This window comes from Theobroma cacao, chromosome 4, assembly GCF_000208745.1.
Source record: "Theobroma cacao cultivar B97-61/B2 chromosome 4, Criollo_cocoa_genome_V2, whole genome shotgun sequence".
Classification (NCBI taxonomy): domain Eukaryota; kingdom Viridiplantae; phylum Streptophyta; class Magnoliopsida; order Malvales; family Malvaceae; genus Theobroma; species Theobroma cacao.
The window spans coordinates 28,289,936-28,429,206 of record NC_030853.1 but is presented as its reverse complement, the minus strand read 5'-3'; the positions used below and the strand labels follow the sequence as shown (position 1 = coordinate 28,429,206).

Here is a 139,271-nt window from a genome sequence, read left to right as displayed (position 1 = left end):
ATACTCCAACTTGTTGAGCTTGGTTACCATTACTTAGTTTCCAATGTTTTGCACCTCTCGTTCATGGCCCTCTTTGGCGTCATCTTTGCTCGTTTCCCAACGTTTTCTATTGAAGATTTCATGCAGCATAGTGAAAATGAGAGATTCAATCACGTAACAGTAATTCTAATATCGGCTTCTCTTGTTTTCTTAGCTACCCTTTACTTCAAAACTCGGCCAAGTAAAGTTTTCCTAGTGAACTTTGCATGTTACAAGCCTGACCCAACTCAAATTTGTAGTAAAGAACATGCTATGCAGATATCCGCATGGAGTGGGAGATTCACTGAAGAAAGTATGGCCTTCGGAAAGAAAATTCTTGAAAGGTCCGGGATGGGTCAGAAAACATATTTCCCAAAATCTTTAATGAAGGTTCCACTTACAAAGCCTATGACGGACGCGAGTAATGAAGCAGAGGCAGCTGTGTTTGGAGCAATCGATGAGCTGTTGGGAAAGACGAGGATTAAGCCTAGAGATATTAGAATTCTTGTGGTGAATTGTTCTTTGTTCAATCCAATTCCATCTCTCTCGGCCATGGTTGTGAATCGATACAAGCTTAGAGAAAACACTTTAAGCTATAATCTCGGTGGAATGGGTTGTAGTGCTGGACTCATCTCTATAGACCTTGCCGAAGAACTCCTAAAGGTTTGCCAGTATAATTACTATTATTATGTACAAATATAATTATATTTATCCTCTCCAAAAAGAACTGATCATTTAAATTTAAGCAAATTTAAACATGTTAAAATACATGCATGGTATATCTAAACGTGAACGTGATTGATATAGGAATAAAGATGAAATCGCTTAGACTTTGTTTTCACATTTCATTTAACAGGTCCACCCCAACTCTTACGCCTTGGTTGTCAGTACCCAAAACATCACTCATGGCTCGTATTTTGGCAACAATCGATCAATGCTCCTCTCGAATTGCCTGTTCAGGGTGGGTGGAGCTGCAATCCTTCTATCAAACCTATCATCTGACCGCCATCGCTCAAAATATGAACTCGTTCACACCCTTCGCACCCATGAAGTGGCTAAAGACACAAGTTACAAATGTGTATTCCAACAAGACGATGAAGAGGGAATCATCGGCGTCACGCTCTCAAAAGATCTCGTGATGGCTGCAGGGGAAGCCCTGAAAAGGAATATGACTACGCTAGGGCCATTGGTTCTTCCCGTGTCAGAGCAGCACCGTTTTCTTGCGACTTTGCTAGCGAGGAAAGTCTTCAACAACAAGGTAAAACAATACATTCCTGATTTCAAGTTGGCCTTCGAGCACTTCTGCATCCACCCTGGAGGGAGAGCAGCGTTAGATGAGTTGCAAAAAAGCCTTGGCCTTACTGAATGGCACATGGAGCCTTCCAAGATGACTCTTTACAGTTTTGGCAACACGTCAAGCACTTCTTTGTGGTATGAACTGGCTTATTTAGAAGCTAAAGGAAGGGTCAAAAAGGGAGACAGGATATGCCAGATTGGGCTCGGATCATGATTCAAGTGTAACAGCGCTGTTTGGAGAGCGGTAAGAAAGATCAATCCAGCAATGGAGAAGAATCCCTGGATGGATGAAATTGACGTTTTCCCTGTCCATGTGCCGAAGGTTGAACCCGTTCTATTTTAGAACTTTCTGCCATGCATGGTTTAGTATCCTAGGATCTTAATTAGTTCCGTACGTGGAGACAACGAAGAACAAAGATCATTAATTACTTTAATTACCAACCCCCAATTTGTTTCGTTTGAATAACGTTGTCTAATGCAATTTAAAAATAAAGAAATGTACCACCCTATGGACAAAAGCAGTGATATTTGAAGGTAAGTCGTTGTGTGTGGAGATGCGTGACAAATTTGCTGCCCCTAACCAATACCATGTGTGCCAGGAGGCCATAGAAATATTGCCCTCTGTTTCATATGCACGGGGAGACAATTGACCTCTTATTATCGATTCTCCTTTTGCTTGATTTGATTTCTGTGAAAGATTGGTTGATGTTTAAATTTAGATAGGGATGCTAACAAAGCGATTAAGCATGATAAAATATTTTTAAGAAAGTATTACCCCGTAGGCTATTCGGATTGACCATAGTTCTTGAAAATAAAAATACGCTGGATATGAGGTGAACTCATCTCGTAATACAGGAGCTGGAGCAGATACAAAAATGGGGGAGGTCTTTGCTCATTTAAAAGGCAGAAAAAACAGTCACTAGATTGGCGCTAACAAATACAGGATCAATACAAAATTACAGGACAGACATAATGGGTAGTTAAAATCTAGACTCCGCCAGTATGTACAAGTGTGCTTAGGGGCCATGTCCCAATATAACAGTGACTTAAATTAGAGTCAAACCACCAAAAGAGCAGGGTGTCAATTACATGCCCCAAATTCCCCGAGCTGCTGCCATTTTGTTGTTTGGTTTAGAAGTTAGTTCGAACAAAATCCTTGCAAAGGTATCAGAATGTCTACCATCCGAAAAGAGTATCTCCGCAAATGCATTTTCATAAGCTAGCAGCGATTGCCTGTTCTGAGGATCAGATGCAAGGTGCTCCATTATCATCGCAGCTTTCCGGCAGACTTCTGGCACTGGATGTGGTGTCTTGATCACTTTCAGTATACGATCAATAGCCCTAAATTTAGTGAAATGTACACAAAAAGTAGTCACTTCGGCTGCAAAGTTTAATAATAACATGACTATGAATTATCATGACTGGCATCATCGTTATCCCATCATCCACATTCAGAAAAACACAAAAATTACCATCTCTCACTAGCAAGCTTCAATCTGCAGTCCATATTGACATCCACAAGGTTATAGAGTGCACCAATGGCAGCAGCTTGTGCATCAAATGCCTGCAAGCTCAAAAGATCGACTAAACGCTTGTACATCTGCAATTCACCATCAAGTTCTTATTAGAATTTATAACATGAAAGACATTTTCTTACGTAAGAAAATATTGTCAGCGGAATGTTATTAACCTGTGGAACAAAGGGAAGGAGGAGTGGTTCATTATCAGGATTTATAATCATGCGCCCAAGAAATTCAGCAGCTGCACAGTGCCAGGCTTTGACCGGAGATCCAAGCATCCCCATGATAGCTTGAACTGCACGTTTTTCGCTGTTTGGTAAAATGGTGGATTCAATCATCAACCAGAAGTTGGAAACTAGAAAAACATGCACTGAAGCAAGAAGTAGATCAGGGTTCTCACGTTATTTTAATGTAAGATGGCTTTGGTGAGCTAAAGATTCGAAGATCAAGCAAGGGAGCCAAATTTACAATTGTCTCAATGGCATTTGTGACAAGTTCCTCATCCTCTGTCAAGAAAACAAAATTAAAAAGAAAGCATAGATTGAAAGTTTGAAAGAAAAAAAAGAGAGAGACTATATTTTATAGGTGGAAAAGGGTAATAAGAAGAAGAAAAATGCAAATATTTTCTATAGCAGGAAATATAGCCCACAAAGTTCCCATTCCACTGCTCCTGATTATTCACTTTTGGTCTACACATGACAAAGTCAACATTAAAAATTTCAAGACCATTCAAGAAATGCAATAATTTTCCTTTGCTTAACTGCAGCATCTGATGATACCTTTGACACATGATTCCTGATTATTCCCAGTCAGAGCAATGAGCTAACCATGATCTAAGTCTACAATTCTTCAACATCATCCCAGAACCAAAAAAAAGTACATATTTTGAAGGATACAGACATACAGACACACTAAAATGTACATGATGAGAGAGAAAAAGAGAAGGATTGTCTCACCTACGATATGATCTTCTATGCACTGAAACACAGTTTCCAAGCAATGACGATGTTGAGCCATAACAATTTCATTCTCCGGCATGAAAGAGAAGTTGCGAATAATATTAGAAGCAGCAACAGCACACTGCTGTTTTTCTGCTCGCCCCTCATCATCTAGATTAAAGAGACCATCTTCATCAAACCACCACTCTGAAGGACGCAGTTTACTCGTATTCTTCTGTGATGATATTTCTACAGCAGAGGATCCAGACCCCAACCTGCCATACCCGAAAAACAATTCAAATTCATTTTCCACTCCCTCAAACAAACAAGATGACCCTAAAAAAGTGATTTTCAAGCCTACCCTGACTGTGGCAGCAAGGAATTTGATCCCAAAGCCTCATATTCATTGCCAAATCCTGTTACACCAGAATTCGCACCCAACGTTCTAGCCCTAGTTCCCTTTCTAAGCTCTTTAGGCAGAGATATATCACGCCAATCATCTATCTGCTCCACATCACAACCACCAAATCAATGACAATTTAATAAATTTCAATGCTACCGAGAATTCAAAAAAGAAAAGTCACACCAATTTACATTTATAACATGAAATAGACGTTTACAAAGACATAGAGAACACATACAATTTGGAGAAGCGCATCAAGCAAGCCTGGTATTTTCGCTAAGCAGGCGTCTTTACGCATATCATCTTTCTCTTTGAAAGAGAGCAACGTAAGAGTGTTCAAAGCCCAAGTCAACTCACTCTTTAACCCACTTTGAAGTGCTAGAACTATCCTTTTATTGTTTTGGTCTAGTTACAAAAGCAATGACAAGCTTAAAAGTTAATTAAAATTAAATAAATACATATATTAAGCAAATCACTGCAAATTAGCAAAACTGATAAATGAATTAGTAAATGGGCTGCTTTTGTTTTTTAACAAATTCTACCATTTATGTTATAATGTTGAGTTTAGGGTTTATCACCTGCGAAGGAGCTGTGGATTTGGAGGGAAGGACCGAGGAGAGTTGACGGAGCCACTGAATCAATTGTGGAGGCGGAGGCTGCACTTCCAGTGGTGCTTCCGAATGGCCTGCCTCTCTTGGCCTGTGGCGCGGTGGTGCCACCAGCTGCGCCACCTGATTTGCCCTGCTCTCTCTTCTGCATTTGTTTTCCTCTCCTATTTTCGACTCAGACGATTCGCTATAGGGTTTGTGTAATTTACCCGAATCCGCTAGCCCAACATATAATCAATACTTGTAATGGACTTATCATTAGTTTGGGCCGATAAAAATGACGTGAGAGCTCTGAGTTTGGACTAAGCTGTAATATGGGTGAAAAGAAGGCCCAAATTGATTTGGGCTTAAATAAGCATTATTTATTACTTTTTTTTTTAATTGTCAAATTATACAATTAGTTCATGTATTCCATCAGATAATGGATTTAGTTCTTGTATAATAACTTGTAAAAATTGAATCCTTACACTTTTTTAAATTAACAATGTTAATCTAATATGTTAAAAATTTTCTATTATCTATGTTGATATAGCATTTGGTTGCTTTATAATTTAAAGTAGTGAAAAATGTATTGTGAAATAGATAAAAAGTCAATACCACATCAGTAAAAAAATATCATGTTAACATAAATAACAGAGAAAATTTTAATACTATTAATGATTGGAATGACATTGTCAATTCTAAAAAGTATTAGGACTTAATTTTTGCAAATTATTGCACAAGAATTAAATCTATCACTTTGTTAGAATATAGGAACTAATTGCATAATTTAACATTTTTTATCAACTTTAAGGGTTAAATAGTCATTTTGGATCTAACATTTGTCAAATTCACATTACAGATTTCACCTATTATTTCATTCAAATTAAAATACAATTTTTTCAATTTTACCCATTTAAGAAAGATTCATCATAAAAATTAATAAATATATATATATATATTTATTAAGAATTACCTTCACTTAACAATCATTAATTTTATTAATTATATTTTTCAATTTTGTTCTTTCTTTTCCTTAACTTAAATTGATAAAATTCAAAAAATAAAATCTTACTTTGAACAAAATAATAAATTAAGTTTCAAAATGAAAATTTTGACAAACATTAAAACTCAACCTTAGACTCTATTGCCGGTACAAATTGGTATCTAGTATTTACCCAAAAAAATAAAAAATAAAATAAAATTACCAAAATATGATAAAAATTTGGTAATGGTCAAATTAACTAAAACATGAGGACTTATTCATAGCAGACCCAATCCACATGAGGTATATCATAGTCTATAGCATATTGACCACAAGTTTGTGTTCAACATTTTATAGTTTTGTTGCAGAAGGTAAACACATGCTGCTTGTGATCTCATGATATCATCAAAGTTAGTTTTTATTAACAAGTTTTACTTGTTGATAACAATATAGCCATCAATTTATCATGGATTTTTTGCTTTCTAAAAAGATCAAACCATGTAACGAGCAACGTGTCAAAGATAATGGTGAAAATTAAAAGCTCGCTTTGCAAATTGCAACTATGTAGGTAATAGAATTTGATTTCTTGTTTATTTGTTTAGCTGTTCTGACTTCCATTTGCCATAGTAAGTATAGAATTTTGAGGATCACGACGTTAGAAAATCACACACATGCTTCTGATAAAACCATGTTCGATCGAAAAAAATAAAAAAGTTCGGTGAACAACACCATGCATCTACTATTTAATTAGACAATGTCATTTAAGATTTTCGAACATAACAAGATTTATTATTTATAGTTTGATTGTTATGTTAAATGTTTCAAAAAAAAGTAAATAAAATATTTCAATCTCGTATCGAATAGATAAAAAAAATTTTAAAAAATTGATCCATATGTGCGTTATACATTTATTATGTTAATAGTTTGAAAAAAAGAAAATAATGATTTCCTGAATGCTCCACGTGTCAGGATGTCTAATTTTCTTTTCATTTTCTACTCCTAAGCCTGTGCCACTCAACTCAAACCAGGGTTGCTAGCCCATCGGCCCATTGGTTTAATGGCCTCGCTCTTTAAAGAAATCCGAACCCACATCAGATTGGATGGTGGGATACTGTAAAATAGCCCTCTGGGTTTCAACACAGTAGTTCTGTTCTTCACTTTCTATTGCTTATTGGAATGCTTGGTCCTAAAAGAAAAGAGAACGAAACACAAAATTTCGCAGCATATGAAAATGGTAAATGCACATGCAGTAATGCTGCAATGAAAACGTTAGATTTGAAACAGTAAGCAACGAAGGATCTCCACCCAAACGTGAGAAAATCTTCAGTGTTAATCCAAGCCAAACCAACATTATCATGAAAAAAGAAGAATAGTTTGATATCCCACCTGCATCAGCCGGCAGATTTGGCATTAAATTAAATATGTGTTGACACAATCTGGCTTCAGATTACAGTCATTCAAAAGAAAGATAAACCAGGGGCTTGCTTGATTTGCAAAACTCTGTTATATTACACCTTCCTCAATTCAATTATATTTTATTGCTTTGAAAATCAATATCATTAGCTAATCATTGACTTCAATATTGCGAAGGAACCTTCCCTCTTTGTCATGCTCTTATAATCACTTCTCTATAACTACATAATTTAAAATATATATATATATATATATAGTTTTAATAGTTGAGAAGTCAATGGAACTAAAACCTCTAAGAAAATAAATAAATAAATAAGAGCAGTTGGATTCTTGTTTTCTTGGTGGGTACAGGTGGCTTGATCCAACCAACTAACCAGACACTGCATTTAAGTGATTTTGGAATCAAAACAAGGATATCCTTTTCTGATGCCATCACTTGACAGCTCAGTCCTAGATCAATCATGGGTATTCATTTTTTTTTTTTTCTGGTCAAGCTTTCTTGAAACCTCAATTCTCAAATCCATGATTTTTACCAAGTTATGGGAAACTTGTGGCTAACTTGATATCAGCATCAACAACACCATTTCTGTTCACAAACTTCCAACTTGGGTTTCACCTGAAAGGTATATGGATGTGTATGCTTTCTTTTTTTCCAATTCAAAAAAATGAATTTAATTCACTCATATTGAAGTAACCTACCATTTGCAATTGACTAGTGGAGAAATTCTTCATACCTGCTTCCTGATCATATTTGATATAGAAAAATTGCACGTTGTAGATTGAAAGAGAGAGCCCAATCTGATATCAACATCCATTCCCATCTTTAGGCACTTCAAACTACAACAAGCGGGGACTTCTTCAAAATGGCAGCCAAGGTGGAAATCTAGCTTCCATTGAATCGAAAGTGAACATAAATTCTGCCTTAAGCATATTCTGCCATGGCTGCTACATATTCCTCATCAAATCGTGTCAAATGGAAACTAATTTTTTATTTTTTTGCCAAAGTAGAATGAACTATGAATCAGATAATATGCCAAATTCACAAAATCTGCATCCCCACCATTTATCAAATCATAATTTTGTGTTCCTCCTTTTGAAACATGGCCTATAGTGGATCATTTCTAGTGTGAGAGTTGATTTTTAACTGGAATTCTGTAAATTTCATTTATGGTGACAGCAGCATCCATCACCCCTTCTAGGGTTCTTCAGCTACAAATGAATAGCTGAATATCAGAAATCAGAACAGTAACTGCAGCATTTTTACATTTCATATATCAGTCTCGAGTCAGTCGATAGATGGCATCAATTTTTTTTTTTTCTCTTACTACTGTCTTTAGCTTTCTGATATTGTTCCGGAAAATATCTTTAAAACCCTTCTTCATATGGAGCATTAATTATGGTTTTATCACTTTTTTCTTTGTCATAGTTGCATTAAGTTTAACTCAGTGACTTAAATTGATGATCAAATTGGCAGAAGTTTACATCATCTAAAACAGGAAATTTGAAACTTTGAAGTACCTTCCTATTTTTTTTTCCTTGTTCAAGGGATCAAAAATTAAAATATCATATGACTAATCAATTCCTTTCTGACACCAAAAAATCAAATATAATTATCACCACATTCACAATGCTGTTTTGGCCAAATTAATTGCTCTTTTATCCTCGAAAATACCTATCCAAACCGGCTTGGTAGGTCATTCAATGGTTGCAGGTTGGCCAAAATAAGAAAGAAAAACCTACTTTTTGGACCACATTCCTTTTTTTTTTTCTTCTTCTATTAGTGGAGAGGTCTAGGAGAGGATTACAACTTTGGGTTTTAATTTTTCAGAAAAAAAAAATCATTAAGAATTTTATATATGTCATTAATCGTGTTATATAACCTCTCGTAACATGATATCGTTTATCAAAATATAAAAGAATAAATATATCATGAACACCGTGTTAGCTAATTTTTATAAAATCATGATTTTCACACATATTTGTCACATAATAATCAAATTGGAACCAGTTGTAGGTAGACAAAACGTGTAAAATATATGTATACGATTCTCCATTTCCATGACCATGGGAATATGAATTGGTTCCAGTTCTCCATCACCACTAGCATTGATGCCAAAGAAGCCCATCAAGTTTTCAATTCAATCTCAAGCAGAATTACCGATATGATCTTGAGCTAATTGTAAGCCCATTTTTGACCCATCAAAGATCATAACGTTACAAAAGGGAAAAGGGGAAATTAAAAGAGAGGAGGAAGAGCAAAAGAATAAAAAAGTGCAAAAGAGGGAAGGGGTCCAAAGCAGGACCACATGTCACCTAATATTTAAGAGACCATAGTGACAGTGGATAAAAAATGCTTGAATAAAGGAAGAAATGTAAAGGGGGGGACACGTTGAACCATACGATTGGGATAATGGGGCAAAGATGACTAGACCTTTCCTCAACTCTCACACACACTTAAACCACTGTTTTGGATTGGGATGATGATGGTTACATTCCTCAACGTCTGTGTTTCAGGTAACAGCACAAAATCAAAGGAATGTATTTTCTTAGTCGTGTTAGTCCAGTCCATTCTTCTTAAGCTTAGCCTCACTGACTTTGAAAACTTCTCCAAACAAATCAGAAAACAACATGTTAATCAATTTATTATGAATTTACATATAATTTTGACTGAAGGATTATGTTGGAATCTGAAATTGTTGAATTTTGCAGCGAAATGTGGGAAAGACAAAATTGATGAAATTATTAATGGGATAGCTAGTTCCGATTTCGTGTGATACGGGCAAACTCAGTAAAATCAAAATTTACACTCGAGAAGCAATCTTTTTTCCTTGAGACCATCCTTCTGGGAAGAGAAAGAGAGTAGAAGTGGGTGGAGGGTTGCTTTCATGAAGACATTATTAGTATTGTCAAACTTGGGGCAATTTGCTTTTATTGTTTTTGCTTTGAGAGAGAGAGAGAGGGGGAAAGGCAAAGGAAGACCCCACCCTGAGTCTTATCAAACTCGAAAATAAGAAAAGGAACAGAGACCCCACAACTCCTCATTAGTTCTGAGAGCTAGACAACCGACCCTACCCACTTCATAAGAAAATAAAATAATAATTCAGATATAGAATAAAGTAATACAGTAGAAAAATAATAATTCGATAATAATATTATATTTATGAAATAATTTTAAGAATATATATATATATATATATATAGACAGACGGATTACAAATGGCCCACCACAATGATTGTGAGATATATTTTTGTTAGAAGTAAATGTAAAAAGCAATAAAAAGATTCTTCTTTTCTTAATTTTTGGTAAAAGGAATATGGAAAAGAGCCTTGTTGCTGAATAATGTCAGCTGTCTTGGCCCAAAATTAAGGTCAAGGTATTGCCTCAATAAGGGATGCAGCTTTATTTCTCTTATTCAAAGAAAATACTTACGTTAGTAATTTTTTATTCCCAATTGTGTTGTAAAAAAATATCTCCATAATTACTTAAATGGAAATTCTTATCCGAGTTCCCCGACTTCGTAAGGCAAGCGAGGAATACAAAATGTAACAGATAGATATTCTTCTTCATTGACCAGAGTTAGATTTCATCGGTAGTTTGATGAACCGCAATTCGGCTTGTCTGATTTGATCAAATTGGGTTTGAGCCGTCAGATGTTTGAAAGTCATGGAGAGGGTCAAAATTGTCTTCTTTCTCTCTGTTTTTAAGGAGTGCCATGCTACCATTCAACGTTCAATGGAAACTTCACACGTGCTAATACTCGTTTTCACACCAACTCAAAAGAAGGCCCCGTACGCCGCGAAATCCATGAATACTTTCACGAGCCCCCTTGATATCTCAAAAATAATATATATATATATATATATATATATATATATATATCTCATAGAAATTAGAAAAGAGAATATCACGCAAATCTAATGAAGCTTTTTTTTTTAAATTTTCTTTTATGCACGAAGACTGAGACGCCACGAGGCTTCTCTCTCTGCCGTCATAAACAAGCGCCTCGTCGAGCCTTAAAAAAAATTCAATAAAATTGAAATTCTCAAACAAATAAATAAAGAAAAAGGTAAGTACCCTAAAAAGATGAGAAAAAAAATTAAAGAAAGGAAAGTTTCATACCCCTTTGTTCCCCTCTCAAGAAACAACACCAACCAAATTTGCATATAATTAAAACAAGAACTGCACTGTTTCTCAGGTGTTTTTAATCTTTACTACTACTTTTTTTTATATAACTATTTAACTATTTTTATTACAACGGTAATACATTTCCTGCCTCTTACAAAGAAAGAAAATAACCCTTGCTAACAAAAAACGAAGGGAAAGTAAACAGAAAAAGGATTATACGATTTTTTATATCATCCATATTTTTTATATCCGGTGAAAATTGTAAAAACAAAAAACAAATAAAAAAATTGCAAAACTTTTTATGGTTTCTCTTTGAGCAGAGAAGCCAATCCCGTGACGATTTTCGTTCCTCTTTCTACACTCTTCGGTTTGACCGCCGGCGGTTGCCACGTGGTCAACGGAGTCACCGGCAAGTCTTTCACGCCGGAATTTTCCTCCGGCGAGGCCTCTTTTTCCTCGCCGAAAATTAAATCCAGCTCTCCGCAACCACTGCAATCGTTTGTTTCCTTGCAATCAGTTTTATCCGAAACATCTTCGGATGCCGAAGAGGGTCTGGTGAATTGAGAGAGCCATTTGGCTCGCATGTACTCAGCTTTTCTCCAAGGAGGGAGGTGCATTCCTTTCCTTTTCAAGCTCTGCTTAGCCGCTTCCGATACGATAGAAACAATACGATCGAGACGGTCCGGTTTACCGACGAAGATATACGGCAGCAATTGGACGATCGCTTTGTAGGCTCCAGTCGATCGCGCCATCTCAAACTCCGATCTAAAATCAACGTCGATCAACATTCTCTCCCCTTCCACAACCACATCTATATACTCATAATCACCTAAAATTTAAGAAAAAAATCAATTTGCAATTTTGTGGAAAAAAAATTATCAATTTTGGAAGAATCTAGAAAAAGGAGGTTACCAGCGGGGAAAGATGGAGACTTGTCCCATTTTGATTTGCAAATTGAAGAGTTATAATCGAGAGAAACTAAACCGTCGGTTACGATCTTCCTCAAATCGTCTTTTCGTTTACAATTTTTGTTCTTTTCAACGATCATCGCCGTATCAGCTAAGAGGTTTCTCTCCACGACGCTGGCACATGGTACCAGACTCTGTTTTTTTTTTTTCAAAATTTTCAACAAAATTATGTTAAGATCTGTGGAAAAAGCAGAAAAGAGAACTTACATTTCTTATTTTTTTTTATTAATTTTTTGTACCTTGAGTGTATCGCAAGCATCGGCAAGCAATGATCCACCGTTGATCGATTCACCGAACACATCAACCTCATCATCGGAGCTATCGTTGCTGTTTCCATTAAAGCAATTACAGCGGTTACGCCCGCATTTAGCTGGAGGCGGCTGCGGTGGCGGTTGCTTGTCGTTGTGGCTATCTTCGATGAAATTCTGAACCAATTTAGCCAAACAAACCGTACTCGGTTCAAACTCAATCCCTCCATCTTTGCTAGTATTAAACTGAGTTTCACCAATACTCGGCTTCTCCGCTGTTGATATTCTCAGAACACTTGGAAACTGCCGGTCGAAGAGTCTCTTTAGACGCGATTTAAGAACCGGCTTGACCGGTTCGACTCGTACCGGAACAGTTTCATTTTGTGCTTGTGAATCGATGTCGATCGGCTGAACCTTCATCAGAAAAAAGGTTAGAGCTTCCCTTTTCTTTTCTTTTTTTCCCCTAAAACCCTGCTGCTCTATGTTCAGTTACGATCAAAATCTTTAGAGCCTAAAATGAGCTGAAAGAGTCTAATCAATTAATGACTCTGATTTCTTCTGCATGTACATCCAAAAATCCCTTACTCCAAGGAAAAGAATTTACACAAATACACAAACCTCCCCAAAACAAAAAAATTGATTGGAAAATTTAACAAAATTAATGCACATTAGCCAAAACTTAAGAAGCTACTTTAGCCCAAAAAAGGTTAGGTGTTTTCGTGGAAGACGTGGCGACGGTAATCGGAGATACGAACATTGCGTATAGACAGAAAATAACTGTTCGCCGGAATATACATTTCTCCGGCGACGGTGATTAGGGAGCTGGAGGATTACAGGAGGAGATTTTCTTTTTTTTCTTCTTTTGTTGTTTTCTGGATGAAGATAAGGAGAATGAAGGCGAAGGGTAATTTCGCCGAGGCCTTTTATAGGAAAAGTCGAAGAGTTTTTTTTTTTATTTCTTTTTTTTGGCTTGAAAGCTGACTTGGACTTGGTACTCCACCTGGAATCATACCTGTCATCATTTATCCTTATTGACGTGGCAATTCTGTGTTTTGACATGGAAGAGTAAACTTTGAAGTTACCTTATTATCCTTTCACTATTGTCTCCGGTTTCGGAGATATTTAGAGCTGTTGCCGTTACTCGATGAAATAGAGGATGGTAAATTTGAAATCGTGAAGGGTGAGAAATTAAGGGATGCGGTTCAAAGTGTGAGTGTGGTACAACCTCTTGATAACTGCGCGCCTAACATTTTGTGACACGTATTCTACTGTAAGAGGATCCAATTTACCGAAATCAATTTTTTTATGTTGAGTTAGTTTTTTCTTTTTGTTAGTTATAAAATATTGAATCCTTGATTGGTTTGGACCGTTTGATCATGACATGTTGTTTTTATTATTAATGATCAGTTTAGAGGGAACCCACATCCATCGAACGAAAGTCCTGAGCTACAACGTTCTTGTTCAAGTTACGAGTGAGTATTTTTCAACTATTTAAACTTTAAAGTTTAAAGAAATAATATATATATATAAATGAACTTTCATCCCATTCACCTCACTTCTAGTGATTTAATTTAACAATCTCAAATTCTTAATACTTAATATTCTACTTAATGCAACATTTAAATATTCCTGGTGATGGAGACTGAAATGTTTAATAATATCCTTTAATTTTTTCTTGGCTACAGAAGTAAATAAAACTGCATAATATTATAAAAAATACATTAAGTAAAGTACATATGTCGGTAATCATGTATTATTGAAAACAACAAATTTTGTATATGTCAGGTCTAATAATTTTTTTTTAAAATAATCAACTAATCAAGGTATTGAATTTGCATCAAGACACCGACTTTTAATTTTGATTAGTGAAATGTTACTTCACTTGGTATAGCAATTAACGTGCTTAACAAGGTAATTGGTGTAAATTTTCTATAATAATACATATTTCTAGATTTATACCTTTCTCCATCCTAGTGTTTAGCTTCTGTGGACTGGCATGCTTTAATCATGGTCAAGGAATAAATATAAGATAATTAAAAATGGATTATTATCTTATTAAATTTCTACCGAATAAAACAAGTGGTCCAAAGTACAAAAAAAGTCTTAGCGTTGGTCACGCGGAAACCGGAGTAGGAAAGTACAATTTGCTGCTATATAGGTGACTCAAATCTGCAACTAATTTAGTTGAATTCATGTTCAAAAATAAATTTAAATGTAATAAATGCAATGACTATTTTGTTGTGAACAAATAGTTAGAAAGTATGAGTATATGACTTGTAAATTGGTAGAATAATTATATGATAAGAATAAGATTTTATTTTATTAATTTAATGATTTGATTTTAAAATTTTTAAAATGATTTCTCGTGTTTAATCGGTTCTGTATTTAAATTTCGAGATCTTACTCGATTTTAGTCAATAATTTTATTCAATTTTAAAATAAATTTGGACGCAAAAAAAATATGTGGTCCTAGTTCATAGTTTGGAAGAAATATCAGAGTAGAAAGATCTGATCGGGACCATAATTATCTGAAAGCAGAGAGCAGTGAATAGTTTGAAAGCACTTGGAGCGTTAGGAGCGGGGAGTTAAAAAAAACTTGAAGAAAAGAGTTGAATCAAGATTCTTACAAACGGAAGCTGAGTCTTGATGTGTACGCATGTCTAGTCATTATCCTCAATGTTGTGTGTATAAAAGACATGACATAATTAGGTGTACAAAATTTTCCTGTTTTGTTGTCTTTTAAATTCCTAAGAGAGGAGGGCTGTTCCATTTGTGGGTGAGGGTGACTGAGAATTAGAGGCGACAACAGATAATAAAATTAGCATGGGCTTTGCCCACTTGATCAGTTCAAAGGCAAAATGAGTGGAGGATTGGATTTTGCCTTGTCAATTCAACACATGGGTATTTTTTTTATTTAGTTTAATCATTTTGGCAGACCTATTCCTTATTACCATCAGACCAGTTAAGAACAAATTTTCAGACTAAATAGACTCATTCACCCATAATTTTCCTAAATCTCACTTGCTTAACAGAATGTACAAGCTCCAAATCACCTTATCTTATTGTGGTAGCCAAAGCCAACCTCTGAATGATTTGAATTGGGTTAAATGTTGATTAAAAAGACAAAGGGTTCAAAAATCTATAATGGGTTCAAAGCAAATTATGACACAGAAAAATACAAATTGCACAGCAGGGAATGAATGATCATCTTTGCATTTGTATAAAGGAAAGGGCATCTTGTTAATTAATGTGAAGCCTTTTGTTTCTTTCCTTCACTTTTGAAAGCTGTAGGGCTCTTGCCAACACAATCCCTATATTCAAGTGCAAGCAACCCATAATCAAAAAGTTTTATTTAAAAAAAAAAAACAACCAGCCCCTGGTTTCCACTTTCCTCATGCAAAGACAAATGGGGCCAAAACCTACCATACTTATCTTTTGAATCTTTTTTCTTTCCTTTATGCTTTGAAAAAAAAAATGATGAGAAAGCCAAAACCCAAACCCAAGAATTAATTAAAAACAAAAAAAATTCATGTTTCATAGATTAGAAATTTGTCACAAATCCATTAGATTTGTGTTTCTTTTTTAGTATAATATTGGAACTTTAATGTGGCAAAGACAATTGATTTCACCTTTAGTGAACTTCTTTTCATGATGTCTATTGAAATTATTGTATCTCTTTTCTTTTGGGGGGTTGGAACATGGGCTACTAATTTTAGCTTTTGGGAAACTCAAATGCCTTTTAATTTACCAAATAGTAGTAGAGAATAAGGATTACTTTTTTGTGACTTGAGGGAAAAGTTGCAGACTTGAAGAATATTTTGGCTTGGTGATCACATATTTTTGAAAATTGCTACTAAGGAAATGAGGAGGTCCTACCTTCATAATTGAATGTTTCTGTTCGCTTGGAAAAATCCTTATCTCAAATCTTTATTAATGTACTTTGGATCTTGTTTTCCCCATAAACTTATCTCTTAAAAGTCCCATAACTTGCTTTATCTTCACTAGTCTATATATTTAAATCATCTTATTGCTTCCTACTGTCAAGTTTGTTGACCTTTCTTACTCTCTGCTTAATAGGTGGGTGGGTGGGTGCTTCACTGCTTCCTTTCACCCCTATATTTCAGTTGTAATAAGAAAAGGATGTTAGGTTCAAAACAATTCTCTTTTAAATTTGTTTGGGGAAGAAAAATTGAACTCCATTTTTGTTTCTTAGAGTTTAAGGTTTAATCTTAGACAAACTAAGATTAAATCAGGTAAATCAATGAGGGGAGTAAACCCAAACTCAATCCTATTATTGTTTTCTAGGAATCCAAACCATGTAACGTCTGGAAAAGGCTATTGTGATTTGACAGTGGGCCAAAAAGTATGAGTCATTTTGCATCAATTCATTACAGATGAAGGAGGCTTATGAATGGGTTTCAATTAAAACTAGGTCTCTCTCTTTCCCTTCTACATGTGTTTCTCTTAGAAGATGTGAGGACTCTAATCTCTTGCTAGACCCCTAAACAATGGCATTACTGAGTCTTTCTGAGTCTTGGGGTCTTGGACAAGCTAGTATTTCAGTCATCAGTCGTTGCATTGGCCATGACTATAGGTATTTCTTGCTTTGAATTTCGGTGATAATAACAAAATCTCATGACCACATTCTAAGTCTATTATTTAGCTTAGTTTTTCTTATTTATTTAATATCAAATTTACCATACAATGGAAGTTAGATATATTGGAAATGGATTTGTTGGGTGGGAAAAGTAATATTTATGTTCTTTTTTGGGTAATGAAAAAGATTGTGATCAACATGCGAATGTAAGCTTGTCAATTTTTAGTAAGCTGGCAGAAGTATAACAGATAATAGAATTATCCATTCATAGTTACAAGAAAAGCTAAGGGAAGTGTTAAATATATAACCCGATTTAATTAGAAAGACTTGCTCGGAAGATATGATTTGTTATAACGTAATTATACATCCTTCCTATTCAAAGAACAAAGAGTTTTAGCTTTGTCATGTAATTATATTTGGCACGATTTAATTTAAAATTAAAAACAACAATCAAATGCAATTTTATTTAATTACGTTAATGAATTTGATAAATCAATCGAGATAATTTATGCATGATTAACCTTACTCTTGACATAAAAAAAAAAAAATGAAGCTTCATAAAACTCTACATTCAACAATTTGCAATGTTGGATTAAACTGTGCTCCACCCTCAACAAATAACTAGTAGAGCTGTCATTATTATAGGATAAAGATAGGCATTATAAAGAAATGGAACCTGGTTTAATATGTAGCATTGCATTTGGAGCAAATTTAGTGTATCCTTTGTAAGCAAACTACCCTAAACCAAACCAATACATTTCCAACCCACCTCTTTAATTTAATCAACCAATCAATTTATAAACAAAAAAATTACAAAAACAAGTCTATTTTATACTTTTTCTTATGAAGAGTAATGGGTGTAGGCTATGTTGATGTCATCATGTCACAAAACCAAACTTTGGTCACCACCCCAAGGAAGCTTTCCCTATGGCCTATATTTAAGAAAGGGTCATCCTCTGTACAACCAATTAAACCAAATAGGGGGCAAACGTCACAAAGTAGTCCTACCATTTTCCCCCCCTTATCTTCTCCTCCATAAGCCCTCATTTTGTTGGCCTAACATACCATTAAATTCTTCGATAACCTAGTCAAATCTATCTCCATCTTATCTTAAGAAATCCATACAATAATATAATCTTGCAAATCAAGACCCCATATTATCGTGGATGATGAAGTCTTTGAAATTTTTAAATCTTAAATTCGAGTCTCATAATGTACGAGTTTGATCTGATTTTACATACAAATTAAAGCAATCCAAATCAACTCCCATGTTAATTACTCTTTTCTCTTTAACTATTTATTGAAAAGTTGAAGCTAGTGATAAACAGCCGGTAATATAAAATTAATGTGGAGGAGAAAGAAAGAGATATTATTTTGTCAATGTATGTATCACTATCATATCATTAATGTAATGTTTTTGCCTTTAAAAAATCTACATATGTTAGAGATTAAGATTCCGTAAGCAAAGGACCCACAAATTTATATATATATATATATATATATATATATTNCACAATTATATATATATATATATATATATATATATTTATACTTGCCTTGTTATTGCCTATGTTGTTTAGGCACATCCATAGGAGATTAAAGATAATCTTTTCTTAATCCCCTCATAATCATATTAAAATTCGAGTTGGTGGATCAAAAGATTAAAAATTAATGGTGATTGCATGTTGGCAAGCAAATTTAACAATGCATCATCTGATTTCGTGATTGTTGATGGTTCCTCATGAAATTAATTAAAATCTCCCCTTCATTATGGAACAAACCCACCAATATTTGGCAAAGAGATTAGCTAAATTATTTTCTAATATAGTTGACTTGAAGATAATAATAAAAAATCCATGGCAATGTAGGAATATCATGGCTGGAAAATGCTTAATTGTATCATTATTCTTTTCTCTTCTCTTCTTCACACAAGAAAACATAATATCATAACACTACCCTGTTTGTTTGTATCAATTACAACAAAGTTGGTGTCTAAAACTATGAAATTTTTTTTTTCCCATTTTAATTAATAATGGAGATGATGACTGATGAGGACATAAAGGTGTTAGATAAGGGAAGCTACATGTGAAATGATGGCTATGTCTTTGTCCTCCCAACACCAAAACCCACCCTCTTTTTAGGACTGTTGTGCTTGGATTCTTCTTTTGGGTATTTCCCCCCCTTTTTTTTCTTTTAATCGGGCAAGGCCAAACAGAACTTTGTACTAACATTGTTTTCTTATCACACTGTAACAAAAATAATTGCATAATTTAACTGTTTCACGGTTCTGTTCTTATAGTATTCAAGGTTGGAGGACTCCATTATACATGTTTTGGCCCACTTGTGGGGTAGGTTGAGTGACACATCTATTCCATTATGCTTAAGACATCATCAATCCTTTCACAAATCAATTGTATACTTCTATGTTATAGAAACAATTTTATTTTGTTTTATACGTACATACACCCTCTCATTTTAGTCTCCTTTTTTTTATTTTTTTTATTTCTAATTTTACAAATTTAAAGTACAATGATTTTAATTAGACCTTCAGAATGTAACACTGACATTGTAAATTAGTCGCTGAATGGAGGACAATTCGGGATTTTACGAAGAGGTTAGTCAGCTTTGGTAATTTGGGTAAAACCTATGAACGTTTTGGATTTTCTAAATAATATTAGGAGGTGTTTCGGGATTTTTCTTTTTTTTTTTTTTCAAGATGAAGACAAGACACAAATAAGAAAAGTAAATTAGAGGCCAAATAATTAAGCATAAACCTCACACGTGTCGTCGATTTAATAGTGGCTTAGTGAATCAAATATTATCTTTCAAAAATTTACGTTTGCATTACTTATGATATGACACTTTGTAATTAAATAATAATACATGAGAATGCATGGATAGAAACTTTATGAGGAATTATTTATGTTTTTTTTTTTAAATGAAACTTGTTAACAAAATCAGTTGCAGCAGTTCAGCAGGTGTTGCATAGGCTTTCAAGTAAACCTGCAGAAACCCTTTTTGTAGGTGTATTGGCAAATCTGAGCATCAAAACAAAAGAAAAAGGTGGGTCCATTTAATCATTCAATTGAAGTTTGATGGCTCTTTGAGCCCACCTACATGTAAGTTGCGCTATGGACATAACTAATTTGAGCAGACAAGTCATTACCCAATACCCATCTCAGTTTCCTTTTAGAATAGAGACAATTCATAATTTTTTTTTCTTCTTTTTTACAAAATTTTTAATATTTTTTGTAGTTTTTAAATTGAAAATTTGGAAGTAAAATGAAATGGGGTATAAAAGTAGAAACATGAGAAATTACTATAGTCAGTCTCTGGTGTGCCAATTAATTGAGTATCTTGGTTTTTAGCAATGATTAGATGGTGGCGAGGAAAAGAGACAAGGAAGAGAGAACAAATGTTGAGGTTTAAAAGCGGTGTCCTCAAATTAAAAAGGCTGGAAAAATACCCAAAATGCAGAGATGCAGGCAGTGTCCCTGCATGCATGCATGCCTGCAGGGAAGGAGAGCATCTAAGCCATCTCTGCATATATTGCCAAAGCACTCATGCTCTCTATCTAAAACTGCACTGCAACAAAAGTGTCATTCTTTAGTTTGTACCTTACCACTTTCTTTTTCTTTTTCTTCCTTTTCACTCTTCCAACTTTTTACTTTCTTGTGATGTTTTCGAGTGAAAAATGAGTTTCTAGTTTCTCCCATACAACAAACTAGTGAGCTTGGTGTTAGCGATATAAGTGTGGACTAAAATTCAACTTTCTAGTTTCACCTCTATTTCTTCTTCCTTCTTTCTTTTTTTTTTTTTGAAGAAAATGAATATCGAGAAAATAAAAAATTATATGATTATACCGAGAACCAGCTTGTTGTAATTATGATTTAATAATAGAGTTGTAATTTTTTTAAAAATTTACTTATACTAACATAGCAGTTTATGTTGTTAACCGAATCTAATGAAGGCGAATTCAAGTGGCAAACTTAAAAGCCTAAGGCCAATCATACAGGCCTTAACACTTGTCATGGTTGCCCATTTGTCGGCCCAGTTTTGCCCCTTTACCCAGAAATCCTTCCTTTCTCTTGTTTCCAAAATGTAACTGGGTACTTGCCATTAATTCAGAACTTTGAAATAGTCGAGCTCTGATCAATGTCAATGGCTTCAATGCTTCAAATATTTAACAAATACCAACTCTTAACGTTACTTGATATTCAACTTTGGAGCATTGTGTGGATGGGTGAAGTCATTCAAATCAACTAGGAAAGGATGAATGAGTGGATAAAATGTAGGAATTTTACAAAAAGCCTGCCTGCAACTGCAAGTGTTGATTAGGCATACATAGATTGAAAACAAACAGTTTTATTAAACATAAATTCTAGGTGAATAACAAAAATACTAACATACATGAGCTCCGTTTGCCTTTGAAATCCCAAGACAATCATCAAACAGACTGAAGAAAATTACAGCTCTGCCTTTCAGGTTCAGGACTACATTTTATAACACTATCAAAGTGAAATAAATGCATTATAAATTGTGCTGGCATGCCCCAACCACAACACCATGAAACATCTAAAGTAGAAAACTGTGAGATGTACCTTATAATGTAGATTTCGCTGCTGTCCTTGCTGCTAAGAGGCATGGGCGGTAGTTGAACTGATTGTGATTGCTCTTCATTTTCCTCTGGCAATAAATTTCTTTCTAACAGTAATCAAGTTGAACTGATAGTGAAGGGTGCAGGAAGTTTAATAGATAAAAACAGTCTAGAGGCAGGGTTGAAAAATGACCAGAATCTGAATCATACTGAGTTTTCAAGGAACATTCATGACTTGGATGGACTGCAACATGTCTGAGACAGCAATTACAAGGTCACCTGATTTGATCATTCCCCTAGCCTTGAGTAAGGAGAAAGTCTTGTTAAGGTTGCTTTCCATATCATCCGAGAAGCTCAGACGGAAGGGTATCAGACCCCACTGTAGGTTCAAACGCCTGCGGACAGAAGTTGTGGTTGTAAAAGCAAAGATCGGGCAATCTGGTCGACAACGTGATAGAAGAGATGCCATGTGGCCTGTCTTCGTGTAAACAAAAAGGGCATCCACCTCTAAATTGTTAGCTGCAGATCACAACCAAACTCACATCAAGACCATAATTAAAGAAAACTCATGATGAAATATTAGCTCCTGTTTCTTGAGTTTCATAGGCAAAGCTGAAAAAGGATAACCAATCAGTTCGTTGGTGGTTGACATTGTGTCATCTACTTATCTAAACCATAGATTATTATCACATCTTTTGGGAAAAAAAAATGAAGAAACAGAGGATAACAAGACAGAATGAACACCAGGACCATCAGGGGAAAAGTGGGGAGGTGGAGGAAGAGAAGATCACCAATAATAATCCCAGGACAAAAGTTGTTTGCAATTAAACATTTATAAAAGCTTATTCAATTCACCAGATTTTAGGAGACAATGAGCAAACTATACAGGCTATCACAAATTCACCAAGATACTTTCAAAAATGAAGCTATCTAGTATCTACCAATAATTGACGTTGATTGCCTTCTAAATTTGTTATCTGAAGAAGAATTATTAACATTTTAAATAAGCTCAATAAAAGCAATACTCTCATATTGAAACAATGAACTTATGAAAGTTGCCCAAATCATCCAAATGCCCCAACCAAAACATAATCACGTGAGGAAAAAAAAAAAAAAGAAGGAATAGACGACAGAGATCTACAAAGATCCTTTACATGACTTACACCCACCTTACCAGGGAGTAGAAATTTTTGCCTCAAATACTCAAAGAGTAATTCCATGTATATCGAACATGCAACCGAGTTTTAAAAGTCTCAAGATGCACAAAATTCTTTCCACGTTTGGCAAAAGCCATTCAATGAAGAGAGAAGCCACATAAACAACAGATATAAATTTAAACATGAATGCTTGTGCCAACACATAGGTGTGTGTGTGTGTATCAGAACCAAAGATTCTTACCCATTTTGGCTGCAGAATTACAAATCTCTTCTGAGATACTATCTGCAAATGAAGTTCCTACATCTGGCAGTTCCATAGCCTCATGGCGTTTTTCCTCCCTCCACCACTTCTCTATTCTCACACTAACACTTCTCAGAACAGCCAATGCCTTTTCGGGGAATTGCCCCATAGCTGACTCACCAGAGAGCATTAAAGCATCAGCTCGCTGCCTCACCGCTTCAGAAACATCAGCAACTTCAGCTCGAGTGGGTGTAGGGTATTCAATCATTGATTCAAGTAGCTGGGAGGCAACGATCACTGGCTTATTTAGCTGCCTGCATAGCTGGACGATCCTTTGCTGGGCTGATGGAACCTGTTCCAAAGGTATCTGAGCACCCAAGTCTCCTCTTGCAACCATAGCTCCATCTGATGCTTGGATAATGTCTTCCAAGTTCTTTAATGAGTCAATACTCTCTATCTTTGCAATGACAGCTATGTCACTGCATCATAATATTGAGATGCCATTTTCAGCAGACATGTTATTTGGAACACTAGCATATATGTTAGTAAAAGAGTATTAAGTTTCAGTCTCAGTCTCAGTTTCTAATTTGCAACTGTTGAAAGTGCACATGCATGTATGTCAAAAGTAGAAGCTGAGAAACCTTTCAAAAATATCAGAATTGATCCAAACTTCTGAGCGTACAAGGCAATGTATGACACTTACCTACCACGTGACCTTGCAGCAATGTAGCTTTTAAGATGATTAATCACTTCTGCAGATTTGACAAAGGATATTGCAATAAAATCAACACCTTCTGCTATCCCAAAATCAATGTCCAACCAATCCTGAAGTGAAAACAAAGCTTGATCACGCAACCAGCCATTACGTTTTTTTTCTAGATAAGTGCTTCACCAGAAACAGATATACCACCATGCAGGTGACCAACATTGCTACAGAACAAGAAGGTAATTACATGAATGTTACACATGCATCAAGACATAGGATAAAGACACGTGCTTAAATACCTGAACATCACATTTTCGAACTCATGAGAACGTACAGAATAAATAGTGAAAGCAGACCCCAAAAAACACTAATGCTGGGGTTCAAAGAGTTGGATTAGCTACCCTATCACATTTGAAACAAATTCGTGATTAATTACGAACTTTTTTTTATTAACTTTAAATATCCTTGGACGTCTTTTTGCAACATCACGTAAGCCAATTCCTTATAATTCTTTATGGAAAAAGAAAGTGCCATATACGTTGTTCTTGCATTTAAAGAAGTGCAAGACAATATTCAACAAGTTAAAACATTTAATATCAGCAAGTAGAATATACTGTACTTCAGACAAATGCATGTATGATTCAAAGAGATGCCAAATCCTATAATATCAGTAGTTCTTAATGTATGATTCCATTGTTACCGTATGTGACCAAAGACAAATTATAAATATCTTTGGATCAAACTAACTTTAACATTAGCTAAATCATTCAATACCACGTAATTAAATTCAAAAAACCAAAAAGAGAAACAAGTAACAACCTTGGAAGAAATGGTAGGAAGCATAGCATTACGCTCGCGAACAAGACTCCCATCCCTCCAGAAAGTCAAGTTAGCTCGCGGAAGCAACAAGCCGGGATCAGTACACCTACACTTAACATCAGGACCAATCTTCTCAATCACCTCAAACCTCACCATCCCACCATCAACCAAAAGTTCATCCCCGACTTTGACATCTATATACCAACACCAAAAAATCTTTATTTAAATCACCAATAAATCAATTTGCTTATAATTACTTATTTTTTGACTAAAAATTAAGATTACGAACCTTCAGCAAAACCGTCATAATTTACATTAATTGTACGCTCTGGCCGGGGTGATCCGAAAGCTCTAACACTAAATGTCCAGATTTCACCATCCTACATTCGCGGATAAATATTACACAATTAATGAAATAAAAAAAGTTTCGATTTTTATAAAGATTCTCTCCTTTTAATTCGTTTTTTACCTCAGCTTTGGCGGAGGCAGCGCCACCAAGATCACCCATGTGAATCTCGCTACCTTCAGTATCCATCATAATAGCGACGGCGAAGCCTTTCTCTTCGTTGAGTCTTCTCACGCGTTCGATCACTCTTTGATGCCACTCACGAGTGCCGTGGCACATGTTGATTCGAGCTACGTTCATTCCTCCCACAGCCAACGCTTCCAGCTGCTCGAACCCGCACGTGGCTGGACCAATTGTGCAGACAAGCTTCGTCCGCCTCGTGCTCCGGAATCCATTCTCCTTCAGCTCCGCCTCCGTCACGGCGTCCACTTCGATCGCCGCCGCTCCCGAATCCGACGGCGCATGAGAAAGAACCGACCCCACGTTGTCCGCCGATAAAACCCCCGAAACTCCGCTCTGGCCGTTTCCAGAAGCCAGGACTTGCGATGACGTGGCATCGAGATCCGAAGATAAAGATTTCGTGATCGTGATGGAGTGCTTTTTGCTCGGGAGGTTAATTACCGGGAACCGGGTATAGGACGTTGCCGGAAGTTTCGAGATTGTGAGATAAGGAGAACGGGAGGGAGTGAAGAATTTGAGGGACTGCGACATTGTTACCGGGAAAGAAGACGGTTGCCGGAGGCGGGAAATGTACGGAGCAAGTGAATGGGAGTTTCCCTTTATTCTATCGAGTTTTAAGGCGAATTCGAGAGGGAGAGAGGCGGATAAACCGAAGAGAAGAACCCGGTTTGGAGCTTGGGAAATGTCGCCAAGTGAGCAGGCAACTGACAAAACCAAACGTTGTTTTCTGCTGTTTGCCAAACAGAGCTTCCACGATTTTTCAAGCTTAAAAATCTACTAGCACTGTGTTACTCGCGGTAGTAGGTAGTGGGGTTTGCGAATTGGGAGTGATAAGAAGAGGTCGGGTGCAATCTTTTCCATTACGTGGCTAATTGTAATTGGTTGAATTAAGGGATGTAAGAGATGAGCTGGGCTGTTTAAAGGTTTACAATTAGATTAAATCACTGGAGTGAACCTGTAAATGAGCTGGACAGCTGGGCTTAAAAAAGTGCCCAATGCCCAAATGGAGATAATTTGGGCCTTGGTGACGTGGATGGATCAGATCGTTAGAACATAGTCGGTTCTCTGGCCCACTGAAAAACCCGAATCCAAAAAATAATTGGCGAAGTGGCCACGTAATCAGCACTAGGCATACACGTCACCAGCGACCGTGTCAAGGACAGCAAATGCCCCTCCCTTTCTTTCTCCTTTCTTCCCCGCAAACAAAATTCCTCCTTTCTTCGATCATTCCCCAAAAAAGAACAGAGACAAAAAAAAACCAGATCGGAATTTCTCTCTATTCCCCCGAAGAATCCAGTTCTCCTCCTTCACGATCCACTCTAGCCCCTCCATCACCACCGTCGTTCTTATCATAATCACAACCGAATCTCCCAATCGAGGTAAAAAGAAAAAATGAAAAATTTTCTTCTTAGATCCGTTTATTTGATCGATTTATATCAAATTTAAGATATAAAGAAATATGTTTTTTTTGTTTTTCTGAAGGTAGTCGATAAAGATGGGAGCTTTCGTATCGAAGTTTTGGTTCATGCTATTTCCCGCTAAGGAATATAAGATTGTGGTGGTGGGGTTGGATAATGCAGGCAAAACGACGACGCTTTACAAGCTTCACCTTGGAGATGTTGTTACTACTCATCCTACTGTTGGTAGCAACGTTGAAGAGCTTGTTTATAAAAACATCCGCTTCGAGGTAATCTTCTTCTTCCTTTTTTCTTGAGATTTTATTTCCAATTTCAAGATGATTTAATTTCTGGGTTTTCATTTTTTAATTTTTTTTTATTTAATTTTGTGGAAATAGTTTCTTTTTCTTTTCTTTTCTTTTTTTTGAAGAATTTGATGGGTTATAGTTTCAACAAGTTCCCCTTAACGGGCCTATTAGTTTCTATCGCGGGCTTGTCTATTGGCGCATTGGTTCAATGGTTTGAATCTTTTTTATAGCTTTTTGGTATTGAAGGAAAAGTTGTAAGGGTTAAGTTAAATAGGTTGAAGCTTGGAAATTCTTTGTTTAGTTTCCATGTCGAAATTATATAGCCACCAAAATTGGAGTTTTTGCTTACTGTGAACCATGGTGAATATCTTGTTGAATGTGATTTTTTATGAGCATTATAAAACGAACCCTCATATCTGATTTTGAAGGGAAGTTAGTTAGTACATAGCTTTTGGAACTTGTTCGATGCACAATCTTAGGCCAAGGGTAGCTCTGATCTTTGGTCGGGATGCCTTTGTTTGGAATTATCTTCGTAATGGTTTAGGGAACTTGGAAAGCAGATTATTGTCGTTTTCTATTGGAGGAGGTATTTTTGTGTTTATATTTGGCAATGGAGGTGTGGATTATTGTAGGAAGCTGATACAGTATTTAGTCATGCAATATGGCTATGGCTGGATGACTGTGATGTGTCACTTATCTGTTTTACCCATTTTTGTTCATCCATGTGTGCGTGTTTATCTATAAATGAATGATGCACCAAGAGGCTTGGTACCATCTGCTTTCAAACCTATACGCTTCTTTTACTGTTTCCAAAAAGATGCTACATAGTTTTCTGAATGAAAGCCGCGTTACGTGGTTTCATTAGAATCTATGTGTACCCTATACGAAGTAAACATTAATCCCTTTTCCATCATAGGTCCTTTTAAAAGAATGTTTTGGCTGTAAGCAGATTGTATTGAAAGGGCACATGAATGTTTCTTCATGTATAAAATGTGTCTTGAAAGTATAGAGATCTGAGAGGAGTTACATAACATCAATTAGGCATATACTGCCTTTGTTCATTATGTTGGTTGGGAGGATTTGATCTTTCTCCACACTTGGTTTTCTTCTTCATTTAATTTAGGTTAATTTGTTTTAATGCTTTTCTTATTTGCTATATGCTCATTTTGCAAAAAAATAAATAGAAAGCAAAAGGCAAGACATAAAACAATAAAAGGAAAACAAAAGACAATAGCAAAAAAGTAGTAAAAGCATCAACCAAATGCAGCCTTAATTGTCCAAGTTGAATTGCTCTCTCTCTCTCTCTCTCTCATCTAGTTTTCAAATTACTATAATATGAAATCACTTAATGTCAGAATGCTGTTTAGCTAGTGAGCTTTGACTTTGACTAATTTAATCTGGTCACTTAGATCTTGTTCTTGCTTTGGTTTTCAACTTGTCCTTCATGGAGATCCAATTTTCAAGCAATCCATTGATAGTAAGATTTATCTTAAGTTTTTTTGTTTTCTAAAAAAGAATTTGAGATCACAACCTCGATATAATGTAGCTATAATTTTGTTTCATTGAATTAAGTGCTAAGCAAAAGTGAAGGAGAGTAGAGAAAGTGGTGAGAAGGGTGCATGTGATGGTTTCATTTAGATTTTACAAATCTGCTGGGCGCCTAAATATTTCTATTTGCTTCAGGTCTGGGATCTTGGTGGGCAAGAAAGACTAAGAACATCGTGGGCAACATACTATCGCGGAACTCATGCAGTTATTGTGGTGATAGACAGCACAGATAGGGCCAGGATCACCATTATGAAGGATGAGCTCTTCCGGTTGCTTGGACATGAGGATCTGCAGCATTCAGTTATCCTTGTGTTTGCAAATAAACAAGACCTCAAAGATGCAATGACGCCTGCTGAGATCACTGATGCCCTTTCACTTCACAGCATAAAAAATCATGATTGGCACATCCAATCCTGCTGTGCACTTACTGGAGACGGGTTGTATGATGGTTTAGGGTGGATCGCCCAGCATGTTACTGGGAAAGCACCAAGTTGAGAAGGGGATTATCAATCAAAGAGAGCTCATTCTTCATATATTATGGATTTGGATGACTGAAACAGAGTCACCTCTTGTGTACCATCTCCTGTATGAGCTATTTCTATTAAAATTTGTAGATTGTACACATTTCAATTTGCCTGAAAAAAAAACTGACATTTTCTGCACAATCAAGCTTTTCATCTAACAATTGTCAATGAAGAAAATGTTGCTATAAATTGGATTCAAAAAAATTGCTGTAAAAATTGTCATTTTCTGCACAATGAAATATCTCACAAACATCTGAGATGGCACTATTGCTCTCACATTTGTAACAACTCTGTAAGTCGAAGCCTCTGGAAATTAAAGATAATAACAGTCAACTCTTCAAATCAGCAATACTATCACAGTATCCAACATTTGCAACCTTGGGCGTCCTGGGGGCCTTCAAACCATCGATCCCACAAGGGATTTAGAGGGCCATTTGTTCTGCCAACCAATGATGAAGACAATTTTCAGGTATTGTAAGAAACATTTTAGGAAGAATTACCACAAAAGTGAAAATGGAAAATAGGGATGTTAAATAGATGCATTACACTGGGAGCAGTGGATCAGGTCTACTTTCTACATTACTCAGCATCCTGTCATGCACAATAAAATAAATTAAAATCAGCTTTGCCCTAAATTTTTCTGCTAAGAGTGGAAATAAATACCAAGTACTCTTCATACTCACTCCTTGCATGCAGCTGATGCCTTCTCCATCCTTTCTATCTGCTCCAGCTCCTCCTGTGTACACAGAGCATTATGGAAGGTCAATAATAATAGCAAGTATTCTAATATTGATAGTAGGATTAAATCAAATCATCAGATACCCATAGACCAAAATAGCATTTTATGTTCTAATCTTAAGCATAGATGGCTCCGTGAACATTTTCCACCTGTCAATATACAAGACTGCATACAGTTGCAGATATTGGAACTGATTCTCAGCATAAAACAAAAAAAAAATAAGTATGCGAAAGCAACTCTAATTTGATTAACAAATTAAGTTGCCTTCCAATTTGTAAAAGAAAGAAAAACATAAAGTAATAAATCTCTAATTGACCCAGAGAAAGTTCAGAAAAATGTCATAACAGTAGAGGCACATTGACTGCAGCAGGAAAGGCAAAGATGTGAAGTCACAAGCAGGGAAACATAAGTCATACAAAGAAGTGGGAGTGATTGTAGTATGAGGGAATTTGGAAAGGAAACCTACAACAATTAAAGTGCCTTAATAACATGAAAAAACAATACGTACAATTGAATTTTTTTCCCATCATGCTTGGGGTATGCAAACAAAGAACCTGCATGCTGTGGATATAAAAGAGGGCAATGGCAAAGCAATAACATCCATATTACAAGTTAGCATAGATAATAGTGAAGCTTCTCTTTGCTGAAGGCATATTTTATTCCAATAGATTATAAGTGCAGAATACCATTTTTTGTTCCCAAAAAGTAAAAAAAAAACACGGAAATGGAAATACAAACAAATCAGATATAACTAACTACGGCAACCATGTATCTTATTGGTTACAACCGACAAACCAAAATGAAAGTGTGATGACTTGTAAATAACCCCTCGAAAGTGAGCATAAATTAACCAACTTAATTAGCCAGAAAGGGCTCAAAAATAAAATTTCAGAATATGGAGACCTACCTAGCTGCCTAACAGGAACTACAAGTTCTTAAAGTCCTTCTATCTCAGAAAGAATCTACAGTTAGATGCCTTAAAATATTAGGGCTTCTACATGGGTTAGTGACAATTACAACTACAGAGCTGAGAACAGTAACAAGAGCGGTTCCAGTAAACAAAGAAGCAATTGAATGGTCAATTTGAAACAAGTCTACCAAGGTCCTGCTGAAATAAACCAGAGAAAGCTCACTTGATGGAAGAGAAGAAAAGGGCTACTGCAATTAAGAGAAATTCTTTTGATAGCAGAAGGCTTAACGTTATCGTCAAACCAAGAAGCCACTGTTGCACTGAAGGTGATTTAAAGCAATACTATGCACTTCCCATTTTCCGGATTTAATACCCCTGACCAATCAAAAATAAATGAATCCAGGGTATCCCTGCCTGTCTAGCAAAAATAAAGTGAAAATAATTTCTTTAGATAGCAAAAGCGAACAGGATTTAATTCAAGGTCTGGCGTTTGCTCCATATCGAACTTGAAAATTCCAAAACAAGAGAAAAAACTCAGGTGACTTGAACAGAGAAAACAAACAAGCAATTGATGCAGTATGTCTACAATAAATAACATACTGGCAGTACCCACAACCTAACTTCAAGATTTATCAGTTCAAATTCACAAAGACAATCAGATTATCAATCCAATCCAAAGCAATTACAAATCAAACACCCCAAACAAGAAAACCAACATTGCAGTAGCTAAAAGAAAAACCCAAAAGTAACAATAATAATAAAAGAGAGATGATCTTCTTACTAACCTCTAAGAACCTAGCTTCTTGCTCTAGCCTTTTGAGTTCAGCTTGTATCCTATGCTTCCCTCTAGTATCAGCTGCTTGAAAAGATTGAACCCGTTGGGGAATCGGAGTCACCACGGATTGTGACCGACCCGATTGCATCTCCTTTATAACACAATTCAATACAATCCAAAAGCAAAAACCCCAAAACGCCAAAGCTTTAGTTTTGGACAAAGAACAACCTTTGAAGAAACAAAAAAGAAGTGCCAAAAGTTATAGCTCTTTAGCTTGTTGTATCAGAAAAAACATGAGAGCAGAGAGGCAAATAAGGATGCCCCAGAAATCTTCACGGACCCCATAAAGCTTAAACTTAGTCAACCAAGTACTTCTCTCTTTGAAAACAAAAACACAAAACAAAACAAAAAACAGAGTACCCTCTTCTTTTTTTTTTTTTGTCTTACAAATGGATCTGTGGGGATTGGCTGAGAGTATTGAAACAGAGTTTTTTTTTTTTTTTTTTCTTTCTTTCTTTCTCTTCTGTTTCTGGGCCTTAGAGAGGAAAAAAGAGATGAAAAAGAAGGAAACCAAAAAAGAAGAGAGGGCTTTTAAAATTTTAAAATTTATTTTTCCTCTCTCATTTTCTGTGTCTTTATTTATTTATTTATTTTTGTCTCTTTCTGTTTTTTCTTTATCCCCTGTTTTTTCCCACGCCATGTTTCCTACTTTCACTTTTCGAGTGTGAGTTGTAGGCTCTTGTTGTCTTCTCGGATTTGGTCCCTTCATTATTCCTTCTAATTTTGGGATTTTGGGATTATTTTGGAATTATGAACTCCAAATCTTAAGTTACTTTTTTAAGGATATTAGGTGAAAAGTTTTCACCTAATCAATTGGATTTCATTCCTTTTGCTTTTTGAACAAATCAATTTAATTTGGAATTGATTTTACATTTAAATCTATTAATTTCTACACTATACTATATCAATCTTTTTTTTATCTATTACATATGTATTTGTTTATAATATAAATCAATAACATAGGTAACATTTGTTCATAAGAAAATACATAATAAATTTTTTTAACTAGATAAAAAGTTTAATTAAAATCAAATTGAAATTAATATTTTTTTTAATTTGGAGAACGAAGATTTAAATTTTGTTTTTTAAATAAAAGATCATATACAAACCAATAAATTAATATTTTTATTTTATTTTTATTAATTATTTGAAAAAAAAAGAAAAACATTAACGTGACTTTAGACCATAGTCATGAATAATTGATGTTGCAAAAAGGAACATTGATTAGATTATTTCTTTGAAGTTGTCAAATTAGCAATGATAAATTGAGTTATCAGTCAAAGATGACTTTGTAAATGACTCTTCCATCCTTAAGTTGTTGATGAGGAAGAGAAAGGTTTAAGTGCTTAAAAAAAATCTCTAATCTATTTTATTTCATTTAAAATTTTACTTTTAAAATTTATTTTATTATTTTATTATATTTAAATCTTATCTTTTGATTTATAATTACAAAATTTTTATATTAACGAAAAATTAATAACGATAAACCTTCTTATTAATTGGTATTTTTTATCAATATAGCACGTAACACAATTTAATGACATTATCACATTACAATTAATGCATAATGAGTGAAATATTTTTTCATTTCACATCAATTTTTACAGAGTTTATTAAATCACCTCATATGTCATATAAACAAAAAATATTAGTTGATGTTGAGTTTAACAATTATTACTTTTCTATTGAAGATCAGCTGGTATTACGGCTTTGTGAGTACAAATAAAAAAACAAAGATTTTTTTAATATAATAAAAAAGCATTATTTTCATATAAAGTGAAATAAGAAAAAGACGAAGAAGGAAAGAAAAGAAGAATATACTATTATGGTATTAAAATATCTTAGGATTTTAAGAGAATTGTAACTTAAGGAAAGATGTATATCGTTTAATTATTTTTTAGACTCTATCAATAAGTTGTAAGATGTTAATATTATGCAATAATAATAACATTAATTATGCCATTCAAATTAAAAATAGTTCAAAGTGTTTATCGTTATTGATTTTGAATTATCTTAAAATGTTACTATATAAATTTAATATAAAAAAGTTAATTTTTAAATTAATGATTGATGCATGCTTCTCTTTATTTAAAAAAATTGAATTTGAGTTTTTCTTTTTTAATACAAAAAAATTATAATTCTCATGTTAGTAAAATTTGTCAAAAAGAACCCCATGAAAAGATTAAAAAGGAAACTTTAATCGGAAGATCTTTTTTTAAAAAATACTGTACTTAGAAAAAGGAAAAAGAATATTGTGTTATGTGGACCCCCCGGTCTTTTGGAGCGTATTTAAACACATGATAACATGGCGCGTGACAGAGGTGGCGGTAGGGCCACGGTGCTGGACACATGGAAGTTAATGGAACGGTTAACATGTCGCCGTCCTCGTACGTCGTGTAGCACACGCGGTTCCGTTTTAAATTTAGAAGCGCGTGCTTTTTTAAACTGTTTCAAGGCTGTCATCTGTCTACAACCTTAACTTTTGCCAACTTGGCTTCTTCGTCTGTCTCCGTTGGCCACGTGGGCGCCTTGATATATCCTGTGTCGTCCACCGTGGCTATGACAAAAAGTTCCGGTGTGGCAGCCTATCATTTTCCTACCCCCATTCAACTCCCATAAAAAAAAAACTTCCATTTCGGGTGGTCGCTATTTAATATTTGGTAGAATTTAATCTAATTCAATGGTAGGAAGTTTGAACAATTCTAAAATCGATATTCTAATTTCAATTGTTTTGGTAAGTGTCATCATGACTTGAAGCTAAGTAACTAATCCTAAAGTATTTATATACTATTTTTTGGGGAAAGAATAAACTTTTATACTTTGACAAAGGCAAAGTCATTTTGGCAAAATTAAACGATGTTTGAATCAAGTTTTAAATAGTCTACTTAAAATTATAAAGTTATTGTTTATTTTTACTTACAAACCCATATATTATATTATACTATATTATATGTGAAACCTTTATCTTTCTCACTCAAATTGTATTTTATAAAATCTTGTTAATTTCTTGTCCAAAGAAACTTATGGAAAGGGGTTGTGCCAATGAGTATAATTGATAAAATTGAAACGATACATAAAAAAATTGTATGATTTATGCCTAAGGATGGCATACACAAATTGAGAAATGATCTAAATTTTTTATTTATAAAAAAATAAAGAGGGAAGGGACCATAATTATTGCTATAAGGCAAATTTAAATATTATTTAATTACTTTTTAATGATTTATTTATTTAAATAATTACCTAATTCATGAGGGATAGAAAAATACCATGTCCAATAGTGTTCAAGCGCTTAAAGAAATTTAATAGGCTAGTGGCCCTAAACCCTGTCAACCATCAAGTCTGTAATCACTGTATAAACTAAGAAAAGAAATTGATGAACAAAGTTTAAATAGCCATTCATTGCAATAATTTATATATGTGTCGTTTGAATTTTTTGATAACATTAATGAAGTAATTTGATAGTACAAATTAATAAGTTCAATTTAGGGTAAAATACCTTATTTTTTAAGTTTTAATCGAAATTTCAAGTTAATTTATTAGTTTTCGAAACGGACACTTTATTTTAAAAAAATATATTACGTTGGATACATAAGTTCAATCGTTAGTTAATCGTTAATGTTTTTATTAATTTAATAACGTGATAATTTTAAAATGATAATTTTATTTTTTATTATTTTTAAAACTATTAATATATACTTTTTATTAATTAAAAAAAATAAAAAGCACCAATCGACTCTACTAAGATATGATAATAATTTTTAAATTAATAAAAGAAGTATTTTAATTATTTTATAATTTTTATTAATGGTGTTTACACTTTTGAACATAATATCTATTTTAAAAATTAATAAATTCGTTTAAAATTTTGATAAAAACTTAAAAAATTAGAGTATTTTATCCCTTAATTTACTTATTATTGCAATGATTTCATTGCAATAAATATAAAGCCTAATTCACTAGATTTTTTTTGCTTTTGGTATACTTTGATTAACAAACCTTAGTTAACTCTAGCCCTTCTTTCGGGAATAAGCTCACAATTAGCTAAGGTTGCTTTTTGTAAAAGTGTGAAATAGTCATGTCATGCAACGCGCATCACGTACAAGAATTCGATTCCATTCCTTTAGGAGGTGTACTAGGCTTGGAACTTGGATGCTTGGTCCTCCTCCACGTACTCCACGGACCACGTCCCCAAGCTTGCATGAGATGCACGTATCAAGGCACTGCCACGTTCTTACACATGTCAATTTCCTTTAGATTTTCTGTTCCTTTAAACTAGAAAGGTTTCTTTAGAGTATCTGTTCTTTCGAGCACAACATGTCCATGGCGGTCAGCCTCATCAAACTGTCCCTTCCATTTTGTTCATTCAAATCAAGCACAGCTAAATTTCCCATCTCGCGAAGAACCACGAATTCCAACAATGCGGCTGCTATCCTGATCATTGAACTATCACCATGGCGGCGGCTACTAGCTAGAAGTAAAATCCAGGGTTAAGTGACACTATGCCTATTCCCAGTTTCAAATCTCTGTGACAACTTTTCAAGGTATTTAAAAATGAAATGTTGATGGTCGAACCAATCATATTCAAATCTCTTTTTCAAATAAAAATAAATAAATGTTCATGCGACAACACATGCAAGCAAGGTCAATGAAGTGATACACAATTCCTAAAGCAAAATGAGAAAAACTGGATGAAGTATATTACTGTATAGTAATTAATGTTCGCACCCGAGATATTATCAGATGCTTCTTTGTGTATCATCCTATTCCGAAGCTAATTGACAGATCTGAGCCTCAAAAATAAAGCCCAGTTTCCGACATATGGGCTTGGGTATGTGATCGTGGATTCAGAATTGGAATAGCTCTGTTTGAACGAAAGTGTAGTTCTGGCCCAAAAAAAGTAGCCCGACCAAAAAACATTTGTATCAGCTAAAAGCAATTAATTACTATATCATCAAAATTAAAAAAAAATTAAGTGCAATTAATTTTTTCTGATAAAAGGCTAAAAGCAGTTAATAATTCTCATATAATCCATGATTATTTTTCAAATAATATAAACGCGATTTTCATATAAAATAAAATACTACTATAGGTTATATTATGTAGTTAGTAATTTCTTTCCCAAATAAAAGAAATTGTAATCTGTCGTTAATAAAAGTGCAATCCCAACCGCTGCCACGTGTCGAAAATATGTGTCTAATTTCATTTTCACAGTTTTAAAAAACAGGTAAATCCGTTGCGTGCGAACCGACCACGGGGAAAACCGCATCCGAACTTTCCTTCAATGCCACGAAATTAATAAAGAAAAAAAGCCGGAAAGGAAAAAGGAAGAGGAGGAGAGTAAATCTCACTGAATCACGCGCTAACTTCAAAAAAGTGTCAGAAGAGAGTCCCAACGTCTGTATCTTCGGTCTCAGTCTCACATTTCATTTCCACTCCACTTCACTCTCCATAACTCCCAGAAAAATGGCTTCCCTCTCACGAGCCACTCCACGCGCCTCCCCTCCCCTCCCTTCCCACAACCGTAAGCATGCGCTCATTTCCGCCCCAAAAACTGTTAATCAAGGAAGAACAAGAAGCAGGACAAACCTGACGGTTGTTAGAGTCGTCGATGGCGGTGATTCGTACCTCGATATGTGGAGGAAAGCGGTGGACAGGGAAAGGAAAGAAACCGAGTTTCAAAAACTCGCAAATAATCTGGCTAAGATTGACGATGATAGCGTTGGCGGTAATGATGAGAGTAAAGAGATTATCGAGAAGAAGAGCGAGGAGTTCCAGAAGATTCTGGAAGTTTCGAAGGAGGAAAGGGATCGGATTCAGAGAATGCAAGTAATCGATCGTGCTGCGGCGGCAATTGCGGCGGCTCGCTCGATTCTCAAGGAGAACGGTTCTTCTTCGGAAAAGGAGGATTCCAAGAACGAAAATGACAGAACAATCACAGTTCAAGAAGAGGGTGAGAACTAAAATTTTTAAATTTGAAATTTAAAATGTTATTTATTCTGTCGATTTTGCTTTCTTTTTTCTTTATAAATGATTTAAGTTTAAAGTTATTTTATTACTTTTATTTTATTTGGCGATGTAATTCTTTGAAAGGGAGTGACATTTCTTGGAAGCAAATAAAAGAATCTGAGAAGCTTTTATCTTTTTTGAGCGGTAAATGAAAGCATTAACTATGTTTAACTAGGAAAAGAAAATAGATGCAAAGCTTACTCATCAAGGATGTGGCTAAATATACTTTTCCATGTGAAGCAACACGTACACATTTTATAGTCAGAAGTCAACATATTTTCAATCTTTAGAAGTAGAAGTAAGTTTTTACCCACTTTTATAATTGCTAGTATTCGAAATAAGATATTAACATGTCTGTTATTTTTATTTTAGCAGTTGTCTGTTGATGGTTTTACCAGAACCAAAAGGAGGAATGATCATCAGAGTTCAGTCTGTAGTTAAATTATTATTGTTTTACTCTTTTTGTGTTCAGTTTTATGAGGCAATGTTATAGGAAATTGAATGTTAATTTTAACAGGAAATCAGAGTGGGAGCATTTTTGTTACTAGGTCGGGAAATTCTGGGAATGGGACACCTGGTCCAGATTTTTGGTCCTGGACACCTCCTCAAAGTACTGATGAGATTTCAGATGATATGGATGGCTTGCAGACTGCTAAACAAACTTTGGAGTATCCAATATCGAGCAATCCGGTTTTGGAGAAAGATCAGTCTGTTGGTTTTCTCTCAATTCCTTTTGAGAGTAAGGCTTACGAGACCACCCGCAATCTTCCTCCTTTTCAATCACTGATAGAGGTTGATAAAACAAAAGCATCTGAGATTGCTGTAGAGAAGACTTCTGTAAACGATGAACATGACCTTGAAGTTGAATTTTCAGCACATGCTGCAGAAGCAGCTGACGCCCTTCATAAGGCCAAAGAATTATCAACCCAAGGAGTCCATCCAGATGGAACGAGATGGTGGAGAGAAACAGGAATTGAGCAAAGACCTGATGGTGTGATTTGCCGGTGGACAATGATCAGGGGTGTTAGTTCTGACCAAGCTGTTGAGTGGCAAGAGAAGTTCTGGGAGGCTTCTGATGAGTTTGATTACAAGGAACTTGGTTCTGAGAAATCAGGACGTGATGCATTGGGGAATATTTGGAGCGAATACTGGAGAGAATCAATGTTGCAGGTTAGTAAAACATGCATATATGAAGCACACTAATACATTTCTCATCACTTTCATCTTTTCTCAGTTTACCTTCTAGGGGTTGATAACCTATAATTAATTGTGATACAACTATGAAATCTCAGCTATTCATAATCATGAGTGTAAATTCCATCTGGGCTCCATGTAAGTATATGTGGAACCCCATACAATGACTGATTGGGATTGGATATTGTAGATTTGTAGTAAGATAACTGAATGTGAGACAAATCCCTTATAGGGTTAGCTCATATGTCCATTCACAACTGGATAACTAAAATTTGGATTTCATAGTTTAGCATGGGTTGGTTTTAGTGAATGATTCAAATGTGGATTTAGATACAACATCAAGTATAACTTAAGCAAAACCTGAAAAAGGAGCGTTTATTATAAGGTTAAGAGGTAGTATTAGATTTTTTGTAAGCTAGTTATTTTCTTACTGATCTATTTTTAGTTCATTTACAAACACCTCTTTTTTTGAGAATCTCATATCTAGTTCACAGGCTATTGATGACAGGTTTTTTGTGCCCTCGGTTGTTTTCTCTGAATTATCGCGCCATTAATAAGTTTTAGGTTCTTTTTATAAAGCAGTTCTAAAAAATGAAGTATGTAAAAATATTTTTGTTCTGAATCTTGTTTGAAGCAAACTTGTTAGTAGGAAAAAAATCTAAAAGTGTTCATCGGTGCAGGATGGTGGGCTTGTGCATCTTGAAAAAACTGCTGATAAGTGGGGAAAGAATGCAAAAGGTGAGGAGTGGCAAGAAAAATGGTGGGAACATTATGATGCATCTGGAAAATCTGAGAAATGGGCTCATAAGTGGTGCAGCATTGACCCAAACACACCCCTTGAGGCTGGTCATGCCCATGTTTGGCATGAAAGGTACTAAACTTCATATCTAGTTTAGATATAATCTTGCACTGTTTTTACAGTCTGGAATTTGATTACGGTGGCAATCTTGAACTGGTCATAATTTTCTTACTAGAGCATTTTCTTAGTTGTTGATCCGTGTAGATATTGTTACCTGTTAAGTCCTCTATAAATTCTTCAAATGCTTAAATCCTTGTCCCTGTAAAGAGTTGGCAAGAGGAATTGATTTTTGGGGTTACTTTTGGATCCTCTTTGTGAGGCTACTGAGCTCAGTTCTATAGCAATGTTTTTGATCTAATCATTCTTTACTCAGCTTAACTGGACGCTTGAAGACATCGCCATATTTAAAGATCAATCTATGGAGATGTTATTTTCTTCCAGTTTGATTTTCCATGTTTGATCACATCTTTTAATTTGCACCTTTGGCAGGTGGGGTGAAAAATATGATGGGTATGGTGGCAGCGTGAAATACACAGACAAATGGGCAGAGCGCTGTGAAGGCGGTGGGTGGGCAAAATGGGGTGACAAATGGGATGAACATTTTGACCTCAATGGCCATGGTGTAAAGCAGGGGGAAACATGGTGGCAAGGGCAACATGGTGATCGCTGGAATCGCACATGGGGTGAGCACCACAATGGCTCTGGATGGGTTCACAAATATGGCAAGAGTAGTAGTGGGGAGCACTGGGACACCCATGTGGAGCAGGAGACTTGGTATGAGAGATTCCCACACTTTGGTTTCTATCACTGCTTTGACAACTCCGTGCAGCTTCGGGAGGTTAAGAAGCCATCTGAGATGTCTGAACCATAGATCTTTTATTTGTTTGTTCATTTAAATATATTGCATGTACATCTTTCATACCAACCTAAAATGTAATAAGTAGTAATTGTTCCTCGCGCAGAATCTCGTGTTTACAAGAAAAAATAATAGCATCCCTTATCACACATATATTGCTGAAGTTCGTATATTTCTCATAGCGGCTTCCGTCCTGAACTTAGCACAAGGATTCCTTAAATTCATGATGTAGCTGAACTTAAGAGAAGTTGAATGTTTGATGCCAGAGTCGTGATAGAGATTTGGGGCAGTGGGACAGAAAGTTTTGACTTGTAGAGAGGCTTCTTAAGTTGCAAATGCTTCTTTCTGCTACTTGGATTCAGCTTAGAGGCTAAGAGGGATAACAATTAAGAACAATTAAAAAAGAGATAATTGAAATTCATGACTGATGGTGAAGAAAATGGCCAATTAGTTGAGAATAATGAAACGGACAACGACAAAGATATTGACCCTTGATACGGTTCGTTTTGATTCAAGGGGTCTGTGGGAGGACGACGACAAAGAAAGGGCCAAGCACGCTGTCGTTTCATGTGAGGCCCCCATTGCCTGTATTCTTTGAGTAGTCAGCAATCACTGTATCACAACCACCATACCGTGTGGTTCCAGTTTAATACAGAAATGGGTAGCTCTTAATCCTTCCTTTTCTGTACCCTTTCGTTTCTCACAAGCCTTTCTCACTTACATTTGTAGGCAGTTTTATTTCCTTTCTTTCTTACTTTCCAACGTTTGTATTTTGATAAAATTGGGTTAGGGTTTCCTTCTGTGGAATTATTAATATCACATGCTCTGAGAGATAGCACAGTATTTGGGCTTTGGTGTATCGGGGTTTTCACAATTGTATCATTTCATGGCCTCTTCAATGCTTACAGGAGCTGAAAATCTGAAGCTCATTAGTGGAGCAGCCCCAACAGGGTTAGGCTTCGTGGGGTCAAATTTTCATTTTAGGTGCTTGCCCCAGAAGGGTTTACTATCTTATAGCAAGAATCAAACGAGTAGAATCTTAGCACCCAGATGCAGTGTATCATCCTCGAGGCCTGCTTCTCAGCCTAGGTTCATACAACACAAGAAAGAAGCGTTTTGGTTTTATAGGTTTTTATCAATAGTGTATGATCATGTCATAAACCCTGGTCACTGGACAGAGGATATGCGAGATGAGGCGCTTGAGCCTGCTGATCTTTATGCTAGGAATTTGACAGTGGTAGATGTTGGGGGCGGAACTGGGTTTACTACTCTTGGCATAGTGAAGCATGTGGATGCCAAGAATGTCACAATTCTTGATCAATCACCTCACCAGCTTGCCAAGGCCAAGCAGAAGGAACCTTTGAAGGAATGCAAGATAATTGAAGGTGATGCGGAGGATCTCCCATTTCCTACTGATTATGCTGATCGATATGTGTCTGCAGGGAGGTAATATCTCCCTTTACCGTTCTTATATTAAAAATTTCCCATAATTTTTTCAGTTATGCAAAATAATCTTTATGTCTATAAGCAGTTTTTGGAGAATTGTAAAATTGGGTTCCTTTTAGAGCACTTTTGGTAGTGATAGTCATTTGTACGCTTTGAATGGGAAATTGAGGAATATAGCTTTAGAGATTTGTTACATTAAACAATGGCATTCTTTTCATATTTTTAGTTTTTTAGATGTTCAATTATATATTGGTGCATGTTCAATCTAGGTTCTTTGTAAGGTTTGTCTCTGATATTATATGTGGCTTTCTTTTTGCGTTCCTCAGTATTGAGTACTGGCCGGACCCACAGCGTGGGATCAAGGAAGCTTACAGGGTATTGAAAATAGGAGGGAAAGCCTGTATTATAGGTCCTGTGTATCCAACATTCTGGTTGTCTCGCTTTTTTGCGGATATGTGGATGCTCTTTCCGAAAGAGGAAGAGTATATAGAGTGGTTTAAAAAGGCTGGTTTTAAAGATGTGAAACTAAAAAGGATTGGTCCGAAATGGTATCGTGGTGTCCGGAGACATGGCTTGATCATGGGTTGCTCTGTGACTGGAGTGAAGCCATTGTCAGGAGACTCTCCACTTAAGGTAGTATACTTTTCATTTTTTGTGTATCTGGAAATGAATTTCTTGTGGCTAGTATATGTGGTTTCCTCAAGTTTACATTATATAGTTAAATAAAAAAGTTGAAAGTCCAATATTCAACTCCTTGTGCTTGCTTACTATTTCTTCAAAGTAATCATACTGCATAATCTATTTAGTACTGTTGTTATTTACCTGGAAAATTTTTTCTTAGGATGGGTGATTAACTGATAAATGATTAGAATACCTTTCATATGGTTGTTGAAGAATTGGTTTCAATTAGTAGTAAAAGTTCATCCCCATTTTGAATTAAGATCCTGCATCATTCAAACTATTTTTTTGGAAAGTTTTTGGCTATGAGGTTCATAAGCCCATCCTGAGATCTTATAATTTGTCTCTGAGGATATCTGAATATAGACTTGGGGTTACTAGTTTTTGCTTTGAGCTTATTTAAACCATCTTAGCCATTTATAACAGCGTGCGATGGCCCGTTTTTCACCTTTTATTTCAAATTGGTGCCAAAGGATTTGTTAAGATTTATGCATGGAAGGTTTTGGAGAGAAAAAGCAAGCTAAAAGAAGCTACTATTGTTCTTCTACTTCTGTACTTCCTTCACATTTTGGTTTTTTGTACTCATTAGCTCATTTTGATATTCAAATTTAAGATCTCTGCTCTACCTTTTACCATATGTCTGCACTTTTCCATCTTCCTGCTCTCAGATTTAAGAGTCTTGCTTCTTCCCTGCTGATTAAAGGAGGGAATTGGTAGACATTTTCTTAGGAATTCGATATCATGGTTCTGATTTTTATCTCATCTCTGCTTCTTAATCCTTTTTGTTCTTTCCATCTAGATTATTAAGTTATGCCCATCTTGCATCTCTATGTTTTCAGTGCCTTCTGTCGTTTTCTCGGTGTGATTTAGTTTCTTCAGTTACTCAGGGAAAACGAAAACAACAAATACTAGCAATAAAAGTATTCTATACATCTTATAAACTTCAACTTTACTAGATTTTGTTCCTTCTGTAGTACTGATGGGGTATGAATCTTGTTGCAGCTTGGTCCAAAGGCAGAGGATGTCCAGAAACCTGTTAATCCTTTTGTGTTCCTTTTGCGGTTTGTTCTTGGGGCAATAGCAGCAACGTACTATGTGCTGGTTCCCATTTACATGTGGCTCAAAGATCAAATTGTACCAAAGGGCCAGCCTATATGAAATGAGAGAAATGGAAAATGATGATCAAATTCTTCTGCTGGTGACTGCTTTATCTGACTGGTTATAGCCGTTTGCTTCTCGTTGCAAGATTTAGTAACTAGCCATGCGAGATAACCAATTAGGAGAATAAATTGAAGCTTTACCCTCACTTTGTAGCTACCTTTTGCCTTAATAGAGCAGTATGTGTTGCACCAAAAAAAAAAAAAAAAAACTGATCCCGAGATGTAATTTTTCGCTTGTAAAAAAGTCAACTCTTTCTGTTTCAATGATTGTCTAGGAGGAACCTTTTCTTTTGTATCCTGATACAGATACGTTCTGAGGAAATGGGCAGGAAATTGTATAAGGATCATTGTCTGATCTGATTGCTCTTGTGCTGGTGAACCTTTTCTGGGTTTATATAAAGGAAAATATAAAAAGTAATGATGGAACCTTCTTTTGAGAAATGCTGGAGTGCACATAGCATTCATAGCATTTTCCTTCAAAGAGTCTTTTTTAGTTCACTGATTACACAAGTCAGTTGCAACATACAGGGTTCCTCGTTTTCAGCTGGACGATGCATCTCTGTTCAGGGTTAAATCACCTACAATTATATACAGTATGGCTCATGATGGTTTCATTGATTGATATTCAAGTATATCAGAAGTATAATAAGAGTAATTGCAAGGAGATACAAACCACTAGATATTTGACAGGAAGGGAAGCTCCTCACCAGCTGAAGATTTTGTTGGAAGAGTTGCACTACAGGACCCGTACTGTTTGTCATACTGTTCATGGATTTTGGTCAGTGGCCAGGGCCTCTGAAACCGTCCCCTTCAGACAGGCCAGAGACCTGAACATTCTGCAAGTTTGAATGTCTGATCATTCAATTTCAACTGGGCTATGAAAATGGGTTTTCAAATCGTGACCGACCAAGACCATTAATCAAGCACACATTTAAAGGCTAGGCCTGCTAATTGATTACCCGGCGGAAGGCGACTCAGTCAGAACGCATAGGCAGAAAAATCGCAAATTTTCCTCAGTCAACTCCATGCCTAATATATCTTCTAGTATGGGCTTTGAAGGTTGAATCAAAGTCTAAACTGTCGACCAAGACTGTGTCTCTGTCTCTGCTTATTTCTTACGTGTTGATTTCGCGTCGATCTCCTTGCCCAAGCAGAGTATTTTATTAGCATTTAGATTATATCCCAAGTTTTCTATTACTCACTTTGCCACAAATTTCAAAGAGTACAACCGTACTCAAAGCTAAGGTTTGCTGAGCCAAACCGCGTGGACAGCCATGCACATTTATAGTTTCCTCTCCTTTCTTTATTTATTGACTCCGGTTGTCGCTCTTAAGTTTCCTTAGATCCCTACTTGCATTAAATTATACAATGACAAAATCCCACCATTCATAATCTTTTCTCAAACCCAAACTTAAATGACAAGTAAATATCCAGAAGATGGAGAAAAGGGGACCGCCAAAGCACGTTTGATTCTTCTTATCGTGTTGAAAAAAGAAGAGGGTAAACCTTTGAAACTTCTCTCAATGGGCTCGTGCAAGCAACGCAGCGTGCTTTCTGGGGTTGAAAAATAGTAATGGAAACAGTGTACACATCTCCCCATAGTCCCATACTTCCCTCCAGTCTTTTACTTTGAATGCTTTTGTAGTTTTGTCTCCTAAACATTAAACCCCTACAGCTGTCTTAAAATTTTAATTCCCCATATCTTATTCACTAATATACAAAGAGAAGTGCAATTAACAAGTTCATTAATCTCACCCAAAAAAAGAATTAAAGAAATGGAAAAAGGGTCATAATCTTGGACGGCTAGAGAGTGGAGGGAGCAATCTGAAAAGCTATTAGCACTGTAACAACCATTTTAAGTCATAGGGTTGATTTGACTTTGATTATTAAACTCTTTTTAGTTTTTATTAAAATTTTAACTAAGAAATTTTCTTTAAACTTCTCCTCATTGGAATTCTACATAAACCCAGCTAAGCTTGAGCTATACTCAACAACATACACACATACTCTCTCCTTCCATCTCTCTCTCTCAAACTTCCCAACTTTCTTTAGCTTTCCAGGCAGCCAAACAAATGAACATGGGAGATATACTAACTGAAGAACAAATTGTTGAGTTCAAAGAAGCCTTCTGTCTCTTTGACAAGGACGGGGATGGTGAGTTTATTCTTCACTTCATGCTTAAAATGCAGCATAATTCTAGTTTTTTGTTTCAGTCCTTATTGTTAATGATATTTTGCATGTTTTATTAGGTTGCATTACTGTGGAAGAACTGGCCACGGTGATTCGATCCCTGGATCAAAATCCCACGGAAGAAGAGCTCCAGGACATGATAAGTGAGGTTGACGCTGATGGGAATGGAACCATTGAGTTTGCTGAGTTCCTGAACTTGATGGCCAAGAAAATGAAGGTAAATGAATTGATACTATAAGCAATTTACCTGTTAATTATATGCAGCTACAGAAATGACTAGAAATCGGGAAAACGAGAGACAAAAGTTTAGCATTTAGCGAAGGAACTGACAAAGATTATATTTGTTCTGTGTCAAAAAACCAGGAAACTGATGCAGAGGAGGAACTTAAAGAGGCTTTCAAAGTTTTTGACAAGGATCAAAATGGGTACATCTCAGCTACTGAGGTAAATTATGATATCTTTTTCTTCACTTTTTTTAACCAAATTAACAGGTTCCCATGCATTATTTACACTTTTTCCCTTAAATGCAAGTCGTACAATTTAAGCCAACTTTTCTCTTTTTCTTCCAAGGTTTATTCGATGAGAGAATTGTTGATATTAAAGGATTCAATCCGAAACTCTTAAAGCATTCAATTGAAAACTTTGACTTGGGTTTACAACCCTCCATCTTTTAGCTTTGCTTTTCACATTGAAAAGTATGAAAAATACAACTAGCAAAGGGGGGCGTTGCTATTGACTATCCATGATAGCTGGCATGTGAGGGAATAGAGAGAGAGAAAAAGAATTGGAAAAGATGACCAAAGGTTAACACAAGACAAATCATATGTTAAATGAGAGATATTGAGTATCTTTATTTTGCAATGTTCTACATTGGAATTTGCACAAACCCCAAAAAACAAAAAAGAAAATGAAATTCTTTATGGGGGTATTTCACATGTTTTCACCTAGTCCATGTAACTTTTCATGTGGGCATCCATTTAGATGATAGGCTGTAATGTTTTTTATTTTTTATTTTTTTGCATGCAATGAATATATATTGCATTTGGGGTTTTGCATCTGAATTATTTTATTATGTTTGAAAAGAATCTAAACCAGATTAGAAAAATTAATTAATTAATTTCCATTTTCTTTGATTGTGTGTAGCTGAGGCATGTCATGATCAATCTTGGTGAGAAGTTAACCGATGAAGAGGTGGAGCAGATGATCAAAGAAGCTGATTTGGACGGTGATGGTCAGGTTAACTATGAAGAATTTGTCAAAATGATGACTACCGTTGGATGAAAACAAAAAAGCCTCCTTCAACATCAACGATTTGATTAAAGATATTTTAATTAATTTTGTATTCAAAATTCGTTTTTGTTTCTATCCCCACCCCCCCTACCCCAAGAAGTAATTCCTCTTATTATTTGTTGTGTACTCTCTTTGTTGTAGTAAGTCAAATGATGTCCAATGACCAAAAGCTTAATTAGAATGACCTCACATTTTTAACTCTTGTTAAATATATTTCTCCATTTTATTCTTGTATTTCTAGTTGAAAATTTTCAATTGTTTCATTTTAAGTGAATTTGGAAAAAGGAAACAAAAGCTGTCTTTCTTCCATAGAAAGCATATATTTGGATGTAAATTTTATTATAATAGCACAAAAATGATAAATAAGATATAAATTTCATTTTGAGTTTAACTAAAACGGCTGAAAACGTAAAATAACGATATTACGTGTAAATAACATAAATTTTAATAATATATATATATATCTCGATTTTAGATTTATGTATTGGGATACATTTTTCAAAATTACTTAAAATTTCATATTTCTTGAAGAAAATAATTTGAGGTGCTTGGTTAAATGGTAGCTCCTCCTCCATCTGAGTGCAAGGGAGGCATATAGATGTGAAATTTCTCCAACCTTGTTGCTCAATTAATTTCTGACTTTGACTGAGGATCAATGGTCGGTGTGACCATACAAAATTCCAAGCAGAAATGTATGTAATATGGCCGTCTTGGCCCCTTTCCCATTTGGCAAAACAACTACTTCTTTATTCAGCACTCTCCCATTCACATTTAGCCTTTTGCAATGAGCTTTTAACTCTGTATTTTTGTGTGCCCTTTGCCTCCAAAGAAAGGAAAAAAAAAAAACATAAGAGGTTTCTTTCATAGTGCTAATTAATTCTCTTCATGACCAAGTCCTTTAAATTCTTGCATTAAAAACATTTGAAAGGGAAAAAAATAAATAGATAAATCAATTATTAATTACATGCACATCAAATATTAAAGTGATAGTATGACCGATATATGCGTCACGAAAAACATGACATCGCAAAGGAAATAAAACTTCCAATTCTGTATTATAAATAAAAAATAAAAGAAATATTGCATTCAAAGGCAGCAAATGCTGCCTAACTTACAAAGTTTCTTCCCAGACCATACAAATTCTCTCAACCATCAGGAACTTACATCAACAGGCCAGTGTAAGTCTATACAAAATACAGAAAGAAAAACCAATTCCAGTCATATAGTTACAAGGTTATTTCACTCTATATCATTTCATCTCTCAAATGAATTAATTAAGCCACAGCTGATGTCTCCTCACCCAAAACTCCATTTGAGAAAAAACTTGAATTGGGAAATTGAAGAAGAAGAAAATAAAAACCCCAACCCAACCAAAACAAATAGTGAAAGAAAAAATGAAACTGGGAACATGAAAAGGGCATTCCAAAAGTGTTTAATTGATCACAGTTGCACAACACATGCAGGTGCCAAAGAGAGAAGTCCTAGGCTTGCGCTTTTCTTTACCTTTTGGTGGAGCAGGTGTGACTTCCTTAGGTGAAACCTTGGTTGCCTTCTTTGCAGCAGAATGGTTGTCTTGTTTCTTTGGAGTAATCAACATATGAGCTTCTTCTTCTTCTCTCAAGAAACCAAGAAATGGAGTTTTTGACTTCTCAGAATCACATCTTTCTAATGTAACAACTTTCTCCTCCACTGGCATTGCTTCATAATGTAATGAATTTTTACCATGCTCAGTGTTTGCTAGTGGTTTTCCAAGAGTATCATCGGCTGCCTGGCTTGAGAAGCTGTCGATTGTAGGCTTATCCTGATACAGCAAAGGGGTTTGATCTGATTCCTCTGCTCTCGCATGGATTCGAAGATCAAGATCAAAGCTCGGGGATTTCCGCATTTGAGCATGAATGCTCATGTTATCAGAATTTGATTCAGTGCTGAGCCTTCCCACACTTTCTTGTTGGTAATAATCACCATTGGCAATAGCAGGTGTTTCACCAATTGCACGTTGTTCACTACACTGTTTTGCTGAAGGCTTAGTCTCTGCCATTGTCACTGGAGTTGTTTTTGGACGATTTGAAAGATCCCATACAGGTTTCTCACCAGCCAATTCAGCCATGGAAATTACACTTTTCTCTGTCAAGTTTTGATTTGAATGAGATGGGCTAAGAAATGCTTCTGCTTGTTCTATAGGATATGAATGAGATATACATTGCTCTCCACTTTCTCTGTTTGATGTATCATTTCCAATGGAATTTAAATCTTCAATTTTTGCCAGCATTTCTTCGATAATGTTCTTCTCTTCTGATTCTTCTTTGTCTTTTTGATCTGTGGGAAAAATATCTGCAGAAATCACTGCGTGGTCAGTGACCAAGTGAATTTCTTTCTTTTGTGAGTCCTTTTGTTGTTCCTCAATAGCTCCATTCTGGTAGTTAATTGGCACATGAATGAGGAGACCGTTCTCGACAGTCTTTGCCTCCTCAAATTGAGAGTCCTTACTGCTCGTAGAATCACAAGAAGTATCGAGCAGACATCTTGTTTCCTCCTTCACATGACCATTCATCATAAATTGAGGTGGAGAGGCACTTGGCTTATCAGCGTTTGATCCTTCTTCAGACTCCATGCCACTTGATTTTTCGATTGACTCCTCTTCAGATTGAATTTGGCAGTGAGAAAGCTTGCTATCTCCATTTTCTGATTCTTCCCTTACCAATATGGCTTTATGACTAGGAACTATGCCTTTGTCTTCAGTTTCGGAAACTTCCAGTTGCAAATTCGGTGTCTCATCTGCCAGAATAACTTCTACTTGTGATTCAGGGGAATCAATTTGAATTGACTTCATCTCACTTGGTAACTCTCCATTGCATTTGGCTCCAACTTCATTAGGCAAATCCGTCATTGTGGTGGTTATTTTTCCTAAACTATTCCCAGCCTCATCCCCACCCCTAAGTTCAAAATTCTCTTCATTGCTCACTTCTTTGGTTGCCATCTCTTTCACCCAAAAATCAACCGTTTCCTTTTCTATCTTCGAACTGGAATCAGGACAAACACTCTCGACCATATCAGTTGATATGCTAGGGTCTGAAATGAAACCATTTTCGTGATCTGGACATGTTAAATATGGTATGATCACATGCTCACTTTTCTGTGGCCCATTGCACGCTTGTACCAGTTGATCAGTGTGGATTTTGGCCAATTCATACTGTTCAGGCTCTAGAACTTTAGGTTCTTGAGGTACTGAATCATGTGAAGTAGAAGATGCTGCATTGGAAGTTGAATCTCTAGTCCCCTCATCCTCTGTTGCAAAATAAGTAACAAAGAATTAAGGTGGATTTCTTGTGTTATAGTTATATTTAACTCTACCAACATTTTGATTCTTAATAAATAAAAAAAATTAAAACAAATAGATATTGATGATTTATCAGTATCTTCTAAATCTAACTAACAGAAGAGTGCTAACCTTTCATCATGGAGTTCTGATTCTCGAAATGATGACTTATTCCAGATGGATTCTCCTCCAAATTTGATTCTTGTTGCTTCTCATGATCTTTCAAGTTCTCGGGTGAAGAAGCTGGTTGGGTTTCCCTGCCTTCATCAGCAGCTTCACTTGGTTTTGCTTCAGCTTTTGTACACTCAGCTAGTGGATGAAGTTCAGTTTTAACTTGTTCTATAAACATGGACGGACTAAATTATGTTTTATAGGGGTTGCTAGATGAACAGATCAAATATGCAACTCAAACAAAAGGAAATAAACTGGAGTTTAACTAGTGCATTCTAGAATGAGAATTTACTAACCTCGCCCTTCTAGTGTCTGGTTATGAAGAGTATCTACTACTGCCATTTGGTAACCAGAAGCCAATTCTGCCTCTGCCCCTGTTTTATTACAATCTTCACCTTCAGCTGCAGGAATGGTTAGTTTTTTTTCTTCAACATCACCTGCATGATCATCTTTTGCCAGAGGTTTTTCCTGAGGTTCAGCATTTGTGTTGTCCTCTTCTGCATTTATTAGGATTGTAAGTAGACAACCACATATAGGCAAATAAAATGCTGCATTTACTAACCTTTCTCATCCTGTTTTGGATTGTCACCATGATCTGCTGTTCGCTCAGAATCACTGGAAACCAACCCGTTCTCATTTCCATTAGTATTTTCATCTTCAACTGCAGGCAGTAGATGATCTTGTCTTTCTGCTACATCTGTGCTAGAAACTTCTTGTGAGGATTTTTCTTTAGTTTCATCGTTTATGTTAATATCTTCTTCTGCACCAGTTCCACAGCATTATAAATATACAACATAATTTAGCAAGTGAGATGCTGAAACTTATGTTTTTCTGCAGTAGTTCATTGGAATTGCAACATATTGGCAAGCAAAAGCTGTTTGTACTAACCTTTCTCATCCTGTTTTTGGTTTTCAACACAGAAAAATGCCATTACATCAGGATCACTAAAACCCGACCCTGTTTCCATTTCATGAGTATTTTTATCTGCAGCTGTAGGAACTAGGTGATTTTGTGCTTTTGTTTCATCTGTACTAGCGACTTCTTGCAAGGATTTTTCCTCAGCTTCAAGATTTGTGCTACTATCTTCTTCTGCGTCAGTCCATCATGTTATAAGTAGAAAGCTATATTGTAGCAAGTGGTGATGCTGAAATTATGCGATTGTATATAGACAATCATTTACCAGCAAGCAAGATATACGCTATGAACTAACCTTTCTCATCCTGCTTCTGGTTGTCAACATGAGGAGATGCTATTCCATCAGGTTCACTAGAAACCAAATCTGGCTCATTTCCATGAGAATTTTTATCTTCAGCTGCAGGAACTAAATTATCTTGTCCTGTTGCCTCATCTGAGTAAGCAGCTCCTTGCAAGGATTTTTCATTAGCTTCAGGAATTATGTTACTACTGTCTTCTGAGCCAGTCCATCATCATCATGCATAGAAAAACATATTTTAGCAATCATTGGGATTGTAAATAGACAACTATATAGTGGCAAGAAAATGCTTTACTGACTAACCTTTCTTATCCTGTTTCTGGTTGTCAACATGAGGAGATGCTATTCCATCAGGTTCACTAAAAACCAAATCTGTCTTATTTCCATGAGTATTTTTATTTTCAGCTGCAGGAACCAAACAATCTTGTCCTGTTGCCTCATCTGTGTAAGCAGCTTCTTGCAAGGATTTTTCCTTAGCTTCAGGAATTATGTTACTATGGTCTTCTGCGCCAGTCCATCGTCATTATACATAGAAAAAAATTTTAGCAATCATTCGGGTTGGAAATAGACAAGCATATAATGGCAAGAAAATGCTTTACCTTTCTCATCCTGTTTCTGGTTGTCAACATGAGGCGATGCTATTCCATCAGGTTCACTCGAAACTAAATCTGTCTCATTTCCATGAATATTTTTATCTTCAGCTGCAGGAACTAAACAATCTTGTCCTGTTGCCTCTTCTGTGTAAGCAGCTTCTTGCAAGGATTTTTCTTTGGCTTCAGGAATTATGTTACTATGGTCTTCTGCGCCAGTCCATCATTATACATAGAAAAAACAATTTAGCAATCATTGGGATTGTAAATAGCCAACTATATAATGGCAAGAAAATGCTGTACTGACTAACCTTTCTCATCCTGTTTCTGGTTGTCATCATGAGGTTCTGCCGCTCCCTCGAGATTAGTAGAAGCCAAACCTGTGTCTTTTTCACTTTTATATGCATCTTCAAATGCAGGAACTTCATGATTTTGTCCCTTGACATCATCTGTTGGAGCAGCTTCTTGCAGAGATTTCTTGCCCTTAGTTTTCATGTCATCTTCTTCTGCATTAGCCCATCAGAATTGTAAATAGAAAAAAAAAAACATATTTTTAGCAATTAAAATGCCGAATTTACTAACCTTTATTTTCTGTTTTCTGGTCGTCAACATTGGGATCTTCTCTGCCTACATCACCAGAAGCTAACCCTGTATCTTTTCCTTGAAAACCCTTATCTTGAGCTGTAGGAACTACATGATTTTGTCCTTTGAAATCATCTGCATAAGCAACTTCTTTTTGAGATATAACCTGAGTTGTATTATCTTCTTCTGAAATAGCACACAAGCATTATAAGTAGCCAAAACATGTAGTACTTTTCAGCAATCATTTTTCAAAAACACATTTTGATAGGCTTACCTCGCAATCCAGATGTGTTGTTGTTCCCCATTTCATTTCCCATGTTCAATTCACCAAGCCCTGAATATAATGAAGCAGTTAGATCAATGCTTGGGGTAGTCCACTATGATAGCCAGACGCTTTCCAGTTGAACTATATGAACTAAAGGGAGCCTGATTCAAGATAAACGGTGTCCAAAAAACCTTACCATTATGATGATGATATTCACATGCAAGTAACTATAAACATTTGAGTACAGCTAGATTTCTGTGAGCCTGCCAGGGTGTTAGAGCAGTTGATGAATTGGTTACTTCATTGGTATTGCTTAAAGCATAAGCCTGAGTCGGGTCACCTGTCAGCCTAATTGATATATCTGACTAAAGGTAGCACAACATTTGCCTTATTCTCCTTTCTTTTTTGTGTGACATTGACATTCAGGGACCATAAAACTTTATAGGAGTGCTATCCGTTAGAACAACATTAACTATTTAATGTTCACCGTCGGCGACTCAAATCTACCTATTACTGTCTTGGACATAAAATTTAATGTTGAGCTGATTTCTTAAATAGGATTATTCCCAGTTGTAGGTAATCTCGGAAGAACAAATAGGTTAGTCTAAACTTTCTAGGCATTCATGTCTGCATGTAGATATGCAATAGAGGTGTTTAGATGGCATGTTCTCAATTTGTTAGTCCTAGGAACAGGTACATAACGCCGCCTGCTGTAGTGTTTTTTTAGGATACCTTTTATATTTTGCCAAGCAGAAACATGTTGGAACATAAATGAGTTGGATTTTAGGTCGGCTGATCTTAGACATTTAAGAAAAATATAATAAAAAGCCTTATTTTTCTCAGATCATCTCCTCATTTTAGTCTGAACATTGATAAAGCATATAGAGAAAGGACCTACATGGCTGTCCACAGCTGACCCTTATGATCAAAAGATGGCCAAAGGGACATGATTAGAATCCAAAGACAACTAAAAAAACCCAGCAAACTTTGTAACTTTTATGGTCCAGATGAAGTAGTCTATTGTCAGATTGGGAGGTATCCAAAATGAAGATTATATCTATTGGCTTGTTTAAGCAATATGTTGATCTGGGATTGGCCAGCTTTAGGTGACCTAACTAATCTTTACCCTGTAATGGGTATGGAATAATTGTTCTGATAAGGCCATGAACAGGGTGGGTCTGTTCTTCAAAGATATCTTGGTCTTAAAGCTTGTTCTTGTTGCAGCAGGGTGGTTAAGGACATGTATATTTTAATGCTAAACTCATCATGGTTGTGTATTTGCTTTTATAAACCTTTACCTTTGAACAAGCTCAAAAGCTAAGTAAGAGGACCCTTCCATCTTCTTTTTCTCATTGAGGGGAATGACAGGGATGGTGGGTGGATATCCACCATAATCACTTCTTTAACAAAAGATTAGCCATTGAAATGATTGTACCATCTGGGGGGTAGTGACTCTGCCATTTCCCTCTAATCAAAGTAAATTAGTAAAGCTTGTGCACGGAAATTAAGGGGCTTTTGGTCACCCTATTGGAACAGAATGGCTCTCCATATCTTTTAGGTGACATGAATCAACTAATCATCCTTGTTTAGTAGTATTCTTGTGACAAAAAATAAACAAATAAATGGAAATTGCTCTTAAGTTCACAATGGATGGAAGTGTGAACTAATCATTGACTAGAAATCTATATTAAATTGAATTTGGATATTATGGTTTACTTATTCACAAAAAACAACCTCCGATTTTAAAATAATTATTGGACTTCCGATTATTGTATGATGGGTTGATAAAACCCATTTAACATTGCAGCTTATGCTTAGCTGGGCTTTGTTGAACAACATTGGACTCAATTGGGCCTTAGGTCCTGTGTTATTAGAAAATTACTAGCAATGCAAAACACTCAGATCCAATTAGCCCAGAGAAATATGAATAGAAAGGAATAAAAATAAATAAAAATTCAAAAACATATAACAGACATCAAATATATCAGTCAAACAGAGTTTTAATATGGTTCACTAGTTAAAAAAAAGAAGAAGAAGAAGAGTTGAAGTGATAATGTCTCTTTATTCCATGTTTGCAGTGTTGCTTAAAGACATAAAATGTCATAGTAAAGGACTAAAGGAACCCTTAGAGTCCATTCCACGTCCAAAGTTGTTTCTTGTATGATCTTCTGCTTCTATTTGCTCACCCCATTGTTTGGGCTTTAGACCCAGGCTGGTACTGCTAAAATGATCAAATGTTTGAACCCAGTTTTTTTCCAAGTTGATTTACAAAGAGAGGAGACCCTGCGATTAGATCATTAATTGGTAAGCATATTCGAGGAAGAGCAAATATTGACCAAGTCAATATAATTAACGTACGTAGGCAAAGAATACCATCACGTGTCGCCGCATCTTCTCTAACGCGGCATGCCCATCGGTTTCACTTTGGGATAAGGCTAAGCCAGAAAGTTTGAACAAAGTACAATCTCTCTTTTTCAAAGTTTGTTAAATGGGGACACCAACAATTCCCATTCTTTGGGGATAGAAATGAATTAAAATAGAATTCCTTCAACTTTGGTTGATAGAAGAAACTAGGTTGCGATCTTCATCACTGTTTCAACCTTCCTATCGATATCATCATCCAACTTACGTACAAGTTACAACAATATGCATGCTCAACTATCTCTTCATGTTCAGGGTCGAAACTCAGAACCCTTCGCCTATCTACTCTAAACCAGAAGGCCATAGTAAGAAAAAATGGAGATAGTGAACTATTCAGCTGCAGATTTAATGTGTTCCCTCATAGTTAAATTACCAGGACTAACTAATTTGAGTAAGTTGGGCTACTCCCACCATTACTATTGGAGCTTTTCTTTTCATCTTCATGTGGAATCTAATTCATAGCTTCCACCCTTTTTTCCTGTCTAATTCCTAGTGTTTCCTTTATGTCATTCAAACACGAATCAAATTCAAAGTTCATGAAGATACTTTTCTTTTAGCTTTCAAAAATCAAATATTATATTTTAAAAAAAAAACTCGAACATTTGACTCATTGATTAGTATATAATTTCTCTACTTAAAGAATAAAGTTTAAATTGTTTTTTTTTTCAATTATAAAAAAAAAATCAGATATTAATGTTGAACTAAAGTTTCAGAAGAATTGATCAGGGTGTGCCTTCCCTAAACTACATATTTGTGCTAAGCTTTGTGTGGTATTATGTAATTAATTTGATCAGCTAGCTCTTAAATGTACTAATTTATATTCTCCAACATGGTAGTTTCCACTCAAATTCATTGACAAGCGGAACTGGGTGCACAGATTTAATGTGTGCCCTCATAGTTAAATTACCAGGACTAATTATTTTGTGTAAGTTGGGCTACTCCCACCATTACAGTTGGAGCTTTTCTCCTCATTTTCATGTGGAATCTAATTCCTAGCTTCCACCCGTTTCTCCTGTCCAGTTCCTAGTGTTTCCTTTTTGTCATTCAAACACGAATCCAATTCAAAGTTCACAAAAGCTTATTACTTTTTTTAAGCCTTCAAGAATCGAATATTATACTATTCAAAAAGAAAATGACACCCGAACGTTTAATTCATTAATTGGTACATAATTTTTTTATATAAAGAATAGAGTTCGAATTTTCTTTCTCTCAATTATAAAACAAAAAAAATTAAATATTAATATTGAACTAAATTTTCAGAGAAATTGATCATGATGTGCCTTCCCTAAACTTCATATTTGTGCTAAGCTTTGTAGTATTATGTAATTAATTTGATCAGCTAGCTCTAAAATATACTAATTTATATTCTCTAACATGGTACTTTCCACTCCAATTCGTTGATAAAACTATAGACTATAGACTATATGCTACCACATTAGTCAAAATCTGCATTCCTCACCATGGGAATCAATATTTTTATGATCATAACAATATGTACATGATTTTAAATTATTATATGACTAGCTTTACAGATTGGTAAGAAATCTGAAAGCGGTTTTTTTTTTCCTTTTTTTTTTCAAACAAATACACAAGATCAAGCCGACACATTTTCCCCCTCTATTTATTAGAAAGGAAGCCTGGGCTCTTCTTCCTCCATCTACAATCCAAAGCCAGCATTAATGCTTCACATGTGTGCATTAGTTAAACATTATTATTATTCCCTACATATTATTATTGATTAAATTTGTATTTTCAATACCCAAAAATAAAACAAGTTGCAATATCCAAATTGTTGGTCTATTTGGAATCTTAGAGCCCAAGATTTTTATTTGCTTAATGAGCTCAGTTAAGATATTTCATATTGAACTATATAATATTTAATTTTAAATTGAGCTATATATAATAAAAAATAAAGACACCATATTTGGATAAAGAAATTCAAGTCAAAATCTATTTAATTCAAATTTCACTTTCCTCTTACAGATTTAATTAATTTGTTTTTGCTAATTTTTTTTTGGATTCTCTCAATTACAATTTATTCAATTGTCTGTTGCATAAAAATTGATGAGTTCCAATTGGTTTCTGAAAATTTTGTTAAAGATGTTTCTTAAAATATGTTAGAGTAAAATTGTATGGAAGTAATTCTTTTTTATATGAAATCTTTAAAATAGTTATAGCAGTTACTGATAAGATGGATTTATTAGTGGAGATTTTTATTATTTTGATAGTACATTGATTGTTTTTTATTATTTTATCTAAAAAAGTTTAAAAGAAAATATTGTTTTCTATGAAATTTTTTTTATTTTTTTATTAATATTCAATAGTTTTTCAATTAATTAAAAAGATTTGATTAATTCCTAATTATGTGAGATGAATTTGATGAGGATACACCACGTACAAAAATATACGAAGCGAGAGATTTCAGGAAGTTGGTTCAAGGAATTTGCATGTAAACTTCCGAGAAACGTTTCTTTAAGTCTAAGAAAAGTTCCGAACAATAGATTAAGGAAAACAGTACACAACGCGTGGAATGGACAAAGAAATTAGAATACCGCAGGAACTATACGCTGCATAGACCTATAAAGCCAGACAGCATTTCTCTTTTTCCGATATCAGGTTACGTTTTTTGGTGAACAAATCACAATCAAAGTACTAGCTAAAAGATATCTGTGAACCAAACAGTACACATTGTCGTTTCGTTTATAGTCTATCATCTTTTTTTTGCATACTCTTTTTTCTTCTTCTTCTTCTTCTTCGTTTTCCCTTATTCGGGGTGTTTCTATTCATGACAACCATTCTCCGCTCAAACTTGCTTGGCATTGAATGGATAATCCATGTACCTGCCACCCTTAGCAAACCCAAAAAGAAATGGCACACCATTTTCACTACCATTTATTGTTCTAGAACCTTTTCATCCCTTGTCATCAAGCCTCCAGCAGCCAAAGCAAAAACCAAGGATATTCATCGCTCCTCATCTCATGTTTCACTCACTGTTACACAAGAAAACAGTCTTTTCCAAGTTGATCAAACAACTCTCATTGAGGTAGTCAAAGAGAAAAAAATCGATTGGTTGCAGAAACTTGATGGGGTTGATGGTGTGGCTTCTGCTCTTGGAACCAACACCCAGGTCGGCATTTCTGGCAGCACCGAGGACATTGCTCACCGACATGAAGCATTCGGTTCCAACACGTATAAGAAACCGCCAACAAAGAGCTTTTTCCATTTTGTCATTGAAGCTTTTAAAGACCTTACTATAATGATTCTTTTAGGATGTGCAGCACTTTCACTTGGCTTCGGAATCAAAGAACATGGACTCAAAGAAGGTTGGTATGACGGTGGAAGCATTTTTGTAGCTGTCTTTCTTGTCATTGCAGTTTCTGCTATAAGTAACTATAGGCAAAACAGACAGTTTGACAAGTTATCAAAAGTCAGCAACAATATTCAGATTGATGTTGTACGAGGAGGTCGGCGCCAACAAATCTCAATATTTGATATAGTTGTTGGAGACATTGTTTGCCTAAAGATTGGAGACCAAGTTCCTGCTGATGGATTGTTCTTAGAAGGACATTCCTTGCAAGTTGATGAATCGAGCATGACCGGGGAAAGTGACCATGTCGAGGTAAATCGCAGCCAAAATCCGTTCTTGTTTTCAGGGACCAAGGTGGCTGATGGGTACGCTCGGATGCTTGTCACTTCGGTTGGAATGAATACTATGTGGGGCCAAATGATGAGCCAAATCGGCCGGGACACTAACGAACAGACGCCCTTACAAGCTCGTTTAAACAGGCTGACCTCATCAATTGGTAAGGTTGGCTTAGCAGTTGCGTTCCTGGTTCTTGTCGTTTTGTTGGTTCGTTACTTCACAGGCAATACAACAGATGAGAATGGAAACCGGGAGTTCAATGGAAACAAGACAAAGGCCGATGATATAATAAATGCTGTTGTTGGAATCGTAGCTGCCGCTGTTACCATTGTTGTAGTCGCAATTCCAGAAGGACTGCCACTAGCTGTCACACTGACTCTTGCCTATTCGATGAAGAGAATGATGGCAGATCAAGCAATGGTAAGAAAGCTCTCTGCCTGTGAGACAATGGGCTCTGCCACCACAATTTGCACCGACAAAACAGGCACTCTCACGCTCAACCAAATGAAAGTGACCAAATTTTGGCTCGGCCAAAAATCTATGGAAGAGGGTGCTTCTTCAATTTCTCCATTTGTTGTTGACTTGATCCATCAGGGAGTTGCTTTAAACACAACTGGAAATGTTTACAGAGCTTCTTCAGGATCAGAATTCGAGTTCTCAGGTACTCCTACAGAAAAGGCAATCCTTTCTTGGGCTGTCTTGGAACTGAATATGGATATGGAGAAAATGAAGCAGAGTTGTGCGATACTACAAGTTGAAGCCTTCAATTCTCAGAAAAAAAGGAGTGGGGTTTTGATTGGGAAGAATGGGGCTGACACTGTCCATGTTCACTGGAAAGGAGCCGCGGAGATGATTCTAGCAATGTGCTCAAGCTACTACGATGCTTCTGGAATCGTGAAAGATCTCAATGATAGCGAAAGGATGAAATTTGAGCAAATTATTCAAGGAATGGCAGCGAGCACCCTCAGGTGCATTGCTTTTGCCCATAAACAAGTTCCAGAAGAAGAGTATGGAAATCTAAAAGAGCAGAAAAAGGTTAAAGAAGACAGCTTGACCCTGTTAGGACTGGTGGGCATAAAGGATCCATGCAGACCTGGAGTGAAGAAAGCTGTGGAAGATTGCCAATATGCTGGAGTAAACATCAAAATGATTACCGGCGACAATGTTTTCACTGCAAGAGCTATAGCTACTGAATGTGGGATTCTCAGGCCTGGTGACGACATGTCCAGTGGTGTGGTGGTAGAAGGCGAGGAATTCAGAAATTATACACCACGAGAGAGGATGGAGAAAGTTGACAAAATCCGAGTGATGGCAAGATCCTCTCCTTTTGATAAGCTTCTTATGGTACAGTGCTTGAAACAGAAAGGGCATGTAGTTGCAGTCACTGGTGATGGCACAAATGATGCACCGGCACTCAAGGAAGCAGATATAGGACTGTCCATGGGAATTCAGGGAACTGAAGTGGCGAAAGAGAGCTCAGACATTGTCATCTTGGATGATAATTTCGCTTCTGTTGCCACAGTCTTGAGGTGGGGAAGATGCGTCTATATCAACATCCAGAAATTCATTCAATTCCAGCTCACGGTAAATGTTGCTGCACTTTGTATTAACTTTGTAGCAGCAGTTTCAGCAGGTGAAGTTCCTCTAACAGCGGTCCAGTTATTGTGGGTGAACTTGATTATGGACACATTGGGTGCTCTGGCTCTTGCTACAGAGCGGCCTACAAAGGAGTTGATGGAGAAACCACCCGTTGGTCGAACAAAGCCACTCATCACAAATATCATGTGGAGGAACCTACTTGCACAAGCTTTATACCAGATAGCTGTGCTTCTTACCTTACAATTCAGAGGTGAATCAATCTTTGGCGTAACAGAGAAGGTAAATGATACCTTGATCTTCAATATTTTTGTCCTTTGCCAAGTGTTCAACGAATTTAACGCTAGGAAGCTGGAAAAGAAGAACGTATTTGAGGGCATACACAAGAATAAGTTGTTTATGGGGATCATCGGGATAACAATTCTTCTTCAAGTGGTGATGGTTGAATTTCTGAAGAAGTTTGCAGATACGGAGAGGTTGAATTGGGGCCAGTGGGGTGCCTGCAGTGGATTTGCGGCCGTGTCTTGGCCCATTGGTTGGGTTGTCAAGTACATTCCAGTTCCAGAGAAACCCTTTTTTAGCTATCTCAAATGGAGGAAGTAGGACATCATGAAATCAGAATTGCTGCTTATTGTTATTTTTTTTTGTAATTTTTTGAGTAAATTGTTAGAAATGATCAGCAGTCCATTAATTCTTGTAAACTAATTTATATTTTTAGCATCTTCATCTGTGCAGATTACTGAAATAATTAACTTTACATCAAAAAAAAAAGGGGAAAAAGTAGTTTTGTTTATGATGGGCTGATAGTACCCATTAAAGGTTTGAATAGCAGGTTGTGCTTAGCTGGGCTTTGTTGAAAAACATTGGACTCAGTTAGGTTCTAGGTCCTAAGTTATTGGATAAATACTAGAATGAAAAACACTCAGATATCCAATTAGCCCAAGGAAAAAACATTTGAAACTATGGTATCTTTTATTAGTCCTATTGTTTTTAATTGAATTTATGATAAAATCATCTTATTTTACTTCCATGAAAAAAGAATAACAAAAATTTAGCCTTAACTTACAATTTTGCATGCTTCCCTTCCAACTTTCTTCCTTGAAGTGTTTTCATATTAAGCAATCGGAAAAAGTTTTTAATTAAAAAAAAAATCAAAGTGATTAAATACATTAACACTTTCAAATTTTTATCATAATTAAATATGAGTCTATTAATTTTCAAAATGAATAGTCAATTCAAAAAAAAATTTGTTAGACATATAAGTTTTGCCGTCAATTAACCGTCAATATTTTAATTAGCTTGATGATGTAATAATATTTTTAAAATAATTTTATTTTTATTTTAAATTTTTATTTTTTTTAAATTTTTTAAAATTTCTCTCTTTTTTCTGAAAAAAAAAGAGGCTCTTAATGCTACCATGCTGCTATCGGTGACGCTCCCCTAAAAAGCGCATGCTGCTCTCAAGGAGAGCACCAAATCCCGAGATTTGGGCTGCGTGGCTAGATCTCGTGGTCCCTTGTGAAGATCTAGTCAAATCTAGCATTTTACGAGTCAAATTCAACTATGAGGTGGCCAGTGTAAGGGAGCACCGCTAACTGACATGAGATAAAGAAAAAGTGAAAAAAAAAATATTTTAAACATTTCGACATTGACATTATTTACACATTTAGAACGAATTTTGCATTTTAAAAATTAATAGGCTTACACGTTGAATTAGAGTCAAAAATAAAAATATCAATGTTCTTTACTTTTAATTAAATAATTATTTTATTTTTTCAACAACTTGAATCCATTTATAACTTCAATGTAAGATTATTAAAATTACAAATATATGACATATCAATCATATGGAGTTTTAAAAAGGTTCATCCGTTTATAAAAAAACAAATGAAATTTGAAGTTATAATGTCTTTCTATACTATCGAAAAATGTTGACTCGGAGTGTAAACTTGATAGGGTTGACCATTGACATTTGATGGTGGTTAAGTCATTTTCCTTGTAAAGGTGCTCTTGAAGTACATTCCACGTCCGAGTTGTTCTTCTAATATTTTCTGTTTCCATTCGATCGGCCCCTTGTATGGGCTTTAGACCCAGTTTCAAAGTCGATTTACAAAGCCATTCGGTTTAAATTTTTTTTAAAATTTATTTTAAAAAATTTAAATAAATATTTAATTTTTATTACATACAATTAAATTTTTATATTTAATTTTAAATTAAATACATTTTATAATTAATAATTAATAAATTATTATTAATCAAAATATCACTTATTATTTTATATTCATATGATATTAATATAATATTGATGTAAAGATAAAAAATATTATCATAATTATGTTATTATGTCAAATTAGTATATCATGTCATATCAATTATAATATTTTAATATACCATGTTAGCATTATACGACATGAAATGATAAATATATTTTGATTAAATCAATCATTAATCACAAAATCTTATTTGATTTAAAATAAAAATATAAAAATTTATTTGATTCAAAATAAAAATATAAAAACTTAATTGAATATAATAAAAATATAAAAATTTATTTAAATTTTTTAAATATTATATCAATTTCTAATTACATATTTATTTAAAAGAGAGGACACCCCTTGAATAGAACCATAAATCGGTAAGTATACTTTGGGAAATAAACAGTCAACCAAAAATCTGTCTTACCGACGTGCACGTTGAAAATGTGTTTTCCTCGTCCGTCAAGAATAGCATCACGTGTCGCCGCATCTTCTCTAACGAGACATGCCAATCGGTTTCAATTTTAGTAGGAATGAGAATGGGTAAGGCTAAGAGACAAAGTTTGAACAGGATACCATCTCTCTTTCTTATTTTTTGCTAAATGGGTACACCTACAATTCTCTTTCTTCGGGGATAGAAATGAATTAAAATAGAATTCCTTCCACTTTTGGTTGATCGGAGCAAGGTTGCGACATTTTCAACCTTCCTTGACCCAGCTGTCCTCTTGATACCATCATCCAACTTTAGTACAAGTTGCAACGAAATGCATGCTCAATTATCTTTTTGTGTTCAGGGTCAAAACTCAAAACCCTTTACCTATCTACACTTGACCACCCAAGTGTAGAGTAAGTAAGGGAGCAGTTAAGAGAAAAGAAGGCATCGGTAAGAAAATGAAACAAAACTTGGTGATAGTGAATTATTCAGCTGCAGATTTAATGTGTGCCCTCCTAGTGGAAATACTAGCACTAATTAATTTGAGTAAGTTGAGCTACTCCCACCATTACAGTTGGAGCTTGTCTCCTCATTTTCATGTGGAATCTAATTCATAGCTTCCATCTGTTTTCCCCGCCTAATTCCGAGTGTTTCCTTTTTGTCATTCAAGCACGAATAAAATTCAAAGTTCATAAAGATACTTGCTTTTTTTAGCTTTCAAAAATCTATTATTAATTATACTACTCAAAAAGAAAAGGAAAGAAAAAAAAGAAGAATCGAAAATTAATATTGCACTAAGTTTTCAGCTAGAATGAACTAATTATTCCCTGGCCCTGGCATGATACTTTCCACTCAAATTTGTTGATAAAAATATAGACATCACATTAGTCAAAACCTGCATTCCTCACCATCGGAACAATGTTTTTATTTTCCCATCTGATCATAGCAATGTGTACATAATTCTAAATTACTGGCCTTGCAGATTGGAAAGAAGTCTGAAAGGGGTTTTTTTTTTTTTTTAATAAAACAAAGCCACTCGTTTTCCCCTCTATTAATTATTAGTAAGGAAGCCTGGGCTCTTCTTCCTCCATTTACGACCCAAGCCAGCTTCAATGTTTCACATTGTGCATTACTTAAACATTATTATAATTCCCCACATAGTAGCAGAATTAATTTATTATTGATGAAAGTTGTAACTTCAATACCCAAAAATAAATTAAAAAAAATTGCAATATCAAAATTGTTGTTCTTTGGAGTCTTAGAGCCCAAGACATGAGCTACACGGAGAGCCTGACATCAGTATTAAGATAATTTCATATTAAGCTATATATATATATATATATATATATAATTTTCAAATCCCCTCACCGCGTTAAGGAAACTGTTAGTTTTCATCTTTCAACTGTTAGGTGAAAAGCAATACTGGTCAATACAACAGTGGTCCAACTTTGGTCCTGCTATTGGGGCTTTAAAGAAATGTTGTGGCAAGTTGTTTTCTTCACTTCACCTTTAAGTTTCAGAAAAGATCCAGAGAATAGAACAGCAGTGATCTATAAGACAACGCGTTCCACTGTTCAATACTTATATATACATATATATATATATAAGAACAAAAATTAACCCTTAACTTACAATTTGGCAGGTTCCCTTCCAACTTTCTGCCTTGAAAGTATTTTCATATTAAGCAATCGGAACAATTGATAAGAAAAAGTTTTTAATTGAAAAAAGAAATTAATGGAACACCTAGCCTTTAATTGAATGATAGTTTTATTTTTTGTCCACAACTCGAATATATTTATAACTTCAATGTAAGATTATTCAAATTACATTTGGTTTATATTTTTATTTTTTATTTTTTTTCCTCTCAAAAATGAATAGAAAAGAATAAAAATAAATAAAAAACCAAAGACGTATGACAGAATTCAAATACATCAATCAAACCGAGTTTTGATAAGGTTCACCTGTAAAACCAAAAAAAAAAGAAAATTGAAAGTGTAATGTCTCTGTATTCTTTGTGCACAGTGTAAATGAAATAGCTATTGACTATGGGGAGTGTTGACTTTTGAGTGTTGAGGGTGGTGAAGTCATTTTCCTTGTGAAGGTGCCCTTGTAGTGCGTTCCACCTCCAAGTTGGTCTCCTTTTATGTCCTGTTTTCCATATTTATCAACCCCTTGTACGGGCACCAGACCCAGACTGACTGGTATTGGAAAAATGATCAAATGTTGAACAACACCCCAACCCAGTTCCCAAGTTGATTTACAAATTACATGCATATTTTACAAGGGAGGAGAACCTTTTCACTCGAACCATGAATTGGTAAGTATATTCCTGCGAAGTTAATATATTGAATGACCATTGACCAAGTCAATATAATTAACGTCGATAAATAAAACAAAAAAAATCTCTTTTCCCAATGAAGTTGACCCTGAAGAATATCATCACGTTTCGCCGCGTCTACTCTATGGCATGCCAATTGGTCATGTATAAGGCGACGAGAGAAAGGTCGACGAGGATATCGTGGAAAGAATTCTCATTCTTTGGGGCAGAAATGAATTAAAATAGAATTGGTTCACTTTTGGATGACAAAGTTATAGAAAGAAAGTTGTTCTTGACGGCTTCTTCAGCCTTCTTGTGGTCAAAACTCAAAACCCTTTGCCAATTGCCAATCTACACTTGAGTAGCCAAAGTGTACAGTAAGGACGAAAGTGGAGAGCGAAATGCAAGGATAAGAAAATTTTACATCCGTTGGAGCTTGTTTCTCCTTATGTTCCTAACCCTTTGCTTCCATCCGTTTTCCCTATCTAACTCCAAACTGTTCCCTTTTCGTTATTCATACACGAATCAACTTCAAAGTTATTGCACTAAATTTTCAGCGCAATTGGTCATATGGTTAGCTAATTTCTTAATGGAATTTCCCTGAAATTAATATACCTAATAATTCAATATAACAATTAATTCAGTAAAACCATTTCATCAGTTTGTTGTACCCAATGCAGTGTGGACCTTGTCAAGAAAACGCTAATAATGAATAATTACACCATGAGTAAGTCATCAAATGCAAAATTTATTCTAATTGATTGGAAAATGATAATGATATTCGATTAATTAACCTTTGATGTTAGCAGCATACTCTTCCGTACGTTTTTCTTTAAAACAAAATATTTAGGATGTAATGTGCTATTGCAGATCTAGAGTTCAAATTAAAGGATTTTAGTAGTATATAATTAATTTGATCATTGTGCATTAGTTCAACATTATTATTGTTCTTCACACACACACACACATATATATTATTTTTTTTCCTGTGTTTTTATCAGGTGGTGAGGATAAAACAAGGGGAGGCAATTTCCAACTCATTTCTTGACAGTTTCGAAGATGGGGCACCACAAGCGTAGGAAGTGGAGACAGGGAATTTGCATTCCAACTTGGAAGAAGAGTTTTTCTTTCACTTCTCATTCAAGTTCTGGGATGAAAAACAAAAGAAGGAAACGTCTATGTCACACAAGCGTGTCATCAACGCGTGCACTTTTCAATTTATAAAAGCCCCGACACCATTCCTCTTCTCCCATATCAGCCTATGTTTTGTTTTGGTGATCAAGTACTGTAATCAAAGTATCAGCTAAGATTTAATTTCAACAAAGATATTTGTAAACCAAATACTAAACCTTTTCGTTTCCTTTATAGTCTATCATCTTCTTTTGGCATACTCTTCTTTCTTCTTCTTCTTCGTTTTTCCTTATTCGGGGTGTTTTATTCATGACTACCATTCTCCGATCAAACTTGCTTGCCATTGAATGTATAATCCATGTACCTGCCACCCTTAGCAAACCCAAAAAGAAATGGCACACCATTTTCACTACCATCTATTGTTCTAGAACCTTTTCATCCCTTGTCATCAAGTCTCCGGCAGCCAAAGCAAAAACCAAGGTTATTCTTCACCCCCCATCTCATGTCTCACTCGCTGTTATACAAGAAAACGGTCATTTCCAAGTTGATCAAACAACTCTCATTGAGGTAGTCAAAGAGAAAAATTTCGATACGCTGCAGAAACTTGATGGAGTTGATGGTGTGGCTTCTGCTCTTGGAACCAACACCGAGGTCGGCATTTCTGGCAGCACCGAGGACATTGCTCGCCGACATGAAGCGTTCGGTTCCAACACGTATAAGAAACCGCCAACAAAGAGCTTTTTCCATTTTGTCATTGAAGCATTTAAAGACCTTACTATAATGATTCTTGTAGGATGTGCAGCACTTTCACTTGGCTTCGGAATCAAAGAAAATGGACTCAAAGAAGGTTGGTATGACGGTGGAAGCATTTTCGTAGCTGTCTTTCTTGTCATTGCAGTTTCTGCTATAAGTAACTACAGGCAAAACAGACAGTTTGACAAGTTATCAAAAGTCAGCAACAATATTCAAATTGATGTCGTACGAGGAGGTCGGCGCCAACAAATCTCAATATTTGATATCGTTGTTGGAGACATTGTCTGCTTAAAGATTGGAGATCAAGTTCCTGCTGATGGATTGTTCTTAGATGGGCATTCCTTGCAAGTAGATGAATCGAGCATGACCGGCGAAAGTGACCATGTCGAGGTAAATCGCAGCCAAAATCCATTCTTGTATTCAGGGACCAAGGTGGCTGATGGGTACGCTCGGATGCTTGTCACTTCGGTTGGAATGAATACTATGTGGGGCCAAATGATGAGCCAAATCAGCCGCGACACTAACGAACAGACACCCTTACAAGCTCGTTTAAACAAGCTGACCTCATCAATTGGTAAGGTTGGCTTAGCAGTTGCGTTCCTAGTTCTTGTCGTTTTGTTGGTTCGTTACTTCACAGGCAATACAACAGATGAGAATGGAAACCGGGAGTTCAATGGAAGCAAGACTAAGGCTGATGATATAATAAATGCTGTTGTCGGAATCGTAGCTGCCGCTGTTACCATCGTCGTGGTTGCAATTCCAGAAGGGCTGCCACTAGCTGTCACACTGACCCTTGCTTATTCGATGAAGAGAATGATGACAGATCAAGCAATGGTTAGAAAGCTTTCTGCCTGTGAGACAATGGGCTCTGCCACCACAATTTGCACCGACAAAACAGGCACTCTCACGCTCAACCAAATGAAGGTGACAAAATTTTGGCTCGGCCAAGAATCTATGGAAGAGGTTTCAGCTTCAATTTCTCCATTTATTGTTGAATTGATCCATCAGGGAGTTGCTTTAAACACTACTGGAAGTGTTTACAGAGCTTCCTCAGGATCAGAATTCGAGTTCTCAGGTAGTCCTACAGAAAAGGCAATCCTTTCTTGGGCTGCCCTGGAACTGAAGATGGATATGGGGAAAATGAAGCAGAGTTGTGCGATACTCCAAGTTGAAGCCTTCAATTCTCAGAAAAAAAGGAGTGGGGTTTTGATTGGAAAGAATAGGGATGACACTGTCCATGTTCACTGGAAAGGAGCCGCAGAGATGATTCTAGCAATGTGCTCAAGCTATTATGATGCTTCTGGAATCGTGAAAGATCTCAATGATAGCGAAAGGACGAAATTTGAGCAAATTATTGAAGGAATGGCAGCGAGCACCCTCAGGTGCATTGCTTTTGCCCATAAACAAGTTCCAGAAGAAGAGTACGGAAATCTAAAAGAGCAGAAAAAGGTTAAAGAAGACAGCTTGACCCTGTTAGGACTGGTGGGCATAAAGGATCCATGCAGACCTGGAGTGATGAAAGCTGTGGAAGATTGCCAATATGCTGGAGTAAACATCAAAATGATTACTGGCGACAATGTTTTCACTGCAAGAGCTATAGCTACTGAATGTGGGATTCTCAGGCCTGGTGACGACATGTCCAGTGGTGTGGTGGTAGAAGGCGAGGAATTCAGAAATTATACACCACGAGAGAGGATGGAGAAAGTTGACAAAATTCGAGTGATGGCAAGATCCTCTCCTTTTGATAAGCTTCTCATGGTACAGTGCTTGAAACAGAAAGGGCATGTAGTTGCAGTCACTGGTGATGGCACAAATGATGCACCGGCACTCAAGGAAGCAGATATAGGACTGTCCATGGGAATTCAGGGAACTGAAGTGGCGAAAGAGAGCTCAGACATTGTCATCTTGGATGATAATTTCGCTTCTGTTGCCACAGTCTTGAGGTGGGGAAGATGCGTCTATACCAACATCCAGAAATTCATTCAATTCCAGCTCACGGTGAATGTTGCTGCACTTTGTATCAACTTTGTAGCAGCAGTTTCAGCAGGTGAAGTCCCTCTAACAGCGGTCCAGTTATTGTGGGTGAACTTGATTATGGACACATTGGGTGCTCTGGCTCTTGCTACAGAGAGGCCTACAAAGGAGTTGATGGAGAAACCACCCGTTGGTCGAACAGAGCCACTCATCACAAACATCATGTGGAGGAACCTACTTGCACAAGCTTTATTCCAGATAGCAGTGCTTCTTACCTTACAATTCAGAGGTGAATCAATCTTTGGCGTAACAGAGAAGGTAAATGATACCTTGATCTTCAATATTTTTGTCCTTTGCCAAGTGTTCAACGAATTTAACGCGAGGAAGCTGGAAAAGAAGAACGTATTTGAGGGCATACACAAGAATAAGTTGTTTATGGGGATCATCGGGATAACAATTCTTCTTCAAGTGGTGATGGTAGAATTTCTGAAGAAGTTTGCAGATACGGAGAGGTTGAATTGGGGCCAATGGGGTGCCTGCATTGGAATTGCGGTCGTGTCTTGGCCTATTGGTTGGGTTGTCAAGTCCATACCAGTTCCAGAGAAACCCTTTTTTAGCTATCTCGAATGGAGGAAGTAGGACATCATGAAGTCAGAATTGCTGCTTGTTGTTATTCTTTTAGAATTCTTTCATATTGTGTTGTAAACTAATTTAATATTTTTAGCATCCCCATCTGTGCAGCTGACAGGGAGAATTCTTTTTACATCAATAAAGAAATCATAGCATTCTTTCAATTGAGGACTGTTTCAAATTTGGTTTTGCTGCTTAAGGACAACTTAATTGTGACAACCTGGTGCAATTTCATGGTCCTTGTGTTCCCATTAAATCCCTTCCTTGCCGGACTCGGCAGCCTTTGTTTCACATACTCTGTTTCTGCTTTTAGCTGACATACAGCCAATGCAAAGTGATGATAACGGAGTAAATAGAGAAGCTTGTCTCTAGATGGAAAAATGTAAATTGAAATTTCAGCTGGCAGATTGCGTGACGAACATAAAATAAATTGGCGGATTCAAGGAAAGTAAACAGGTGGGGTGCCGGATCAAATTTAGTACATGGAAACTCTATTGCCAAATCTGGTTAATCAAACAAGCCAGAATCAACGCTCGAGTCAGAGATAAAATAGAAAAAGCAAAGAATGTCGTTTATGCATTCATTACGTATGTTAGTGGTTTTTGCAGCAAGACTGATTGCGTGGTTTCTGCTTTTGGCCCTTTTTGGATTAATAATGACAATCATCAATTTTCACCCATAAAAAGAAAATGCAACGGAAATTTTACAACTAGCCAAAGTATGGTTGAACTCCCAGGTGATCTGATCACTCCCTGTGTTCACTTTGTTAAGATTTTCTTGATGCAATTGGCCTACGGTTTCCAGAAAGTATGAGAATCCTTGAAACATTTCCTACAATCCATGTTCTTCATAAGAACACAACCACACGATATAGTACAATGTGCCCCTCATGCTCAGGGGCACCAATGCTAGATGCCATACTGGGCATCTAATTACAGGGAGGCAAGTTTCCATGTCTCCGTACCAGTGCCTCCCAAGGATTTATTAAGAGATCTGGACAGAGAAACTTTAAGAGAAACTTTACAGGATTTGGATCCCACAATGGAGACAAATAGTGTTATGGTTTCTCCCAATCAGATGGCAATACATTATGATACAGCAAATTCATCTAAGCAGGAACAGCTTCAGCAATTCTGCCATTGTCTGATGGCGTCAAGCTGTCGTAGTATTCAACCAGCACTTTCCAGCCACCAGGGCACATAAATCCATCAGGAGGGTTCTCTTTGTTCTTTGCAAGTGTCCTCATCTGTAAATGGCAGGCAAGCATCGTTCAGATACAGTTGTGTGAAAACAGAAAATATTATAGAAATCAAAATATTTGCTCTCTCTCACATTTACATTATATTCCCAACTATTTCTGGTGATTCTTTAACTAGCGGCCCATTAAAAGGCAACCAACAATATTCACAGGGATAAGTACCTTAGTGCCTGATATGAAGAGAAAGTCCTGTGCCCTTGAGGGATCAAAGAAAGCCATTTTTCCCTGGGTTCTATCATACGCAGCAACCTGTAAAACCCATAAGTATTAAACAGGGATTTCATATTTTATGCCACAAGTAGTGTCACTATACCAGAAAACAACAATGCAATCAAATGCGCATTAATTATACCTTGAAAGGAAGGATGTTCAGCCGCTCAAGTCCAGGAGCCATGCTCAATACCTTCTTGCCATGATCAGCATCATACAAATCTCTCTTCTCAACAGGGTGACCCATGCCAGCTGGGTCTCTACCAACAATATAAAAGTTGGCCCCAGCATTAATCCGAGACTTAGCATGCCACTGCACTTCAGTTGGGCCAGCATAGTGCATAGGAGATGGGAATATAGAGACCACAGTTGTTTCAGGATCAAGAACACCATCCTCAAGCACCTGATAAAACATATTCATCATTAATTAAACCGTCACATAATAGGCCTGCAGACTGGCATTTGCATGTGACCTTGTATAGCATAGATATAACCATTTTCTTATGAGAAACTGTTTTCACAAGACTCTGCTATGCAGAACCTAGGTTTCTATCAGTTTTTCTATACCAAAGAGAGGGTCAGAGAACAGATGAAAGGATTATAAAAGACAATTAAGAATTTATAAGATCTAATGGTGGACTTAGGCGAATGAGATTCCTGCTATTGTCTGCGAGATATGCATGGCCAAAACGGAAAAAGGAAAACGTTTGATATAGAAACTGCAAAAACATTAAAATCTAGATTGCCAGGCTTTCAGGCCCCCTCCAGATGGCATACCTAACAAAGCAATCCCTTATGGAGTCACATGATAATGGATTGAAAAGTTTGTTTCAAATACCTTTTCATGTTGTTTCATTCGCCAGCTAAGAGGAACATCATCTGCCTTTGTGTAGCCTCCTAATGGATGTAGCAAAAGTATGGGATTCTTGAAGCCCATCTCAAGAAGCCGACGACGAGTATCAGTCATTAGCAAAGCATGGCCATTATGAACAGGATTTCTGAGCTGGAATGCAAACACGGCATCAGCATTGCGCCTTTCAAACTCTTCACGCAGTTCTGCAGGTGACAGCCGAAAACGATCAAGACCGTCATGGTACTTGATTGGCTCTATAACCTCCAAGTCACCTCCAATCAGCCAATTTCCAGCATTTGTTATAGTTTCTTCAACATATGGTAGTCCAGGGGCAGTAGTTCCCCAAGTCCTGGCTATCCTTTCTTCCTTGGGGTGCTTGTAAATCTCAATGCTGAAACAATCCAGTAATAAAGCAAAGAATAAGACAATATAGCCATTGAATTGAACAAAAAGACACCTATAATCGATGAACTACAAAAAATATCCAAGATGGAAAAGTGGAATCTCATGCAACTTGTTTAGGCCCAAGAAAGTTTATTTTATATGAACTTTGTTTCTATGCTTCAATGTAAATACGGTCTCCCAAGAATTGACACAACTGTTATTGTCAGCAGGAAAACAATAAGTTTATTCATTATAATAGGAAAACTCGCACGCAGAAATCCCCAGCCAATAATAAGATGACCCACATTTTTTAATAAGTTTTAATTATACAATTTTTTTAAGTTCAAATAATTTCCCATCAAGTTGTAAAATTCCTTCAGATGTACTAAGGATGTAGGAAAATGCTGCCTTCACCAAGGATCGTATGAGGTTTACCGGATGGCAGAGGGCACCACACCCTCCTCTTCTCCCAATTACCATCCCCCCTTCCCCAATTTCAATAAAACATCAGCAAGAAGCAGGAGCACTTTCTTCTCTAGAAAACTGGTGTTACACAAAAGGATATCAAAGTGATCTATCACTTGTCTATATATCAGATTTGAAACCTTCAAATGGTTGAATATTCATATTGGAGATTTAGTCAGGGGGCCAAAAAAAAAAAACAGAAAACTATAAACAACAGCACAGTAATAGAGCGGGAACTTAAAATGACCTTAAATGAACAAATCAATTTCAATCAACATTTACAGCTTCTACTTCCACATTTCTACTCCAACCTTATTTCTTCCCTTATTCTTTTATTTAAAACTCTCTAACATAAGCTTCTCTTCAGAGAAAATTTGAAGAAATAGACAAAAAAAAAATGTGGAGGCCACCATAAAAGCATTAAAAATGGTGTATTAACAAACAGAAGTAAGGCTCATTTATGTTGATTTCATACTTCAATGAACCTTACCTACCATAATAGCTAACATTAAAACAATTAACCCTACTTCTGTACTGCAAAAGAACTGGACTCTAACCTAAGATAGCACATTGTGTATGAATTGTTTTAACCTTAGTTGCTATAGTAGGCAAGGATCATTGAAGTATGAAATTGACGTAATTCAGCCTTAATTCTCTTTGTTGGAACACCATTTTTAATTTTTTTTACAGTGGCCTCCACTTTTTTTTTAAATGTATTCAACAAAACATATTTCATTCTGTTTACCAACATTCTCATGAGGATTAACCACACTTCAAAAAAAAAAAAAAAACCAGATACCAAGCATTCTTTTCTAATATTTTATAAATTATCTAAAATAATAAAATAATAAATAAATAAAACATAATATAGAAATTCAAGGAAGCGAATGATCACATGAGGGTTGCATCATTTCAGTTTCTTTCTTTTTATCCCCTTCCTCACCTCTAGTCGATGCTAAGCTTCATTTTTCTCAAAAAGCAACACAATTTAACAAAACCTTTGCAGCATAAAATTGAAATGCAATAAATTTAAGCTTCAACATTAAAGAATCAACCTTGTTTTATCAAACTGCTAAAGAATTACACATAGAATTTCAGAAATCTTCGCCGGAGCAAGTCAAATTAATTTGATAAAGAAATCAGAAACCTTTTTTCCTAAGAAAGTTCAAGCATACTAATAGAAAAAAGAAGAATAATCACATCAATGAAACAACAATTCAGAACCCAAAATTTTAAAGCTCAAATTATTAACTTATATATAAATAAAAAAATAAATAAATAAAAAAAGAGGTTCCTCTAAACAGAAAACTAATATAAATTAGAGTGTGAAACTAAACGAAAATATTGAAGGAAAAAAAAAAGTAGAGTTACTATATCACGATCACTATGTTACGAGTTTATCAACTTACTCGGTGAGAATCGCGAGCGGGTTATCATCCGAGTCAACGAGAGCGACTCTGTTGGACTCACCGATCCTCTCCTTCTGAGAATCATCGATAGCCAAGACAATCGGCACCGACATATTGACGAAGGAACCATCGTCGAGTCGGAGCGAGTTAAAATGAAGAGTTTGGAGGAACTCGGATTCTCTCATGAACCCGGTGAGCGGGCTAGCCCAGCCTTCACTTAACACGTGCACCCATTGCACGTCGATCGTAGTGAGCTTCACCCTGGGCAGCAAGGCGGCTTCCCTCTTCTTCAAGTCCCGCTCTGGCTCCGCCACGCGGAGGTCCACGAGTCTCCCGCCGTCGGGCTCGATCAACCCGGCTCGGAGTGAGAAGCGTTTCGGGAGGGTAGTCCGGGGCTTGAAAGAGAGGGAAACGGGGAGTTTGAAGGAAGAGATAGAATGGGCATTCAAGGACTTGTTGAACGACTTGGAAGGAAGTGAAGTTTTGGTGAAAAGGGAGGAAGCCATTATGGAAGAGAGAACCAAAATGTTTGGTTTTGGTTCTTCTTCTTCTTCTTCTTCGTCTTCTTCTTCCTTTGTTGGTTTTGTTATTTGGGAGACTGATTGGTGAGTTAAATAATAGTAATGGGACAACGGGACGGGAGTGGGGTAGAAGGGTAATTCGGGAATAAAAAAAACTGTTTGGATGAGAAAGTGAGAAAGACAAGGGAAATGATTTTGATTATGCTTATGTTTATCACAAGTGGGTGAAACTTGCAGTGAGGAGGAATCCATGTTGGATTTATAAGTTGAGTTTGAGTTGTGTGTTGTGTTGGGAGGATGAACCTGGACATTGCTTGATTTCTTGTTGTTTTTATAAAATAAATATTTATTTTTTTGTACTTTTTTAGGTCAAATATGGCCAGCCATTTCGGCAGTTTTTAGTGTAATTTTCCACCATTAGAATCTTGTCATGCTTTAATTAGATTCATTTATTTTTCCATTTATCAGTTGTCAAAAGTTTCTGTTTTGGTTATTTAACAGTAAAATTCAAATATTTTTTAACTTAAAAACATCATTTAATTAGAAAGTATTTATTATTAATTATTTTTAATATTATATTACAGTAATAATATTAGTATATACTGTTTAACGTTTGGAAATGAATATCATGTCGTGTAAGTAATGAATTATTGATATCAGTTTTTTTAAAAATGAAAAAAATAAAACATGAATATTTAACTCAAAAATGATATATTTATCTCTTTTTCAAAAAACCAAGTTAAAATGGTATCGATTATATTAATTAATTTGTTAAAATAGCATTAATAGTAATTCCCAAAGCTTTTTTCCAACTTGTATTCCATTTAATTTAATGCATAGTCGAACAATGCATAGGGAGAGAAAAATACTCCTTTTTACTAATATATAAAAATTATAATTACAAAATTAAAAAAAATTAGCTTTTTAATTTTTTCCGAATTTTTAAAGTGGGTGCAGTGCACGCTGCAGGCTTTTCATTGCATTTTCCAGGAATCTTCACTATTTTGAATTCAAAGATCCGGCATTGACACTTTTTCCATGTTATCTTAATACCATTACAATGGGGAAAGTGAAAAAGTGGTCTTATTTCGCACGTGTCAACTGAACCTTTCCCGATCTTGAATCTTGCCCCCTTTCAGGGCCACATTCATTGGAGTTGTTTCCTACGATTTTTCTTCTTAATTATTATCATTCCCCATTTTCTATTCTTACTGTTGTATTTGCAGTCTAAGATTATGAATTTGTGGGATGATGATGTGTTCAGCATTTATGTCATGGACACGTGGCATCGACCCAATTTGCAACTAGGGGGAGGCATGCGTTGAGATCGTCCGATTTGACGTCATGATTAGCAAGTAATTAAACTTAATTAAGCCTTCCAATATGCTCTTTTTAAAAAAATTAATTTAGGGGTGTAATGGATATGATATACTCCGCGAGCATCCCATTTGATAAATTAGAATATTAAGATGAAACAAAATAATCTGACATGAGCATATTTACGTTATTACGCAACCGGTCAAGTGATTATAAATTAATTAACTAAAGCAAGAGTTGAATAATCAAAACGAAAACAATATATTTACAGAGAAAGAAGAAATCAAGTTTTACTTTTCGATCATAAAATCCGTACACTTGTAGTTGATTTAAATATTCAGATTTTACAATTATAAAATATAACTGTTCATGATAATTTACAAAATTACAACCAAAATGATAATTCTATTGTAATTCGAGTCTATCCGTGGTGGGTGAACCGTTCCATTTTTCATGACATTACTAACAAATTTTTTATAATGGCTTTGGTATGCATAGCATGAATACAAAAGCTTGTAATGTTATATTAGTTAGTACTATAGATATTAGTGGGAAAGATTTTCTATTGCTTACTTTAAACAAAATAAATTATAGTCATTGAAACAAGAGGGGCATTTTTAAAACATGAAATTGAAATTAAATGTCACCTAATTTTGTTTGATTAACACCTGTTTAATTGGTATGTTAGGTTAGGCCCACATGATGAGCTTTTCCGCTTCAATAATTTATCCCTTTTGGATTAACCATTAAACCATATGGGTAATGATAGGACCGAGTGATGTGTAAAGCTTCTAATTTGCAGCGAAAGACTTGAATTTCTATAGTTTTGAGTCGCTGTTAGAGAGGAGGTGAGGTTGGTGTAAATGCGTCGCATTGCTACTGTTGCATGTCATTAATTACTTTTGACATAAAGACTGCCAAAGGCTTATATATGGGCGCCTCTAAATTCCTTCTCATAAATATATGGAGCTAATTTTCCTAAGATTGTGAGATGATAGTGTGAGTAATTACATAGTTTAATCTGTTCGATTTATCATATTTAAGGATCAAATAAATCAAATATTTTTAAAACATCGATCAATATTGATTAAATATAAAAGAGAATCAAATTAACCAAATATTGAATTGGTTCGATTGGTTGAATTTTAGATTAAAAAAACTAAAATTGTATCCTTTTTTTGCAAATTACAATATTAAAATTTATAACCTTCATCGATAATTATAAAATATGAAAAAAAATTAGTAATAAAAATATATATTTTATTTAAATTTAAAAATAATATATATAATATATATTAATATATATAAAATATTAGTTTGATCTTTGATAGATTCAATCTAAAAATTTGAAAATTGAGAACCAATCAAATAAATCAATTAGATTAAATTTTTTGAGCCAATAAATCCAATGCACCAATTGAATCAAGCTGTTTTATTCAAATCACATTCAATTTAATTGAATCATTAGTTCAATCCAAGTTTACTCATCCCTAATTAATGGAGATGCCCTGTTGGATATGCATCTCTTAAAAAAATAGTGTGATATAATTTTGCAGAAAGATCTCAGCTATGGTTGTGGCTCGTAGGGAAACGTACAAATTTAGACGTGCATTCACCCACGTTGGAAATGTGGGTCGCAGTAGGTAAACAATTCTCTCTTTTGTCTGCATTTTTCTGTCTTCTTTTCTTTTTGCTGTTAACGGAAATCGATGAGCTCAATTATGGTGGTGACTGGTGAATTGAGTGGTCATCAATCAGTCATGAGGACACCAAGGACTAGACTTGTCAATATGGGCTGGCCCGGCCCAGCCTAGCCCTGGCCATTGTGAGTTGAAAAAATATGAGTTGGGCTGGGTCAGCCCATATTTTATATGGGTTGATAAATCCTTAACCCAGCCCAGCCTTTGCTAGCCCAAGGGTCGAGCTGGGCTAGCCCATATTTTCTATTTTTTTTTTAACTTTTTATTAATAAGGTGAGAAACGTGCAGCAATCAATGCATTAGATTGAGCAAATCCAATTCTAAACCCCTATCAACTCGAATCCAAATTTACTTTTATTTCATAGTTTTGCTTTCCAATTTCATCAGCTACCATTCTTAACTCACTTCATAAACGGCTTGCAAATTGTATTCAGAATCTCATCTCGGGTAAATAAGTATAATTGTTTTTTACCTCTCTCCTTTTTTCCAACTGCAGTCAATAAAAATTTTGATTAATGGGGACGGGTGCTTCAATTGAGTTTGATTTAGACCGAATCTAATAGTAGTACAAATGTGGGAAACGTGGATGCTAGATCGATCTAACACAAATCGCTATCACAACTACTATATAAATAAATAATGGCAGAAAAACAGGTATTATTTCAAGCACAAATCTGGATCCACTCAAATCACCCTAACTATTATATACTCAATTCACAATGATACTAAACAAATTCATTGAAAATGAAAACTACTATATACTCTCAAGTGATGCCGGATGGAAGAAAAGATTATCTAAATCGATCCGACAAGTGAGAAGGCGAGAACCGTGAAGTGACTCACTTGGGTTGCTGGGCCTAGGTGATGCGTCGTCGATGTCGATGGCCGATGGGTGATGGCCGGATGCTGGATGGGAGCAATGAAACCGACAGGCGACACCACGAAAGGCAAGAAGGAGAGATGGCGGATGCTAGATGGTCGATTGCCGGATGGAAGGAGGACGTCAGATGGGAAGATGGGACGCCGGATGGGATGGGAGGAAGGACGTCGCTCGGATGCCTGATGCAGAGGGTCGAGACTCGGGCAGGTGTTAAGCTTAGGCAGCAGCAGCAGGCGGTTAAGACTTAGGAGAACCCAGATCAGATTTAGATCCCACCCTTTACCCACAGCCCATGGCCCCGTGCCCTGTAAGGTTTTTTTTTTTTTGGTGGCCCGTCGGGCTAGCCCGCCCCAACCCGGGTCAACCTCTAAGTAATCGGGCTAGCTCATCTAGGCCTGGTTTAAATATGGGTCAAAATTTTTTCAACCCAACCACCCCATATTTAATGAAAAATGGGTCGACCTAATGGGTCAGACCCATATTGACAAGTCTACTAAGGACCCATTATATTATGATGTGTCCTTCGATTTGGGTTTGCTATACTTTTACATTACGTTTGGTACGTTGCTGAAAATGTAATTGTTGAAAATGTGATTACTGGGTATATGATTGCTGAAAATGTGATTGCTGAAAATATAACTTTATAGCGTTTGGTATAATAAGAAAAAGTGATGATTGCAGAGAATGTGATTGCTTAGAGTATTACATTGTAGTGTTTAATTTGTAACCATTTTACTGAAAATATGATGTAAATTGACAAAATGATATTTATGTATAAAAAATATATAAATTGAATAAATTTATAATTTTTAATATAAAATTTAACTTTTTCACTTTAAGTAATTAAAATAATAAATAATAACATTAAAAAATAATATAATATTTTTATATTAATTATTTAAATATTAAAATATATAAAATTACTAAATATTTATTTTTACCTTAAACTTATAGATAAATCACATAATCTGTTCATAAATAGATACCTACTACTAAAAGTTTGAACATAATATATTGATAGATGTTCTCATCTATCAATAGATATATTATTTTAAGCGTTCCTGACACTTTCTTTCTCTCAAACAGTGGCACCCAAACACATTTCCCTCTCAAATCCTCTTAATTTTTTAGTAAATTTTCCTTCATTCTAAATCGTTTAAATGTTTCTTTCTTAATTTTCGATATCAAAAACATAAATTTTTCTGAAAACACTTATAAATTCTTAAAAATTTAAATTAAGGTTTTATAAAACTCAAAGCCTCAATCTCTTTAATTTTCAGATTTGGTAATGAAATTTGACCTAAATGTGTGATGGGCTACCCTTCCTACGGGCAGTGAGAAGAAGGAGAAGAAGGCAAGGTGAGAAAGAGAAAAAGCCAGAAGGTAAGAAGGAAGAAAGTGGTGAAGAAGGTAAGAAGGAGAGACAAGGTCAGGAGGTCAAGTTGAGGAATAAAAAAATTTTTACTTTCCATTTGCTAAGGGAAAGTAACTTTCTCACCGGACATTCCCTTCTCTCATTGCAATAACATTGCTCCCATCCCCGAAACATCAACAAAATGCTACAATGTGATTCCTTGCATTTTAATTGCAAGGAATGTCCCTCACTTCTCATTTACCAAACGCCCCCTTAATGTTGATCCAACCAAAACAACTTCTTTCAATTCTTTTCTTATCAAAATCATGCATTTATACAAAGGTGGCAATTGAGCGGAATGATTTATTTAAGGTTTAAGTTATTAATTATTTTTAAAGTTCAATTGAATTTGATTTACATTCATTATTCAAATTCAAATAATTTTGAATTTATTTTTTGAATCATTTTACATATTTAAAATATCTCAATGCAAAAGTTAATCTTATATTGTAGTTCAATCTTTGATCCAAGATAGATGAGTTCATCTTTGATATGGTCGATCGTTTTAAAAATATTAACTCAAAAAAAATTTAAATCATGAATCACAAAATTATTCTAAAATCAATTTATTAATTGATCTAAACTTATCAATATAGGACTGTCTGTAATGACCCCTAAACCATTGCTCGTGCGTAATTATTGATATGGATGAACCTTACAACTTCAACAACATATTAAAATTGAAAACATAGAAAGTACTGAAAACTATTGATGAAGAAACATGGAAGGTCAATCTGGATCCACTTAGCTTCAGCTCCATGATGTTGTCGAGACTCTCTCCCATTTCTGATACTGTCGCTTAATTTTTCCAATCTCCGTTAATCTTACCCTTTCTAAGTTAAATTTTGCAAGTAACTGTTAAACGCCCATCACAAATGATGCGTTTTCCAGTCTTATTGACCTCTAAATTGTTTAGACTCTCAAAACTAAAGAATTCTATAATTTTCTGCACTGTGCCTTCCTTTTCTTCCTCCAGGGAGAAAGGGTACCCCGAGAATTCAGCAAATTTTCTTAAACATACTTCAGTGTTCTTCATCAAGTCTTCGTATCTCAAAAAAAGCATCCTATCTCGCCAATCTAAGCTTCCTTTCCTATACCCTAAAATATGTTCTTAGTAAGGTCCATAACTAGAGATTCCTTTGTGGAACAACTCAAACAACTCTTTCCATGGAAATGAGGTCTCCCTCTATGGGTGCTAGGGCAGCATCTTGTGTTGCCTTCGTAACAAGTTCCACAAAGAAATTAACAATCGTATCCTTTGGATCTCTACATATATGTAGACGATTTAACAACCTGAAACTGTTATGGATTTAGGCAAGCAAGTGTGAAGGGATGTGTGTCAACGAGTGGGAATCTTGGCCCTGGTGCAGTTGAGAATTTATCATTTTACCAAGAAGGGAATGCAACAATGAGGCAAGGGTGGTTTGAAGGGGGCTTGTGGAAGTGTCAAACCGGGTTCTGGTGACAATGGCATAACTCAAGGCCTTGCGCCAAACGGTGTCATTTTTTATTGAACTACACAAGAAAATATAGCTGGGTCGAGCCTCAAAGTGATCTCTAGCATACATGGCTCCTTCCAAGAAGAAAGGAAAGAACCAAAAGCCTTGGTACGGGCATAGCCATTTTCTGTAGGAAGCCTTGATGCTATATTTTTGTATTTGTTTAAGGGTTCCGGACAGATATTAGACACAAAATTTGTTTTTAAGGGCGGGGAAGGATGATTCCATTTGATAGCGGAGTTGAACTGGGGAAATCAAGTGCCCAAGCTCTGTAGCTAGGGGAAGAATGGTTTGCTAATTAATTGCTACGATAAATAAGACAACAATGTTAAGCACTTGCAAGGGAATGGAGAATAATGCATGCACATCTTATATATAGTAACTGTTTGAATGTAATGATCATAGAGCTCTGCCACTATGCAAGCTAGGCAACTATTGAACTGAAAAAAGAATGTAAACTAGGTAACTATTGAGATTAAAAAATGTAAACTAGGCAACTAAACATGCTGAGCTGTCGGCCACTGTATATGTTGCATAAACCAGAACCAAAAACTAAGGCGTCAAACAAGACATTTATTTCAACTAGAAAAGTTAACTCTTCACAAACAATCTCAATTCTAACAGAATTGAACGTAAATCATTTTAAGATTTTAAATTTGTTAAAATCCCTGATCTTTCTTTTTTCTCTCTCTTAAAAAAGTTTGAACATAAATCATATTTTCATATTTGTGACCTATCCATAACATGCTAGCAAAGCACTGAAAAAGCCCATGCTTTGGACACAAAAGGAAAGGAAAGTAATATGGAGCCCATGCCGAGTGAACAAACCCAGCCCATTGGCAGCTATCCCCTTCCGGTGTTTTAACCATTTAGAAATACAAATCATCCGCATTCATGCGTGTGTTTTAATAATATTTAATTAATTTAAATGTTGTTTAAGCGATTCAAACCCTACTGCTAAAAAATCCAAATTTTGCTCTTGAGCTTAGCGATCCCTTTCCCTTCTTACTCTCTCTTCTATTCTGTCGCTTATAAATTATAAATAAATAAATTCCTTCTTCTCTCTTATTTTAATTCTCCATATCTATTTCTTCCAAACAATTTTATTATTAGTTCATGATTTGAAATTTGGTGGTCGTAAGAGATTAGCAGGGAGGGATGATGATATAATTGCCATGCAGATTTACTAGCGCTTGTCTAATTTGCAGATCCAATTGTCACCAAATTGTATCTTTTATCGCAAACAGTTTTCTTGCAAAAAGACATTATCAGCTTACTTATATATATATGGAAGAACGATGATGTGTGAGACAAAAGAGGAAATATGTGAGAAATAAAAGATAAAGATTAAAATTAAAAACGTCTTAATTAATAATTAAAAAATACACATGTGACATTTTGTAAAAAAAAAAAAAAGACATAGAATGAGGCAGGGATTGAAGGCAAAAGATTCGGATTCATTAAATAAACTCTTTATGGTTTCTTTACAAAGTATAAACTACCTTTGCCTTTTATTTCTTTATTAGTTTTTTTTTATCATTTTCAATAAATTCAAATCATTTGATTGAAGTCACTTTGGATTCAAATCATTAATCTTCAAATTCAAATTATTGATATTTTCTAATCAAATAAATAGGTAGAAGTTAAATTAAGATGAACTAAACGAATTTTTCATGATAATTTACGAAATTAAAGCTAAATTCATATTCCTATTAAAATTCGACTCTGATCAATAGTGAGTGAACAATGGAGGTCAAGCGTATTTTGCATTTTTCATGACATTACTTTTAAGCACGCAAACAACTATGATTTTATAATGGCTTTCGTATGCATCGCATGAAAACTAAAGCTTGTATTATTATATTATATATAACAGTAATAGATTAGACATGAATTCTGTGCACCATTAAAAAAATGATTTTTTGTTTATTTAAATTATGTGTTGGAGAATGAGATGAAAAAGTAATCATTAATATCTTTAATATTTTCAAAAATTAAATTCGAATTTTTTTATATAAAAATCTCTAATTTCTTTTAAAAAAAGCATATATATATATATAATTACCATACTAACTTAGGCAAGGGTGGTTCGAAGGGAGCTGGTGGAAGTGTTAAACTGGGTCTGGTTACAATGGCATAACTCAAGGCCTTAAGCCAAACTGTGCCGGTTTTTATTAAGCTACACAAGAAAATATCGCTGGGTTGAGCCCGGTTGTGATCTCGAGCATACGTGGCTCCTTCCAAGAAGAAAGGAAAGAACTAAAAAGCCTTGGTATGAGCATAAGCCATTTTGTGTAGGAAGAGTTGATAGTATATCTTTGTATTTATTCAGCCAGTCTTAAGCATTTTGCATCTTAAAAACTTTTGGTCCTTCAAGGTTCTAACTAATCATCTGCCTGAAGTTTGGTTAATAAAAGAAAACTCAGGTTCCATTGAAACTCTTATAACATATTTGGTATAGGGAATAGCTTATTCCCTCTTTATTTTCATCTTTTTTTTTTCTTTGTTTGGTACGCAATTGTCGAAAGGAATATTTATTCTTGAATATTAGCTATTCTTCAAAATCAGCTAAAACTTGCTTAACTAAACCCAAGGCCCCTCATGGCATTTGTTATCTCATGGTTGGAGGAATAGCTTTCAAATTTAATAAGACTACAATACCCCTTTTAAATGTAAAAAATTATAACCCTAATATAAAATCAGAGGACTTTCATATAAAATCAGAATATTTCTATTGAATTATACATTGATAGTCGGTGATGCACCTTTATATACAGAACACTATAGCTAATCACAATCTGTGTAATAAAGACTATATCAACTAATGAAGAAAATGTCCTACAATCTAGTTAGGAATTCTAGTCACGAATCATGGAAGTCATTGATTCTGCAAGTCAATAGTCAATGATTTTGTAATTATGGAAAGGATTCTGCAAATATTATTGAGAGGAGTGATGAAAGGATTCTACAAATATTATGAAAAGGATTGATTCTGTACATCAAAATCGTCAATACCTAAACTGGAGAAATCAAGTGGCCAAGCTCTGTAGCTAGGAGAAGAATGGTTTGCTACTTAATTGCTATGATGAATAAGACAACATTGTTCCATTTTTTGGCCGAAGACAACAATGTTAAACACTTGCAATGGAATGGAGAATAATGCATGCAAATCTTATTTATAATAACTGTTTGAATGTAAAGATCATAGAAATCTGCCACTATGTAAACTAGGCAACTTTGAACGAAAAAAATGAGAATGTAAACTAGGCAACTAAACATGCTTAATTGTCTGCCATTATGTTGCATAAATCAGAACCAAAAACTGAGGCATCAAACAAGACATATATTTCAATTAGAGAAGCTAAGTGGTCAAAAACAATCTCAATTCTAACAGAATGCAATCGTGGGGCAGCGTGGTTCTGAGAGGGCTCATGGAATCGTCAAACTGGACTCTGGTTGCAAGGGAAAAACTCAAAGACTTAAGCCAAGCGCTGCCGTTTTCCATTGAACTGCACAAGAAAATATCATCGATTTGCGCTTGGAAGTGATATTGAGCATACATGTCTCCTTTCAAAAATATTGGATGCAATAATTGGTTTTAAAGGGAGGAAAATTCCATTAATTGCTAGTGAATAAGAATGTAAAAAATAGAAAAACCGCCTTGCTTTTCTCTTGGTGGGAGAAGCTATATGACCAAGAAAATATTTAACAAAAAATTAAGAGCCATATATACTTACACTTTTTTTTTTAAGGGGAACCAGGCACAAAACGAAATTTCATTGAACAAGCACCATCACCGTTTTATAATACAAACATTCAACGTCTTACAAACACTCACCAAATAACTTTACAGCCGGAACTAAGACCCGCTTGTTTTATTCAGTTGCAGTGTGACAGCAAAACAAGCTCATCACAAGGGCTTTGAGTTAGGTTCACTTGCAAGGTGTCAAGAAGGCTGTCACAGCTCTTCTTGAAAGCCTCCACTCCCTCATCTTCGAGCTGTGAGCCTACATAGCCCCATTCAATCCTCAACTCTTTGTTGGCAGACACCTTTTAATCAATTGGATTGATCAAAAAATATATATTATCATTTAATGTATATTTAATCACATAATTATATGTAATAATTTTTTTTTTCATGTTAATGCAATAATAATGAGTTATTAAGTACTAATTGGATGAAGCCTATGCAACATAAAAACTTTGTAAAAAAATTATAAAGTTGTTACAATTATAAAATCACTATGCATCAAAGTCATATTCCTTGTATTCTGCCCCCTCTTTCTTCCTCAAAGGAAAAAAGGCACCCCCGGAATTCAGCTAGTTTCTTTGCGTATGATTCAGTCTCCTTCATCATGTCTTCATATGTAAGGAACAATATCTTGTCAGGATGTTCCAAGCTCGAGTTCCAGTACCCCAAGACATGTTCCCTATTGGTCTGTAGAGAGAGATTCCTTTGCAATACAATTCAAAGGCCTCTTCCACTGATATGAGGTCTCCCTCCTTGAGCTCTTTGATATTATTTCGTGTAGCCTTTCGCACGAATTTAAGTGCCATAGAGAAACAAAGCTATCCTTCGGATCTCTGCAAATATAAACAATTTTACAACCTGAATCAATTACAGACTTAGGCAAGCTTGTGTACCGTACATGGGTAGCCAAGAGCGGGAAACTTGGGCCTTGTGAAGCTGCGTACTCTCCATGGTCCAAGAAAGGAATGCACTGGTTCGCAATGGTGGTTTGAGAGGGCTGATAGAATTGTTGAATTGGATTCTGGTTGCAAAAGAGAAACTCAAGGCCTTAAGCCAAGCAATGCCGGTGTTCACTGAGCTGCAGAGGAGAATATCGGTAGATTGAGCCTGGAAGTGATCTTGAATATACATGACTCCTTCTAAGAAGACTGGAGAACCAAAATCCTGGGTATGACTAAAGAGGCTGGAAGGGTGTCCAGCTATTTTCTTTAGGAGGAGTGGCAATAAGCTTTTGGCATTTTTTCTCGGGATTCTGCAGGGATACTGGAGGTAAGATTTCTTTGAAAAGGGAAGGAGAATTCCATTTTGTAAGGGAGAAATATGCATGCAGAGCACTTGAACGGGAAATAGAGTATAACCATGCTTTGTTTATAAAGAATTGGAGCTTGTCTTTTGGGTTCAATTATTGGAGAATTATTTCGAATTATTGTGTCCCTTCTCTCACTAAGTGTCTTTGTTTTTTTTTTTTTTTTTTTTGAAAAGCAGAATTCATTCATAAGGTAAACAAAGTAACATCCAAAAGGAGGAGAAAACCTCATAAAAAGCTGCACAATCACAAAAAATCAATTCTGCAGCAACAAGACCAACCCCTGCCTTCCCCAGAAAAACAGCATATACATCCCCCATCAAACAAAAAGAGGTTAGCAAACCACAATCAAACAGGCAAAGTGATCTTGTCAAACACAAAAACCAGAACCACCCACAGAACCAAAATTCGTACTAGGAATCAACAAAAGAAAAACAAAAACAAAAAAATCTATGTTGAACTCATAAGTCAAGGTTTTCTTGTGCTGGATCTCCAGTGTCATTCCCATAGACTCTCAATATGTCATTCTGCAGTTGAACTCCCTCATTGGCAAGTGAATCCGCTCTTTGATTCGCCTCTCTCCTCACATGCTTGACATCCCATCCCATAAGTTTTTCCTTCATCCTCTCTATTTGGATCAGCCATTTTCGCATTCTCCAAGGTGCAGTGTGCGATTGATTTATCCATTTAACAGCGTTAGAAGAGTCACATTCGATCACCAGCTTTTGATCGTTCCTCCATCTTGATGATGTGAAGATAATAAAAGCTTCCTTTATAGCTAACAATTCAGCTAAATTTGAATCAGCTACTCCTATGGATTTGGAAAATATGACTCTGACATCTCCTTTGTGATTTGTAAGTATACCACCAATTCCTGCAGGTCCCGGACATCCTCGTGCTGCCCCGTCGACATTAAACTTCATTTGACCTTGATGCGGTAGTCCCATTCAACCCTCGTTCTTTCTTTAGCTTTCGTTTTGTTCAGATTTGTTGTTGGTAACTGTCTATAGGTGTTAAGAACTGATGGGAATTCTTTCGACCATTTTGCATTCCCCCAAACTGCTGCTCTCAACCTTGCTGAATCATGGCATTGCTCGCTGTCCCACTTTCTTCCTTCAAAAACCACCTCATTCTTGCACTTCCAAATTGTCCATACAGTTGCAAAATATGCCAATTTTCACAGTTTTTTGTCTTTCAAACCTACTTGACAATCATTCCAGGCTTCGAAAAATGTTCTTATGTCTTTTGGTGAACTCCATGAAACCCCCCATGCCTTGCACCAGCCCATCCAAACTTTTCATGTCTCATAACAATCGACGAACGGATGTTGAATTGTTTCCCTTTCGCTATTGCAGAGCACACATAGAATTGCATTCCCCATAAGCATGCCTCTCTTATCAAGTTCGTCTTTCACAGCAATTTTACCATGGAGGATCTGCCATGCAAAAGCCTCCACTCTATATGGTGCTAGATTTGCCCATACTTGCTTCCAAATACCATCTACTTTATCATTAGTGACAAGAGTATATTCACAAAAAGACTTGGCAATGTAAATTTCATTTGCTCCCCTTTTTCATACCAGCTCATCTGTTAATTCTTTGCTAAGTTGGAACTCACGGAGGGCTTCTCCCAGATACTCTCATTGCTCAATCTCCCATCCAAACAGCTGTCTTCTGAGATGTATATCCCAGATTCAGTGATCACCCTCCCATATGCCAAAATCAGCGATTATACCATTTTTATTTTGAGTTAACGCGAAAATTCTAGGAACAGCATCGAACAAAATGATTCCCTCCATCCATTCATTCTGCCAAAATTTTATATTTTCTCCATTGCCCACTGCAAAATCAAGATTAGAGGTAACCTATAAAAAATATTTATTAGAAGGAAAAAGAGGACTAATAATTCGTTTCTATAGTGTTGAGGCTCTCCTATTTACACTCACACTCGGCAAGAGCATTGTAGGATCACTCTTAGTTTTCGCCACAAGGACTTCCCTCCATAGACTATCTCTTTCTTTTTCGTATCTCCATATCCACTTATTTAGAAGTGCACGATTTTTCACCTCAATATTCGTTATCCCAATGCCTCCACATTCCTTGTAGTTGCAAACTTTGTCCCACTTCACGTAATGAATTTTCCTTTTCAACTCAGCCCCTCCCCATAAGAAGTTTCTTTGGATTTTTTCAAGCTCATTCTTCACTTGGACCGAGACTTGAAATAGCGACATAAAAAAGATTGATAAACTTGTCAAAACCGACCTCAATAATGTCACTCTATCCCCCAAAGAAAGAGTTTTTGCTTTCATCCTGCCAATCTAGCTCCGACTCTGTCAATCACAAGTTTCCAAAACTTAACGGAGTTATGATTAACTCCTAATGGCAGCCCCAAATAAGTGGTGGGGACTTCTCCTATTTGGAAAGAAATTCTCCTTGCCCAATTCTCAACCACATTCTGCTCAACCCCAATTCCAATCAAATGGCTCTTGGATAAATTGATTCTTAGCCTGGAAACACTTTGGAAGCATCTAAGAATCCGTTTTACCCTCAACATATTCTCAATCTTAGGCTCACAAAAGATGATGGTATCATCAACATATTGAAAATGAGTGAGTGACATTCCATTATCTCCCACCACCACACCTTTACACATACCTAGATCCTCAACTTTCCTAAGCATACTACTTAAAACCTCCCCCACCATATTGAATAAAAAAGGGGATAGCAGACACCCCTACCTTAAACCTCTCTCCATTTTGAGCTGACTAATTGGGGAACCATTCACAAAAAATGATATTGTTGCTGTAGTAATGCACTCTTTTATCCAAACCTTCCACTTAGCTCCAAAACCCATTTTTGACATGACGAAATCAAGAAAATTTCAGCTCACACAATCGTAGGCCTTCTCAAAATCTACTTTAAACAACAAGCCTCCTTTTTTACTTTTACGCATCCAGTCCACCATTTCATTAGTTATGAGTGCACAATCCATCAATTGCCTACCTTTGATGAAAGCAAATTGATTCCTCCCTATAACTTCACCAATGACATCTCTCAATCTATTCGTCAAAGTTTTCGCCACAATTTTGTAAAGGCTGCCTACGAAACTGATTGGTCGGTATTCGACTAAGCTAGTTGGGTTTTGGACTAATCACATGTCTATTGTTTTGAGGGAAAGAAAAAAATTTTATTGCTCGATTAATCTTGAAAATGAAACACCAAATACATCTTAACAAATATTTCCTCTTACAATATCCTTCTAACTTTTTCTGGACGATTAGAATAAACTAAAAAATTATCCCTAATAGAAAAACTCTCATTAGCAATAATATGTGTTACTATATTTCCTTCCTGAAACACACGACAGATTTGACACATTTTTATTTTTTAATTACTAATTAATACATGTTTGTTTTAATCTGTAACTCTTATCTTATTTCTTGTATATTTTCTCCTCTTTCTCTATCCACATATGACTGGAAAATGGTAATCTTCTATCTTTTTTGCTTGATGTAAGATAAGATTTTCCTTTGTTGAAGAAACTCAGCAAAAACCAAAGAAAGGGGTCAGATATTGCTGTGAGACTAAGAAGGAAAACAAAGAAAGGGCAAAACCCAAAATTCTACTTTCAGGATAATAAAAAATAGTCAGATTTCGCTGTGAGACTAATAAAAAGGGAGGGAAAACAAAAAAAGGGCAAAACCCTAATACTACAAAAACCCAAATTTTGCTCTCAAGCTTAGCGATCCTTTCCCTTCCTACTTTCTCTTCTATTCTGTTACTTATAAATCGTATATAAATAAGTTCCTTCTTCTCTCTTATCCTAATTCTCCATGCCTATCTCTTCTAAACAATTTTATTATTAATTCATGAATCTGAAATTGGGTGGTCACTAGGGCAGATGATGAGCATAAGCCATTTTCTGTAGGAAGAGTTGATACTATATCTTTGTACTTGTTTAGGGATTCCGGAGAGATATTAAACACAAAATTTATTTTAAGAGCGGGGAAGGATGATTCCATTTGATATATATTTGAAGGGCATGAACATTTCATTGAAAGACCTGGCAAGGGGGTTGTCAGAAAAAGCAAAGAGAGTAGAGAGAAATCCCTTCAGCTACTAATCTCCTGTTACAGAGAGACCAAATAGGTCACACAATTCAGCCACCAAAAAAAACCAGTCCCCTGAATCCTAAATGGCAGCACAGTTCAGCCACAAAACACAAGCTGAACTGGGGAAATCAAGTGCCCAAGCTTTTCCATGGTAGCTAGTAGAACAATGGCTTGCTAATTATTTGCTATGATGAATAACACAACAATGTTCCAAGTGGGAGACAAGATCATCTTTAGAGATCTTTACTAATTGGCCACTGGAATCGGTGGAATAGTGGCCTCCAAATACATAAAAACGACAAGTGAAAAAAGAAATTATTGAAATGCTCTGCTCTCCAATTCGGCAATTCCCACAGTATAATTACTAAGTAATAGGATTGAATTTGGTTGGAAGCTGAAACTACATAGTCCATGACCTTTCCTCTTTCTTTCTCTCGAGAAAGTTTGAACACTCATTGTCTTCATGCTAGCAAATTAGCCGTGACCAAGCCCATGCCGAGTGGACAAACCCAGCTAGCTCAATGGCAGCTGGCCCCTTCCAGTTGTCAACCACCCATTTCTCACTGGTTTTGTGCAGCTCTCGAAGACAAAAGTTCGTGTTGATGGGCCATCTTGGAATTTTCTATAGTTTCAAGTCAAGCATGGCCCAATGTCCTCTTTTAGTCCGGCAGGGTTTTGGGTGAAGACTTTTCTCCTCATTAACCCATCTTGGCCCATGATGTATTTTTATTTTTGTTACAAAATATATGTACATAAGGTAATGAATACAGTATAAACAAATACTCATTCTACCACACGCTTCTATGGAGCAATTTTTATTGCCAAGAGAATTAAGTGCAAGACGATAAAAATTTTCTCAAGTAAAGTTCTTTCTCCATACAATTTTAATATATGTGCAATACACACACTAATGAAATAATATTCAAATGTCATATTATATCATATCTTTCCGATTGAATTATATATATAGATATATACACACACACACACAAGTGTCCGTGTGTATCAAATAAAGATAGAGAGAAAACCGTGAAGATGAAGGGTATTTTTCATAAAGATAATTTTAGTTGATTTTTGTGTATCTAATGATGTTTTTCCATAACAATAATGAAAAAGGTTTTCAAGTCAAGGTCTTTTTCATACAATTTTAATAAGAATTCAGTACACAGTAAAGGCTAAAAGGTGGCCATTTATGAAATAATTACATGATAACATAACAAATCATATGATAATGACAAATATACCACTTAATTGTTATATTACGTATCAAATAAAGATGGGGACAAAACTGTACAAAGAGTAGTTTTCATAAAGATAATTTTAGTTGATTTTTTTTTGTTTTTTAATGATGTTTTTCCGAACAATGAAGATGTTTTTAATTCAAGGTCTATTTCTTACAATTTAAATAGGAATCCAGTACACACTAATGGCTAAAAAAGCTGGCCATTTATAAACACAACAATGTTCAAACGAAATATAACAAATCATATGATAATGACAAATATATATATATCACTTAACTTCATTGTCAAGGTTGCCCTACCCATAGGTACAACGTTTCTAATGGTTTGTTTATTTCGATTGCATCTCTACAAAAAGGTTCTTTACGATTACGGGGCTTATTTTGGATGAGAAGGTCATGCTCCGGTGTCATTTCTATCATTGAAAACTGCAATCATCTCTCACGTGTTGCTTCTTGGAGTTTGATCTCAATTTTGGGGTTAAATTTTCCATTGATGAGGTGTATTGGCCGTCTTCCTTATTCAAGTGGTATGAAAGAAACGATGGTTTATGACCTGTGATTTCTATGGGGATTAGAAAAAGAAATTGTTTTAATTAAAAATGTGGGATATACATGACTTGGTATATATCTTTGGTTAAATTTCTGGATCAAGGTAATGAAGGGAGATGACAATGGTTCTGACAGAATCCGAGAATTACAGATAAATTAAGGAGCTATAGCAAATTTTGTTCCTTAGTATAGGGCAGGTTCTACTTATATCCTTTTCTTTTCACCCCTATGATTATTTTGGGAGGGACAAGTTGTTGTTCCCTATTCTTTTCATGATACATTGTGCGCAAATATTCACTTAATGGTGCTATTTCAGGTGAATTTTTTTGTATCATTGCAATTACTTGAATTGCGAGATTTTTTTATAATCATTTAATTAATACAATGGATTTTTTTGAGCAAAAAATAAAACATAATAATTTGAGAATTAAAATTTAAAAATATGACATCAAAGTCATAGATTCAAGTTTTAAATTAGGATTTATGGGTATGCAAGATGGAAAAAAAAAACTATATTTTTATGTAGTACAAAACTATATGTAATGAACCAAAAATTCCCACTACTTTCCTAGTAAATACTGCCACCACATGCGATCATGGAAACACAATATATACCAAAGTCGAATAGATTAAGGCCACATTTGAAACAGAGCTGATAGCCGACAGTTTGGAGTCTAAAAAAATGATTTAAGCAACATGGAAAACGTTAACCATGGAAGATTAAATCCAAATTAAACGATCACGACATCTTTTCTGAAGGATTTTCTTCAGTTTTTTTAATTTACTCGATTAAAGAGACCAAACAGAACTAGGTTGTGTCCCTACAAATGCATCCAATGAAACCAGATTCTTACACCAGAAAACACCTACACAAAAAGATACAATTCACAACTCATAAAAACAGCAAACAGCACTTAACAGCATCATACAGGACAACGTTTAACCGTTAAACATTACCTAACATAATAGACAATATCCTCAAAAAATATAAAGCAACGTCACCGTCGCTAGCATGCAATGCAGCATTAACCCGATCGCCACCGAGAAACAAAGCAAACATCCGACACAGCATCAACCCGAGAGTTACCAGGGACAAAGCATACTTGTAGATCAATACGATTCTAGTCTCTAGTCGACGGGCAATTTAATTTCTTTGGCATCGTACTTTGTCGGCTCATTTAGCATCACACTTCTAATAACGTCATCACTGCAAGAGCAACCCTACAACTATTTGTTTTCAGGAGTACTACCATTATCATCAATATACAAAGGCCATTGAAATTTCTTCTTTTTAATTCTGATCAAAACCCCATATTTCTTTCTTTCTTTCTTTTTCCTACCTCTCTCACTCTGGCAAGTCAAGATGGAGGAGCAGATGGCAAGTTACGTAGTTTACAAATCAAGAGGGAGAGAAAAAGTTTGGAAATTATGGCCACCTGGGCCATGTAAAGCTCCTCCTAATAAATATTCTAGAAAACCAACAAATACCTTTCTGTAGTATCCAGCTGAGGTCACAAAACAAAGATATTTGGTTCACACAGTATTAATGCAACAGATCAGAGCCTTTTTTTAGTCTAGAATCATGTCATCAACACAGCATGATAAGACGTGCCTCAACACCCACAAGAGGAAACTTGCAGTAAACCATAAAATGTCTATAGCATCTATCCTTGGCCAGTTCTCACCATCAAATAAACCATTGTCAAGAAATAAAAGGGATTTTGTTAATTTTATTACAAAGAAAACAAGGTTTAATGTTATTGTAACAGAGCATCACCTCCTTTTCAAACAGAAGTTGAATATGAGTAGTTACTGACATGAACCTTAGAGCTACTTAACACTTCAACAAGAAATACAGATTAAAAGTTAAAAGGTCAACCCTGAACCGCTTAGCTTCTCCTTCATGATGTTGTCAAGACGCGCACCCATCTCAGCAGTCAAATGATTTCTCCAATCTCCAATCTTCCCCTTCCTAAAATATGCACTATTTTCAACAAACGCGTCCTTCTTCACTTGCTTCCCGGTCTTATTGACGTCTAGGTTGCTCAAATTCTCAAAGCTACAAAACTTGATGATTGCCTGTACTATTCCCTTTCTTTCTTCCTCTAAGGAGAAAGGGCAGTCGAAGAACTCAGCCAATTTCTTTACACATGCTTCAGTGTCCTTGGTCATGTCTTCATATTTCAAGAATAGTATTTTGTCAGGGCGTTCCAAGCTTGCTTTCCAGTATCCTAATACATGTTCCCAGTAAGGTCCATGAGAAGACAACCCTTTGCAGAACAACTCAAAGGCCTCCTCTATGGAAACAAGGTCTCCCTCCCCTGGTCTGTTATTTTCTAACTTTCGGAAGAAATGCCACATGGAAACAAACGTATCCTTCGGATCTCTACAAAGGTAGACGATTTTACAACCTGAATCTATTATAGATTTAGGCAAGAATGTGTAAGGAAGGTGTGAAGCAACGAGTGGGATTCTTGGCCCTTCTGCAGTTGAGTACTCACCATATTCCAAGAAGGGAATGCAATCGTGAGGCACTGTGGTTCGGAGAGGGCTCGTGGAATCGTCATACTGACCTCTGGTTGCAATGGCAAAACTCAAAGACTTAAGCCAAGTGCAGCCGGTTTTCATTGCACTGCACAAGAATATATCACTGGGTTGCGGCTGGAAGTGATCTTGAGCATACATGGCTCCTTCCAAGAAGTAAGGATAGAACCAAAAGCCTTTGTACAAACAAAGATGAATCAAGGGACTCCATCCATCTTCTTTTGGAAGAGTTGATATCTCCTCTTTGTATTTTTGTAGGGCTTCCGTAGAGATATTGGATTCAACAATTGGTTTTGAGAGGGAGGAGAATTCCATTAACTGGTTGCGAATAAGGATAATATACGTAAAAAAATAGAAAAACCGCCTTGCTTTTCTCTTGGTGGGAGAAGCGATATGAGCAAGAAAATATTCAACACTGCGATGTGCGTGGAAAGGAGGATATGCCTGCTTTCCTTATAAAGTGTCGATTATATGATCTTTTAACTCCCCAAAGTAAAATAAGGGAAATGATTGAAGTACAATGAATAAATAAATACTATGGTAATATTTGTTTCAATGTTAATACTCAAGTTTTTTCTTATACAATTGTAATATTAAATTTGTATATATACACACACGATTAGATAAGTTTTTGTTTAATGTGAAAATCATGAGATTATAATTGGTGCTCACATTGCTTCCCAATTCTTATACTATATATTCTACCCTATTTATGACATTAATAATCAATGAAACTCCTAGAAAGGTGAGAAGTTCTAGTAAGGAGTCCATGTTGTCTGTGTCCTGTATTTTTGTTAGCTATGTTATGTGTTTGGATAGGGCAGTGGTTGACAAAATGCTGCATTTAGATTATTTTTGTTGTCTTTGGGATTCCTAGGGCTCGTGTAGTTTGCTGGGTATTTTTCAGCAGAGTATTGCCTAGAGGTTTGAATTCATTATGCCCCAGTGCTGCATAAAGACATCAAACCTCCTCTGTTTTTTTATTGACCAATGGCCCTTTAATGAACTACAACCTTTCAAAAACAAAATAATCAATGAAACTCAAACTTTATTTTAACAAAAAGACTAAGAAGCGTATAACTTATTCCAGGTTCATAGATTAATTAATTATAATTCCAAACAACATATAGATACGGTGTAATAATTATTTCTTTTCACTCTTGCGGTGAGACATGAAATATTAATCCAGATCCACTAAGCTTTTGCTCCATGATATTGTCAAGACGTTCTCCCATCTCAGTTGTTAAGTAATTTCTCCAATCTCCAACCTTTCCCTTTCTAAAATATGCACTGTTGTCAATTAACTTGTCCTTCTTCTGATGCACACCGGCCTTGTTGACCTCCAAATTGCTCAAATTCTCAAAGCTGCAAAACTCTATAATTTCTTGTATTCTGCCCCCTCTTTCTTCCTCAGAGGAAAAAGGGCACCCCAAGAATTCCGCTATTTTCTTTGCATATGGTGCAGTCTCCTTCATCATGTCTTCATATTTAAGGAACAATATCCTCTCAGGATGTTCCAAGCTCGCGTTCCAGTACCCAATACATGTTCCCAATAAGGTACATAGAGAGAGATTCCTTTGCAAAACAGCTCAAAGGCCTCTTCCACTGAAATGAGGTCTCCCTCCTTCAGCTCTTTGAAACTATTTCGTGTGGCCTCTCGCAAGAAGTGCCATAGAGAAACGAAGTTATCCTTCGGATCTCTGCAAAGATAAACAATTTTACAACCTGAATCAATTACAGACTTAGGCAAGCATGTGTAAGGTATGTGGGTGGCCAAGAGCGGGAATCTTGGGCCTCGCGAAGCTGCGGAGTCCCCATAGTCCAAGAACGGAATGCACTGGTGCGTAAAGGTGGTTTGGAGAGGGCTGGTAGAATTGTTGAATTGGGTTCTGGTTGCAATAGAGAAACACAAGGCCTTAAGCCAAACAGTACCGGTTTTCACTGAGCTACAGAGGAGAATATCAGTAGACTGAGCCTGGAAGTGATCTTGAGTGTACATGGCTCCTTCTAAGAAGATAGGGAAGAACCAAAATCCTTGGTACAGGCAAAGAGGCTGCATGGGTGTCCAACCAGTTTCTTTAGGACGAGTTGAAATAATCTTTTGGTATTCTTCCCGGGATTCGGCAGAGATATTGGAGGCGAGATTTGTTTGAAAGGGGAAGGAGAATTCCATGTTGTAAGGGACAAATATGTAAGAGGTATGGAGTAGAGAGAGGTTGCTTTGTTTTGGTGGGAGACCAAGAAATGGTGAGCACTTGGATGGGGAATGGAGTATACTCTTGCTTTCTTTATAAAGAAATTTGAGGATTATTTTTTAGGCGGGGTTCAATTATAGACAAATAGATAGATTAGATTATATATTACATATTACATGTTGTTATTCTGGATAGCAAAGTTGCAATATTCTTTCATACTAAAACTTAATTGGATATTTCTTGAACTTCTCTTAAAATTAGCCTTCGTTTCCATGGCCTTGCACCACCTCTTCTCCTGCTGCAAAAAAAAAAAACTCCTAATACTATATATTTCCCTATCAAACAACTCCATCAGATAACTTTCATCTTTGTAAGTTATTTTTATAACTTTTCTTAAAAGTTACAGTCATAGCTTTCTCAAATTTAAAGTAGCATTCGATATAAGAAAAGTGAGAATGCATTTCCTGCAATGTGTCCAATTAAATTACATTGTAATGTTTGTTTTGTAACAGATTACTGTAATGTATGATTGCAATGCAATCACATTACAACCAATGGATATAATATGATTACAGTCCAAAATCAATGCAATCACATTACATTACACTCTATAATGTTATTAAAGATATTTTTACCCTTCAACTTTATTATTTTGTTAAAAATATTTTATAATATTATAATTAAAATAAAATATATAATATAAGATTTAAAAATTAAAATAAAATATAAGAAATTAAAATTTATATAATATAGGTAAAAGAAATTAAAATAAAATATATAATATAAAAAATTATATTAAAAATAAAATATATGATATTAAAAATATATTTAAGAGATGATATTATATAAAAATTAATAATAAAAAATACAAGTATATTAAACTGGTATTTTAATAAATAGGGATAATTTTGAAAATTAACATTATATTCTTAGCAAAATACTTATATATCAAACGCTACAATGTTATCTTCTCTACATTTTAATCATTATTTTGTTGTATACCAAACATTGTAATGTTATTTTCTCTACAATCACATTACTTGTAATCATATTACCTGTAATCATATTGTATTGTAAAGTATTAAACGCCACCTAAATGCATCCACTAGTTTCAAGAGAAACTTGATTTATAATTTTAACAGAGCATCACCTGCTATTTCATCAACAAGAAGTTGATTTTAAGTAGACATTATTGACACCCAACATTAAGCAAATAGATTCACAACTTCAACAACGAATGGAAATTGAAAAGAAAACAAGAATAATCATGATGAACAACCTTTTTCACTTTTTTCTTGTCATTCTTGAGGTGAGATGTGGAAGGTCAACCCGGAGCCACTTAACTTCTCCTCCATGATGTCGTCAAGGCGCATCCCCATCTCAGCTGTTAGATAATTCCTCCAATCTCCAACCTTTCCCTTTCTGAAATATGCATTATTTTCAACAAACCTGTTCTTCCTCACTAGCTTTCCCATCTTATTGACCTCTGGATTGCTCAAAATCTCGAAACTGCATGACTCTATAATCTTTTGTACCGTGCCTTCTCTTTCTTCCTCCAAAGAGAAAGGGCACCCAAAGAACTCAGCCAGTTTCATTACACATACTTCAGTGTTTCTCTTCATATCTTCATACTTCAAGAAAAGTATCTTGTCAGGGCGTTCCAGGCTTGCTTTCCAATATCCTAACACATGCTCCCAGTAAGGTCCATAATAAGACATTCCTTTGCAGAAAAACTCAAAGGCCACCTCTATAGGAATCAAGTCTCCCTCACCTAGTTCTTGTTTACTGTTACATTTTGTTATCCTTTGAAAGAAGTGCCACATTGAAACAAACGTATCCTTTGGATCTCTACAGATGTAGACAATTTTACAACCTGAATCTATTATTGATTTAGGCAAGCACGTATACTGAAGGTGGGTAGCAAAGAGTGGGATTCTTGGCCCTGGTGCAGTTGAGTACTCACCATGCTCCAAGAAGGGAATGCAATCGTGGGGCACCCATTTTTGGAGAGGGCTTGTGGAATTGTCGAACTGGGTTCTGGTCGCAATGGAGAAACTCAAGGCCTTAAGCCAAGTGCAGCCCGTTTTAAGTGGGCTGCACAGGAAAATGTCACTGGGTTGAGCCTGGAAGTGATCTCGAGCATGCATGGCTCCTTCCAAGATGGAACGAGAGAACCAAAATCCTTGGTATGATCAAAGAGGCTCGTGCTGGAAAGGAGTCCAGCCGGTTTCTTGAGGAAGAGTTGATATTTCCTCTTTGTAGTTTTGTAAGGATTCCGGGGAGATATTGGTAGCGAGAATTGGTTTTAATGGGGAGGCTGTTTCCATTTGTATGGTAGACTTGGTAGAGTGATTAAGGATTTAGTTGGAACGAAACAGGAAACCTTGGCTTTTGGGAAGGATGACCAAGAAAATATTCAACACGAGGGTGGGCAAAAAAAACAAGTATAGGTGCTTTCTTATAGGAGTTGGTCTCTCTCTCCTATAAGAAATATTCAATATGGATGAAGGAGCTGTAGCTAAACCCTTATTTTCTTTTAAGAGATTACACCAATATGATTATTGTATTCATGTTTTTACATAACCCATCCTCCATAAAATTCGTATTATTATTCATAATGTTAGGGCTTAAGGACACTTCAATGGATAAAAATAAAAAGAAAGAGCTAGAAATTTGAGAGGAAGAAATAATTCAATCTATCATGATGCTTTGATATATATATATATACACATAAAATTGAGGTAAAAAGCTTGATGTCTGTGCAAAGTGTAAGCAAAATAGACTATTTAATCTAGTTTGGGGTAAAGGGTTGGGAAAAAAATTAAAAAAAAAAAAGAAAATTGTCTCTTTATGCTGAATAAAATATCAACAATTTATGGAACAACAAAATTTCTAGTGTTTCCAGGGTCCAGGACCCTTGCTAGCTAGTACGTAATCCACAATGGAAACTTGGATGATTGAGTTCATTCGCTTATCCTTTGGCATTCACCAATTATATTTGCTTGTCCTGGAGCTGAAAGTGAACTGTTAGTCCAATTGCTATAATAGGCCTGGCCAATGGAATCGGTGAAGCGGTGGTCCCCAAGGACAAACGACAAGTGAAAACGAAATCATTGAAATGCTCTGCTCTCCAATTTGCACAGTATAATTACTTAGTAGGGTTCAAGTTGGTTGGAAGTTGAAATTACTTAGTCCCTGAACTTTCCTTTTTCTTTCTCTTAAAACAATTTGTTCATAAATCATTGTCTTGATGTATAATTTTTTCATATTTGTGACTTGTCCAGAACACGCTAGCGAAGCACTGACGAAACCCATGCTTTGGACACAGAAAGAAAGGAAAGCAATATGAAGCCCATGTTGAGTGAACAAACCCAGCCCACTGGAAGCTGGCCCCTTCCGGGGTTTTAATCATTTGAATCTACAAATCATCCAACTTAAGCATTCATTCGTATGTTTAAATAACTAATTAATTAATTTAAATATTGTTTAAGCTATTAAAAAAGAGATATGTACCCACACGATTAGATAAGATTTTTTTTCAATGTGACAAAATGTGAAATTCATGAGATTATAATTAGTGCTCACATTGCTTTCTTATTCTTATATTATATACGTGTACGTAAGTATATGTATCGAAAAAATAATATAAAAGTAAGTAAAGTATCGATCTCCTAAAAAATTAATTTAAAATTTTACTAAGTACTAAAATTAAAATAATTTAATTTTATCCAAACAATCAAAATCAAATAACTAAATTAATTAAGTAAAACTAATTAACACAATTTAAACTAAAAAAAATCAAAGTAATAATAATTTGGGTGAAAATCAAATTAAACAAGTCTAAGATTACAATATCTCTCATAATTCCTCTAAATCTTACCTCTCTTCCTTAACTTATTTCAATGGGTTTAATTGCTAACCTGGAGTTCTCAATTATTTATAAGAATCTCCCAACTCGTCTTATAAAAATATTTATTTTAACCAAAACACTATAACTCTATATTAATTTAAATTAAAATAGACTCATTAAGTTCAGCCTCTAATCTAACTACATATGACTTATAGATATATCCCTATCCTATACACAAATCAATTAATATGATCATATGCTATCTCAATGCAACAGCAAAAAAAAAAATGAAAATCTTCTGCAACACTCAATGGCCTATTTGTTAAGGATGACATGACATATAAAAAATGAAAAAAATTGACATGTTACAGTCCCCGGCACACCATGCTAGCAACGACCAATTATAATCAGAGAATTAATTAGATTGTCACCAATAATCCAAACAAGAACAAGTTCCCTCTTTAAAATGATGAAACCGGTTTCGGTCTCTTACTACAATCTCTCTTCCATATATTACTGAAATAAGCTTAGTACTTTCATGGCAATCAATACAAACCCGAAGATTTTTAATGATCCGGATAGGGGCAGTTGAATCAGAAGCAATCAGAGCAAATGCAATCGCTAACCTTTCACTATGATAAGTAAGGGCATCTTCTTTTTCCTCCTCATCTATGTCAAACAACACTTCTTTGGTTCTTGGATTATGGCCATATTGCTGTAGTCTTCTGCCAACCTCTTCGAGCTTCGAATAGATCTCTGACGTACAAGGATGTCTCTTGTCTCCAGTGAGGAATTCATGCATGGCACCGTTAACCTCAACCAAGCTACTTCCTGGTATTTTGTTAATCCCATGATCTTTCATTAATTTCCTCACTCTCTTAGCATCTTCCCATCTATCAATGCTGGCATACATATTTGATAAAAGCACATAGTTCCCACTAATTTCCGGCTCCAACTCTATTAACTGCTTCAATGCAACTTCCCCAAGCTCCAAATTCCCATAAACCCGTGCTGCCCCAAGTAAAGACCTCCACAAAATTGCATTTGGTTTCATGGGCATTTCCCTGAGCTTTTCCTCAGCCTCCTGAACCCTCCCAGCTCTACCTAAAAGATCAACCAAGCAGCCATAATGCTCAAGTCTTGGCTCCTTCCCATAAACCTCCTTTATAGAATCAAAAATCTTGCAACCCTCCTCGACCAACCCAACATGTGAACAAGCACACATTATAACAATAAATGTCACATCATCAGGAACTAACCCTTGAAACTTCATTTTCTCATAAAGTTCAAGTGCCCTCTGACCATAACCATGAATACCAAACCCTCCAATCATTGCATTGTAACATAATACGTCCCTTTCAGGCAATTGATCAAATAGCTGATATGCCAAGCCCAAACACCCACACTTTGAGTACATATCTATTAAAGCAGTACCCACGTAGTAATTTACCTTGATACTGTACTTTAATACATAAACATGTGCCCATGTACCTTGGGTAAGAGCGCCTAAATTTGCACAAGCACTGATTAAAGCTGCCAGGGTAACTTCATTTGGCTTAACTAAAGAATGTTGCATCTCATTGAATAAATATAATGCCTCTATTGATAAACTAGAGTCCTCACTGGTTATATTACTATTATTACTAACATAATAACTAGAACTATCACTACGTGCATATGCAGATAAAATGGAGTTCCACGTGGCTAAATCTGGGTTGCTAATATGATCAAACATATATCTAGCCACACCCAATTTACCATAATTGGCATAGAAATTAAGTAATGAGGCGTGAACAAAATTATCAAATGTGGGTTCAAGGAATTTTAAGACATGAGCATGGAGGGCTAGACCATGGTGCAGCCAAGGGTGAGAGCCACAAGCCTTGAAGAGAGATGGGTAAGTGTGGGAATTGGGTTCAACTGTTTCGTTACAAAGAATTCTTTCATAGAGGGAAAAGGCCAGATGGGTGTGACTTCTTTGGTTGGTTATAATTGATGAAATGAGAGTGTTGAAGAGAAAAATTGTTGGGTTTGGGATTTGGTTAAAGATAGCGAGGGCATGGGACAAGGCTAGGGTGGCAGATACGTAGAGCAGTTTGCTGAGAGGGTAAGTGTGGAGAGTGAGGCCAGTTGTTATCATTTGGGCATGGACTTGCTTGAGAGAGTAAAATGTCTTGCATTTTGATAAATAATTTAAGGTTGGGTGTGTGAAGATAGGGTTTGAAGAATTCATCAGCAAATGAACCTGCGTAAATGGGTGATTGAATTCCGAGGCTTATGGAGAAAAAATGAGAAATGGAGAGACAATGACCACTAAAAGCATATAGGGCTATACCGGGCTGGAACTTGGCCTTCTGTTTTTAATCATCTTCTGAATGTAAGCCCAATGGAATCCCTGATTTGGGCTTTGAAGTTCTTCATATGTTAAAAACAAATGACCCATATTTTGGGTTAGGTTAAATGGAGCAAACAAAATTTTGATCGAGACAAAAGTAGTTAACTTTTGGCCAAGTTTTTATCAATTTTTCTTGATTCAATCATAAGTATTTTGAACCTTAATTGATAAAGGTATCTATGTATTCTCAATAAAGTTGGTCCTCTTATCATTGCAAAACGTGATTATCATTAAATTATTAATTTAATCATAAAAAAAAAATCAATTTTGATGTGTATGTATCTGAGATCTTATTTTTAAGATAAGAAAATATGTTTATTAATGAAATAATCTTTTCAATCAACCGTTATTAGATCTCTCAATTGTTTATTAAAAACTCTCAATTAAAATCATTATTGTCCCCACATTATGATCGTAGGTAGAATTGGGCACCAATCCTTGTACTTTCTTGTTGGAAACCAATTAACGAAAACGAAAAAATTAAAAAGGGGTGAAGAATAATAATGAGGCAGAGATAGAGTCATATATGGATATGATTGCATCAACCAATAATTTGAAGTTGATATGGGAAAAAAGGGGTAGAGAAGAAGAAGAAGAAGGGAACCCACCAACAAATATTCATGCAATGATGATTTCATGATCATTTCAAACACAACTTTTCCACCCTAATTGACTGCCAAAAGAGTGCATCCCATTGTTGAATTCAATAGTAACTTACTAACCATTCCTTCCAATTCCAATTCTGGTCTTTCACCCATATTTTTAAAATAATTAGGAGTATCGTGTAGGGTAAGGCAAAATTTGACCATGTTTACGATTATTTAACCTTTAGTAATTCTGATTATTATAATTACTATTTGTGCATACAAAAAAGGGCGAGTTGATTAAAAAGGCTAGGCCAGTTCAGGTCTAAAGTACCCCAACGTCCTATCCCTTCACATTCGTTGGTACACACCGAAAGAGAAAGGGTAATGTCAATATTCAAACCCTAACGGTTAAATTAATGTTTTTAAGTTTAGGGTAGACCTAGAAAGGATAGGGAGAGGCTTAGGGACAAATAGGTTAAAATAAAATAAACTAGTATTAACCTTAAAACCATGATGTGGTGGGATACGTAAAGTTTAAACCCCGAAAAGATTCATAAACTATAAATAAAATATAGGCGGATGGAAAAGGTTGTGGTGAAGCAGATACTGCAATGTCAGGCACGCATATGCATAAGGCATAGGCAGCAGTCAAAGGAAAAAGAAAGCGAAAGGATGATGTTTGGCCTTTAACACATCATGAAACTCTCACTTCTTTTGGTGTCTATTGGTCCCAACAACAATCACCTTTTGTCATCTCCAATGAATTTATCAATGTGAAAGTGAAACCCTTTTTTCTTTAGCTTTGGGTTTTTGGTTTTTTTTGCCCTCCTTTAAGCAAAATACTTTTTGGCGAAAATGATGTAACAATTTTTACCTTCTCCTCCATGCATGATTGAGGATTTTGAACCTAAAACGACAAAGCAAAATCAAACCCTTTCCTTCCTCCACCTCCTTGTTTTGCATTCGAAAAACATTGAATGTCTTTGAATATCGTTTTCAAGTAACAGCATCGACAGATTGTTTTGGTGAAAGACGGCATATTCTTGGTCAAAAGTAACAAAAATCAAATACAAAATGTAGTCAGCTTAGCTTGTGAAGGGTACAAAATAACTAGGCAACTAGCCCCGTTTTCACTGTTTATGGACGGAACCTAAGGTGGGTTTTGAAAGGATTGCACAATGGATGGGCCCCCTGCTGATTAGCCCATGGATTCATGATGCTTTGTGGGTCCCAATATGACTCAATAATGACCAAAGATTGAAGGGTAGATGAATTACAATCTTGAAATACATAAACATATTAAATGAATTAACTAATTTTATTTTCTCTTTTTTCTAGTAATAGTAAGCTTATCTTGTTATTGAACTTATCAATCTTTTGGAGATAGAAATGCCATTGTGGGCTTTTCATAGAGGAGCGTATAGGTGATTAAGGGGTGGGGGATGTGAAAGTACCTTATGTTTTTTGAGCTTTGCTTTTGAAGTGAATGATGGAAGGCTGGTGGTGGTGGTGGTGGTGGCGGCTTTTGCCTTTTTGATTGTATCTGCTCAAGGTTTTGGGAAAGATTGTGTTCGAAGGACAGAGATGCCATTACCCCCAATTATGCTGAAAAAGACAAAAAAATCATTGTTTGGTTCTCCTAGTGCATGTATCTTGGGCAAAATAACAGTCTCCATAGTACCAATGCCATGCTATACACATTTGTGGGGATCATATTTTCTTTCTTTTGATCACTAGAGTATGATGGGTGTACTGAATAATAGGCTTATATCTTTATGACAAGGCAACAGGTAAAGATTCTTTTATCAAAACTTTCCTTTTCCAAATTTTGGAAGAAAAAAAAATTACTTTCAATTTAAGTTTCTAGACACATCTTATTTACAAATTATAAGAGATTCTATTAACTTTTCACTACTATTGATAGAGGGAAACGATTACAATTTTAATTATCCAAAATAAATAGATTTTGCTTATACCAATTCAAAAATTTGGTAAAAATATTTGGGTGTATGCAGACCTCAATGGGTCCTAGTGAGCAACATTTTCACAGGCTTTGGCTAATAATTACAACCCTTTTGGGGAGGTAATAATGAAAAGCATTTAAAGCCAATTTTAACTCCCCTTACCTTTAAAACTGGGTCCTCTTGAGGTGGCCCAAGTCAGCTATTCAAGGAGCTGCTAGAATGGGCTTGCCTGCCTACATCCCCTGCTGCACCACCACTTATAAAAGGTGTTTTACGTCAATCATAAACTTGTTGATGGCTCCCCCAAATGATATGCTCAAAAAACATTTCAATTTTTTTTTTTAAATTGAAAATCATGGTTTTAATGAGATAAAATGTCATATTAAAATTTTATTTTATTTAATAAAAATTGAATTTAACTTTCTTAACGAATGAATACATACATCAATTATTGATCAAATTCTCGACCATGCTTCAAATTTTTAAATTTATCACCCACAAATGTTTTGTTTAGGTCTCTTCTACCATTAGCTCTTTATGATGGTCAAGATATTGATTGCTAAAATAAGAGGGTGGGGGGTGATTGTTCTCATTTTTTCCTTCTCTTGAGATGGGAGTATAACTTTGTTTATGGTGAACTGAAAAGAAGGAAGAACACAAGCAGAGGCAAAAAACAGATAAAAACAATATGCACCAACAGACCATCACTTTCTCAACTACTAGCACTCGTGGCTGGCTCAGGCTGGACCCATTTACACATGTCAAGAGCAGAGGAGTCTGATAAAGATTTTGTAAATAAAGACCTAAACTTTTGCCAATGACATTGGACTTTTCCACCCAAGGAGGGACAGGGGTTTTAGTGGCAGCTCTGCACATTTTAACTGTTTAAGGAAATCTGACACCCCTCAAACGCCAAAGATTTTTGCCATTTGCCTGTTTTTATTATCTTATCATAAAATTTTATATGCAAAAAAGAAAATAAAAAAAAAAAAAAACCAAACTGAAAGTTGAGAGCTGATGTGATAAATAATGTAAGTTAAGAAACTTACTTTGCCATCCCCTAGACCTGTTCCTACCCTGTCAGCAGTTGTCTCTGCTCTCTGGTAGCAAGCATCTTCAATACTCTTATTGTCTTTGATCTTTGGTCTGCATGTTGCTTGCAAGGAGTCTGGTATGCAGTAAATTTTGCTTTAAACTTGATTGAATTTAGAGTAGGTGTGGTTCATTATTGCTCTTTTCATATCAAAATTCAAAAGGTAGAATCAGGCTTAGTTCTTGCGTTACTTGAGTTTAGGTTAAGTAGTACCATGAAGATGTCATTTGAATAAAAATAATGGTTTTTGTTTTATAATGTTTTAAGATGGTTGAATGGATGGTAAAAGATAAAGTAATTAGTATGAATTTATTACAGATAAGGTCCAAAGCATTTATAAGTCGGTAATACCATTAAAGATAATCTATTCCGTAAATGGTAGATGAGTAGACAATGACAAAAAGCAGTGGATAATTAGATCACTAGTAAAAATAGGTGGCAACATCAGCTGCAACCATAGTTGATTGCCCAAATTGGTTGGTGGTGATGAGTTGATGGTAAAAACATATCCCATAACACTATGTAACTTAACGATTCTTAGAATTCATGAACTCGATATTCTATTTATCTCAAATATTTAATTTAATAAATATATTATTTTATTAAAAAAGTCAAATTCAAATCCCACTTCTCAATAAAATAAAATCAAGAAAACATTTTCCTATCACTTAATTACTTTGTCCTTCATGTCGGCCCAAAGCAATTAATACTGAAAAAATATTTTTATAAGCTAAATTTCATAAACCGAATTGATTGAAAATGTGACAAACTTTTTCTGGAAGCATACTTTTAGAAGATGGAATTTGAAAAACCATTTGTCTTTATGCTTTTGAATTTCTATTTGCACATAGCAAGAAGCATGTTGAAGTACACATTGAACATTAAAAAAAAAAAAGAAAAGAAAGAAAGAAAAGGTGGTGGTTAGTTAAAGATGGGAAAGCATTTTCCAATGAGAGGAAGCAAATTACATCAAGAAAATAGGGTTCAAGTAGTTATTAGTCTTAATGGAATATCATTCCCACTTTTAAATGATTTGAATAAGACCACACTTTGTCGTCGGCATATAATCTTCTTCTATCAGTTAAAAAATCAGTATCGATAGGATAGGAATTCCGATGGGATATCCGGCAAATCATAAACCCTTTCTATGAATCCATGATAGAAATCATGAGTCTTTTCTTGGTTTCTTCCTTGAGTGGAAGTAATTAGGTAATAAGTTTACTAGGAAACAAATAAAAGAATATTACATAATAATAATTTTAAGAAAATTGTTGCCTTTGTGTAATTCAACTCAAATAGACTTTCGCATGAACTGGAATAATATTTTTTAAGTACTAATAATAATGAAAAAAGTACTAGATCTTAGTATATGCAAGTGTCACTTATTTAAGTTTTCAATATAAAAAAACAAGTTTGTTAGATGAAATAAGACTATTTATAAGATTATGACTCATTTCATTTTTTATTAACGTGAAATCGGTGATATTTTACGTATTTCATTAAATTGAATAATTTTTTACGTAAAAGACATATGAATTAAGTAGAGAAAAACTTTTATTTATAAGTTCAAGATTAATCTATCTTTTAGTAACATGTGATCTATGACATAAGCATTGTTATACTAACACTACGATATTAAAAAAAGATAATTAAATACATTAATAATCCAGGGGATGACATATACACAACTAGAAGGAATGAATGACCCGAAGCTCAAGATTTAATTAATAGAATTTAAAAAGAAAACCCATCATGGAAGGAGTTCGCACGCATGCATTAGCAAAAACCCAAAAATAATAAAAACAAAAAGATCTTTTTTACCCACAAAACAATGTTTAAGCATATCCTTTGCTTCATGATGGGAAGAATTTCATACAAATCTTTATTTAACTCCTTTAACCATGCCCCATAAGTATGGCTACCACTTGTCAAGGTCTGACCCGAGGTTCTTAATTCCCTCTGCATTTCCAAGAATCAGTCACTCAATTAATTAGTAATAATGAAAAATAACCAGTGCCCTGCATGCATGTTGATATATAGAAAATTTAGATATCCAATTTTATAAGGTTTATAAGAACGAAGGTGGGATGATACCATAACTTTTGTAGGTTGACAGCAATTAAAACCTCTAAAAACCTCTAGCTGCTCCCCATGTTACTCTTGATTGTTCTTTATTCACTTGGCATAAATGGAAGAAAACTATGATTCTATATAACCTTTTACTAGTCTTCTTTTAGCTCATCTTCAACTTTCTTTGGACTCAACGACATGCTTCAGTTTGGTTTTTCTTAATCCCTTGTTGGGATATATATATATATCTATCTATCTATCTGAGTGCCATAATTATTTTTGCAACAATACTAGTTGAAAGAGGTCGTGTTTGGCACGCGTTGGAAATGGGTTTGGTGGCACAAACTACTGTAGTCCAATTGTTTTGTAGCTCATTAGAAAGTAGAAAACACTATGTCCCCTACAAAGCAAAGCACCCAACATTGAGATAGGTGGAATCATAGCAGCAATGGAGCAGTGCAAAATGTGCATTGTCGTTGGGATGTGTTGTGCTGTGTATTGTAACCCTTGTGCAATGTGGAGGATGGGCCCCACCACACGCACTCTCCCCTCTTCTTCTTCTTCCTCCTCCTTCCTTCTCACTTTGGGATAGAGAAACATAAAAAAAAAAAAATGAAAGAAAGAAGGACATTTACTTGGGAAACTCCACCCTTCCCCCTCAGCTATTTATCCCTCTTTCTTGTCTGTAACCCTCTCCTCCATAGATCATAGACCCTTCACTTTGCATAGTATTTGGTGACAAAAAACAAATCCCAATCTCAAAACAAAACAAACCCTGCCCATCTATCTTAGTAGCACTTGTCCCTAAACTAGTATATCTTCTTCTTTCGTGTTTAATTTGGAAAATTCCAAAAACCCATTTGTTTGTATGTCACAACAAAACAAGCCCATACCCCACAAAATACCTTTTTTTAAAAAAAAAAAGTTTTACCCTTCCTCCCTCTTTCTTTTGTGGCCTTGTGGGGGTAATGATTTGGTGCATTCATTGTTTGATGGAGTTTTGTGGGCATTGCCACATAATTACCCAACATCGGAGTAAATATGGACCATGCCACCCCCCCCCCCCCCCTCCTCACATCACAAGATCTTGTGATGATACTAACCTTTTGTTCTTGCTCTTTTAACTCAAGGACTTCCTGAACAGAATCCAAGATGAAAGTGGTCCTCTTTTTAAGTTCCTTGACACTTTGCATTGGATTTTTGCCTTAATATGTGTCAAACTTACGATGTTCATAATTTGTCTCCATAACTATTCCACTTTGTAGTTAAGATGAAGTACAAAATCTGGAATTAAACAGTTTTTATCTGTGAAAACAGTCTAATTTTACAGCTAAATAACATAAAGGAAAAAATAAATGGAAACCCCTTTTGAAGAGACCTTTTTTCCCCCTTTGAAAGATTTCAAATACTACCACTGATCTCATCTGGTAGGAAAAGGCCAAAGCATGAGCTACACAACACAATCATTTCAAGCAATCTTCAAACAGGGTCAACTGAGCAATGATCTCCCAAACCAGTTCACCAATGAGAAGCATCCAAAATATAATGAGTGAGTGAGGGGGGGCTGGCTTCCCTTCCCATCAAACTGAAACTTGATCTACTTCACTAGCCAACATTGTCCTAAGTCTTTAAAGCTGGGACCCAAAATCTCCTCCAAGTCCAGAATGTCATGATACACAATCACTACTCCACCTCCCTGCTGGTCTTTGTCCTGTAACTCTCAGAGTCCAAGGATCCATCATAAGGTATAATGTACATCCCTACCCCACCCAACCCCATGACATGACCACATCACTACCATTGATCTCTGGGCCCCAAAAACAAAAACAATGTGGACCCTGTTGGTCAACATTCATATCAATTATCACGCTGAACTCCAATCCAATGTACACAACAAATCTTATCGGGAGAGTTTAATATATAGTGCTATATATAAGTCATAATTTTTGTCATTCTCTTCATTCATTTATCACAAAGATTTTGCTCTTTGAATGAATGGAGGAAAAAGGGTAAGCATAACATTATCCAATACAGTTTTAATTACCTGAGAAAGTTTGATTAATTACCAGTTAATCACTCCTAAGATGAGAAGATAATAAGGATTAGTGGGCCACTGACCACTTAAAAAAAAAAGTAGGACCCAAATTCCAGTCTCTAATATATCGACCGTCACAAGTAGGCCTTAAGATGGATGGTGATGGTGCAGAAGACAGTACTACAACATAAAAATGAAGTAATAAAAAAAAATTAATATGGTTTTGGAGAGAGAGATAGAGAGACAGAGAGAGAGGGGGGCCAAGCATTACATAGGGACTAGAGAGAGAAAGAAAGAGAAAGCACCAAATGGAGAAGTCTGCAGGAGAGAGGACTGCAAGTTCGAATTATTCTTCTTCTGTGTATGATTGCTTTTATAAAATCCCCTCAGTTAGTTCTTTTGGACTATGTAACAAAGCCACTCCATCCGCCATCCCCAGCCACTTTCCTCTCTCTTACTCGCTATATTTATCTACGCATATAAATATGTAGGTGCTTTTCAAAGACAGGGTTTTTCTTTTTCTTCTTTTACTTTTATTTTTATTTTGTCTTAAAAAAAAAGTCATGGTACATCCCCGAGGCTGCGCCATCAGTTCAGAACCGAGAACAAAGTAAAAGAGAAGAGAGAGAAAGAGAGGCAAAGCTAAGCTAAGGCCAAAGCCATTTTTTAAAAGCGAAGAGAGAGAGAGAGAGAGAGAGGGGCAGGGGGCTCACAAAGGCTTTTACACGTGATAAAGAAAACACCAAAAGCACTTTGCATGCGTGTATAAAGATTCATCATCATCATCATCTCTCTTTCACTCACTCTCTCTCTTTACTTCTCTCTCTCTTTTTATTTTCTTCTCTGAATCCTCCACAAAACCCATCTTTTATCTCCCACTTTTGCCTTGTCATTTAATCTCTCTTCACGTTCTTTGGCTTCAACCCATCTTTTCTAACCTCGTCCTCCCCCTTTCTATTGTGGTTTTTTTGCTTCAAAGTTACTGCTTCATATGTTTTTTCACTAAGTTGGTGAGTTATTTGGATATGTACTACCCGGTAATCTTTCATGATGGCTTTTGATAGGTTCATTTTATTATTTTTCTCTTAAGCATTAAATTTTGGTTTTTGAATATCCATGAGATAGTGATTTCACTGCCCTTTTCAATGTTTATTCTTCTCTTTGTGTACACGTTCTTGTTTTTTGTTTTCTTCTAGATGGCTTTTATTCATTCTAAAACCAAGTCTCATGGTTTCAAAATATGTTCTTTACATAAAAATAAATAAAATAAATGAACTTTCTTTAAATGCTGTTGCTATGTTTTTATCTGCGTGGGCTTATATTCATTTGTGGTCTGATATTTTTTCTCCTAATAAAGTTTCAGTTTTTGGTAGGGACAAGCTTTGGAGAATGGTTTTGTCTTCTGGGTATATCCATTTTTTGTTTTGGGGGTACCATTAAATTATTCTTAACTAGTTTTGTTAATGTTTCTGTCTCATGATTTTATGGCCATTGGAATCACATTAGAGGTTTCTCAAGAAGGTCTGGTTTTGGGGTTGATGTTCAGTTTTGTCTTTGCCTCTTACTATTTTCTTTTTCAAAGTTGCAGAGCTGATTTTAGTTGCAAGCCTGGTTTGGGGTTTTGTGCTTTTGGTTAAGTCTCCTTTGCTTGGTCTTTTGAGGCGATTTTTGTGCAATGTTTTGAAAACAATAATAATAATAATTGTGTTAATTTATTAAATATATGTTTATAAAAGGGTGCTTACAGTTCTAAGTTATCTGTATTTCCATTTTGCTTTTTGACTGGCAATTTTAGTTATACTAGTATGTGGTTTTTGGGAATTAGATGCTGAAACAAAGGTGAAAGGATGGGTTTTTATTGTTGCAAAAGAATGGTAAAGCTTGTAATGGCTCAAAAAAGTCTGGACTTTTTACCCAACCTACTTTTACTTTTGCCTTTGCAACTTTGGTGCATTATCAACGTGTATTTTTACCCTGCAATTTTTGCAAAATTTGGTGTTTTTCACTGACATACATTTTCCTTACTTGTTTCTTGTATTTTCAAGCAGAAAGGGTCATTTAATCCGTGAAGGGGGAGCAAAACAAGTATAAGAATAGAGGAGAAACCACTGCTTTCTGCGTGTGCCATTTCGTGAAAACTCTCCCATCTTTTTTAACTCTTCTGGACAAAGCTTTTGTTCTTGTGTTGTGTCTTTTTCAGTGCGCAAGTTAAGAAAAACTAAACCAGTATGCCTATTAGGCAAATGAAAGAGAACTCAGAGCAACACCTTGTGATCAAGAATCACTTGCAAAACACTATGAACCCAGTTCAAAGAGCACCTAAAACTGCACAAAACGGCAAAGGTCCTCCAGCAGCTCATGAACCACAGAACACGAAACTGCCTCATAACCAAACCTCACCTCCCACAAAGAATAAAGGAAGAAGAAGAGGAAGAGGTGGTAGAAAATCTGACCAAGGAGATGTTTGTATGAGACCAAGTTCAAGGCCCTGCACTGTAGCACATAAGCCAGTGAATCCAGCTGCTGGTGATCTTGTGGCTGCATCTTCAAATGGGCCTATTCAGAATGGTCATAATTTGCGCGGAATGGAAATGGGGTTTCCTACTTCTAGCAAGTCTTCGAATTTTGCCCCTAGACCTGGTTATGGTCAAGTTGGGACAAAGTGTATTGTAAAGGCTAACCATTTCTTTGCAGAGCTACCGGACAAGGACTTAAACCAGTATGATGTAAGCTCTTTTTTCTTGTATTAGGGTTTTTCTTTTTACATTAAAAAGGGTTCATAGTATTATTGCATCAAAACAGAAACGTCTTATGGTAGTATCTTTTTTAAGTTTGTGATTTTTATAATTTGTTTCATGGTAATATTTGGGGGGGCCCTTAATCTGACATTCATCATGTGTATGCTGCTGTGTCTTTTCATTTTTTCTGTTACATTGAAGATGAAATTGGATAAGATTTCTGTTTTCACCATGGCCTTTTCTTTTAATGGCATTTATGGTGATCCAATTTTGTTCTCATTGTTGTTTGCCCTTTTGCAACCTGTTTTCTGTTTCTTTGCAGGTTACAATATCTCCTGAAGTGGCATCCAGAATGGTGAACAGAGCTATTATGGCAGAGCTTGTAAGACTGTACAAAGAATCAGACCTAGGAATGAGATTGCCTGCTTATGATGGCAGAAAGAGTCTGTACACAGCTGGTGAACTTCCTTTTGCATGGAAGGAATTCATCATCAAGCTTGTAGATGAAGAGGATGGCATCAATGGCCCCAAGTGAGTACGAATTGTGTCTTCTTTCTCCTTGTCCATGGACATTTTACTTTCTTCTCTCTTGCAATGTGGGTTTTACTTTCTTGACAACTATTCATGAAAATGAAAAAAGTACGAAGATAAAATTATTTTACCATCTCTCTGTGTGTGAAGTATCTTGTTTTTTTCATTTACTCAATTGTACACAACATGCATTACTTCTTTCTGTGTTGATCCCCAATGCCCTATTTATGACTTTACAGAAGAGAAAGAGAATACAAAGTGGTAATAAAGTTTGTTGCACGAGCAAACATGCATCATTTAGGCCAATTTCTAGCTGGTAAGCGTGCTGATGCTCCACAAGAAGCTCTGCAGATTCTTGACATTGTATTACGAGAGCTATCAATGAAGAGGTAAGAGTTTTAAAAGTGTATGTGTTTATAGAAAAATGGTTCTGGTTATCAATAATTGTTGTTCTGTGGGCCTCACTTTACCTGATTCTGTTAAGGTACTGTCCTATTGGGAGATCCTTCTTTTCACCAGATATTAGAGCACCACAAAGGCTTGGTGATGGTTTGGAGTCATGGTGTGGTTTTTACCAGAGTATTAGGCCTACTCAAATGGGCTTGTCTCTGAATATTGGTATATGATTTATGATAAAATTTTTACAATTACTTGACAGTTAGCTTCAATTGGTGTTTGTCATCTTTAAGTTTTTACCTTTATAATAGATATGGCGTCAGCTGCATTCATCGAGCCTCTCCCTGTAATAGATTTTGTTGCTCAGCTTCTAGGCAAGGATGTATTGTCAAGGCCATCGTCCGATTCTGATCGTGTGAAGGTACCTTTTTCCTTTTACGGCTGCTGCAGCCTGGTTTCATTCTTAGCATTTGATTTAATCATAATTAACTTTGAAATAACTGGCAGATTAAAAAGGCACTCAGAGGAGTGAAAGTAGAGGTAACTCATAGAGGGAATGTACGAAGAAAATATCGCGTTTCAGGATTGACTTCTCAGCCTACTAGAGAACTAATGTAAGTTTCAGCTCTTTCCTCTCTTATTTCTGCTTAAATTTCTATCATATATGTTCATTGATAAGAATCATGGATAGAGCTTGAACGAGAGTGAAATGAATAAGTTCCTCTGACCACTTTTTTATTTCTGAGGATGTATGGATCTTGATGAGTGTTTATGCTGTCCCTATTACCTATGGTGCTTTGTTCAGGTTTCCTGTTGATGACAACTCAACCATGAAGTCTGTTGTTGAATACTTCCAAGAGATGTATGGCTTCACAATTCAGCACACACATCTACCTTGCCTTAAAGTAGGAAACCAGAGGAAGGCAAACTATTTACCTATGGAGGTCAGAAGATATCGAAAATTTTATCATTGTCACTAATTAAGCCCTTTTTTTTTTTTGGCAAACTCTCATGAGAAATCTGTATTCTTTGCTCTGCCAGGCTTGCAAAATTGTTGAGGGGCAGCGATACACAAAAAGACTGAATGAGAGGCAAATTACTGCTCTCTTGAAAGTCACATGCCAAAGACCAAGAGATCGGGAAAATGACATTTTGCAGGTACGTTTGCTATCCACAATCTTGTATGTATATCAAAATATCAGATTCAGTGTTTGTGCAAAGTAGGATTTATAGCCTTGGTTTGTTTACAAGGAACTGAAGGAATGAAAGAAACTCTAAAATACATGGCTACTTTCCATCAGCATTTAAGTATTGAAGCGTAACTACTATCTTACCTTGATCCTTCTGATGAGGAATTATCAAAGGAGCTGCAGATTTCCTGCAATATGTAACTTGTGGAACAATTTAAGAAGTTGCTAATCTATTCTATGTCTGCCAAACTTTCCATTTCTACTTCAAAAGTATGTTAATGTGAGGATGAAACTGATGTGAATACTGGACTGAGACTCTAAACATAAAGTTGCTGACTTCTAGAGAAAGGAATCTAAGAAAAGGCAAAGATGCTAGCATCTGATATAAATTATATTGGTTTGTGATCTTGGAAATAATTTGAGTGTTGATTTGGTTTTTCTAATGGCGGTTTGTCTTTGCTGCATATTGAAAACAAGCAGACAGTTCAACATAATTCTTATGATCAAGACCCTTATGCAAAGGAGTTTGGAATCAAAATCAGTGAAAAACTTGCCTCAGTTGAGGCGCGAATCCTTCCTGCCCCTTGGGTAATATATCCTCAAGTTTCTGCATAATTTGAAAGATAAAAAGGATTTTTTATTCATTATTGACCATTTCATTGGCTCTTGCAGCTGAAATATCATGAAACTGGAAAAGAAAAGGATTGTCTGCCTCAAGTCGGGCAGTGGAATATGATGAACAAGGTGATATGTACTGTCTAGTTTTCTCCTTTTTCCACCCTTCCCTAATTCCCTTTTAAGCAAGGAAAAGAGAAAAATTATAGAAGTAACGGAGAAGTTATTCCAAATTTTGAAATGTTCGTGAAGATCTCCATATGCCACTTTTTACACTAATCAAGTTTTGCTGATCAGTTGAGGTACAGGGTAGAAGAATTTAGGTCTTTTATTATGTCTAGTTTAAAACATTATAAACATATGGTGCATGGTTTCATGTTTCTTCAGTTTGGTTCTTGTAGAGTGTTCTTTTGGATGGTTCATTAGTACTGAAGTCTTGAGGATCTTATAATTTTTCTTGTAGTTAGATGTATTCTTTTTCTAGCTTTTGTTGCTGATGTTTTGGCATCTTCTTGTTATGTGACCTAGAAAATGATCAATGGGATGACTGTAAACCGATGGGCATGTATTAACTTCTCACGAAGTGTGCAAGAGAGTGTTGCTCGAGGGTTTTGCAATGAACTTGCTCAAATGTGCCAAGTCTCTGGCATGGTAGTTTTCTATATCTTACAATCTTGGACATTTAAGAGCAATCAATTCTAGTTTCTTTTTCCTTATTTTCTTTATATTTCATAATTGAAGTAAAGTATAAGTCATTGCTGTTTTATAGGAATTCAATTCAGAGCCTGTTATTCCAATCTACAGTGCCAGGCCTGAGCAAGTGGAAAAAGCTTTGAAGCATGTTTATCATGCATCCATGAATAAAACCAAAGGAAAAGAACTGGAGCTTCTATTAGCTATATTGCCTGACAACAATGGATCGCTTTATGGTATTCCATGTTATGATGGTTTCCAGTTCTAAATCATAGATATATGGTTTATTCCTCAGTGCTTTTATGTGCTTTTGGTGGCTTCTTAAACCCACCCTCCTTTGCCTCCAAAAGGAAAGATGGAAAAAAGGAAGAATGACCTTAACATGGAATTGGAGTACTAAGACATATTTCTACTTTTTCAGGTGATCTCAAGCGAATATGTGAAACTGATCTAGGCTTGATATCACAATGCTGTCTCACAAAACATGTCTTCAAGATCAGTAAACAGTACTTGGCTAATGTGGCACTTAAGATCAATGTTAAGGTTAAATCAGTTCTCCTGGTTAATATACATAATAATTTGTTCCCAAAAATGATTTCAAACTTTAAACCAATATTATGGTAACTATGTTTAACTCTTTTCACGCAATATATTCGAAAGTCCCAAATAAATGACTCTCCCTCGTCATGTGATGCAGATGGGTGGCAGAAACACTGTTCTTTTGGATGCTATCAGCTGTAGAATACCATTAGTTAGTGACATACCAACCATAATATTTGGAGCAGATGTCACTCACCCAGAAAATGGAGAAGACTCCAGCCCCTCAATAGCAGCTGTATAAGTCTTTTTCCTAGTTTATTTTCTTTAATATTGTTTTCACCCTTGTGCTAATAGTTGGACTCAGCTCTATGAAATATACTGGTTGTTTAGGTAGTAGCATCACAAGACTGGCCTGAAGTGACAAAATATGCCGGACTAGTTTGTGCTCAAGCTCATAGACAGGAACTCATACAAGACTTGTACAAAACATGGCAGGATCCTGTACGTGGCACTGTTAGTGGTGGCATGATCAGGTATACAGATGCCAATTCCTCTAGAGCTGTACTGCTCTTTCCCATGAAGTTGTATGTATTTTCATTTCTAATTACAACTTCTTGTGTAGGGATCTTCTTGTATCTTTTAGGAAGGCAACAGGGCAGAAGCCGCTGAGAATCATATTTTACAGGTTTGTGATGCTGGATTTGTTGGTTAATATGTTTAGTATTGTATTCCATTCCTGGATGCCATACCTTCACTAGAATTCAACTTGAGATAGAAATCTCATTCTCAAAGTTATAAAAGGCCAAGAAGAGTTTTCAAGGTTTTTATGTATTTTATCCAAGCAAAGCTGTTAGCTAGCATGGGACTCATGCATCTGTAAAATCTGGCATGCTTCGGTAGTACATGGTTGCTTGCTTTACCAGTGTTTTGTATTATGAAAGCCTTGCGTGCACTTAAGTCCTGCATTTAAACTAGTTAGGTGGGTTGGATCCATTGAACATCCATATGCATACTTTGTAGACCCTTTTTGCCTCATACAAATTGGTAAATAATTTGATCAGGGATGGTGTAAGTGAAGGGCAATTTTATCAAGTTCTGCTGTATGAGCTAGACGCAATCAGGAAGGTGAGCATTAATATATATTTTTTTCCGATCACTGTTATCAATTGGAAACAAATTTGGAGACATTTCTTGTTCTGATAAAGAATATATTCTAGGCCTGTGCTTCTCTAGAACCAAACTATCAACCACCGGTGACTTTCATTGTCGTACAAAAGCGACACCACACCCGATTGTTTGCTAATAATCACAGGGACCGAAGCAGCACAGACAAGAGTGGTAACATTTTGCCTGGTAAAAGATTATGCCTCTTGGACAATTTGCTCATTCAGGATTCACAGGCATTGCTGAACTTGAGCATCATTAATTGTTCTAATGATGTTGCATTTTGTTTTTTCAGGCACTGTTGTTGATTCTAAAATCTGTCATCCAACAGAATTTGATTTTTATCTTTGCAGCCATGCTGGTATTCAGGTAGAACATTAATATTCTTCATCTCTTTTCAGTTACAGGAAGTTGGAGATTCATGTATATTGACTTTGATTTGACTGTTGCTTTAAAATTTATGTGTTTATATATGTTAACTACGAATGATGATATATATATTGACTTCGTGTGGGTTAACTAGGGGATGTTTGGAAGACGTTTCTAAGTAATAAGCTTTGTAAGAAAGAAAAAAAAGGTGAAATGTTAAGTAAATGGATCCATTTTCTTAATTTGATTCTTGAATCACTGTAGGTCTGTGTACTCTGAACTCATACATATCCAATCAACAGTGTGTGTACTTTGAACTCAGCAAGACCTGTGTGAGATCCTCTGCAAAGTTGTAATGCCTGTAGGATTTGAGATTTGAAGAAGGCTAATAGTCTTGAAGTTGTGACCTTGACATTGTTGGTGTTCATAGCTAGTTATAGTTCTCTCACCAGGATGTATTAGAAATTTGTTTTTACATTATGGCATATCATATAAACATGATACTATTCTATAAATTATCATCTCATTCTTCAAGTAAGCCATCCTCTATAGCATAAGTCTTTATTGATTTAACTTTAGAATTAATTTTATCTTCTTCATTAATATGGCAGGGGACAAGTCGGCCTGCACACTACCATGTTCTTTGGGATGAGAACAATTTTACTGCAGATGGAATACAGTCTCTAACAAACAACCTTTGTTACACATACGCAAGGTGCACACGCTCAGTCTCTGTTGGTAAGTGAGGTTTTTTCATATGTTCTTAGTATCTTTGCAACCAAAGCTTCTTTCATTCTCCTGAAAGATAATGAATCCAAGGCTGTTAGGACCCTGAAAATTTCATTTCAGTTCAAATTACAAATTTCTCAGATTTTAAGTAAGTGGGAATCTCATATTGAACTTAGAGAACAAGGATGTGGTGAGATTTTTTATCTGGTATACAGAGCCTGGAAATTCAGAAAGTTTTTACTTTCTTTTTAAGTCTAGCCTCTTTATTAAAGCAAGAGTAGAAATATCTTAATTGTAATGTATTTCATCACACCATCATGAGGGCTTTATAGCCAATTATTTGATTACTAGCAACTTAATTTGGTGATTTGCGGTTTGCAGTTCCTCCTGCATATTATGCTCATTTAGCTGCATTCCGTGCCCGGTTCTACATGGAACCAGAGATGCAAGAGAATGGCTCAACAGTTGGAGGTGCTGGTCACACAAAAGGTACAAGGGCAGCTGGAGAATCCGGGGTGCGGCCATTGCCAGCCCTGAAGGAGAATGTGAAGAGAGTTATGTTCTACTGTTAGAATGGAGAGATGTTGATGGTAATCAAGTGAGGTGGGAGATGCAGCAATCATGAATAGGTTTCCAGTTCTTAATTTTCCGTGTATAGTTGTCATATTAACGCATGATTGCAAGGTCTTCCAATTTAGGTAGTGATAAAATGTCCAAAACATGGGGAGGCATGACCACTAATCTTGTCCCCTGGAGTTCCTGCCCTTCATGGATAGAATGTCAAACTAGGCTATGTAAAGAAATGTTTATTTAGAATCAATCTAAATTTAGGAAATTTTGGTCAAGACCTATATATGATCACGAAGTTGTTCCCTCTATTTCCTTTCCCCTTCGACACGACCTACCCTTTTTCAGATATATGCTGAACCTTTTAAGTATGTTTCAACTTTCAAGATATGATTTAATCCAAAGCTGGTGTTAAAACTTTTCGTGCATTGATTAGAATATCTAATTTCAGAGAGAACGTCATTCAAAATGCTGGTCATCACTGTGTGTACGCCCATATCTTCAGGAATCAGAAAAGTGAAATGTGTCACTTGTCCGGCGGGGCACTGCCAATAGTTTTAAAGGAGCTGTATGACCCATATAAAATTTTAAGTTATCTTAACACTGCAACTGGGAACTCGGATGTCCCCAGATGATTTGGAAGAGCAAAATGGGGTACTGACCCACTGTTTGATGTCTAGTCAGTGAAATATTTGGACAGTAGGGATAAAGAGAATCCGATTTTACTTTTGTGAAAGCTTAGAGGGCTGAGCTTGACCCTGCTGCCAGCACTGACTTCCTCTCTCACACATGGGAGCAGGTGTTTGCGCACACATCTACAATGGGCCAAGCTATGTCAACCAAAGCTTAAACCATGGCTTTGAGCTGGATTGGCGTGCTATCATCCTGGACGGGATTTTCAGCTGGTAGAATCAGCCAGCAAGGTAGAAGCCCAAGTTTTGACTGTTTCATGCACCCCAAGAAGCCCAAATTTTGATTGTTTATGCACCCAAAGAAGCCCTACTGGCTACAGCCAAGGCTACAGATGAAACCGTATCTGCCAATAAGTATAGATTGGTGTTGTGTTTTAATGTATTAATGATGGATTAATAGGCAGGTCATATTTCTGCTACCGTTTTTAAGGAAGAATGCAATGATGTTTTTGCTCTTTGTTTTGGTAGCGAAAAGCTATATATATAATATATTTGTGTATTAGGTTTGAGGGTCTGGAGTTACCACAATGTTTTTGGATGAGGGATAAATGTATGTTCAGCTCTTTAATCTGATTTGGAGAATGCAGTTAATTCAGAGCTCTTAGAAGCAGTTAGGTAGGTGATCTCAATGTTAGCGTTTTGTTTTTTTTTTCTTGGATGAAATTAGTTGTGCATCCTCTGGGTTTTAGCATGGCTTTCTTGCCTGCCTGCTCCTCTACGTTTCGATTAAAGCCTTGTCTTCGTATTCGATTGCCCAGAGCAGCAGCTCTCTGATTGAAGCTTAATATTTCTCCAACATCTTTGGTCAAGCCGAAGTTACTGCTGCCAATACTGGAAACAAAAACACTCTTTTTAAGAATATTGCACTTTTATTTCTTCTTTTCATGTATACATATGTATATATATATATATATATATAAATGCAAATGCTAAATACTTATAACCTATCTAGTTGCTATCAGTCTAGCCAAGAGTTTAAAGGTTCATGATTCAAAATCCTCCTGGATTTTGGTCAATTGTTTAATAATAATAAAAACAAAAGGTCTCTCACTCTCTCCATCTCTCTACATAAATGATAAAACACATTTAGATGGTATTAATGAGATAAAGAAAATAAGTTGGTAAGAAGACATTTTCTTTAATACTGGCCAAGTAATGTTCCTAGGACATCAACCCAACTTGGAGTTTTGACTTGGATCTTCACTTCCTTACAGGAGAAATTAAGTAATGCTTATATTTATTCATCATTCATTCAAGTTCATTTGGAACCAACCCCACATGCAATAATTAGGTACTTCGTCGCTCAATTTTAATCTAACTTGTTGTATCTATGTACCCAAAAAAGAAAAAAACATTTAAGGTACTGCATATATATAGTACAGTTTTTGCATATGGAAAAAATGATTCCTCATGTCCAACAAACAGAACAGATTCACCCCATACAATGACTACATGACAGAATTTTGTACTTTCACTAGAAAAAAGAAAGTTCAGTTAACATAATTGATATAAGAACATGGACATGCATGTGCATATAATGTATATATATATAACATGTAATGTGCATGAGATATTACATCAAAGTACTAAGCACTGAAAGAAAGTACTCCTCCTCAACATTGTAAGCAATAACATCACAATCACATCAAATTAAAATTGGCAGCTTCTCTTACAATCCAACCTCTGAGGTTTTTGTTTTCACTTTGATGTAATTTTTTCCCATCTCTTTTAGGTGTACATGCATTATTTACTGCAGCAACTCGTTAGTAAGACCATGAAAATCAAACAAAAGGATTTTCACTTCTGTTCAATCCTTATGTTGCCCCAAGGGAAACCATCCTTGCTTTTCCTCCTGAGATCCAAACAGACCCTGGGTAAAAGCATCAGTTCAATTTCTCATATATAGCTGTCAAAGCTAAAGACCTTAAAAGAGAAGTTAAGGTCTGATAAACTGTGAGGAGCAAAAATTATGTACTAGGGAGAGAAAGTAAAAGCATTCAGGGTGAAGGAAACTGAATTACCTAGCTACTACAACAGCTAGCCCGGGCCCCCCACCTAGATACAGAGGCAGCCCACTTCTGTTATCGATATTTCTCTTTCGGAGAATGAATTATTTGACCCATATTTGATCCCCTTACAGAAGACAGTAATTAAAATGATGCCAAAGATCTAGCTTTATGGAGACTAATTCCCAAGAGCATCTTCAAATGGAATGTAAGGAGTACTTGTCAATGAATCCTCACTTAGTTTTTCTTCATGCATGATAGCTGACATATGGAAAAACTCTGGAAAGAGTAGGACGAATCAAAACTAGTAACGTATCTGACTACTTTGGTACTTAATGGAAAAATGAGAGCTGCATGGAATCTTGTCCACATAAAGCTTACCACCAAAACAGAAGGGCCAAAGTCCAGCAAGAAAAGATAGAGGGAAAGAAAGCAACCCTCAGGGAGAGAGAGAGAGAGAGAGAGAGAAGAGACAACATTTTCTCATGAAAACTGAAAGGAGCTTCACATGATATTGATCATAGCCTCATAGTTTTAGAATAAACATCAGCAGCTCTTAATCAAACTCACCTGTATTAATGTTTAAAAAAAATTCACAGGGTTTTTAGCAGATCAATTTAGACAGAAAGTGCGGCCAAAACATGACTATTTGCATAATGTTTATAAGCTGAAACGAGAGAATAAATTTTAGTTTAGAGAGATACGTTTCTTTTTCTCTACCGTTAAAGAAACTAAGCACTTCAAAATTGATCTTCTGCTTGTTTCATGGTAAGCATTGGCGGCAGGTTTCATATTTTTGCTCCCAAGAAAATGTTCTTATCTTGATTATTTAGACTTTGAAGGTGTACAAGTTGCACTAAGATCAAGAAGCAAAAAGTGTCTCACAAGGATAGTACATTCATGCTTCTGTTACACCATACATAAGCAGCTGTAAGCCTTAAAAGATAAGATATGTAGTGGAACATTAGCTAGATTCACAAGTTAAGTTAAAATTTCTTCACATAGGACAAGTTTTCTTTATGTTGCTATATAGTCATCTAGCATATTCCCTATATCTCAAAAATTCTTCACTCCTGTTGCATCAAGATTTCCATGATACATGTTCAGCAAACTTCAGAAAAAAAACATGCTGCTAAGTTCCTATATCAGTGATATATCTTTTTCTGTGTTGGACATAATGTGATGAACTTGTAAAAGAACAGAAAGATGCACTCTCTCTGTCTCTCTTTGATTCACCCCCTCTCCTTTTCTTCCTTCTCTCTCATGATTTACAAAATCTTGGGAGTTGAATAAGCTAGATCCAAAGCTGCTATATATCATGTAATGAACTAAGGATAAAGCTCATGGAATTCGTTCAAGAATACAAGAGATGGAAATGCAGGTTCAGTCACAACTTTCAAACCTTCACAGGGCATGTGAATTAAGTTCACTTCTCTCTCTCTGGTTTTGTAATCCTGCTGTAGTTGGATTATGAAAGAAACCCCACTTCAGAAACAAGCCCTAGCTACAACATATGGCAGATTAAATTCCAAATCAGTAGCAAAGAGAAGAATCTGGGAGTCCTAAAACAAATACATAAAAGCATGTTCATCAAAACCTTAAAAGTTCAATAGAATCATAACGAAATTGAGCTACAACCATATATATGTCATGAGAAACCCTAAACAAACAGCATATTATACAGAGGAAATAACCAATAGATAAACAGATATCAAAATCCATTAAAGGGGAACTGTACGGAAGTTAAGGACAATACCCGAGGCTCAATCACCAAAGCAGTAGTAAGGGATCTTGATATCGTCAAAACTGCACCGAGACACAAAAATTCCTGACACATACAACATTAGCAAACCTGAAAACTGTTAGCATTTTCCGGTGTAAAAGTTTCACATAACATGGTGAAAGAAGAAAGAAAAAATCTATACACTAACATATATACAAAGCAAAAGTATTCAAATGAATATATCGATAGATGAAGGAAATTAACCCCAGAAATCCAGATAAGCCTGAATTTGCGCAAAGAGGTTAAGATGATGACAGACGCTTCCAGGGATTGAAAGAAAACAAGAATGGTGGTGTTTGCAGAAAAGAAAGGTGTGGCAATTAGGGTTTCATTTTGAGAGAAATTAGGGTTTTTTCTTTCTTGGGATTGTGCAAGCAGCAACAGGTGAAACTGCCATATGATCTGATCTTTCCTTGATAAAAAGAAGGAAAATTAAGATCATGCTGGCAGCTTCAACTGATGGTGGAGCACCATAAGAAAATGTGTACACTCTCCTTAAACAAGGACCAAAAAGAAAAAACAATTAAAACTGAAAAAAAAAAAAACCACCATGGAAGACCATGCTATACACTAAAGGGAGAGCCTATACCATTCGGTAGATGCTAGGCTCCATGCTGAGAAGAGAGGATAAAGGGAGGGTCTTAAATAGAAGAAGAGGGAGAGGATTGTGGGGGATATTATCATATATTTAATATTATTTTTCTGATGATGGAATATAGAAAACTCTCTGAAAAGCTAAAGGGTGCCCCAAAAAATTGATAAAATTGATAAAAGAACAAAACAAAAGATGTAAAAAAATTAAAAAAGAGTGGTCCCAAGTGATGCAAATTGAATATTGTCACGCCAAGACTACCACCATGCAGTTTGCAGACAGGTTAGTGAGTGTTTCTATATATATTTGTTAAGAGCATTAATAACTTTTATGTTGGGCCTGAGGGGCAGTGGGGGACCTTTTAACCTCTTTCTCTCTTTCTCTTTTCCTTTGCTTATCTCTCTCTCTCTCTCTCTCTCTATATATATATATATCTGTAACTGTGAGAAGGGAGGATCGGCCATGAGCCAAAAAAGAGAGAGAGAGGTAAGCGCTAGTAGTATAAATGGGGGACCAGGGATATTTGCATGGTTTCATTCAAAATTAAACAAGGAAAGGAAAGAGCATCTCTACCCAGAGAAATAAAATTATGTACTATCCCCTCACTCTCACTCTCACTCTCTCCCTCTCTTTCTCCTTCATTAATTTTACTTTTGTAATTATATGAAAGTGCATTTAATCCAATTCCCTTATAAGCATCTTCTTTTTTGTTCACAGGTGATACCCTCTCTCTTGCAAAACTTGCCATTTGTTGGATAGTTGCTAAACCTGCATCAGATTGGTGCCAGCTGCAAAATACTAGTACTACTACTTCCACTTTATATATAAATATATATATATAGTTCTGTTTTTGAAAATTTTGATTCAGACAATGATGAAAATGACTATGATGTTATGAAAAAGTTGTTGCTTTAGAAATTTCTTATCCCTTTTGGTTATGTGCCCTAGCTCTATAGGTGTGATAATGGAACCAACATATATATATATTTATGTGTGAAAGTCACCATCTCTAGAATAAAGCCTTGCATTATGAAGTAGAAAATGAGATTGGTTTAATTGGTATAAGTTATGAGGTTATGATTAATAAAATGTTTAGTGTTCTAAATACCCGATGAGATTTGCCTTACCTTTTCGAGATTTTGTATGTTGATTCCGGTATGGAATACCCTTTTCTATTCAATACAAATTAATTATATTATTATTGTTTAAAATAAATTTTCTTGCCATTAAGAACATATTCCTTTGGTTGTTATATTCCTCAAACAATCATAATCAAGTTCTCTGAATGTGAATTGCAGTGGGCCAATCAAGACTTTACACTTCTGAAACCCCTATAATTATCATAATGTAGGCCTAAGGTTACCCTAGCTTCCTCTAGGGTTTATGGCTAATATTCTCCCAATCTTCATATCCTAGATAATAAACGGTAAATATGTGTGAATATTATCAAGAACCCATCTCTTTAACAGTTAAAGGTTCAAGTCCATCACTATTAATCACTTATCAAATAAATATCATTCTTACTATATGAAAATTTAATTTATTAAGCTTTGAAACCAAAGGAGAGGAGAAAAATATATATGATCAATAATCAAGTTTCTCTTCTTTCTTCTTTTGGCAACAAAGTTGATTACATGAACCATGTTCATAAGATCTAGCTACTATGCATAGACATTTCTACTTTCATTGTCCAATTCCTCTCTCTCATGTGAATGCATGTTGGACACTAGCTATATATAGTGTGGAGCATTTCCCATATTAGGAATTATGTCATGATCTTTTACCCATTATAATAAATATATATATATATATATATATATATATATATATATATATATANATAATAATATATATATATATATATATATATATATATATATATATATCTGTAAATATACATGCATCTATGTATATATGAATGATGATGATGATGAACATGTGACTATATATGGAGACTTGTGCAATGAAATTATTAGAGAGTAGTTAATGGTTCCATCATAAAACGGATAACATAAAGAAATGCATCAAAGAAATTTGGGAAATGTTCATTCCTAAAGGGCTGTAACAACCTGCCCTAAATAGAAATGTACATTAAAAAATTTTGATTAATATAATCTATATATAGTACTCTAAATTATTATACCCACTCTGCTCTGGCATGGCTTACTTTTTACTGTTTTCATTGTTAGCAACAGGCTGCTAGGGTGATCACTGGCGTCTAATTATCGTTTTTTTCATCGCGAGAATCATGTCCAAACTCTATGGCACATGATCTGAAATTTGTGTTGGAATATATAACAACCTGTAGCGGATGTCTGCATTTTTTTTTTTAATTTTCTGTTCAAGTTGTGTAATCTAATTATGTAAATAGATGTCAACAAAGATTCAATTCTCTCATCAGCCATGATTGAAGAGTATAATGATGTGGAGAAGAAAGGAACCTTCCCCTTTAATCCACGGATGAATTCTCTTTAGTTCCTAAGTCTAGGCCATTGAAGCATCTAACGTACGAGATGGTTAGTAATTTATTCATCATAATGCTATTCACAGTAATTATTCTGATGTAGGAGAAGATATGAATGCAAATATTCCAGATATAAAGCATAAGAAAATCCCATTTGGCTTAATCATCCAACCATATTTCTACATCTTATTAGTTCATCCGAAGGTGTTAATGGAAAATGTAGGCAATCATTCTAGAAAAAACTGTATGTAGAACATCTGTACTACCGCATCGATCATTTGTTAATGGGATTGTATGCTTAAGGATAAGATTTTGAAGCATCTATTCCAAAGTAAAACATTTGCTCCCAAAACCATATACCAATCCAACGTATTGAAATTTATGTTTCTTGATTCGCTGTCAGATATAAATTCCACATTTACTCCATGTAACTAATATCTGCGCATACAATAGAAAGATTTGCTTAATGAGAATTGTGTTTATGAGAAACAAACATAAAGGAGGCAGATTTGATTGCCTAGTAAAGAAACAGTGCCTGCTGTGTCACATGTTTTTACGAAAATGTGGTCCATTTCTTCATGCATATGTAGTTATAAAAACTTTTGTCATGTGGTGGTGCCATTATTTGAAGATAGAGTTGTGTAAGGGAATTGTAGATTAATAAATAAGTTTGATTCTTTTGTCCCTTTCGTTCTTCTTTCTGTTGGAGTTTAGTACTCAACCAAATATTCATTTGCTGTCTTCCTGAGTGTTTTTTCCTTCCTTTTTTTGCGCTTGTTGATCTATGCGCAGCTGCAAAATGGTGTTACTATGTCTTTCAAAGTGCATTAGCCTGTAGCATTATGTGACTGAGTGAGCAAGGCAGGGTTTAGGGTTTTATCTTTAACCTCTCTGCATGTTCTTCAAAGACAAGTTTAGTTCCTTAAGGTAGGAAAAAGGAGAAAAATACTATACTGGTAGGTTCATGATTCAAGGTCACTGATATTTTCCATTTATATCTATTCAAAACAAAAATTGCAGCAAAAATATTAGTCTCGGGTCAATAACAAGAAAACCCAAGTACTATTTCATCCCTTTAATTAATTGCCACTAGTTTGAAACCTTTCACTAACATTATCTGACCCAAGAAAGCATGTAATAGTTAACTGAAGAAAAAGTTGCTGGAATCATTTCTATCCTCAGGAGAAATTGTTCACAGACCATGCTCTCAAGTCTCAACGCATCCATATTTCTAAAAGTTTCTGATACATAGTTCGACCTGAAAATTTTCCCTCGTATTGAAGCAATCTATAGTTTGCTGCCAGTTTGTTTATGAGAAGTGGGGGCAGTTTGTCCCACAACTTTATTTCCTGTCCTCTTCCAACTATAAAAATTTGAACACATCCCATGCATTTCAATTCGATATATGCTAAAGGGGATGATTTTGGGACCAATTTTAGGGACCTTCTCAATCAAAGGCAGCCCCCCCCCCCCCCCCCCCTCCCTGGGCCACAAAATCTTTAACAGAGACCTTATTTATAGTACCTGCCGATTTGCTACTAGAGTGAATGAAACCAGCAACTCTACTCGCTACATTGCCTTAATGTTTGTGGTCCAACTGCTGCAACTAGGCGTGCTTGTTTTTGGCCACGTCTTCTTCTTAGGCCACCATTGAATCTCCAACTTTCAATTTCTAACATATAATTCCAAAATATTACAGTTGCTTAGCCCCAAAATGAAAAATTTGCTTAGCTGGAACAATTTAAGAGAGTAGGAAATGTGGTTGCTGCGCTGCATATTAATTAATTATTTAAACCCTAGGCCTAGTATATATCAACAACCTTTTCCCCTTCTAGATGCAACTCTTAGCCAACAGTAGTTGTCACACATTGATATCATTTTCCTCTTATGTATATAAAAAGTTGTGACTAAGTTGTCAGGTAGATACAAGTTCCTGTATCATTTATTTGGCTTCATATCCGTAAGATTTCTAAACATGAGTAATGTTATTAGTCCAACCCCATTATTACAATTGTTTCTAAGTTATTCCATATAATTGAAGAGAACATTTTGACTTTTAACTTCGAAACTTTTACTCAGAATCTCCATCTCTTGAATTCAACCTGCAGTTTTGAACAAGTGAAACCAGAGTGATCATCACTTGGATCTAGAGACCTTTTAACAAATACTATAAATGATTTGGGTACAGTAGAATTATGATGCCAAATGGCGGAGTGATGCCAGAAGATGTGTTAAAACACGCGTGTAATTAACTAAGCAGTAACCACATGAGGTTTTCATTTCACAAAGAGAACTGGGGTTTTGCCGGCCTGGACCTTGGATCTACTTAAGTATAATCTTGTTTGATATCTTCGGTAAGTGTGTTCCCTAATAGCTCTGCTATGCTAGCCCCCCTATACACTCTAGACTGAAGAGGAGTAGACTAATGAAAACGCTGCTGCTCTGGGTCCTTCCAGGGATTGCCAGGTTTGAGGGGCAGCAAGCAGTGCAGCATTGCAGGAAGTGGGGCTGGAGTAGAGTGGTCCCTTACTCACAGTTTTTTACACAGCTTACTGTGAAGGGGAAACAATAAACATAAAAACATTGTACTTTCTCATGAAAACCCAGCTACACATCATATTCACAGAAATATAACATTATATGGTCACATAAAAGGTAACAAACTAACAACACAAAGACAGTGGGGGAGAAAGGGCATAAAATGGCTACTGCAATGCCTCATTAATCAGTCAACATCTTTGGAAGGGAAGGGTGGTGCCTTTCTGTCTCATGACTCAAGGCATTTGCATTTTGCAGGGTCTAGGTACACTGCAGAAGACCCATCTGAGAGAGAGAGAGAGAGAGAGAAAGGGGATGCTATAACAGGAGTTGGTTTGGGATTCTTTCCAACCAAATCTCACTTGTGACCTGTCTATTGTTTTATGTTCTCAAGACAGGTTGGCATCTTTTCCCTTCTCTCTCTTACATATGCTTTATTATGATAATTGGAAAGAAAAAGATGGCCAACTTTTTCCTTTCGGTAGAGAAGGGAAGGGTTAAATGATTGCAACACCTGGGGCTGAGGGGGCACCAAGGTCAACTAACGAGCCCAAGTTGGAGGAGCATCAGTTTTAGGATTCTTTTGGAATAATCATATTTACTTGTTTTTGTAAAGGATAAGGTCACTTCAACAGGAGATAGAATAATTAGTAATTTAATTTTAAATAAAATTTATCTTTTAATTATTTATACATTTTAAATATCTTTTTATCTTGTAATATGATAGAAGTCTATAAATATAATTCTTCTACCTTACATATTAATACAAAAAAATACAATCGATATTATTATTATTATTATCTTTTAATCTAGTTATTTGTACATTTTAAATATTTCTTTATCTTGTAATATTATAGAAGCATATAAATATAATATTTGTACAGATTAATATAGAAAAATATATATGATGGATATTATTATTATTTTTTAATTTTCACAAAAGCCTTCCAACAATTGCAAGTAGTCCTGTGCTTTTAAATAACTATAATGAAGATGGTAGACTACAATTTCGAGATTCTTTTTTTTTTCTCGTTTTTGTATAAAGGGAACTTGATTAGAATTAAAGAGCTTCCTATCCAGGAGTCATAGACTTGAAGCATATCAGCATACAGAATGACAATTTCAGGATTCTATGACAAGTTTTGTTCTTGCCTGATTGTTGAAAGTTCCCTAGAATTGGTTATTACCTGAACCCACTCTGGACAAAATATTCCAGAATAGAAGAATTAAAGGTTAAAATCCAAAAGTAATTGGCTAATTGGTAATTCGTGAGTGCCCTAGACTTGGGTCAGTCTGGCTCCGAATCTAGTAACTAATTGTCTCCAATACATTTGTGCAACGGAAGACCCTGAATTCAAGGCTTTCTACACTACAAAGAGAGAAGGGATATAGACTAGAAGAACCAGTAAACAAGAGGCTAAAGTGATTTTTAGTAATTGTTAGAGCTGTTTGAAGCAGTTTTTTTTTTTTTTTACTTGTAGCAGTTGAAAATGGTGAGAAATGTCTCAGTTCCCTTCCTTCCCTTCAGCTTCCAGGGGGTGATCTATGCTAGAGTCCTGATAGACGTGAAGATTTTCACCAAATATAAAGAAAGATAACAGATAACGTAGCATACGTTTAGTAGTCAGTGGTAGGAAAGAAATGGACTACTGAAACCTTAGATGGTTCAAGTTTACATCCTCACCTCACCACCATGAATATGCACATCGAGGAATTTGCAGCTCCAACCTTACACGCAGAGTCTTGGAAAAGTCATCCATCTAGCAGCAACATAAATATTTCATTTGTCAGATAAGACTCCTTTCTTGCTGCACTCAAATTTTGACACGCATCGTTTAGGTAATTGATAAAAGGGGGAGACACTCCAAATGAACGATGGTACAGATTCCTTTTCAAGTGAAAATGTCGTTTTGTAATCTTCGTGTACATTGTAGACTAATACACTATAAAAATCAACCAGCAATTACCTATTTAAGTTCAATCTGACATTCATAAACAACATTTTAAATCCGATACTAGATCCTGTCAAATGCTTTGCCTACAAAGATAATGTATCATATAAATAAGATCCGATTCATATGAATGCTAGGGAAACTGAATCAGCAATAAAAAAGCAAAATACCCCACCATCCATGTTATCAATGCCAAATAAGAGAGGACTAATTATTTGAAAACTAAAAATCAAAATCGGGGGGGCTTTAATAAATAACTCAGATTTACTTACATTGTGGACCAGATACATTTGATAACCAAATACTGGTAACCCAAATTAACTACCTACAAAATTTACACATCTCAATACCGTTACAGATTTATAACCGCTGGACATATCTAACTTCTTGCACTACTGCTAAAACAAAACTAAGTCCGGCTGCTAAACCTAGTCAGTGCAACTAATTGTGAGGGTAATTAATTCCTGAAGACGTCCAAGTATCTGGTCCTCAATGGTATAGGGGTTAAATATAATAACACAACATAATCAGGCTACAATAATTTGGGATGGGGAAGCAATTATTACTATCGGCTAACCTACATGTTCCTAACTCGAATTCCTGAAACCATTTGTGTGTTCAAGCAAAATATCATAAAGTTCTTTGGCTGTTGGGCGATCGGTTGGATTTTCCTCTGTACATCGACAGAAGACATCAACAAGAAATCTAAGTGTATCTACTTCAGCTTCTGTTCCATCAAGCTCTGTCCCAGATTGGGTCATTGCACTCTCACTCAATGAATCCAACGCCTCCAGCTCTTCAGTTAGTCTTGGACGTTTGCCCATCTGCATATAGTAATCAGAGGAAATAACCTGCTTAGATCAAAGGTATCAAAAAAGAATGTGAGAATCTCAGGATTTACATTTGCTGTTACCTGAAGAAGTTCATGAATGAGTAGCTCTGATAATCCAGAATAAGGAACTTGGAGAGTCAACAATTCATAAAGCAGGCATCCAAATGACCAAATGTCCACTTCCTGAAACCAATAAGAAACATGACTTTAAACATCCACAAAACCAAAGTAATTTTCTTAAACACGGAAAGGAGCAAAACAACTCAAAGCAAATATGGCAAGAAGAATATCACTTCAAACCAATATCTAAATCGATAAAAGGATTATATTGCTCTATATGTTACACCCACTTCCACTTCCTCCCTTCCCCTCCCCTTTCTATTCAACATAAACATGTACACCTTAGCCTACCAAGTAATTTATCTTTTCTTTATTGTCAAAGTTACCCGCTTAAGCTTTCCATGCTACACAATCATTTTCACCAAATCAAGGAATAATATATTATCAATTGAATAAAATGGTAAGAAAAAAACTTACCAGTCCATACTGATTTCGCTTATGCATTGCACGCAGAACCTCAGGAGCCATCCAGCGAGGTGTTCCAACACAAACATTAGGAGGATGTATCCCTACATGAGCAATACAACATGTATGCAGGAAAGACCTAAGAGGTACTGCTCTATCAAAATCACAGAGCTTCACAATAGGGCTTCCATCAACTCTCTTCTCATCCAGATCAATCAGAATGTTTTCGCTTTTTATGTCACGATGAATAACATGCTTTGAGTGCAACTCCACCAATGCAGATGCAATATCTCGTGCAATACACAATGCAAAATCCACAGGGACATGCTTCTCACCAGCTTCAGCTAGTTTCTCAATATGAGTCTGCACATAAGCAACAGGACAAATCAGGTGTAATGACAAGCAACTCAACTAACCACATATAACACTAAATACATACCTTCAAAGATCCTCCTTTTATGTACTCCATCAAAATTGCAGACTGCAAGATTCGATGTTCTGACTTTCCATCCCCTATAGGAACCCACTTGGAAGATATTTGATGGCCATACATTTCTACTATGCAAGGGTGTTTCAAAGCACCCAGTATTCTTACTTCTCCCAGGCAACTGTACTCAAAATTTTTCACCTCATCAAGTGAAGCACCAAGTACTTCTAGAGTGCGCACCTGCAAATCCACATCATGGAAACATTCATAACTAAAAAAATTCTTAGAACACAATTGAAAAACTGATAGCTAATTGAAAAGGCAAAACAATGCCATGACAAAAAAATCTGAATCAATAGTAATTACACTGTAACTCATATATCTAAAGCACAGGAAATAATCTGAAATCCATCACATTTAGTGCCAGCATTATCATATAAACCTGACAACACAACTCAAGTAACACACCTTTGCTGCAGCCTCCATTGATCCATATTTGCATCGAATGAGAGAACTAGAAGCCACTCTTTCAATTTCATCACTTATGGTCATAGAAGGAAACGAACAACTGAAGACAGGAGTGCTTTCCGTTCTAAGAGAAGCTTTTTTTCGACTGAGGGGTATGTATCTGTAATAGAAAGCACATACCTATCAAAACAACAATGAAAATAGGCAAAATGTTTTATAGCATCACATCTGATCCACACAAACACACACAAACATGCACACACACGCACGCACGCGCACACACACACACACGCACGCACGCACGCACGCACGCACGCACACACACATTATCAGCACAAGATAACAGGAACAAAAATTTTAAAATGACTGTTACTGCTGCAGTTAGTAAACACAAAAATGTTAAAACATAAGATTCTGCTTTCACAAGCTCTCTCTTTCCAGATTCCACCCTGCAGCTCTATAGTGAGACCAAATCTTCAACCCAAACCAGTAACATAACAACAAATATGCTAGAAACACAAGGGAAAATCTCCAAAATAGTTTTTCCAAGTACAAACATTCTGAATATTTGCGTCAAGTGAAAAAATTAACCTGCTAAAGTATTCAGGATCCGTCTCTTCTCGTATATCATGCGGATGACAAGCATCAACCACCATGCGAACCCATGAATCACCCCTCCTTACAAGAATGATATTCCAGGCATGTGGCATGAAATCCAAGTAGCCCCTAACAAGCTCACAAGGAACTGGAGGTTCCATCCGATCACATAGATACTGTAGCAATTGAAGTCATACCAGGTCTTAATAAGACAAAAGGTAACAATGCACAAAATTAATAAATACCAAACACAAAATACAAAAAAGCCAAAGAGAAAAAGGAAAAAAAAATCACCTTCATAAGCAGCGCTCTGTGTCTACAGACACCGAACTGAAGAGTACCTATAGGAACAACAATGGAGTTCCTTCTGGACTTTATTGACCGTAAAGATCTCTCACAGAGCTCAGAGAATACAATATCTTCTACAGTATCCAAGGTCTTGTTAGATGCACTAACACTGTCACCATTTCCAGTTGAACATGTGCAAATGAAAGGCTTCTTATAGTTAGAACCAGATAGTGCTTTTCGTGTCCGTTCTACAATACCACTTCTATCACTCCCTCCAAAATGATCCGATACAAAAAGAGCAAGCAATGATGCTATCTGCAAGTTATCAACTGGAACCCGCTCTCCATCTTTTGCTAAACCATTCAAGTTCTTCAAATGAAATACCAAAGCTTGAGCGGAGAGAGCAATTGCATCTAACTCTTCATCTCTTTCCCTAGAGAAAACGATATACACAATCATTACATAAATAGAAGATTAGAAATATGGTTTGCCAACCCATTAAGCAGAATCTAGTATTCTTGGTTCACAAAGCAACTTTATTTCTATTAACATTTGTAAAATTAACCTGTCAACAAGAATTACTTCACGAGAGTCTAGATGAAAAGTCTGCTCATATCTACTCAATGGCATGAAGGGCCGATCACGTCCGGCATCATAAAAGCCGTCTGGTAGGTGGTCTTCTGTCCCACAAAATGAATTAGTACTATACTTTCGTGATAAATTGTAGCAATAATCTGTTGGTTTTCGAGACTTGCATGGTTTAGGATTATTAAGATCCCTATCAGAATGCCTTTTCGACTTAGAATTAGACTTGCATATGTCAGAGGATGAACCTTCATCCTGCTCAATAGCTCCTTCTCCTACAGGGTCTAAGGATGCATCAAGCTGAGAACATTTATCTTCACTCCCTTTATTTAATGACTCATGACCAACTGATGTACTACTTTTTACATAGAACCCCTTCTCCAAAGTAAGTGTATCATCCTCATATCTAACACTACCCAATTTTTCATCTTTGGCTTCTGATGATGATAATGTTTTGTCATCATCTACACCCACAACTTCTGATGCAGCTTCTGCACAAGTGTCAGAGGTAGGGACATCATTGTTGCCTGGTACATCTCCACCTGCCTTCATTGTCAATACTTCAGCATGTCCTTCACCTTTCCACTTCCTGCTGTTGTTTAGACGTTCTTGTCGAGCTCTTTGTTGCAAATAATGTCTCCTCTTCCATCGTTTACTTGACCTCCGAGTTGCAAAACATCTACTGTTTGACAATGCAACAGTTAAGATACCTGATGAGGTCTTATGAGAGCCTGTGTCGATTTGAATGGAATAAATTAATTCCTAAAGACACTTAAAAAAAATGAAAAATAATATTATGAGATTGGAAAGGGAGAAATTATATAAGAAAACTGATTGTAAACACCTTACCATTATAAGAAACACTTCCATCACTATCCTGAGCAGCAGTTTCATACACATCCATTTCAACCGAAGAACTGGTAAAATCATCACTGGATGTGCCTTTGCCATTTCCTTCCAAATTGCAGTGTACCCAAGAAGGTATTTGAGAACAACTTATAAGTTTATTGTACTGGATTGATGGTGTAGATGTATAAACAGGAAAAAAGGTTAGATTTAAATATTGAGATGTTGTGCAAATGCATTAAAGCTTTAACAAAAATATACCGCTAGTTATCTATTATGATGAAAATCACCTCTTCCAAAAAAAAGCCAAAACGAAACAAAACATAAACAACAAATTTAAATATGGTGTGACATACAAGTTACAAACTAATCAATTAACATGCTATGTACTCTAATTAAAAGTAGAACAATATTTATTTCGGTACTTGTACCACCTAAGCTTTTGCTCCTTAAGTAGAAATAGTATGCAAGTGTATATCCTGAATAAATCTCAAAATGAATTGAATTGGCTGCATCCTACATAAAAATGTAAAGGAAAGGGCTTAGGAGTTAGGACTATCTAAATCTGGTCAGAACAAGCAAATAACTGGTGATGACAAAAGTTTGAGGGTAACTGCTCATTTAAATTTATCAGAATAGATTACAGGATACGGATCAATAAGTCTACATTCATAAGATAAGTACCTGAAGATTCAAAGTCTGAAGATTATGCATGAGGCTAAGTTCAAGAGACCCCAATGACGTCAACCTATTATTTGATAAGTCCAAGTTCTCCAATCTTTGTAATGAAGACAAGCCCGAGGGTAGTTCCACCAATTTATTATTGGCAACTTTCAATGAAATCAAGTCATTCAAATTACTAATTTCAATTGGCAAACTCTTTATCTTATTGAATGAAAGGTCCAGATATTCCAAATTCTTTAAGCATCCAATTTCTGGAGGAAGGTATCTGCAGGAAAAGGGAACAATTCGAATTCAAATTGTGGTTTTCTCAATCTATCCAAACAATTCTATAGTAAATCCCTTGTTAATGCAGGACAAAAACTTAAAAGCGATACACCCCTTCCCCACACTTTTACTGTTCACAAATAACAGTAGGATAGCAGAATCTTTATTAACAGTTTTCATTATTCTTTAATCTCCTTTATTCCTGTGTTAAGTTCAGCTTTGACAGCACATTTCCTAATGACATTTTAAATTGGAATAATATTAATGAATGGAAC

The 139,271-nt window shown here is 35.7% G+C and overlaps 18 protein-coding genes, 3 long non-coding RNA genes and 2 pseudogenes across 32 annotated transcripts in view; 9 read left to right on the top strand and 14 right to left on the bottom strand.

Moving 5' to 3' along the window:
* Nucleotides 1-1,657, top strand: part of LOC18603094 — a 1,738-nt pseudogene extending 81 nt beyond the window's left edge.
* Nucleotides 2,181-4,998, bottom strand: LOC18603093 (armadillo repeat-containing protein LFR). The gene is made up of 8 exons (XM_007034856.2): nt 4,754-4,998; nt 4,414-4,580; nt 4,134-4,276; nt 3,791-4,047; nt 3,235-3,340; nt 3,005-3,143; nt 2,787-2,914; nt 2,181-2,655 (listed from the first exon to the last, which is right to left on the bottom strand). The coding sequence occupies exons 1-8, from the start codon at nt 4,932-4,934 to the stop codon at nt 2,400-2,402; spliced, it is 1,377 nt and encodes a 458-aa protein (XP_007034918.1). The 5' UTR covers nt 4,935-4,998; the 3' UTR covers nt 2,181-2,399.
* Nucleotides 11,358-13,396, bottom strand: LOC18603092. The gene is made up of 3 exons (XM_007034855.2): nt 12,494-13,396; nt 12,199-12,388; nt 11,358-12,115 (listed from the first exon to the last, which is right to left on the bottom strand). The coding sequence occupies exons 1-3, from the start codon at nt 12,920-12,922 to the stop codon at nt 11,586-11,588; spliced, it is 1,149 nt and encodes a 382-aa protein (XP_007034917.2). The 5' UTR covers nt 12,923-13,396; the 3' UTR covers nt 11,358-11,585.
* Nucleotides 21,437-25,918, bottom strand: LOC18603091 (pyruvate kinase isozyme A, chloroplastic). Its single transcript, XM_007034854.2, has 6 exons — nt 25,089-25,918; nt 24,909-24,999; nt 24,620-24,813; nt 23,798-23,919; nt 23,095-23,573; nt 21,437-22,215 (listed from the first exon to the last, which is right to left on the bottom strand). Exons 1-6 carry the CDS (start codon nt 25,674-25,676, stop codon nt 21,914-21,916), a joined length of 1,776 nt encoding a protein of 591 aa, XP_007034916.1. The 5' UTR covers nt 25,677-25,918; the 3' UTR covers nt 21,437-21,913.
* LOC18603090 (ADP-ribosylation factor-like protein 5) lies at nt 26,313-29,111 on the top strand. Of its 2 annotated transcripts, none has more exons than XM_007034852.2 (3): nt 26,313-26,524; nt 26,628-26,832; nt 28,534-29,111. In XM_007034852.2, the coding sequence occupies exons 2-3, from the start codon at nt 26,641-26,643 to the stop codon at nt 28,891-28,893; spliced, it is 552 nt and encodes a 183-aa protein (XP_007034914.1). In that variant the 5' UTR covers nt 26,313-26,524; nt 26,628-26,640; the 3' UTR covers nt 28,894-29,111. The 2 variants fall into 2 exon arrangements, with proteins under 2 accessions (XP_007034914.1, XP_007034915.1); XM_007034853.2 differs by having other exon boundaries at nt 26,324-26,524; nt 26,632-26,832.
* On the bottom strand, nt 29,070-31,878 carry LOC18603089 (guanine nucleotide-binding protein subunit gamma 2). The gene is made up of 4 exons (XM_007034851.2): nt 31,357-31,878; nt 29,606-29,658; nt 29,469-29,513; nt 29,070-29,361 (listed from the first exon to the last, which is right to left on the bottom strand). The coding sequence occupies exons 1-4, from the start codon at nt 31,492-31,494 to the stop codon at nt 29,277-29,279; spliced, it is 321 nt and encodes a 106-aa protein (XP_007034913.1). The 5' UTR covers nt 31,495-31,878; the 3' UTR covers nt 29,070-29,276.
* Nucleotides 36,738-40,436, top strand: LOC18603087. The gene is made up of 4 exons (XM_007034849.2): nt 36,738-37,359; nt 37,933-38,585; nt 39,290-39,480; nt 39,898-40,436. The coding sequence occupies exons 1-4, from the start codon at nt 36,873-36,875 to the stop codon at nt 40,277-40,279; spliced, it is 1,713 nt and encodes a 570-aa protein (XP_007034911.2). The 5' UTR covers nt 36,738-36,872; the 3' UTR covers nt 40,280-40,436.
* LOC18603086 (2-methyl-6-phytyl-1,4-hydroquinone methyltransferase, chloroplastic) lies at nt 40,898-43,812 on the top strand. The gene is made up of 3 exons (XM_007034848.2): nt 40,898-41,710; nt 42,037-42,343; nt 43,391-43,812. Exons 1-3 carry the CDS (start codon nt 41,151-41,153, stop codon nt 43,544-43,546), a joined length of 1,023 nt encoding a protein of 340 aa, XP_007034910.2. The 5' UTR covers nt 40,898-41,150; the 3' UTR covers nt 43,547-43,812.
* On the bottom strand, nt 43,736-45,440 carry LOC18603085. The gene is made up of 2 exons (XR_001927571.1): nt 44,256-45,440; nt 43,736-44,126 (listed from the first exon to the last, which is right to left on the bottom strand). It is a non-coding gene; the product is annotated as an uncharacterized LOC18603085 (long non-coding RNA).
* LOC18603084 (calmodulin-like protein 8) lies at nt 45,525-47,237 on the top strand. The gene is made up of 4 exons (XM_007034845.2): nt 45,525-45,702; nt 45,798-45,955; nt 46,102-46,182; nt 46,882-47,237. The coding sequence occupies exons 1-4, from the start codon at nt 45,621-45,623 to the stop codon at nt 47,017-47,019; spliced, it is 459 nt and encodes a 152-aa protein (XP_007034907.1). The 5' UTR covers nt 45,525-45,620; the 3' UTR covers nt 47,020-47,237.
* LOC18603083 lies at nt 48,048-53,498 on the bottom strand. 5 transcript variants are annotated; one of them, XM_007034841.2, is made up of 12 exons: nt 53,362-53,498; nt 53,175-53,234; nt 52,901-53,086; nt 52,630-52,824; nt 52,328-52,528; nt 52,032-52,232; nt 51,726-51,926; nt 51,404-51,604; nt 51,078-51,275; nt 50,812-51,012; nt 50,477-50,683; nt 48,052-50,313 (listed from the first exon to the last, which is right to left on the bottom strand). In XM_007034841.2, exons 2-12 carry the CDS (start codon nt 53,215-53,217, stop codon nt 48,461-48,463), a joined length of 3,687 nt encoding a protein of 1,228 aa, XP_007034903.2. In that variant the 5' UTR covers nt 53,218-53,234; nt 53,362-53,498; the 3' UTR covers nt 48,052-48,460. The 5 variants fall into 5 exon arrangements, with proteins under 5 accessions (XP_017975922.1, XP_007034903.2, XP_017975921.1 ...); XM_018120433.1 differs by having other exon boundaries at nt 48,048-50,313; nt 52,328-52,525; nt 53,175-53,367; XM_018120432.1 differs by having other exon boundaries at nt 52,032-52,229; nt 53,175-53,367.
* LOC18603082 (putative calcium-transporting ATPase 13, plasma membrane-type) lies at nt 58,189-61,545 on the top strand. Its single transcript, XM_018118659.1, has one exon. The coding sequence runs from the start codon at nt 58,372-58,374 to the stop codon at nt 61,426-61,428; it is 3,057 nt and encodes a 1,018-aa protein (XP_017974148.1). The 5' UTR covers nt 58,189-58,371; the 3' UTR covers nt 61,429-61,545.
* LOC18603081 (putative calcium-transporting ATPase 13, plasma membrane-type) lies at nt 67,066-70,482 on the top strand. Of its 2 annotated transcripts, XM_018119776.1 has the most exons (2): nt 67,472-67,674; nt 67,755-70,482. In XM_018119776.1, exons 1-2 carry the CDS (start codon nt 67,569-67,571, stop codon nt 70,325-70,327), a joined length of 2,679 nt encoding a protein of 892 aa, XP_017975265.1. In that variant the 5' UTR covers nt 67,472-67,568; the 3' UTR covers nt 70,328-70,482. The 2 variants fall into 2 exon arrangements, with proteins under 2 accessions (XP_017975264.1, XP_017975265.1); XM_018119775.1 differs by having other exon boundaries at nt 67,066-70,482.
* On the bottom strand, nt 71,116-75,626 carry LOC18603080 (ATP sulfurylase 1, chloroplastic). Its single transcript, XM_007034838.2, has 5 exons — nt 74,898-75,626; nt 72,625-73,030; nt 71,929-72,189; nt 71,739-71,825; nt 71,116-71,564 (listed from the first exon to the last, which is right to left on the bottom strand). Exons 1-5 carry the CDS (start codon nt 75,401-75,403, stop codon nt 71,427-71,429), a joined length of 1,398 nt encoding a protein of 465 aa, XP_007034900.2. The 5' UTR covers nt 75,404-75,626; the 3' UTR covers nt 71,116-71,426.
* LOC18591180 (14.7 kDa ribonuclease H-like protein) lies at nt 87,747-88,232 on the bottom strand. Its single transcript, XM_018119115.1, has one exon. The coding sequence runs from the start codon at nt 88,230-88,232 to the stop codon at nt 87,747-87,749; it is 486 nt and encodes a 161-aa protein (XP_017974604.1).
* On the bottom strand, nt 95,055-96,047 carry LOC108661712 (flavonol sulfotransferase-like). Its single transcript, XM_018119356.1, has one exon. The coding sequence runs from the start codon at nt 96,045-96,047 to the stop codon at nt 95,055-95,057; it is 993 nt and encodes a 330-aa protein (XP_017974845.1).
* Nucleotides 96,887-97,905, bottom strand: LOC108661636 (annotated as a pseudogene).
* LOC108661682 (cytosolic sulfotransferase 16-like) lies at nt 98,174-100,278 on the bottom strand. Its single transcript, XM_018119336.1, has 2 exons — nt 99,207-100,278; nt 98,174-98,222 (listed from the first exon to the last, which is right to left on the bottom strand). Exon 1 carries the CDS (start codon nt 100,072-100,074, stop codon nt 99,226-99,228), a length of 849 nt encoding a protein of 282 aa, XP_017974825.1. The 5' UTR covers nt 100,075-100,278; the 3' UTR covers nt 98,174-98,222; nt 99,207-99,225.
* Nucleotides 102,096-104,167, bottom strand: LOC18603073 (pentatricopeptide repeat-containing protein At5g43790). The gene has a single exon (XM_007034831.2). It carries the CDS (start codon nt 104,008-104,010, stop codon nt 102,205-102,207), a length of 1,806 nt encoding a protein of 601 aa, XP_007034893.2. The 5' UTR covers nt 104,011-104,167; the 3' UTR covers nt 102,096-102,204.
* Nucleotides 112,708-121,739, top strand: LOC18603072 (protein argonaute 10). 3 transcript variants are annotated; one of them, XM_018119879.1, is made up of 22 exons: nt 112,708-112,931; nt 113,970-114,647; nt 114,982-115,190; nt 115,430-115,579; nt 115,675-115,808; nt 115,898-116,007; nt 116,094-116,200; nt 116,392-116,530; nt 116,628-116,744; nt 117,257-117,364; nt 117,449-117,520; nt 117,920-118,042; nt 118,161-118,320; nt 118,506-118,627; nt 118,782-118,919; nt 119,015-119,157; nt 119,247-119,309; nt 119,686-119,749; nt 119,842-119,977; nt 120,084-120,157; nt 120,769-120,895; nt 121,268-121,739. In XM_018119879.1, exons 2-22 carry the CDS (start codon nt 114,150-114,152, stop codon nt 121,456-121,458), a joined length of 2,985 nt encoding a protein of 994 aa, XP_017975368.1. In that variant the 5' UTR covers nt 112,708-112,931; nt 113,970-114,149; the 3' UTR covers nt 121,459-121,739. The 3 variants fall into 3 exon arrangements, with proteins under 3 accessions (XP_017975368.1, XP_007034888.2, XP_017975369.1); XM_007034826.2 differs by having other exon boundaries at nt 112,735-112,931; nt 113,967-114,647; XM_018119880.1 differs by having other exon boundaries at nt 112,735-112,958.
* LOC18603070 lies at nt 123,621-126,677 on the bottom strand. Of its 4 annotated transcripts, XR_001927716.1 has the most exons (6): nt 126,139-126,672; nt 125,908-125,979; nt 125,554-125,655; nt 124,533-124,721; nt 124,167-124,430; nt 123,621-124,015 (listed from the first exon to the last, which is right to left on the bottom strand). It is a non-coding gene; the product is annotated as an uncharacterized LOC18603070 (long non-coding RNA). The 4 variants fall into 4 exon arrangements; XR_001927718.1 differs by having other exon boundaries at nt 123,621-123,997; nt 124,167-124,721; nt 126,139-126,677; XR_001927715.1 differs by having other exon boundaries at nt 124,167-124,721; nt 126,139-126,676.
* On the top strand, nt 126,974-127,652 carry LOC18603069. The gene is made up of 2 exons (XR_001927500.1): nt 126,974-127,117; nt 127,244-127,652. It is a non-coding gene; the product is annotated as an uncharacterized LOC18603069 (long non-coding RNA).
* The window catches only part of LOC18603068, a 6,561-nt gene continuing 993 nt past the window's right edge, over nt 133,704-139,271 (bottom strand). The window contains exons 2-11 of the mRNA XM_007034819.2: nt 138,733-138,997; nt 138,052-138,214; nt 137,183-137,933; nt 136,624-137,050; nt 136,324-136,505; nt 135,733-135,892; nt 135,277-135,504; nt 134,850-135,200; nt 134,394-134,495; nt 133,704-134,304 (exon numbers count right to left, since the gene is read on the bottom strand). Of these exons, the coding sequence (XP_007034881.2) occupies nt 134,068-134,304; nt 134,394-134,495; nt 134,850-135,200; nt 135,277-135,504; nt 135,733-135,892; nt 136,324-136,505; nt 136,624-137,050; nt 137,183-137,933; nt 138,052-138,214; nt 138,733-138,997 (2,866 nt within the window). The 3' untranslated portion in view covers nt 133,704-134,067. The remainder of the gene's footprint in view (nt 134,305-134,393; nt 134,496-134,849; nt 135,201-135,276; nt 135,505-135,732; nt 135,893-136,323; nt 136,506-136,623; nt 137,051-137,182; nt 137,934-138,051; nt 138,215-138,732; nt 138,998-139,271) is intronic.

What these genes read in the sequence shown, in the direction of transcription:
- LOC18603093 (XM_007034856.2), bottom strand. Translation starts at nt 4,934, where the DNA reads ATGCAGAAGAGAGAGCAGGGCAAATCAGGTGGCGCAGCTGGTGGCACC. An exon ending in TTGATGCGCTTCTCCAAATT is followed by an intron (nt 4,277 to 4,413) that starts GTATGTGTTCTC and finishes GATGTGGAGCAG; the next exon opens with ATAGATGATTGGCGTGATAT. An exon ending in CCATCTTACATTAAAATAAC is followed by an intron (nt 3,144 to 3,234) that starts GTGAGAACCCTG and finishes TTTACCAAACAG; the next exon opens with CGAAAAACGTGCAGTTCAAG.
- LOC18603092 (XM_007034855.2), bottom strand. Translation starts at nt 12,922, where the DNA reads ATGAAGGTTCAGCCGATCGACATCGATTCACAAGCACAAAATGAAACT. An exon ending in ATGCTTGCGATACACTCAAG is followed by an intron (nt 12,389 to 12,493) that starts GTACAAAAAATT and finishes AAAAAAAAACAG; the next exon opens with AGTCTGGTACCATGTGCCAG. An exon ending in GTCTCCATCTTTCCCCGCTG is followed by an intron (nt 12,116 to 12,198) that starts GTAACCTCCTTT and finishes CTTAAATTTTAG; the next exon opens with GTGATTATGAGTATATAGAT.
- LOC18603091 (XM_007034854.2), bottom strand. Translation starts at nt 25,676, where the DNA reads ATGTCGCAGTCCCTCAAATTCTTCACTCCCTCCCGTTCTCCTTATCTC. An exon ending in TTATGACGGTTTTGCTGAAG is followed by an intron (nt 24,814 to 24,908) that starts GTTCGTAATCTT and finishes GTTGGTATATAG; the next exon opens with ATGTCAAAGTCGGGGATGAA. An exon ending in GCTGCAAGGTCACGTGGTAG is followed by an intron (nt 23,574 to 23,797) that starts GTAAGTGTCATA and finishes ATTATGATGCAG; the next exon opens with TGACATAGCTGTCATTGCAA.
- LOC18603090 (XM_007034852.2), top strand. Translation starts at nt 26,641, where the DNA reads ATGGGAGCTTTCGTATCGAAGTTTTGGTTCATGCTATTTCCCGCTAAG. An exon ending in ATAAAAACATCCGCTTCGAG is followed by an intron (nt 26,833 to 28,533) that starts GTAATCTTCTTC and finishes TATTTGCTTCAG; the next exon opens with GTCTGGGATCTTGGTGGGCA.
- LOC18603089 (XM_007034851.2), bottom strand. Translation starts at nt 31,494, where the DNA reads ATGCAATCGGGTCGGTCACAATCCGTGGTGACTCCGATTCCCCAACGG. An exon ending in GCATCAGCTGCATGCAAGGA is followed by an intron (nt 29,514 to 29,605) that starts GTGAGTATGAAG and finishes TGTGCATGACAG; the next exon opens with GATGCTGAGTAATGTAGAAA. An exon ending in CCTGATCCACTGCTCCCAGT is followed by an intron (nt 29,362 to 29,468) that starts GTAATGCATCTA and finishes ATTGGTTGGCAG; the next exon opens with AACAAATGGCCCTCTAAATC.
- LOC18603087 (XM_007034849.2), top strand. Translation starts at nt 36,873, where the DNA reads ATGGCTTCCCTCTCACGAGCCACTCCACGCGCCTCCCCTCCCCTCCCT. An exon ending in GGAGAGAATCAATGTTGCAG is followed by an intron (nt 38,586 to 39,289) that starts GTTAGTAAAACA and finishes TCATCGGTGCAG; the next exon opens with GATGGTGGGCTTGTGCATCT. An exon ending in GCCCATGTTTGGCATGAAAG is followed by an intron (nt 39,481 to 39,897) that starts GTACTAAACTTC and finishes CACCTTTGGCAG; the next exon opens with GTGGGGTGAAAAATATGATG.
- LOC18603086 (XM_007034848.2), top strand. Translation starts at nt 41,151, where the DNA reads ATGGCCTCTTCAATGCTTACAGGAGCTGAAAATCTGAAGCTCATTAGT. An exon ending in CGATATGTGTCTGCAGGGAG is followed by an intron (nt 41,711 to 42,036) that starts GTAATATCTCCC and finishes TGCGTTCCTCAG; the next exon opens with TATTGAGTACTGGCCGGACC. An exon ending in CAGGAGACTCTCCACTTAAG is followed by an intron (nt 42,344 to 43,390) that starts GTAGTATACTTT and finishes ATCTTGTTGCAG; the next exon opens with CTTGGTCCAAAGGCAGAGGA.
- LOC18603084 (XM_007034845.2), top strand. Translation starts at nt 45,621, where the DNA reads ATGAACATGGGAGATATACTAACTGAAGAACAAATTGTTGAGTTCAAA. An exon ending in CTTTGACAAGGACGGGGATG is followed by an intron (nt 45,703 to 45,797) that starts GTGAGTTTATTC and finishes ATGTTTTATTAG; the next exon opens with GTTGCATTACTGTGGAAGAA. An exon ending in TGATGGCCAAGAAAATGAAG is followed by an intron (nt 45,956 to 46,101) that starts GTAAATGAATTG and finishes TCAAAAAACCAG; the next exon opens with GAAACTGATGCAGAGGAGGA.
- LOC18603083 (XM_007034841.2), bottom strand. Translation starts at nt 53,217, where the DNA reads ATGGGAAATGAAATGGGGAACAACAACACATCTGGATTGCGAG. An exon ending in CCAGAAACAGGATAAGAAAG is followed by an intron (nt 51,927 to 52,031) that starts GTTAGTCAGTAA and finishes GGACTGGCTCAG; the next exon opens with AAGACAGTAGTAACATAATT. An exon ending in TCCAAAACAGGATGAGAAAG is followed by an intron (nt 51,013 to 51,077) that starts GTTAGTAAATGC and finishes TAATAAATGCAG; the next exon opens with AAGAGGACAACACAAATGCT.
- LOC18603082 (XM_018118659.1), top strand. Translation starts at nt 58,372, where the DNA reads ATGACAACCATTCTCCGCTCAAACTTGCTTGGCATTGAATGGATAATC.
- LOC18603081 (XM_018119775.1), top strand. Translation starts at nt 67,271, where the DNA reads ATGACTACCATTCTCCGATCAAACTTGCTTGCCATTGAATGTATAATC.
- LOC18603080 (XM_007034838.2), bottom strand. Translation starts at nt 75,403, where the DNA reads ATGGCTTCCTCCCTTTTCACCAAAACTTCACTTCCTTCCAAGTCGTTC. An exon ending in CCGCTCGCGATTCTCACCGA is followed by an intron (nt 73,031 to 74,897) that starts GTAAGTTGATAA and finishes GGATTGTTTCAG; the next exon opens with CATTGAGATTTACAAGCACC. An exon ending in TCTTCATATCAGGCACTAAG is followed by an intron (nt 71,565 to 71,738) that starts GTACTTATCCCT and finishes TGCCATTTACAG; the next exon opens with ATGAGGACACTTGCAAAGAA.
- LOC18591180 (XM_018119115.1), bottom strand. Translation starts at nt 88,232, where the DNA reads ATGGGACTACCGCATCAAGGTCAAATGAAGTTTAATGTCGACGGGGCA.
- LOC108661712 (XM_018119356.1), bottom strand. Translation starts at nt 96,047, where the DNA reads ATGGAATTCTCCTCCCTCTCAAAACCAATTGTTGAATCCAATATCTCT.
- LOC108661682 (XM_018119336.1), bottom strand. Translation starts at nt 100,074, where the DNA reads ATGCATGCTCGAGATCACTTCCAGGCTCAACCCAGTGACATTTTCCTG.
- LOC18603073 (XM_007034831.2), bottom strand. Translation starts at nt 104,010, where the DNA reads ATGAATTCTTCAAACCCTATCTTCACACACCCAACCTTAAATTATTTA.
- LOC18603072 (XM_018119879.1), top strand. Translation starts at nt 114,150, where the DNA reads ATGCCTATTAGGCAAATGAAAGAGAACTCAGAGCAACACCTTGTGATC. An exon ending in CGAGAGCTATCAATGAAGAG is followed by an intron (nt 115,580 to 115,674) that starts GTAAGAGTTTTA and finishes GATTCTGTTAAG; the next exon opens with GTACTGTCCTATTGGGAGAT. An exon ending in CCGATTCTGATCGTGTGAAG is followed by an intron (nt 116,008 to 116,093) that starts GTACCTTTTTCC and finishes AATAACTGGCAG; the next exon opens with ATTAAAAAGGCACTCAGAGG.